At 34.7% G+C, this 144,179-nt stretch overlaps 1 protein-coding gene and 2 long non-coding RNA genes across 4 annotated transcripts; 1 reads left to right on the top strand and 2 right to left on the bottom strand.

Moving 5' to 3' along the window:
* Positions 1 to 59,917: 59,917 nt before the first annotated feature.
* On the top strand, positions 59,918 to 109,450 carry LOC149576496 (alpha/beta-Hydrolases superfamily protein). The gene is made up of 9 exons (XM_089817437.1): positions 59,918 to 60,104; positions 60,187 to 60,465; positions 68,411 to 68,503; positions 96,560 to 96,771; positions 106,466 to 106,610; positions 106,715 to 106,787; positions 108,680 to 108,826; positions 108,930 to 109,055; positions 109,151 to 109,450. Exons 1-9 carry the CDS (start codon positions 59,977 to 59,979, stop codon positions 109,214 to 109,216), a joined length of 1,269 nt encoding a protein of 422 aa, XP_089673563.1. The 5' UTR covers positions 59,918 to 59,976; the 3' UTR covers positions 109,217 to 109,450.
* On the bottom strand, positions 67,451 to 112,671 carry LOC149576495 (uncharacterized). 2 transcript variants are annotated; one of them, XR_016361590.1, is made up of 2 exons: positions 112,431 to 112,671; positions 67,451 to 67,750 (listed from the first exon to the last, which is right to left on the bottom strand). It is a non-coding gene; the product is annotated as an uncharacterized LOC149576495 (long non-coding RNA). The 2 variants fall into 2 exon arrangements; XR_016361592.1 differs by lacking the exon at positions 67,451 to 67,750 and adding an exon at positions 97,985 to 98,078 and having other exon boundaries at positions 112,431 to 112,568.
* On the bottom strand, positions 69,785 to 74,311 carry LOC149576497 (uncharacterized). The gene is made up of 2 exons (XR_016361369.1): positions 74,146 to 74,311; positions 69,785 to 73,987 (listed from the first exon to the last, which is right to left on the bottom strand). It is a non-coding gene; the product is annotated as an uncharacterized LOC149576497 (long non-coding RNA).
* Positions 112,672 to 144,179: the final 31,508 nt, after the last annotated feature.

Below are 144,179 nucleotides of genomic sequence, written 5' to 3'. Positions count from 1 at the left end.
TGCATTTTTGTATCTAAGAGGTAAGGTAGGGGTCATTCCCCTATCTGAAGCTCACTAATTAGATTTTACTGATGCATCAACCAAGCATGTTGAAGATCAGACAAGTTGATGCAGTATTGTAAAGGGATGATTGCATATGAATTAGTATATCAGGTACATGGGAACTTCACTAAATGTTATCTTTGGCATGAGATGTTAAAGAGGGAGAGTTTGTTGTCAATATCAAGAAAATTTGTGATTGTTTAAAAGGAAGAGTTTGTTTTCAAGTCAGATAAAGAGTAAAGAAGATAGAGGGAGAATCAAAATAATTAGAGAATCATTCTAGAGGGAGAGCTTGATGTCATATGGAGTTCATACTGATAGAGGGAGTTCTCATAGAAGAGAATGAGAATGAAACTAAGGATATTATCCTTACTTTTATTTTTCTCTAAAAAATTCATTATATTATGACATGTTGTGTTGCCATTGATGCCAAAGAGGGAGATTGTTGAAAACAATTGTTCAATTGTATATTTTCTTTGATGTTACTCAAAATGTCAAGTCTTTACTAGTTAGCGTATGTCAAGCTCACTCGAGTGATGAAAATAATTTCTAGTACCTGTCGAGTTTCTAGAGATAATCAAGTTTAGAGACAGTGTCTTTCGAGTCCACTCGAGCACCAAAGAGAAATTGGCATGGAACCAATGTTAACTGAGCTCACTAAGTTACCAAAGGATGTCTAAAGAAAGTGTTTTCTGAGTTAGTGTTGACCAAACTAGGTCAGTTAATGAAGGATTTTCTTAAGTTAGTGTAGTTAGTTTGATGAATTTATTTGATAAGTCTAGCCGACTTAAGGGATGAATATTGAATATTTTAAAGTGTATTCAAATTGACTTGACAAGGTAAATGATATAACTATAAGGTCAAGTTGTGGGATTGAAAGAGTGAAGCATGGGATTGAAAAGATAAATCAAGGAAGTGAATTAGAAGGATAGTAGAGCATCCTGAGTTGACCAAGCTGAAAAGTTTTATCTAATCAAGAAGGATCAAGTATCAAGCTAGAACAAAGATCTAAAATTAGTAATATAGTTGCATCAGCAATCAAGTTGTATCATTGTTACTCTCTAAAAATTGTAGTAGTGAATCAAATCTCTTAACAGAGTTAGCTTAACAACTATTTGGGTGAATGCACAAAGTTGGGTCACAATTTTACGAAAGTCAAATCCGCGAAATGAAACCTCTTAGAAACGGGTACCCAAATTTTAAAAATGGGCACCCATTTTCGACTCGGGTGCCCGACCCTAAATTTAAAAAATGAGCATCCATTATTTTTAAAAATCGGGTACCCATTTTTTATTTTCAAAAAATGGGTACCCATTTCTCAAAAATAAAAATTTTGAATTTTTAAGAAATGGGTACCCGTTTCTTAAAAATTTGAATTTTTAAGTTTTCGACAGATTTTACATGCCACTTTTAGCTTTTCAAAACGGGTACCCATTTTTTGAAATTCAAATAATGGGTGCCCATTTCTTACAACATGAGGCGGGATTTTTTTTTCTTGCCTCAGATTTTGGTTTGGGACAGGCTTGGTGAGACCAAGCCTATGCCTTGGCCTCTCAAGATTTGGCTAAGGCATTGAACTGACAAATTCATGCCTTGCCATAATTTTTAGAGGGTCTTCCCGATCAAATTTTTTTACGAAACAAAAATCCATTAGAGCTCTCACTGTCCTGATTTTAGAAATATAAATTTTATAGTGTTATGATTTTTTTACTATTTTTGTATTTTTTTTAATCAAAGGTGGTACTTAAATGTAAAATAGCAATGTTCACTAAAACTTTAATAACTTTTTTATTTTATAATTTTTCTTAAATTAATTTATATGTCATCAACCTACATTCAATTCTTTTGAAGTTTTAAAAAAAAAAGTGAAAAAAGTGAAATTTTGATCAAATTATGGTTTTCGTACATGAGAGGTTTTAAAATTTTCCTTTATAGCCAATTAAAAGTTAATTTTAAAAAAATATTCATTAAAAAATTCAAGAAAAATATTCTCATCAATCTTTGGTGTGTCAGGTAACTCCATTTAAAATGATTCACAAAAATTCATTCATTTGTGTCAAATTATGGTGTCCGTACACGAGCGTGGTATTGTCCTGAAACAGACATTATGAAAAAGTGGTTTTTGAAGATCCATATCAAAAAAATAATCCATCATATGGGTATACAAATAAATTTCATATTCAAAAAGAAGATTCCAAGCACTACAATTTTTATTTCTAAAGTTTTTTTATATTTAATCTCTAAATGGCTCAAATTTTGGCATCAATTGACAAAATATTTCAAAAATAGGAAAAACACTTCCACTTTTTGGCCAAAAGTGAGACCCAACTTCTTGCACTGACCCATTTGCCAAATTCTTTAACAAGGTGGCATTTCTAGATTGAAGTGTCTAAAGACCTCTGATAAGGCCACTCATAATAGAGTGATTTAAATCCTTTAACAGGGTCACACCTAACATTGTGTTTTGTAACCTTTAACAAGGTTGGCTCCTAACAAGGTTCACTTCAAAAGAGTGAAAAATAATAACTAGTTGCAATTTATGATTTTTTCCAAAATAGATTTCCACGTTAAATTTTGGTGTCACATATGTTCATGTTATTTTCTTTCTATTTTTGCAACTAATTTAATTATTGTTAATAACAACATCATAAGAAGTAAATATTTTAGTGTTTGTCGAGTGACATAAATTCTTAGTGTTAGCCAAGTGATTTCAATGCTAACTGAGTTACAACGATATTCACTTTCAACAAAGTTTTGATTTTTTTAAATTTGTATTAACATCTAAGGGATCTAGGATTTATTTTTTTGGTAACTAATTCACCCCTCCCCTCTCAATTACTCCTCTTACATTTCCAACATCACTAACTACCTCTTTCATTATGATCTTTATCTATAATTCTCTAATAATCTCTCCCTCATTATTTCTCCTTCTTCATGGTAACTTAGATAATCTCTCCCTTTGAATATTCTCTCCCTAAAAACAATGCTAAAGAATTTATCTCTATCTCATGCATCTTGATCATGTAGATACCTTTATTTCATTTTTGAATTCTTCATCTATCATCTTCATATGATTGGTCCATTATTCTATCCTTTTTCTTTACTACTACCTTAGGAAACTCCAAAAGTAGAACTGTCTACATCAATGTGTAAGATAGTTTGATCGACACATTTGATGTGATGCTTCATTGTAGCTTAAGTAGCTTTGTCTAGGGGAATCACCCCCACTTTACCTCTAAGATATTCATGAGCATCCTTAGGTAAAGCTTTAGTAAATATGTTTCTATTTGCTCTTTTGTATTCACATACTCCAATTTCACTTCTTTGTCTTGAACTAGCTCTTTAAAGTAATGATACTTGATAGCAATGTGCTTTTTCTTTGTGTGCATAATAGATTTCTTTTATATGTTAATAACACGTGTGTCATCACAATAGATAACCACTAGAATAGTAATATCTTCCTTCATACCTTTCAATAATTGCTTGATCCATATGATATTTGAACAATTCACTACTGCTAGCACATACTTGGCTTCAACTATTGATTGGGAAATGCAGTTCTTTTCTTGTTGTCCATGAAATTGGTCTCTTTCCTAGAAAGAATGCACCACCACTTGTACTCTTCCTATCATCAAGATTTGCCACCCAATCAAAGTCAGTAAATACATTCAATCCAAATCTATAATTCTTCTTGTAATACAATCCATAATCTTCTATTCCTTTTAGATATCTCAGTATTTTTTTTCATTTCCATCATGTGGTTTTACTTAGGACTTTTTGAAAATATTGCAACTATACCAACTACTAATGCAATATCTAGTCTACTATGAGCAACATATTGTAGTTTATGTTGATCTTAGATTAGTTTTGACAAGTGATGTCTACGCACTTAAACCATGTACTTAGTTCATACCAAACTAGTAATACATGTTGAGAACAACATGTAAATGTTAGACCATTCCAAGTTGCAATGAGTGTTGAGTCACTCATGTGCTGAGTCACTCTAGTGCTAAGCAGATAGACTATGCTAAGTGATTCAAGTACTAAGTAAACAGTGGATGCCAAGTAGTATAGGTGCTGAGTCAGAAGCAAAAATACAATGTATGCCGAGCATTAGAGACTTCATATGCCGAGTGACACAATTTTGACATATTTTTTTGTAATGGCACAAACAACTATCTAAATTGTTTCTAAGATGACTTAAGGATAGACTACAATCTTTTGGAGATAAGGATGAATCTATATGCGAATTCCCTATGCAATTAGATGCAACCAATCAAAAAATGGGAAGATTTAGGCCTCAAAATGGATGAATCTCAACTATAGATTTATACCTAACCCTAAGCCACCAAAGTCTTCTTAAAGAGGAAATCCTAAACTCTTAATAGTGTATGGGGAGTGACTAATAGAATGAAAAGTGCGAACAAGATAATTTTTAGTGCATTCAAGGTGACTTAGAAGTAAGAGTGATTTGCAGAATCAGTTAGAGAAGAATAGAGGATAGAAAAGGATATAGCATTGATACATCAGATCATGAAGGATCAATTAGAGATTGTGTAGAGGTGATCTATTATTAGGCAAAAAAGTGCAAATTGAAAGATCTATGCTGAGACATTTTAACAGGTGATTTCAGTTAAATCTCTTAATAGAGTAGTCCTAATAGGTTGTATGAAATCCTTTAACATGGTGCTTACTTAATTGTAAGTTAAAGTTCTCTAACCAGGCACACTTCTAATAGGGTGTTGAAATCCTCTAATAAGGTGGGATTTAACAATCTTTGTAAGCCTTTAATAGGGCAGGCCTTTCATAAGGCAGACCATGATTCATGGTCAAATCATAGTAACCTTCATTGGATACACTTTATTGATGCAGTAGTGAAGATTTGTTGGTGTCATCCCCACCCCAGTTTTACCTTCTCACTTGGAGGGCTTATGGGTAATTATAACTGGTGTTATGTGTGTGTTTGATTACATGTTTACATGATTGATGCATATGCTTTACATGGTATTTCAGTATATTAATGCATGTGATGTATGAATGGTGAAAGTTTTATGGGTCCAAGTTTAAACTCCTGATTCACCACCCCCCCTCCCCCCCCAGCACCACCACCTTAGAATTTTACTCTCTTCCCACTTGTAATTCCAACAATTGGTATCAAAGTGAGGTTCTTTGAAAGAGAAGCTTTGCAGCTTAGAGGAAAGATCTTGAAATGGAAGTCTACAAGCTAGGAAAGACTATTGAGAACCACGAGATTGAAATACATCTGATACTAAATCAACTAAATGAGGCAAGAGAAGAACTAAAGAAATCCTTGAAGAGAAGGAAAGAGATTGCTATTGCAAAGAATGACACACTATACAAAGAAATACATACCACCAAGCTATTTGCAGATGGTAACTCCAATGAATTTGATGCAACAGTTATAAATCTAATGGAAAAGATCAGAATCCAAGCTAAGGAAATCAAAAATCTCAAGCTAGAGCAAGAATCACAAGCTATACTACTATGTGAGGTGACTGGACAAAAGAAGAAAGCCATGGAAGACAAAGCCATGATTGAAGAAGACAAAAGAATTATGGAAAACAGATTGGAAGAGAAGTCAATAGAGCTGACCAAGATCTCCAACATGCAATTGGATACTCTAAGTCAAATGATGAATGTCAACTATGAACTGAATGTCAAGGACATTGAGATAACTACATGAAGTTGCAGAATGAACAATTGTAAAATGATCTGCAAAGAGAAAATGAATTTTCTAAAAGTCTCAACAAGCCAAATGAAGCCATCAAATACTTTGAGCGATTATTGAGATCCCCTAAATCCAACAAAGATACATCAAGACTAGGCTACACAAGCACTAAAGAAGGAGAATCATCCAAATTTGCTAAAAAAAGAAACTTCAAAGGTAAGAACTTCAAACCTACTTGTCATAATTGTGATAAGAAAGGAAATACTACTAATATGTGTAGGAGTAAGAATACAAATCAAATTGTCAAGCCTAAAAACATGACTCCTTTTCATAAGTGCAACAAACAAGGTCATCAAGCACATGAATGCAAAACCAGGACCGTGCAAAAACAAAGATTTGAAGGATATTGCTACAACTGTCAGAAGTATGGACATAGAGCCTTTGAATGCAGATCCAAATCCATGTGGTCATCAAACAAGCCAACAAAGGTAAGAAGCTATGGAAACATTTATAATTGGGATTACAATGCAAGATATAGCTATCACTATTGTCAACAATATGGACATATTCCTAAGAATTGTATTAGGACACACTTCAGTGGTAACTATGAAAGGTGGTTGAGTCAAACTACATGTTTTAGTTGTTTGAACACTGGCCACATTAGTAAGCATTGTCCAACTAGGTCAAAGGCACCAAGTTGTGAATTTGATAAGGGCAAAGGCAAGGCAGATGTTGAACACATTAGAGATGAGATGAACAAGACATGGAAAAAGAAGAATGATTGTGGCACATCAAATGGAGAAGGGATCACTTCAACCAATGGGTTAGGTGATCACACCTCATCAAATGGAACAATCAAGAGGTATGTGGGACTGATAATCAAGAGTTATATCATGCATTAGTTCCAAAGGAGATAGTACTAAAAAGACTACACTAGCATGAATAAAGATGCAAGATATTGTTTTAAATTCAAGTTAAATCTTTAAAGTTTTCATGTTTTTTCCAAGTATAAAATGTTTTCTACATATGCCAAGTGGAATGTTAGTTGATGTCAAGTTGTAGTACTATCTAGTTGGTGCCAAACTCATAGTATCTTTCGAGTGATGGAAATATCTATAGATGTCAAGTGATTCTGAAAATGGTTGATGCCGAGCTTACAGATGTACAAGCACTAAGCATTAAATGCAAAGTTTTTGAAGGGTATATGATCGATTTCTACTCATTATTCATCATTTTGAATACAACCAAGAGTGAGCAAAGCAAAAGGTGATTTAGAAACTTATTCAAAGAACTTGTAGAAAATCCAACAATGATCTCACACCAGCATAAAGATTTCACAAGGTATTTATCACAAGTTGAGCTACATAGTTTTACTTTGCATAAACCCTAGTTTGACAAATGGCATCTAGCTCAAAAAATGTAGAAGGAAAAGAGGTTTTGACTGTTTAGCTTGTCAGTAATGAAGTCAAACAACCTTTTTTTAAGGTCATTCCTGAATAGCTTACAAACAAGATCCTTTTGGCACTTTATCCATGATACCACCTCATGTAATAATGGTGCAAGATGTAAGTAGATTTTATAATTGTAAAAGTGGTAGCATTGGGGACTTAGAAATTAGAGAAGCATATGATAGGTTATGTGAAAATGGTATTATAAAGGAAGAGTATAAAATCATTGAGAAGAAGGGTTTAACATGTGGTTCTTATGTATTCTAATATTTTCTTCAAGTCTTTTGATATTATTGTTAAGGATGCCGAGCTATGTGAAAATCCTGTCTTGGTCCGTACAAATGAGCTTCGAAAGGCATTAATTGATGTCACAAGGGACAAGGTGAATCCATAAGAACCACCTTTTTTCATCCCTTTAGTTACTCAAGTACAACCTTCGACTCAAACAATAGTAGATACATCTACTAAGGTTGATACATTTGTTAAAATTGGCATGGTTGAGTAGAAGCAGTACAAAAGAAAAAGACACTACTATTGGACAACAAGAAGGAGGATAGATAGATTCATCTATACCTAAAGCACAAGGACAAGGTGCTAGTCATGTCATTGTGATAGACAAGAGAAAATCTAAAGAGAGTGAAGAAATACCAAAAGTGAAGGAACAAGAGGCCATCCAAGCACTGGTAACCCTACCAACATTTGGCATTCCTTCTACAGAGACTCTTTAGAAGTTGAGCACAAAAGCTATACCATTACAAATCTCAATGCCAGGCTCTAGCTCTTCAAAAGTTGAAAAGGTAATTCACTATGGAGATATCACTCTTGATGAAGAGATAGTTATACCTAAGTTTGATTGTGATACAATGACATTAGACAAAATAGGCATTTCGTAACAAGCCTTAGAGAAGAAAAAGCATCAGGAAATGCTTAGGAGAGAACACAGGTAGAAGCAAGCACTTCATGACATTAAGGACATCTTTTTGGATGCATTTAGTCTACCAACTCCTGAAGAGACCAAGTCACTACTTGAACAACTATCGAATATAGTGGAAAAGGTCAATAATAAAGACATTGATACTAATGCTAAACTCTTAGAATGGTTTGAAAAGAAATTCTAGAGCAAGGTAAATGAAAAGATATCTGGTGATATAGAACTCACTCAAGTTTCATTGGCTACAAAGGTTGAGGATGTGAAGAAGGCACTTGAGAATATATTCTAATTCTACACCAAATGGTGTGACCCTACCCAAGAAACTCGACATAATATTATGAGCCTAGAGAGAAATCTCAACATATTAGGTACAAGGTTACCTCAAAACCCTGATCAGAATGAGAAGCATTTTCATACATTGCTTCAATCACAAAGCCAATTAGTTACTTTAACATCATAAGAGGCTAGCATAAGAGCCAAATTGACATATATGCAGGTGTCCCTCACCCCACACGTGGAAATACTACATAAGGAACTAGGTTATGTAGAGACTCTACTGAAGAAAGACCCCAATATTTCTACTCTAGATGGCCTAGTACACCTTGCTGCCGAGCTTGCTATCTAGATCAAGTCATTGGATGTTGCATGTGACAACTAAGATGTAGCTCTCAAAATCATAATGGAAGTCCATAAATCCTTTTTGGACAAACACAATATACATGTATAGCCCATTTGACATAAGTGTAAAAAAGGGGAAGAGACAAAGAAAGGGAGAGAAATATAGAAAGGGAGATAAAGCAAAGGAAAAATATACCATGGGGGAGTATGAACAAAAGGGTATTATAGAATAAAAGAAAGGAAGAAATAACAAAGGGGGAGCCTAGTAATAAATTTATATCATTGTGGTGATATACATATACATTTTTGGGAGACACATTTTTTAGGAAAGTAGTAAATGGATACATATATCAGCTATGATAGAGCATATCAGATGAAAGAGTATGAGATACAATGCATTGAAGTCAAAGAGGAGCACATATTTTGGATACAAAATAGACACATTAATTTAGGGGGAGTTAACAATTTTGAGGTATATAGGTTATTGCAAAATTTTGAAATTTTGAAGTTTTGTATATAAGCTGAGTCATTGATATGTTATGCTCGAAAAGTAGAATATTATATATTTAAGTGTTTTTGACACTCATGTCAGAGGGGGAGATTGTTGATCTTAGATTGGTTTTGACAAGTGAATGTTAACTCAGTTAAACCATTTACTCGGTTCATATTGAACTAGTAATACATGTCGAGCACAACATGTAAATGTTAGACCATGTCGAGTTGCAATGAGTGCCTAGTCACTCATGTGCTGAGTCACTCTAGTGCCAAGCAAATAGACCATGTCGAGTTGCAATGAGTGCTGAGTCACTCTAGTGCCAAGCAGATAGACCATGCTGAGTGATTCAAGTGTCAAGTAAATAGTGGATGCCGAGTAGTATAGGTGCCGAGTCAGAAGAAAAAATACAATGTATGTCGAGCATCAGAGACTTCATATGTCGAGTGACATAGTTTTGACATATTTGTTTGTAATGGCACAAATAACTATGTAAACCATTTCTGAGTTGACTTAAGGATAGACTACAATCTTTTGGAGATAAGGATGAATCTATATGCAGATTCCCTATGCAATTACATGAAGCCAATTAGAAAATGGGAAGATTTAAGCAGCAAAATGGATAAATCTCAGCCATAGATTCATACCTAACCCTAAGCCACCAGAGTCTTCTTAAGAAGGATGAAGCCCTAAACTCTTAATAGTGTATGGGGAGTGAATGATCGAATGAAAAATGTGAACAAGATAGTTTGTAGTGCATTCAAGGTGACGTAGAAGTAAGAGTGATTTGTAGAATCAGTTATAGAAGAACAAAGGATAGAGAAAGATACAACATTGATACATCAAATCATGAAGGATCAATCAGAGATTGTGTACATGTGATATGTTATTAGGCAAGCAAGTGCCTATTTCAAGATCTATTCTCAGACATTTTAATAGGTGATTTTAGTTAAATCTCTTAACAGAGTAGTCCTAATAGGCTATATGAAATTCTTTAATGGGGTGATTACGTAATTGTAAGTTGAAGTCTTCTAACTAGGCACACTTCTAAATGGGTTTTGAAATCCTCTAACAAGGTGGGACGTAATAGTCTTTGTAAGCCTTTAATAGAGTAGGTCTTTCATAGGGCAAACCATGATTCATGGTTAAATCATTGTAACCTTCATTAGATACACTTTATTGTTGCAGTAGTGAAGATTTGTGGGTGTCATCCCAACCCTAGTTATACTTTCTCACTTGGAGGGTTTCTAGGTAATCATATATGGTGTTATATGTGTGTTTGATTACATGTTTACATGATTGATGCATATGCTTTACATGTTATTTCAGTATATTAATGCATGTGATGTATGAATGGTGAAAGTTTAATAGGTCCAAGTTTAAACTCTTGATTCACCTTACTCTCTTCCCACTTGTGATTCCAAAGTTTACCAATCATTGATATGTATTGTGTTTGATTCACATCAGTAGAATCATCATTCTTAGATAGTTTGTGTCTATTAACCATAGGTGTACTCACTAGTTTTGAATCTTCCATCCCAAAAGTTTTCAATATCTCCTTGATATATTTGGACTGGGTAATGAAGATATGTTGCTTCATTTGATACAATTGTAAACCAACAAAGAATGTGATCTCACCAAACATTGAAATTTTAAATTCCTTCTTCATTTCATCAGCAAATGACTTGCATAATGCCTTCTTACCTCTAAATATGATATCGTCAATACAAATTTCAGATAAAAATACCTCATTGTTCTTACCAGTCTTCAAATATAGACTTATGTTATCATTTGTTCTTGCAAAACTAATCTTCATGAAATAATTATGCAGTCTTTCATACCATGCTCTAGAGGCTTGTTTCAAACCATATAAAGCTTTTTGCAGCTTACACACCATATTCTCCTTATTGGGATCAACAAATCTTTTAGTTTGTTCTATGTATACTTCTTCTTCAAGTATCCCATTTAGAAATGTAGATTTGACATCCATTTGATATACCTTAAATCCTTTATAAGTAGAATATGCAAGCAGTGTTCTAACTCCTTTTAATCTTGCTACATGAGCAAATGTTTCCCCATAGTCAACACCTTCCTCTTGTGCATATCCTTTTCATACCAGCCTTGTCTTGTTTCTTGTGACGTCGCCTTCTTCATTCAACTTGTTCTTGAATACCCACTTGGTTCCAATAACATTTTTGTCTTTAGATCTGGGTACTAGGGTCCATGTTTTATTCTTTTCAATTTTCTCAATTTCTTCAATCATAGCTTGTATCCAATCTTCATTCTCTAAGGCATCTTTCACAAATTTGGGCTGAAACTCACAAAGTAAGTATGTATCACTTCTGAGTCTTTTCCTTATCATAACATTGGACTCTTTATCTCCAATGATTTGTTTAGGTGCATGATGTCTTGTCACATATTTTGATATTATGGGCTCTTTTCTTATTTTTTCCTCAATGGGTTCATCTTGAAAAGTGATTCCAAGCTCATTATCTCTCTCTTTTTCAAGCTCATTATTGGTTCATGTTCTGCATGTTTGACATTGCCTTCCTGATGTCTGGCTTTCTCTGTTTGTGACTCAACATCATTTACCTATTGCTCAACACCCATAGATTGTTGCTTGGCAACTGGCTATTACAACTTAGCATTCGTAGTCTATTGGGGATCTGCAAATTTCTTTTCTTGTTCAGGTGGAGTACTTGGAGCACTATCATTCACATATATGAAGGAATTGTAGTCTTAAGGTTTTGTCTTACAATCAACTTAATTTTTATCTATATATTCATCAACTTTCATATTTGCACTTTCCACAACTTTGTTAGTTTTAGAGTTCAAACACTTATAAGCTTTGCTCTTAGTGGAATATCTTAGGAATATGCCTTCATCACTTTTAGCATGAAGTTTTCCATTACTATTCTCTTTAAGTATGTAGCATTTTCTTCCAAAAACTTTGAAATAGGTGCATATCCATACCACAACTAAAAAGGTGTAATATTTGTACCTTTCTTGACTTGCACTTTGTTTAGAGTATAAAGATTTGTACTTAAAACTAATCTTCAATATTTCTATGACACATTATTCTTCATTGTCAATTCTCTAGGATAGTCCATTACTAATCTATTCCTTCTTTTAGCTATTCCATTCTAAGGAGGGGTCCTAGGTACAGACATTTGTCTTTTGATTCCCCTGTCATTGTAGAATATGTTGAACTCATTGAAAATTAATTCACCACCTCTATCAAATCTCAAGCACTTTACACTCTTCCTTGCCTCTTTTTCAACCTTGGCCAAATACCACTTAAATAATTGAAAGGCATTAGATTTTTTATTTAAGAAACATCACATTCATCATTCTAGAATAGTCATCAACAAATAGAATGAAATATTTATCTCTATAATAGCTTTGAACTCCAATAGGTCTACATAAGTCAATATGAACCAATTCTAAAATATCATTAGATGAACATGTTTTGCTCTTGAAACTAGACTTTGTCATTCTTCCCAATTGACATTGTTTACATATCATTTCCAAGTTTCTTCAATTTTGGAAAATTTCTTACTTTTGTCATTTTACTAATGCTAACCAAATTATCAAAATTTACATGGCATAACCTCATGTGCCATAACCAAATATCTTCATGTTGTGCAAACAAATATGTCTTATCAAATAAATCTAGATAGAACAAGTTACATCTTGTTTGATCACCACTTCCAATTAGTTTACCATCAACATCAAATATTTTGGCCTTTTTGTGATAGGGTTCAACTTTGTACTTCAATTTTTTTAACTATGAAACTCTAACAAATTATAATTAAGTCCTTCAACCTAATAAACATTTTCATATTTGATCTTATTAGTTAGTTTAATTGATCATTTACCCTTCACAAGACATGGAATATCATTACCAAATTTAACACAGCCACCCCTGTATGACCCGATGTCCTCAAATTTACTTCTATCACCAATCATGTTGTTAGAGCAACCACTATCAATTATCCATCTATCACTTTTGTTCACATAAGATATTAAAGCATTTTTCTCATCTTCATCAGAATCTTCTTTCATAGAAACATAGACTACCTCTTCATCATTACTATCAGATTCAGTATCAGTTTCTACTTTAGCAATATAAGAAGATTTCTTACCTTTTCCTTGTAATTTGTTTTCTTCTTGAAGTCTCAGTCATCTCTTCTTCCTTTGTACTTGTTTTCCTTCCTTTCATCCATGTCTTCTCTATCAAGACATCTTGCAACAATATCACCAACCTTGTTGAATGAAAAATAGATTATGGGAAGTTTACCTTTGTATTCTCCTTTGCCTCTTCCAAATCTCCTAGCTATCAATCCTTCAATTTCATCATCAAAAGTATCACTATCACTTTTCACATGTTTTCCTTTTCCTTTCTTGCTAGGAACTAGTTGTGATTTAAAAGAACATTCAATAGTAGTAGGATTGTACTTATCAAAATTAGACATCTCAAAAGCAACAAGCCTACCAATTACACCTTTTAGAGTTAGGGCATTACCTGGTGTACATCTCAGTTCTTGTATTACATAAACCCTAATAGCATAAGTAGGAAGTAGAGTTCTCAATAACTTGTTGATTATTATTTTATTTTAAATCTTTTCATTAGCTCCTCTAATGGCATTGACAACCTATTTGATTCCTGTAAAGTACTACACTATGTTCTCACCTTTTGCGATTCTCATTTCATTAAACTTACCTCTTAGATTTTGCAATTTGGCTCTTAAGACATTATCATCTCCTCCACAGATGGCTGTCAATTTATCCCATATTTCCTTTGAATTCTTGCATTCTTTTAGGTTATCAAACTCAACATAGCTTAAGGCTGAAACAAATTCCAACATTAACTTATCATGTTCTTGCTTTTCTTTCAATTGTTGAGTAGTTAGAGGGATTGTTGATATGTCTACATATGCATTGTCCATAAAATCTAATGCAACATCACCAATACTAGCTATATGTGGCCTCATAAACTTTTTCCATGCAGAAAATTTTTCCTTATTCAACTTTGGTACCTCTCTTTTGTATGCCATGATCTTTAGTTTTAATTACCTTAAAACTTCTCTCTACAAGCACCAACACTCTGATACCAATTGTTAGAATATTTAGAATAACTGAGAGTGGGGAGGGGGGGGTGAATCAGTTATTCAAGGTCTAGATATACCAATTGAACAAAAAAACACTTAATCAAATTCAAATCTTATCATTTCATAGCTTGATCACTACTATAGACTTTCAATAACATTAGCTAGTTGTCCACTGTTCTAAAAATAAGAGACTTGCACAATGTAAATATTGATCAATAAAACATAACAATAACATCCACACAAGTTTGACACTAGGATTTAATGTGGAAACCCAATTTGGAAAAAACCATTAGCAACATGTTACCAATTTTCACTCTTCTAGAATGAGCTTTGTTAGGAGCCAACCCTATTAAAGGTTACAATACACAATATTAAATGTGACCTTGTTAAAGGATTTAATCACCATCTTAGGGGTGGTCTTGTTAGAGGACTTTAGAGTATTCCATTAGAATGTCACCATGTTAAAGGATTTACATATCATTGTTAGGTCACTATGACTGTTAGGTCAACATTGATTAAAGAATTTTAAATACTATTCACAATGGTTAGAAAGTAACAATAGGTTTTGATCTATTAAGTACAATTCACTTTGCATGTATAGATCTTTGTTCAACTCTTATGTACTAATTCACTGTCTAGCCTCCATTATCATCTCAATCTTAGATTCACCTAGAAACCCTTCAAAAAATCACCCTTCACTTCTTCTCAACTTTGATTCAACCTTCTGCTTAGATTTGCCAATCAATAACTTCAACAACAACTCCAACTCTCTAAAACTCCTTCACACACGCATAGCTTCTCTTCCCATACAGAAAGTTTGCCCCTTGTACCTCTTTAAATAAGGTAGTTTGGATCTATTATTGCTTAAATACCACCATAGATATTAGGGTTCACAATTTGATTCATCAAATTATATGAATCTAATCACCATTTTGTTTATCACTTTTTTTCTAGAAACTTCTCTTAGAATCCATCTCTTAGGTCTTACCTAATCCTCTCCTAAAATTAAATGATCCAACTCAATGATCCTTATATTCAACACACTTTCCATTACCTAATCCTCTCCTAAAATTAAATGATCCAACTCAATGATCCTTATATTCAACATGCTTTCCATATCTGAAGAAATCAACTTAGTCGGTTGGAAATTATGATTCCTCGCAAATAGTTAAAATGTTGTTCCTCAGCCAATACTATGCTCTAACACTAGTCATCAGTGGGTTACTTGGTCACTATTAAACTTCTTGTTCAACATTTACACTATCACTCAATCAATACTGATGCTCGCTCAACACTAACTTTGGTTGACATTTATAGTGGCTCGGTTGACACTAGCATCACTCGACATATACAACAAAGTTCTTTAGTCTTCTACTTTGTTTCTTAGTCAAGCCTATGTATCTTTGTTCACACTTTCAAGACTTGAGTATTACTACCTTCTCCTCTTGCAAAATCATTTAAACAATCACTTTATCTTATCAAAGTCCAACTAATTAAATGTCCCTTTTTAGTTTCCTCTTCATAATTCAACCTATCCTCCAGATGCTTTTGTTATGAACAACTTTTCAAATCCTCTTCATCAATCAAATAGATATGCCACTTAGATTAAATAACAATTTATCTCACCAATAGATTTGACATCAATGACAACATAACAATTGTTCCAATTATAGTTTCCAACAAATACAAGACTATCCATGGATTGATAATGCAAAAAATGATAGTTTTCAAGGTACATCAGTTACAGCCATTCATGATATGAGTGTTGAGCAACAGGGTAAGATAATTATTGTGCCACCACAATTTACTCATGTCACTAATGGACAAGAAGATGAGAAATGTGAAGCAGATCAATTAGCACAAGATACTAAAGAAGGAGACAAGAAGATAGAATCGACATAGACCGAGAAGCCTAAGGAGGAAAAGGCTATCCATGCTCTTATTTAGCTATCGAGTACCATTTCTACTGATACATTAACTATTACACTTGTTCAATAGGTTACATCACCTAAACTTGGACCTAGTTATTAGAAATGCTTTAGAATAACTGAGAGGTGAGGGTGAATTAGTTATTCAAGGTCCAAATGTCCTATTCAAACTTTTCACTAAGTATAGTGAGCCCATTCAACTATTCATTCATCCAAGCTTTAACTTTTCTAATCAGCAAGTTACTGTAAATCAACATGCAAGCATAACACATAAGAAATCAACACATAACATAGTGATTTACATGGAAACCCAATTTGCAAAAAACCACTAGTAACATGCTACTCCATTCTCACTCTTTTGAAGTGATGCCCTGTGAAAGGCCTGCCTTATTAAAGGCTTACAACACACTGTTAAATGTGACCTTGTTAGAGGATTTAACCACCCTATTAGAAGTGGGCCTAGTTAAAGGACTTTAGAACATTCACCTAGAATGCCACCCTGTTAAAGGATTTAAAAATGGCTGCTAGGCCAACCTAAGTCCATAGGATTTTCCAGATCTAATACAATTGCTAGGGAGTATTAGGAAATATTAACCTAACTACAACATACAACTTATTTTGCAGATCTCAGATCACTTCTCAACTCATACCCTTGTTTGGCCTTCAATCTCTGCAATTCAAACAATTTGCCCTCCTTTCAAGCTTAGTCTCATTGAGTCTCCTTGCTCAATGTACTAGTGCAATCATCTCTTCATGACCACTTATAGAAGAAGAGCCTTTGTGCTCTTCCTTCTCTAGATGTCTTCTCCTTGACACCCTTTCAACCACTTCACAGATTTGGCTCTCCAGCAACAACAGTATCAACAGCTCATTGCTTCTTGGTTTATGACTTCTTAAATAGAAGTCTTAGAGTTCCTTTTCCCGATCAATTCTTCCATTCTTTAATTTCAATTCATATGGATTAGATAGGATTCATTGCATCTAATCCATATTCTGTTTCCTCTAGAAACTTCTTGAATAATCCTTTAGAATTCACCCAAAAATGGTTTACATAGAATTCTGTGCCACTAGCTCATCATCCTGATCTTCCAACTCATTCACAAAATTCAAGGTAACCACTTTGTCAGCTTAGATTTGGAAAATCTTTGTCACTTGAAATAATGTAGTAGCTCAATACTATTGAAATACTAGTGCTCGGCACATACTGTGTTACTCGGCATCAATTGGAAATTTTCTCGGCTTCAACTAACTTGCTCAGCACCCACTAAAGATCTTAGCTTAAGCTTTGCAGTCAACCTTGTTACAGCTTTTTCCTCCAAAGTTTCTAAGTGTACCCAACCTCTGTATTCTTGAGTATGCTATCAATACATTATTTAACCATTGTCTTAACTGATCCTTGCACTTCATTACAACATCATAACTCAACCTTTCCCTTAGGTGTTCTTATTACATCTTGTTGATCAAATCCTCTTCATCAATCAACTAAGTGATAGTATCTGGATCTTATAAGCAAATGTCATTCCTAAGAATAGCAGGTTTGACATCAATGACAAAACAATGATTGAAAACATTCTTTTACAACATTCTTCCTTCTTTACAACAATCTCCCTATTTGATCTTCAACAATGAGCTTTTCAATCAGATTTCCAACAATCTCCCTCTTTGGCATTGATGGCAAACCAAACTGATCAACCATCAGACTAAACTATTCAACCAAATGCTAGCTAGGTTAGAACAGTAAGTCAAATGCCAAAAAGTAAATTGTAGCTTCACATCTCCTTCTACTATTCTAATTATTTCATTTCTGCTTCTCCCTCTTTGTTGCTGCCTCCTTGTTCTTTGTCTTTATCTTCTGTATGCTCATCTTCTGTTGTTCTGATCAACATCTCCCTCTATCTTCATTTAATCACCAACTCATCAACTTCTCCTTCTTTTTTGATTCTTTATCTTCAACAATTGTTGATCAGTTTTCTGTTATTTGTCCCTTTTTTACAACAATGCCAAAGATATATTAGCATCTTAGTATGCAAGTATAGCTTTTGCAAGTTCATTTTATTTCTCCCTCTATCACCTTACTTGTGACTAATTTGGGACTTCAATACTTCAATTAATTTAGGCATGAATTCTAAAGTAAACATCCTCTACATCAATGTATAAAATGTTCAACAATCAGCTCATTTGATGCAAGGCATTCATGCTTTAGCTTCAAGTAGCCTTAGCTAGGGGTATCACCCCTAATTTACCTCTAAGATACTCAAAAGCATCTTTAGGTAGTGCTTTTGTGAAGATGTCAGCAATATGTTTCTTTGAGCTAACATATTCCATCTTCACTTGTTTGTCTTCCACCAACTCTCTTACATAGTGATACTTGATTGCAATATGCTTGGTTTTAGCATGCATTACAGGGTTCTTTGATATGTTAATAGCACTTGTGTTGTCACAATAAAGTATCACAGGCTTAGTTACTTCTTCCTTCATACCTTGAAGCAAATGTTTGATCCATACAATATTGGTTCAATTTATAGCAGCTACCACATATTCAGCTTCAGCAATAGACTGTGAGGTGCAGATTTGCTTTTTACTAGTCCATGTAATCAACCTTTTTCCTAAGAAAAGTGCTCCTCCACTGGTGCTTTTTCTATCATCAACGTTACCTCGCCAATTTGCATTAGTGTAGGCTCTTAGTTCAAAATTTTCACTCCTCTTGTAGTACAAACCAAAGTCATCAGTTCCTTTTAGGTACCTCAGTATTCTCTTCATTGCCATTAAGTGATTTTCTCTTGGATTTGTAAAAAATCTTTCCACTATTCCAATAGCTAATGTAATGTCTAGTCTACTATGTACAACATATTGCACCTTTCCAATCATTGACCTATATAATGTCTGATTCACTTCAGCAGACTCATCATTCTTGGATAGCTTATGTCCAGTTGCCATTGGTGTGCTAACTAGTTTTGAGTCTTCTAACCCAAATGTTTTGAGTACCTCCTTGATGTATTTGGATTGGGTCACAAATATTCCATACTTCAATTGTTGTACTTGTAATCCAACAAAGAATTTGATTTCTCCAAACATTGACATCTCAAATTCATGCTTCGTTTGATCAGCAAAATCTTTACAAAGAACATCTTTTCCTCCAAATATTATATCATTCACAAAGATTCTGATATCAAAACATCTTTACCTTTTTCAACTTTGATGTACAAGTTTTTGTTGTCATCTATTCTCTTAAATCCTATCTTCACAAGATATTTGTGCAGTCTCTCATTACAAGCTATAGGTGCTTGCTTCAATCCATAAAGTGCTTTGTGTAGTTTGCATACCATGTCCTTATTCTTCTCATCTACAAAGCCCTTCGGTTGTTCTATGTAAACTTCCTCTTCTAGTATACCATTCAGAAAAGTATATTTAACATCCATTTGGTAGACTTTGAAACCTTTGTATGTAGCATATGCAAGTAATGTTCTTACTACTTCCATTCTTGCAACAAGGCCAAATGTTTCTCCATAATCCAGTCCTTTTTCTTGTGCATAGCCTTTGCAAACTAGTCTCGCTTTGTTTCTTGTTATCTCTTCATTCTCATCAAGTTTTTTTTTCTAAACACCCATTTGGTAACAATCACATTCTTATCAGTTGGTCTAGGAACTAGAGACCATGTTTTGTTCTTTTCAATCTGATCTATCTCTTGTTCCACGGCTTTATAATAGTCATCATCTTGTAGTGCATCTTTCACTATTTTAGGTTCAAGCTTGCTTAATAGACATGATTCATTCCTAAGCCTATTCCTTGTCATTGGTCTGGCATCTCTATCACCAATGATTTGATTTGCAAGGTGATGTCTTCTCACATACTTGGCTAACCTTGGTTCTTTCCTTCTTTCCATGTTTGATCCTTCAACTTCATAGTCATTTTGTTCTTCTTTACCAGTCATTCCATCATTCCTCTCATGTGTACTATTTTTAGAATTAGAATGAGCATTTTCTACATTCTGCAGCTTGGATTCTAAATGCAGCTCAACATTCACTAGTTGAGATTCAGCAGATATAGAAATTTTTTGTTGATTCCCAACGTGATTTGCAACATTGTCTTCAACAGTTATTCCTTCATAGAAATATACAAAGGATCTGTAATCCTCTGATTGGTTGGACTCATCAATTTGGACTTCTGCATGCTCATCAAAACTTAAATTTGCACTCTCCATAATCTTGTTAGTGTTAATGATCAAACACTTATATGCCTTACTTCTAGTGGAGTATCCAAGGAATATGCTTTCATCACTTTTTGCATCAAATTTTCCATTTCTAGTATCTTTAAGAATATAGAATTTATAGCCAAATACTTTGAAATGTTTTACATTAGGTGAATGACCATACCATAGTTCAAAAGGTGTTGCATTTGTACCTTTCTTGACTTGAACTTTATTCAGTGTGTAGATTGTAATGCTTACAGCTTCTCTCCAGTACTTTAGTGCAACATTTTTCTCCATCATCAAGGTTCTAGTATAGTCAATCACTGACCTATTTCTTCTTTCAGCAATACCATTCTGTGGTGGAGCTCTTGGTGCTGATGTTTACCTTTTGATACCTTTGTCATTGCAAAATATTTCAATTTTTTTTTATGTGAACTCACCTCCTCTGTCTGACCTTAGGCATTTCAATTACTTTCTTTTTTCCTTCTCAACACTAGCTAAATACAACTTAAACATTTGAAATGTATCAATTTTTCTTTAAAAACATAGAAGTCATCATTTTGGAATAGTCATCTACAAATGACATTATGTATCTGTCTCCTAGGTAGCTTCGCACTTCTATTCGACCACATAAGTCTGTATGGACTAACTCTAGTACTTCATTGGAAGTGTATGTTTTTCTTTTGAAACTAGACTTAGTCATCTTCCCTAGTTGACATTGTTTGCACATTGTGTTTTCAAGTTTCTTCAACTTGGGCAACCCTCTGACTTTGTTCTTTTTGCTGATGCCGATCAGATTATCAAAATTAACATGACACAACTTTTTATGCCACAACCACACATCATCAAATCTAACAACGAGACATGTTGCATCTTCCATATCAAGGTAAAATAGATTACTTCTAGTTTGTTTACCTCATTCTATCATTTTTCCATTAGTGTCATAGATCTTGGCAGTTTTGTTTCCAAATTCAACTTTGCAACCTACATTGCCTAACTATGATACACTAAACAAGTTGTAGTTCAATCCTTCAACATAGTATGCATTATCACATGAAATTTTCTCTATGAGCTTAATAGAGCCTTTTTCTTTAATCTGACATGGTGCATCATTACCAAATCTAACACTATTTCCATCATATTGAGTAAAGGTAATTAACTTACTTTTATCTCCTATCATGTGATGTGAGCATCCACTTTCTAGGATCCACTTGTCATTTTTGTTCACACAGGTAACCAATGCTATTGCTTCATCTTCATCTTTGTCTGATTCATCCTTCATGGCTACATAGACTACTTCATCATCATTTTCATCAGAATCTTTTCCAACAATGTAGCATCTTTTGTCTTTCTCCTTGTAGTCTTTGCCATCATCTTCCCTTTTGTTCATGCACTTGTTTCCTTCTTTGTAGTTCTTCTTCTATGGACATCTTGTAGAAATATGATCTACTTCATTGCAATTGAAACATATGATAGGGAGCTTACCTTTGAATTTACCTTTACCTCTATGGAATCTCCTAGCTAGTAGTGCTTTTAATTGTTCCACATCTTCCTCATCTGCACTACTATCACTGGATGCTTGTTTTCCCTTTTTTCTCTTCTTGTTTGATGCTTCCTCCTTCGTGTATTTTATTGTCATCTTGGCCTTGAAAGCAGATTCAAGGTTTTCATGTCTATAGTTGTCAAAATTGGATAGCTCAAATGCAATAAGTCTTCCCACTATTCTTTCAAACGGTAGTGTGTTTCCTTGTACACACCTTAGCTCCTGGATGGCTAAAACTCTAATAGCATAGATAAGGAGCAGAGTTCTTAAGTATTTGTTGATGACATTTTCTTCTTCCAATTGACCACGTAGACTTCTTATTGCACTTACCATTTCTTTCATTATTGCAGCATATTGAGTAGCATTTTCACCTTCCTCCATTTTCATGTTATCAAACTTTCCTTAGTCTTTCTCTCTTTGTTCTCTGGACATTATGATCTCCTCCATAGACATCTGATAAGGCTTTCCACATTTTGAATGCAGTGTCACAATCTTTGATGTCATCATATTCTGCACAATTAAGTGCAGAGGTAATCTCAAACATTGCTTGATTGTGCTCTTTTTTGTTCAAGTCTTCTGTAGTAAGAGGTCCTATTGGATTTAGACGTTCTGTTCCAATTGAGGTTTGTGCATAGTCACCTAGAGATCCAAGGTGCAATTTCATCAAACTCTGCCATGCAACAAAGTTGTCTTTGTTGAGCTTGGGAACTTCTCTCTTGGACATCTTATTCCTACTTCTAGTATCTTGAAACTAAATCAGTAGATGGCTTTGATACCAATTGTTAGAAATGCTTTAGAATAACTAAGAGGAGGGGTGAATCAGTTATTCAAGGTCCAAATGTCCTATTCAAACTTTTCACTAAGTATAGTGAACCCATTCAACTATTCATTCATCCAAGCTTTAACTTTTCTAATTAGCAAGTTACTGTAAATCAACATGCAAGCCTAACACATAAGAAATCAACACATAACATAGTGATTTACGTGGAAACTCAATTTGGGAAAAACCACTAGTAACATGCTACTCCATTCTTACTTTTCTGAAGTGATGCCCTATGAAAGGCCTACCCTTTTCAAGGCTTACAACACACTATTAAATGTGACCTTGTTTGAGGATTTAACCACCCTATTAGAAGTGGGCTTGGTTAAAGGACTTTAGAACATTCACTTGGAATGCCACTCTGTTAAAGGATTTACAAATGGTTGTTAGGAAAACCTAAGTCCATAGGATTTTTTAGATCTAATACAATTGCTAGAAAGTATTAGAAAATCTTGACCTGACTACAACATACAACTTATCTTGAAAATCTCAGATCACTTCTCAGCTCATACCCTTGCCTAGCCTTCAATCTCTACAATTCAGACAACTTGCCCTCCTTTCAAGCTTAGTCTCCTTGAGTCTCCTTTCTCAATCTACTAGTGTAATCATCTCTTCATGACCACTTATAAAAGCAGAGACTCTGTGCTCTTCCTTCAATAGATGTCTTCTCCTTAACACCCTTTCAACCACTTTGTAGATTTGGCTCTCCAGCAGCAACAGTATCAGCGGCTCTTTGCTTCTTGGTCTATGACTTCTTAAATAGAAGTCTTGGAGTTCCTTTTTCTGCTCAATTCTTCCATTCTTTAATTTCAACTCGTATGGGTTAGGTAGGATTCATTGCATCTAACCTATATTTTGTTTCCTCTAGAAACTTCTTGAATAATCCTTTAGAATTCATCGAAAAATGGTTTACATAGAATTCGGTGCCACCAACTCATCATCCTGATCTTCCAACTTGTTCACAAAATTCAAGGTAACCACTTTGTCAGCTTAGATTTGGAAAATCTTTGTCACTTGAAATAATGCAACAGTTTGGCACTATTGAAATATTGGTGCTCAACACATACTGTGTTACTCGGCATCAATTGGAAATTTGCTCGACACCCACTAAAGATCTTAGTTTAAGCTTTGCAGTCAACCTTGTTACAACTTCTTCCTCCAAAGTTTCTAAGTGTGACCAACCTTTTTATTCTTGAGTATGTTATCCATTGTCTTAATTGATCCTTGCACTTCATTACAACATCATAACTCAACCTTTCTCTTAGGTGTTCTTGTTACATCTTGTTGATCAATTCTTCTTCATCAATCAACTAAGTGATAGTACCTAGATCTTATAAGAAAACGTCATTCCTAAAAATAGCAAGTTTGACATCAATGACAAAACAATGATTGAAAACATTCTTTTACAACATTCTTCCTTCTTTGCAACAATCTCCCTCTTTGATCTATAACAATGAACTTTTCAATCAGATTTCCAACACTAGTACAAAGGGGAAACAATTACAGATATCACCACCTAGTGACAACACCCTTCAATTACAATTAGTGGCACAAAAAATTGATACACTAGAGATAATAGTCAGTCTAGATGAGGTCATCACATTGCCAAAATATGACCTTGACAACATATCCTTGGAAAAAATGCAAGATTTACAAGATTTTTTGAGTTGCGAGACAAAGAAAGAGTAACTAAGGTGGGAGTTCAAGCAAAAGCAGGTACTCCATGATATTAAGAGCATTTATGTAGATGCTTTTGATATTCATGGTGTAAATGAGAAACATCTAATTTTAGATCGATTAGTGTATGTATTTTACAAAATACATAAGGAAGATATAGAGACCAATGATAAGATGATTAGATGGGTCTAAGAAAAGGTTTGAGCACAAAGTTTTGGAGAAAGTGTCAACAAAACTTGCAATAAGGAAGGCTGAGCTTTCTACCGTCACCACTAGTCTAGAAGGAGTTTTGACACCTATACATTCTTTAAATATGAAATTTGTGATGTTGATTACTTCACTATAGAGAATCAACATTCCATTGATCAAATAGAAGCATATTTGTAGGCTTGTACCATTTCATTGAGCAAGAACGCAAGTTCAAGCTCACATTCATTTAATAAATTGATTTTGATCAAGGAAGATTAGCTAAGTTAATGGCTAAAGATAGCATAATTAGAAATACATTTATTTCAATCTAACTCATGTCGCTACCCCATTTGGAAATAATTTAGAAAGAGCTATCAGTTGCACAAAATCTAGTTAAGAGATATATGCATCTCACAACTACAGATAACTTAATTGATCTAGCTACCCAACTAGAAATCCATATTCAGGTCTTGGAATTAGTAAGAACCAAATGGAATCAAGGGTTGGAGGTGATTTTAGTAAATCACAATTTTTTTTTTTGGACAAGTATAAGTTGACCCCTAAAAACTCCAAGCCATAGAGTGTCAAAACTAAGGGGAAAATCATTCATGGCATCAATCATTCATAGGGGAAATCATATCAGAATAGTAAGAATCACTAGAAAAGGAAAATCATATTAGTCAACATCAAAGATCACATAAATGTATATATTGTGTATTGTAGAATCAAGTTTTTGAAGATTGAATCACAGTCTCAGAAGGGGTGATATTTTAAAAAAATTTCTACCTAATTTCTAAGTCATGAAAAGTGTTTTTGCTACTAATGTCAAAGGGGGAGATTGTTGATCTCTAAGCCTTGTTGCCTATTAGTGTCCAACACTTAGTCATTTTGTAGACAATGTTGGTTGGTTATCACTATGACTGAACCATCGAGAGAAGGTTGAGCTACATGAATTTGTATATATTCCATTTATGATGAGTAAGTCAAAGGTTGTTGAGCACCCCAATAGAGACTGAGCTACAATACATGTTGAGTGAAACATATGGAGACTAAGTGATGTAAAGTTAACGTGTATTGAGTGAGTCAATATAAGCCAAGCCTCAATAGGCTATATCCTTAACAAACATTAATTTGATTTTGCTAATCAATAGTTTGATATTTTGTCAAATATTTGGTAGGAAAATTATTATCACTCAATAAATAATGCTTTAAATTCATAGCCAGTTGCTCCCAATTTTAATATATTAAGTCTTTATCAATTTGGACAAATGAACACCACTAAACAATTTAGAAGTAATTCTATAATTGATGGAAATGCTACTAATATCCAATTTAAAAATTGACTTCTAGAAATTTACAAGAATGCAATAATGAACTTGGAAATTGACTTCTAACAGATGGAATATGGATTGTAGCTCTCAAGAAATAATCCAATTTACTTGCAGGTTTAGAAATAAATGCTCCTTGCTTATAATCGCAGGTGCTCTAAAACTTGATTGTTGCCCTCCAATAATTGATTGTAGCCTTTCATAAGATTTGAAATTGCTACTAAATATAGGGATGATAGCCATAGTAGATTCCTCTTTAACCACACCAAATAGTAGACAACAATGGCCTTCCAAATCACAAATTCTCCAACCACTATGAAATTCTCAAGTATACTACATAATAGTCAGGAAATACTATACTTTAATTAAGATAATTCTCAGAATTAATTCACAATACCTTAGGTGTGAATTAGTAGGAACTTCTTAATTCCAAACCCTTGTACTTCAGCAAGAGCAAAGAAATTGGCAAACTCAGAAACTCTTCGCAAGCAACAAAAGAAAATAATCAATCAAATGGTTTACTCATCAAATGGGCTCATATATATAATCTCCAGATGGCACAAAGTTTCCCAAATGAACTTCACTTAAGAAGCTTCCCACACACAACATTAAAACATAATAAAGTGCCATTATAAACTAATTTATTAATTGATTTTGGCTCTAAAAATGACCTTTTCCACCATAACTTCAAATTCTAACATGTAAGGCCACTGTTTCTTGTTCCCATGATTTACTTTTTTTTTGTCCTAGTTCCAATGAGCTATGATACTGAGGTGACCAACCAACAAGAGTAACAAAAATAGCAACCTTAACGTATTTAGATGAATAATAATAATTCACCTACCTTGCGAAAAAAATTGAAGAAGCATCAGAATTGTAATCTGACAATACCAAAGTGATCCTGATAATGAAAGACAATGAATGAACCTAACAAGGTGACTTACTATAAATAGATGCTCCCTCCAAGATTCTTGGAGCCGAAACTGGAAGCCCAAAATAAAAAATAAGAGCATCCTCCAACTCCTTTGACTCAATTGAGCTCATCAAAACCAACATATTGACTTACTATAAATAGTAAGTCCCTCAAATGGAGCCAAAACACACCATAGGCTACTAGAAAGCCTCTAACCAAACAACTAAGACCCTCAAATCCTATTGTCAGCTCATGAGGGTCGCGATGGTGAACTGACCTGGCCAACTACATGAACCTACTAAAAATGGGGATATTACAGTCCTCCCTCCCTAAGATTGCTTGTCCCCAAGCAATCCTAGACAAAAATGGACATCACAGTCCACCTGGATCCCAAAGCTAGAATTGTGTACTATCCTTACTGTGTATAAACAACTCTTGTAGCACCAACACCCATATAACAAATATCAACATCAAAATCATCTAAAAATTGACTCGAGGCCCTGATGAAGGAAACAACTCATCAGAACTAAAATACTAACTCTGTCCACACTTGAGTCCCCATCAAACTGATACTCATACACAATTGCATTGTGGAGATGGTAACAACCATAGGTACCTGAAACACTACCACCACCTCTAACCTTTATGAAACTGTCCTGGGTTTATACATACTGCAAGGGGTCTAGTTTGTAGTTATCAATCCCATCGCCAAAAGATGGTGCTAACCCATGAAACTAGAGCCAACCCACACTAATGTAAAACCAAATCCTCTACCTATGGGTCAAAAGAAAAATGATGAGCACTTCCCATAGTGTAATGTCGATAAAAACTCCCAATCTCTATCAAGGGTTGATCATCATCAAACTAGGAATTAGAAGATGCTTCCAATATTTGACTTTGAACTATTAGTCGGGTAGGATCATGGGCAACCCTCTTAGCAAACCTGACCTCAAAATCCCTATGGGGTAGCATAATAGATAGAGTCTCTACAGTCTTTCCTACCAACCTCTAAATAGCATGAGAGCCTTGGATGAGAGTGCCCTTAGACACTTTGTATGAATCCTCCCTCACATCTAAACCCTCCAATAGCTACTCCATGAAGGACTCTATGCAGTAGAAATTATATGTGGAAGTATCAACCTGCTCCCCTGTGACCCACAGTCAATCCCTCTAAAAATGTGGCACTACCATCTTCCCAAGGGTACGAGATATATGAAATGAAGAAATAGATCCACTTCCGATAGAAGGAAGCAAATCACCATGAGAGCTCATCTCCCTTGATGCTCTCACCTCCTCTATACCTACTAAACGGATGTGTAGGCCCATAATCATGCCCATCATCCCATACTATGGAAGAAAACTCACCACCAACCACAATATGTAATTGAACAGGGTTTGGGGTTGATGTTGACTGTACCCACTCTAACTCCATGCTAACCTCATCCAACTATGACTGTGACTCTTGAAGAGCCAATTGAGTATATCAAAGAGAGTCCATAGTCACCTCAAGCTCTTGGGTAAGCTCAGATACCTCCTCCTCTTTCCCTAACAAAGTCTCGTAATAGGTTCTACCCCACTCCAGAAGGTAATCCTGGCCAGCAACTAAGAGTAACTATGCTTCAAGATCCTAACAACCTCTTGAAGCGTATGAACCTCTGCTAGGGAAAAATTACTATTACCGTGCTCATCCAACATAGGAGCACCCCAACTAGATGTAGCTAGCATGTAATGAATAGCATCATAATGCTCAAGAACTAAAGTAATGTCACTATCACTCACCTTCAGCTAACAAGTCACATGATTACTCTATAACCCATGCCTCTTATGCAAGCTCTCTATCTCAATAACTACACTGTGATAGGAATCTGAATTATAACTACCCACCACAAGATCACTCATTGCATGTGTGATATTAACCATGCACAAATTTGCATCTGAGGTACAACTACTATGTACCTCAATCAACTCCTCATCTAAAGAAATGGAAGCCCTCACAATATCAATATCCCCACATGTCTCAGCTTCCACCTCAAAAGATAGATCTTGTAAACACTAATCCTAGGACCCATCCAAAACCTCCTCAAAGTCATCAGTTGATACCTGGAAAGGGATATCATACCGAATGCAACTCATAGCATCATCAAATGTATCATCAAATGTGTCCATACTATTTGCATCCACATCTACTGACTCCACTGTAACATACAAATCACCAACATTACAACTAGGTGACACCATACATGTATTGATCCCACCTGAGAAAGTAGCTACCTTCTGTACTAGAGCAACACTGTGATAACTCACATGCAAATCTCCAATAATAATCCCCTCCTTTAGAGAGCAAGAAGTGTTAGTAGTAACAACTACATCAACTGTCTTTGCACTAGCTGCAACAACTCTAGGAGCCTCAACCTGTTGAAGCTCAATGCCGCTATCCACCAAGGGTACTGACACATCTACTAATCTTTGTGAAATGTGTCCATCATTAACACTACAAATGGGGCTAACAGGTGTCATACTAAATATAGGTACATTAGCATCATGGACACCTATCGGGGAAAAAATAAGCTTCCTTCCTTGCAACCTTGATGTTGGCCTTCTAAAGGTGAAAACCATATACCTCACTTCCCTCTCAACTATCGCGGGACCTGATAAGCTCTCCACCAACCTCTACTGATGAAACTTTAGTTTCTCCAAACTCTCCAGCAAGGCATTCATTTTTACACTAACTTCCTCATTACTCCTTTGACTTCTAGAACTACCAGTCCTATGTATGTCCATAGTTGGAGAAAATAAAGTGTTGGTCACTCTAGAAATCATATCTAAAAATCTTCAAAGTGAGCACCAAACAAAATAAAGATTGAGCCTAATTCCTGCAGGCTAGCAGGAAACTGCTCTGATACCACTGTAAAAACCCTCAATAGGCTTTATCCTTAACAAACATAAATTAACTTTTGTTGATCAATAGTTTCATATTTTGTCAAACATTTGGCAGGAAAATTATTATCACTCAATAAATAATGCTTCAAATTCACAGTCAGCTGCTCACAATTTTAATAGATTCTTTATCAATTTGGACAAATGAACACCACTAAAAAATTCAGAAGCAATTCTATAATTGATGGCAATGCTACTAATATCCAATTTAAAAATTGAATTCTAGAAATTTACAAGAATGTAATAATGAACCTAGAAATTGACTTCTAATAGATGGAATATGGATTGTAGCTCTCAAGAAATAATCTGATTTACTCACAAGTTCAGAAATACATGCTCCTTGCTTATGATCTCAGGTGCTCTAAATTGATTATTACCCTCTAATAATTGATTACAGCCTTCCACAAGGTCTGAAATCACTGTCAAATATAGGGATGACAACAACAATAGATTCCTCTTTAACCATGCCAAAGAGTAGACAATAACGACGTTCCAAATCACAAATTCTCCAGCCACAATAAAATTCCTAGGTACAATACATAATAGTCGAGAAATACTATACTTTAATTAAGATAGTTCTCATAATTAATCACAATACCTCAGCTATGAATTATCAGACACTTCTTAATTCCAAACCGGTATACTTCAGCAAGGGCAAAGAAATTAGCAAACTCAAAAACTCTTTGCAGGCAACAAAAGAAAATAATCAATCAAATGCTTTACTTATCAAATGGGCTCATATTTATAATCTCCAAATGGAACAAAGTTTCCCAAATTAACTTCACTTAAGAAGCTTCCCACACACAACATTAAAACATAATAAAGTTCTATTATAAACTAATTTATTAATTGATTTTGGCTCCAAAAATGACCTTTTCCACCATAACTTCAAATTCTAACATGTGAGGCTAGTGTTTCTTGTTCCCATGATTTAAAAAATTTCATCCTAGTTCCAATGAGCTATGATATGAGGTGACCGACCAACAACAGTAACAAAAATAGAAACCTTAGTGTATTTGGACGAATAATAATAATAATTCACCCGAATTGTAAAAATAACTGAAGAAGCATCAGAATCAGAATCTAACAATACCAAAATGATTTTTGATGATGAAAGATGATGAATGAACCTAACAAGGTGACTTACTATAAATAGGTGATCTGTCCAAGATTCTTGGACCCCAAACCAAAAGCCTGGAATAAAAAGTGAGAGCATCCTCCAACTCCTAAAACTCAACTAAGCTCATTGAAATCAATAGATTGACTTACTATAAATAGTAAGTCCCTCAAACAAAACCAAAACACACCATAGGCTACTGGAAAGCCTATAACGAAACAATAAAGACCCTCAAATCCTACTATTAGCTCACGAGGATTGTGATGGTGAACTGACCTGGCCAACTGCAAGAACCTAGTAAAAATGGGGACATTATAAGATTGATCTATAAGCCTTGTTGCCTATTAGTGTCCAACACTTAGTCATTTTGTAGGTAGTGTTGGTCGATTATCACTGTGATTGAGCCATCCAAAGAAAGTTGAGCTATATGGATTTGTATATATTCCACTTATGCTAAGCAAGTCAAAGGTTGTTGAGCACCCTTGTAGAGACCGAGCTACTATACATGTCAAGTGAAACATACGGAGACCAAGTGATGTAAAGTTAACATATGTTGAGAGAGTCAATATAAACCAAGCCTATAAAATTTGAGAGACAACATGAATGTGAGTTATGACCAAGTGTCAAGACATTCATTTGTCGAGCAAACCAGTTTTGGCATGTGTTTGTAATGGCATTAACACTTATGTAAATAATTTTGGCTGACTTCTATGTGACATTTATGGATTATAGAGAAAACTAAAGATAAAATTATGAATTTTTTCAGAAAGCATTAATCCCAAGAAAGGCAAATTAACCATTCAAAAAATCAAAAGGGTTAAACAACAAAATAATGCATTATGGGTCATTGATTATGATCTTGAGCCTTCCACGATTTCTTATTTAAGAAATTGTAAATCATAAGAAAGTGAGAAAGAGTGTGAATGGCTATGAAGGAAGCTCATGAATTTGTGGAAGAGATTAAGGATCAGAGCAAGGAAGGCTAAGTTTGATAGAGAGATCAGACACAACAACCTAGTAGTGAAGGGCATAACATAGTGGTGCAGGGGCACCTAGGTAGGCTAAGGAAGACCTAGCACTCCAATTGGTATTTTGGCTTGTAGTAGTGCTATCCAAACCACTAGGTGAATAAAGGGACTCATTTAGTCCTAAGTGTTAGGTTTGACAATTCCAAATAGGTCAAAGTTGCTCCTAGTTGCATACTAGGTGAAACTCAGTATTTTGGGACCTAGAAGAGTGGAATGGTCAAATAGAGGTTTGGAGGTCATATTTAGGTATTTTAAGTCCTATTTGGACATTATATAAAGTTTTATGGCTTTGGAGCAAGTTTTAGGATCTCACTCAAGAAGATGCAAAAGTTGCTCAATTGTTGCTAATGACAACATTCACAACTTTTCTTGCATTTTGTGCAACTTTGTCAAGAAGATGATATAACTATCTAAAATAGTTAGGAGCACTTTTGATAAGCCTATATGAGGCCATTCTCAACTTGTTCATGGGGTTGGAGAAGTTAGTGTTTGGATTGTACAGACTGTGCAACAAGTTTTTAGTAACAATTTTATGCTTATACATGGATTAGTTTTGGATATTTTTAGATTGTAAGTGTTAAATTAGGTTGATTTGAGATTTTTTGTGAACTTAGTTTGTTGTTTCAAGTGGTTTTGGGTGTTTGATTAAATTATTTTGGTTTCTAGTAGCCTGTTATTCTTAATCAGGTTGTTTGCAAGAATCGGGTCATAGGGCCACTTCCCATTGTAGGTTCTGTACAACCTTTTGGGATTTGGAACATGAATCCATGTACATTTTTTTATAGAGAAGATGGGGCCTTGGAATGCTAAGGGAATATTTTTTAAGTGATTCTGTAGGAAAATCCTAGCAACTTGGTTAGAGATCATAATGCAGAGCAAGTGGATTTTGGAGAGGTTGAATGTTTTTCATACTTCAACTAGAGCTTGGAGGATGTTAAAAGATGTTATGGAGTAATCCCAATCCCAATGGAAAGCATTGAGAGAAGTCCTAAGGTAGGCAAAATCATCTTTGCCTCAGACTACTTTCCAAACCCTTAAAACCCTTATTTTAAGGCTAAACTTGTGGCCATACTGTACGGACAAATTGGGAACCCTAGACCCCCAAAATCCTTAAGGTAACTAAAAAGGATGTCTGTACTGTGGTTTTTTTTACCTTTTATTAAGGATTCTTTCAAAATATTTGAGCTTTACTTCATTTGAAGGGTTAATTGTGTGTAGCCCTATTGCAAGCATTTGAGTACATTTTTGCTTGGTAATTGGAACTCGATTAGGGTTTCAAGTCTAATTTTGATTGAGGACCTTGAAGAAAGTTCAAGTACTTCCTAGATGACCAATCATCCCTTGGGGAAGTCAAATAAAAATTTGGGGTTACTTGTGATGTTGGTGAGTTAGCAATCATGTTTGTTCTACCTGATTGATGGACACCAATTAAACAGTTTGGGACCTCTTGAATAGAGTCCTAATGAGCACAGAGTGAGTAGAAGCCCTATTCGTCAAGTGAATGACCTAAGGAAACCCTAAGAGATCTTGGGATAGAAGCAAGTGGTGCAGAGCTCCCTAGGGTTTTACTCCAAGCTCTAGTTAATTTTTGAGCTTGTGATTGAGGAGTGGATCACATCAAATAAAGAGCTATCAAATAAACACTTTGGGAAATTTAGCCTAGTTCATTCGATATTTGCAAGTTTGTAGCCCGATGAGCAGTTAAGTTTACTAATCATGTGAAATTGTGCAATAGTCAAAGTGAAGGTTTTGAATGATCAAAATAGTTAGCAAGAAGAAATGTGAAAGACATGTGAAGTGGTGAAAGTGAAGAAAAGTAAGCTAAGTGTATGATCACAACTTGAAATGACTATTATCTAACAAAGCCAGCAAAGTTGCAAAAGAAGGAAAGACAGTGGATCACATTATTGCAAATGCTAGTGGTTAAGAAAATGTAATTGTGGCAAAGAAGTCATGAATAGCAAAGCAGACCATTTCGCACCATTGCAACCAAGAAATGCTAGGTTTGAATAATAGCAACAAAGCAGTGACTAAAGGCAAAATAGTTCATTTCACATTATCACGAACATAAGATGTTAAGTCAGCAAAGTAGTAGCAAATCAATGATCAAAGGAAATGAAACAATTTCACAAGGTTGCAACTTAAGGAAATCATCCATCGCAAGGTCACAGGAGTCAAGAGACAATTAAGGAGAACAAATGTGAAGTCGTGTAAGTCTACATTTGCATGGTTGTAAGGGTAGACAAGTAGTTAAAGAAAACCACAACAAAGTTGCACTTAACATCTCTGCGTAGGGTCACAAGGTCAAGTGAACCATAAGGAAAAAGATGTGCAAAGCCGCTACCAGTGCTCACATTATCACAACAATGAAGTAGGTAGTTAGCGGATAAGTTGCAAAGATACGAAAGTGTTAAGAAGATAGCCAGGTGCAACATTGCAACTTGGAATGTAGTTAAGGAAGAAAGAAATGTGAAGAGGCGAGAAAGACTTGTTTGCAATGTCATAGTTAAAAGAGTCAAAAGAGGAAAAAGAATATGTGGAGAAAGAAGATGGACATGTCAGCCAAGAAGCTATTAAAAAGTAGAAAGAAGTTGTAGAGAAGGAAAAAGGTGGTTGAATGCTAAATCTTAAAGATTTGCTAAACAAGCTAGCATGGAGATAAAAGTTGAAGGGTCTCGAATGGCAGAAAAAGTGTGGGATGTTGATCTCATATTGGTTTTGACAAATGAGTGTCAACATGCTTAAGTTATTTACTTGGTTTATGTCGAACAAGTAGTACATGCCGAGCTCAACATATATATTATAGAGCATGTCAAGTCAATAGTGAATGTCGAGCCACTCATGTGCTAAGTCACCTAAGTGTCGAGCAGACAATGTATGTCGAGTAACATAGGAGCCGAGTAAAAAGTGGATGCTAAGTGATACATATGTTGAGTCACAACATAGAGAATAGTATATGTCAAGCATCAGAGACTTCAAATGCTAAGTGACATAGTTTTGACATACTCGTTTGCAATGGCATAAACAACTATATAAACCATGTTTGAGCTTACTTAAAGATTAAATTACATTATTTTGGAGATAAGGATAAATCTCAAGTTGGATTCCCTATGCAATTGCATGTAGACAATTTAAAAAAGAGAAGGTTTAAGCGAAAAAATGGATGAATCACAAACGTGGATTCATACCTAACCCTAAGTCACCAAAGTCTTTTTAAGGAGGACAAACCCTAAACTATCTATGAGATGTGATGTTGTGAAGAGAGCAGTTTATATGCCAAAAATAGAGCATTCATGGTGGCTAAGGAGTTATGAAGTGAGATTGCATTGCAGAACAAAGGAAAGGAAAAGAATACAAAAAAAAAAAAAGACATTTGATCAAGGAGGATCAAGAATATATCAGTTTAGAGGTGATTTTTTATCAAGCAATCAAGTGTTGACTACAGGATCAAAGTTGAGACATTCTAATAGGTGATTATAGTCAAAATCTCTTAGCAGAGTAGTCTTAACAGGATATATTGAAATCCTTTAATAGGGTGCTTATTTAATTGTAAGTTAAAGTCCTTTAACCAAGCACACTTCTAATAGGGTGTTAAAATCCTCTAACAAGGTAAGATCTAATAATCTTTGTAAGCCTTTAATAGGGTAGACCTTTCATAAGGTAGATCATGTTTTATGGTCAAAGCATTGTAACCTTCATTGGATACACTTTATTACTGCAGTAGTGAAGATTTGTGGGTGTCATCCCCACCCTAGTTTCACCTTCTCATTGGAGGGTTTTTGGGTAATCATATATGGTATTACATGTGTGTGTGAATGTTTACTTGCTTGCATGTTTTAGATGTACATGCATTACATGTTATTTTAGTTTACTTGCTAAATGTCTAAGATGGATGTGTGGTGAAAGTTTTATGGGTCCTAGTGTAAACTACTTATTCATCCACCCCCCCACCCCACCCTCTTAGAAGTTTACCTTTCCTATTGTAATTTCAACAATTGGTATCAGAGCTTGGTTCTCTAAAAGAGAAGCTTTGCAACTTTGGGGAAAGATCTTGAAATGGAAGTCTACAAGTTGGGAAAGATTATTGAAAATCAAGGAATTGAAAAAAAAACTCATTCTACATCAACAGGATGAAGCAAGAGAAGAACTAAAGAAATCTTTGAAGAGAAGGAAAGAAATTGCTATTGTAGAGAATGACACACAATACAAAGAGATGGACACTTCTAAGCTATTTGCAAATGGAGACTTCAATGAATTTGATGCAAAAATTATAGATCTAATGGAAAAGAATAGAGCCCAAGCTGAGGAAATAAAAAATCTCAAGTTAGAGAAAGAATCACAAGCTATATTGTTATGTGAAGTGATTGAACAGAAGAAGAAAGCTATGGAAGACAAGGCCATGATTGAAGAAGACAAAATAATTTTAAGCAATAGACTGGAAGAGAAATCAACAGAGCTAACCGAGATTTCCAACATGCAATTGGATACTTTGAGTCAAATGATGAATGCCAACTATGAATTGAATATCAAGGACATTGAGATAACTACGTTTAAATTGCAAAATGAGAAATTGTAGAATGATCTAAGAAGGTAAAAGGAATCTGCTAAGACTTTCAACAAACCAAATGAAGCCAGCAAATACTTTGAGAAATTATTGAGATCTCCTAGATTCAATAATGATACATCTGGACTGGGATACACAAGTACTAAAAAAGGAGAGTCATCCAAAAATGTTGAAGAAAGAAACAAAAAAGGTAAGAACTCTAAACCTACTTGTCGTAATTGTGGTAAGAGAGGACATACTGCTAATATGTGTAGGAGCAAAACTATAAATCAAAATGTCAAATATAAGAACATAGTTTAGTGCCAAAAGTGCGACAAACAAGGTCATTAGGCACATGAATGTAGAACCAAGACCATGCAGACACAGAGATTTAAAGGATATTGTTATAGTTGTTAGAAGTATGGACATAGAGCTTTTGAATGCAAATCAGAACCCATGTGTTCATCAAACAAGCAAACAAAGGTAAGGAACAATGGCAACTCTTATAACTGGGATTACAATACAAGATATAGCTATCATTATTGTTAAGAATATGGACATTTTCCTAAAAATTGTATTAGGACACACTTTAGAGGTGACTACAATAGGTGGTTAAGTCGAACCACATGTTATAGTTGCTTGAAGACTGGTCACATCAGTTGATATTGTCCAACAAGGACAAAGGCACCAAGTTGTGAGCTTGATAAAGGAAAAGGTAAGGCAAATGTTGAACACATCAAAGATGAGATAAACAAAACATGGGAGAAAAAGGATGGTTGCAGCACATCAAATGGAGAAGAGATCACTTCACCTAATGGGTTGGGTGATCACACCTCATCAAACTAAGCAATCGAAAGGTATGTGGGACTGATATTTAAAGGTTGTAGCATACATTAGTTCCAAAGGAATTTAGTATTGAAAAGATCATATAAGCATGAACAAAAATGCAAGATGTTGCTAGGAATTCAAGAAAATTCTTTAAGTTTTTCATGATTTTGTCAAGTACGAAACACTTCCTATGTGTGCCAAGTAAAGTACTAGTTAATGCCAAGCTTGTAGTGGTTGTCGAGCAAATGAAATGTTAATGGATGCTAAGTAAACCTGAAATTAGTTTATGCCAAGCTTACAACTATGTAAGCACTCAACACTTATAGAAGGTATGGGAGAAGACGAGGAAGAGGAAACTGAAGTTACTGAAGGTGCCGAGGAAGAAGAAGCTGAGGAAGCACCTACACCCACTAAACAAAAGAAGAGGAAGGACAAGGCCCAACCTATGGTAAGGGCTAAGAAAACTATCAAACCAAGCTAAGCCAAGCCTGCTGCACCTACTACAAGAGCTACTACATGTGCAACAACATAAAAGGCTAAGGAAAAGACCAAACTAGCAGAACAAGGAGGTAAAGTGCAGAAAAGGCCAAGAAGGAAATATGTGGCACAAGAAGATTCTGATGAAGAGAAAATAGAGTTAGATGACATCAACCAATTCAAAGTGGTGAGTCACAGTCCTCTGTTAGATCTTGAAAATCTCTATGAAAATATTAAGAATAGTGCAGATCTATCAAGATTTTCTCATGTAGATTTTGACAATCTTGGTAAAGTGGAGCAAAATCAAGTGGAGGAGGCTATCTATGCCATGATGGAAAAATTCAAGACTACCCCACTAGAGATTTTGAACTCAATGCCCAAGAGTTTGTATGATAGAGTTGAGCAGAAATGACACTATTATTTGAACTTGGAAAGACAAATTAAAGAGAAATCTCTTCCACAAGTGATGCCTGAACTAAGTAAGAGCCAAATTGCTAAGGCTATGAAGAAATATGCGGTTAGGTTTATACCTAAATATAGAGCCTTCAACATTTTGCAAAATAACTTTGAGGATGTAGTTAAGAAGTCTACACAAATGTCAAAACTCACTTATGGGTTAACTACAAGAAAGGAAGGTGAGGAAGAGCCCATAGAGGTAAAGGATGATGATGATGAAGATACTCATGATGATACTGTTGAGGGGGGAACTGAAATGCATACAAATGACAAGGTAATAACTAAGCCAGAGCAACAAGAAGAATAGAGTGTGCAAGACACACAATTGTTGAGTGTCAGCCCTCGACATGTGACAAGTGAAAACACTAAAACAATCACATTTAAGGATGTTTCTAATCTATCAACTCAGAACATCAATCCCCTATCAGAGGAAGATCTCAAGAAGATACTAGATTAGTCCATACTACAAGAAAAACTTTGTAATAATCCTATATTGGTTAGTGTGGAAGAATTGCAAAAGATAGTGACTGATACAACAAGGGAGAAGGTGAATACACAAGAACCACCTATAATGCCCCCTCAAGTCACTTGTGTAAAACCTTTGGACAAAGTATCTGAAGCTACATTAGAGAAAGTTGATACACTTAAAAGGGATATAGTGGAAACACAAGCCACCACCAAAGAACAAGAAGGAACATGTCAGATAGACTTATATGTGCCTACAACACAAGATCAAGGTACAAGTCAAGTCATTGTGGTAGACTAGGGAAAGCTTAAAGAGATAGAGATGATACCACAATTGAAGGAGCAAACAACTATACAAGCCCTGGTAACCCTACCAGCATCTGGCACCCCTTCCACTCAAACTCTTCAGAATTCAAGCATAGATGCAACTCCATTGCAGATCTCAGTGTGGAGCCCAAGTACATCAAAGATAGATGAAGTAATCCAATATGGAGATGTAATCCTTAATGCAAAAATTATTCTACCAAAGTATGATTATGATATAATAACTACAGAACAAATGGGCATACTCTAACAAGCCCTAGCAATGAAGAAGCATCAAGAAATGCTTAGAAGGGAGCACATGTAGAAGCAAGTACTACAGGATATTAAAGACATCTTTTTAGATGCATTCAGTCTACCAACTCTAGATGAGACCAAGCCACTCATTAAACAACTGAGAAACATAGTGGAAAAGGTCAACGATACCAACCTAGATACAAATGCAAAATTATTAGAATGGTCAGAAAAGAAATTTCAGAATAAAGTGAATGAGAAGATATTAGGTGATATAGCACTAACACAAGTTGCATTGGCAACTAAGGTTGAGGATGTGAAGAAAGTACTTGAGAAAATTTTCTCACTGTACACTAAATTGTGCAATCCAACACTCTTCACCCAGGAAATCAGAAGTCACATTTTGAGCTTGGAAAGTCAGATAAGTTCATTAGGTGCACAACTCCCAATGACACCAACTTAGAGTGAAAGGCACTCCAGGACACTACTACAAACTCAAAGTCAATTATCTAAATTGACAGTAGATGAGGCCAACATAAGGGCCAAATTGATTAGCACTCAGAGAACTTTGACCCCCCATATGGAAATTTTGCACAAGGAACTAGGTTATGTTGAAACTCTATTGAAGAAAGACCCCCATCTTTCAACATTAGATGGCCTAGTCCACCTTGATGCCAAGCTTGTTATCCAAATCAAGTCTTTGGATGTTGCATGTGAAAACTGGGATGCATCTCTAAAGATAATCTTAGATGTCCATAAATATTTTCTAGACAAGCACACTATAAGTGTATAGCCCATTGACATAAGTGTCAAAAAGGGGGAGATGAACTATTTTGGGGGAAAATAAGCCAACGAGGGAGATAAAAACAAGAGAATTTTGGAGGAGATATAAGGAGAATGATAATTGCGAGAAACAAGAGGGAGAGTAAGGAAAACAGATAGATTAAGCTAAAACAGAACTAGGATCACAATACAAGGAGTATCAAATGAAAGAGTATCAATTAAGACAAACTTACTCACAGGAGTACAAAATTTTGGATACAGAACAGACCCATCAACTCAAGGGGAGTTATCAAATTTTTGAGATTTCTAAGCTATTACAAAATTTTGAAAATTTGAAGTTTTATATATAAGAAGAATTAAGATATGTTATGCTCATAAGGAGAAGAAGTGTTTTTGACACTCATGTCAAAGTAGGAGATTGTTGATCTCAGATTGGTTTTGACAAGTGAGTGTCAACACACTTAAGTTATTTACTTAGTTTATGTCGAACAAGTAGTACATGTCGAGCACAACATATATATTATAGAGCATGTCAAGTCAACAGTGAGTGCCGAGCCACTCATGTGCTGAGTCACCCAAGTGTCGGGCAGACAGTGTATGCCGAGTAACACAGGATTTGAGTAAACAGTGGATGTCGAGTGATATAGATGTTGAGTCACAACATAAAGAATAGTATATGCTGAGCATTAGAGACTTCAGATGCCGAGTGACACAGTTTTGACATACTTGTTTGTAATGGCACAAACAACTAGGTAAATTGCTTTTGAGCTAACTTAAACATTGAATTGCATTATTTTGGAGATAAGGATGAATCTCAAGTTGGATTCCCTATGCAATTACATGCAGAAAATTTAAAAAAAAAGAAGGTTTAAGCGGCAAAATGATGAATCACAGCCATGGATTCATACCTAACCCTAAGTCACCAAAGTATTTTTAAGGAGGACAAACCCTAAACTATCTATGAGTGTGATGTTGTGAAGAGAGTAGTTTGTCTATGAAAAATAGAGCATTCATGGTGGATAAGGAGTTATGAAGTGAGATTGTATTGCAGAATCGGTTAGAGAAGAATAGAGGAAATGAAACAAATACAAGAAAGAGACATTTGATCATGGAGGATTGAGAATATATCAGTTTAGAGGTGATCTGTTATCAAGAAATCAAGTGTCGATCACAGGATCAAAGCTAAGATATTCTAACAGGTGATTTTAGTCAAAATCTCTTCGCAGAGTAGTCCTAACAAGCTGTATTGAAATCCTTTAACAAGGTGCTTACTTAATTGTAAGTTACAGTCCTTTAACCAGGCACACTTCTAATTGGGTGTTAAAATCCTCTAACAGGGTAAGGTCTAACAGTCTTTGTAAGCCTTTAATAGGGTAGACCTTTCATAGGGTGGATTATGTTTCATGGTCGAAACATTGTAACCTTCATTGGATACACTTGATTACTACAGTAATGAAGATTTGTGGGTGTCATCCCCACCCCAATTTTACCTTCTCATTGGAGGATTTCTAGGTAATCATATCTAGTGTTACATGTGTGTGTGAATGTTTACTTGCTTGTATGTTTTAGATGCATATGCATTACATGTTATTTTAGTTTACTTGCTAAATGTATGAGATGGATGTGTGGTGAAAGTTTTAAGAGTCCCAGTGTAAACTATTCCCTCCCCGCCTCCCGCCCAGAAGTTTACCTTTCCTATTGTAATTCGAACATGGGAGAAGTTAGAGAGTTGGAGAATTAGCATTGTAGAAGCTAGCAAGGAGTTATTTTCTATTAGATAGAGTGTTCTTGAATGTAGTGTGATTTTCTAAATTCAATAAAGAAATTTCAATTGTGTTAATCAATTTTAGTCTGTAATTTATCTTCTATTGGTAAAGCTTAGTAAAGTAGGATTGTGTTGCATAGGAGTAGCTTAATAAATGGATTCTTCTTGATCTCTGTGTTCAATTGAATGGACTTCTGGAGTCAAAAAGAATCCTTTGTACATATGTTATTTTCTTTTCTATATGTATGTGTGGTAGAGCTAGCCCTGAATTCAATAAAGGCTTAGGCAAGAAAAGCATGTCTCGGTTCAAAAACTTATAGAGAGAGAAGAAGTGAGAGGAGAGTACATGATTGATTTTTATAAGTCATAAGAAGTGGTGGTTTGATGGTCTTTTCGGTGGGTAGGGAGCATTGATAAGGGGAAGAGATTAGTTCCTCCAGTACTAGGGTCGGGTAGTAATCCTAGGGGCTCAATAGTGAGTCTAAGGAGTTCTAAAAGAGAGTAGAACTCATGGTAGAAGGTGACTCTCCCCATTAGATTGGTATTAGAGCCATAAGTTGGCTTGTACGGTATGATGTATATTCTAGAATCCAGTGGGTCCTCAAAGATGGTGACCAATGCTAAATTAGCTAAGGAAGTAGATGAACAAAATAGAGTCATGGAAGAGAAGACTAGACTCTTAGACTTAGATATAACACAAATGAAAGATAAGCTAAAAACAATGGAAGAAGCAACTCAAGCAAAAGAAGGTGAATACCTTAGTAGTAGTTCAGGAAAGACAAAATTACAGGATGAAATACCTGAACCAGATCTGCCATTGGGTGAAGAAGAACCATTCCTCAGAGCTCTCAAAGCATTGGGAGGAAAGAACCTAGAGAATGTAGCAATGTTCCATGGAAAAATGGACATTGAGGTAGTCATAGAATGGGTTCTCAATACGAAGAATTACTTTGAATGTGAAGGTGTAACAAAAGTGTAGAATGTAAAGTTTGCAAAGTCCAGATGGAAAGGACAAGCACTTGGTGGAAGTTTGTGCAAGAAGAAAGAGAAAGAGAAAGAGAAGGAAAGAACCCCATAGCATGTTGGAAGGGTATGGTGGCAAAGATAAAAGAAACTTACTTGCCAAAGGACTATGAGATTCAGTTGCATAAGCAAAGGCATAATCTCAAGTAGAAGGATCTTAATGTGGCTACCTATACTAAAGAGTTTCAAAAGTTAGCTCTAGGGTTGAGGGTACAAGAAGCAGAGAGCATCAAGGTGGAAATGTATCTTAATGGCCTTAAATGGTCTATTCAAGATGAACTAAGTTTTTTTAGTCTCACCACACTGCAAAGCTATTCTAAAATGGCTAGGAAAGTGGAAGATAAGTTGAGGGAAAAATGGGACTTAAGTTCCAAGAACTGAGGCAGAGGCAGAGACTTCAGAGGAGGTTTAAGAGGATGTTCTAGTGGGAGGACCAATGAGCAAAGAAATTATGGTGATTCTAAATGGAATGAGTAGACTAGTGAAAACAATTAAAGAGGTGACTCAAGCAGGGGAAGAGGATCTAACAATGGTAGTAGAGGTAGAAATGGCAACAATAACAGTAGAGGCTCACACTTCAACAATATGAAATGTTGCAATTGTGGCAAGTTGGGCATCCTACCTACAAATCTCTAGAGAAAGCATCAACATCATCTCATGGAGAGAAGAAGATCAACTACATCCAAGAGGATAATAATTCCAAAGTAGGTGAAGTGGATCTTGATGTAGAGAAAGGTGAGAAACTCATGTTGAGGAGAGTCTTAGTAAAAGAACTTGTAAAGGAGGAACTCAAGCTAAGAAGATCATTTTTTAGAACCACTTGCAAAATATTAGGCAAGGTGTGCAAGGTTATCATAGACTTTGGGTCTACTGGCAACGTCGTGTCAGAGGAAGTAGTACAAAAGCTTGGATTAGCAAAAATGCTACATGTGAATCCTTACAAGGTGACTTGGTTGAACAAAGGGCAAAACATCCTAGTAAATGAACAAGTATGGGCAGGCATTACTATTGGAGAATATCAAGACAAAATTCTATGTGACATATTCCCCATTGATGCTTGCCATCTATTATTGGGAAGACAATGATAGTATGACAGAGAAGCAATACATTACGAAAAAGAGAAGAAATATTCTTTCAAAAAGGATGGAGTTATTTATAGGATATAGTCCATAGTAGAAGAAGAAAAGGAAGAGAATGCTACTGCCAAAACACTCTTGATGAGTGGGAAAGAATTCTTAAAGGACTTGAAAGAAGAAGAAGTTGGATTTGCTATTTTGCTAAAGCCCAAAGAAGAAAAGATGAAGAAACCTAGTGTATTACCAGTGGAGGTACAAGTTGTGTTGGATCAGTTTAAGGATATTATTAATGATGGTACACCATCCACACTGCCCCCACACAGAGTAGTAAGTCATCAGATAGATTTTGTGCCAAGAGCTTGATTTCCAAAGAAAGCTACATAAAAGATGACTCTTGAACATAACAAGGAGATTGCTAGGCAGACTCAAGAGTTGCTAGATGAGGGATTAATCAAAGAAAACAATAGCCCATGTATAGTACCAGTTGTGCTAGCACTAAAGAAAGGAGGTAAGTGGAGACTTTGTATCGATTCTAGAGAAATCAATAACATAACCATAAGATATAGGTTTCCTATTCCTAGGATAGAAGATTTAATGGATTGTCTAAGCAGTGCATAGTACTTCTCTAAGATAGATTTGAAAAGTGGGTACTACCAAATTAGAATGAAGGAAGGTGATGAGTGGAAGACAACATTCAAACCACGAAGGGTTTATATGAATGGTTAGTCATGCCATTTGGTCTATCAAATGCTCTGAGAACATTTATGAGACTAACGAATGAAGTGTTGAAGCATTACATTGGTAATTTTGTGGTAGTTTACCTAGATGATATTCTCGTTTATAGTAAGTGTAAGGAAGAGCATCTCAAACATTTGGAAATTGTCTTGAGAAGATTGCAAGAAGAGAAACTGACCATAAACCTTGAAAAGTATGAGTTCATGAAAGAAGAATTAGTCTACCTTAGATTTGTTCTATCATAGGGTAAGTTGAAGATGGATGAAGACAAGGTCAAAGCAATTCTAACTTGGCCTACACCAAATACAAGCACAATTGTCAAAAGTTTTCATGGTTTGGCACAGTTTTATAGGGAGTTCATAAGAAACTTCAGTGAGATATGTGCTCTTATACTAGACACTATCAAAGGAGGAATGAAGACAAAATTTGTATGGACAAGAAAGGCAGATGAAGGATTTGAAAGATTGAAGAAAGAGGTAGCTACTAAACCAATTTTGGTACTAATTAGTTTTGAGATGTTATTCACAATAGAGTGTGATGCAAGCAACATTGCTGGTGGAGCAGTCTTAAGTCAAGAGGGAAGACTTGTAGCATTTTTTAGAGAAAAAATGAATGAAGCCAAATCAAGGTATTCCTCCTATGATATTGAATTATATGCATTAGCGCAAGCACTCAAAAAATGGAGACACTATTTGTTGCCCAAAGAATTTGTGGTCTTCACAGACAATTAGGCCTTAAGCTTTATCAATTCATGGGAGAAGATAAATTTGAGGCACATTAAATGGATGGATTTTTTGTAGTCCTATACTTTCACCATTAAGCACAAGAAAGTTATTAGTAACAAAGTAGCAGATGCATTAAGAAAAACATTGCTGGCAGTGTACGAGATACAATTGAAAAGCATTGGAGTAGAGGAATTCAAAGAACTCTATGCAGGAGATGAAGATTTTTCAGAAGTTTATAAGGTATGCTCATTTTTTGAAAATAATTTTCATAGTGAGTTTGCTAATTTTACATTTTAGAATGGTTTATTTTTTAAGGACAATCAGTTGTGTGGTCCAAAAGGTTCAGTGAGAGAGAACGTTATCCAAGAAAAGCATAATGGATGTTTAAGTGGATACTTTGCATTAGACAAAGCCCTAGAGCTTGTGAGTAGATATTACTATTGGCCTAGGATGCAGAGAGATGTAAGAAAGTATGTTGAACAATATGTCATCTGTCAAAAGGCAAAAGGAACCTCATCAAATGTTGGTTTGTATCAACCATTACCCATACCTGATAGACCTTGGGAATGTCTAAGTATGGATTTTATTGTGGGGTTACCAAGAACTAAAACAAGTTTTGATAGTGTGTTTGTAGTAGTGGATAGATTAAACAAAATGAGTCATTTCATACCATGTAAAACCACTCATGATGCAAGCTACATAGCACATTTGTTTTTCAAAGAAGTAGTCAAGATTCATGGATTACCAGTCAGTATAATGTCTAATAGAGATGTCAAATTCATGGGTCATTCCTGGAAAACATTATGGAGGAGATTGGGAACAAATTTGTTCCACATCTCTGCATACCATCCTTAGACTGATGGTCAAACTAAAGTGATAAACATAATACTTGGAAATCTTTATAGATGTCTAACAAAGGAATATGGACGGACTTGGGATCAAGTTATATCATGGGAAAAATTTGCTTACAATGACAGTATCAACAGAACTACTAGTAAGAGTCCATTCTAGATTGTTTATGGCATACACCCCATAGGAGTTTGTGAACTCAAAGATGTAAAAGAACATGGATCAAATAGTGGACATGCTGAAGATTTTGCTCAGTCCATGAAAGAAATACATGACCAGGTAAAGAGAACTCTGATAGAGGCAAATAAAAAATTGAAGGAAAATGTGGATGAAGGAAGAAGGGATGTGAAATTTCAGGTTGGAGACTTGGTATTAGTGTACTTGAATAAATCCAGGTTCTAGAAAGGAATTCCTAGAAAATTACAGATGAGAAAAATCGATCCTTGCAAAATTCTGGAGAAGTATGGACAAAATGCTTATAAGCTTGATTTACTAAAGGATTTAGGGTTATCATCTATCTTTAATGTGAAAGACCTAATTGCCTACAAAGGACCTGAGGTTCTAGAGAAAACTCAAAAATTAGAAGTGAAGAAAGACATCCAAGAGATCAAAATACTAGTACAACAAAAACTACAGGCAAAAAAATACTAGATTCCAAAGTGAAGAAAACGATAAGGCATCAAGTATACAGGCAATATCTCATTCAATGGAAAGGGTTGCCAACTACAAAAGCTACATGGATCGATGAAAAAGACTTCAAGAAATGAGGCATTAGTCTAGCATTGTTGCTAACTAAGCCAACTTAATCTCTTTTTGCAGAGGGGGAGAATGGTGCTTAGCACTCTAGGGTTTTACTCAAAGCCCTCGTTCATTTTCATGCTTGTGATCGAGGAGTGGATCACATCAAATAAAGAGCCATCAAATAAGCACTTTAGGAACTTCAACCTAGCTCATCCAATATTCACAAGTTCACAACCAAATGAACAGTTAAGTTCACTAATCGTGTGAAGTTGCGCAACAGAAAAAGTGAAGGTTTCTCATGATCGCAACAGTTTGCAAGAAGCAACATGAAAGACATGTGAAGTGGCAAAAGTGAAGAAAAGTAAGCTTAGCTCATGATCATAACTTGAAATGACTAATATCTAATGAAGCTAGAGAAGTTGCGAAGGAAGGAAAGATAATGGATCCCATCAACGCAACCACTAGTGGTTAAGGCAATGTAACCATGGTGAAGCAGTGATGAAGAAAAAAACATACCATCACAACCAAGAAATGCTAAGTCTAATTACTAGTAGCAAACTAGTGACTAAAGGCAGAATAGACCATTTCACATCATCATGAATAGAAGATGTTAAGTCAGCAAAGAAGCAATGAAGCAACAATGAAGGGAATGAAATGATTTCACAAGGTTGCAACTTAAGAAAATCATCTATCGCAAGGTCATAGGAGTCAAGAGATAGTTAAGGAGAACAATTGTGAAGCTGTGCAAGTCTACATTCACATGGTCGCAAGGATAGACAAGTAGTTAAAGAAAACTACAATGAAGTTGTGCTCAATATCTCTTCATAGGGTCACAATCTCAAGTGAACCATCAAGAAAAAGAGGTGCGAAGATGTGACTAGTATTCATAGCATTGCAATGATGAAGTAGACAATTGGCCAATAAGCCACGAAGGCGTGAAAGTTCTAAGAAGATAGCCAAGCGCAATGTTACAACTTGGAATGTAGTTAAGGAACAAAGAAGTGTGAAGAGGCATAAAAGACTTGTTTGTAATGTCACAGTTGGAAAGGTCAAAAGAGGAAAAATAATAAGTGGAGAAAGAAGATGGACACGTCAGCCAAGAAGCTATTACAAAGTAGAAAGAAGTTGTAGAGACAAAAAAAGGTGGTTGAACGCTGAATCTTGATGATTTGTTGAACAAGCTGGCATGGAGATAAAGTTGAAGGGTCTCGAATGACAGAAAAAGTGTGGGAGAAGTTAGAGAGTTGGAGAATTAGTATTGTAGAAGTTAGCAGAGAGTTATTTTCTAGTAGATAGAGTTTTCTTGAATGTAATGTGATATTTTGAATTTAATAAAGAAAGTTCAAGTGTGTTAATCAGTTTCAGTCTGTAATTTATCTTCTGTTGGTAAAGCTTAGTAAAGTAGAATTGTATTCCATAGGAGTAGCTTAATAAATGGACTCTTCTTGATCTCTGTGTTCAGTCAAATGGACTTTTGGAGTCAAGAAGAATCCTCTGTACATATGTTCTTTTCTTTTCTATATATGTGTGTGGTAGAGCTAGCCCTGAATTCAAGCAAGGCCTAGGCGAGCAAGGCATGTCTCAGTTAGGAAACTTGCAAAGAGAGAGAGAAGAAGTGAGAGGAGAGTGCATGATTGATTTTTATCAGTCACGAGAAGTGGTGGTTTGATAGTCTTTTCAATGGATGGGGAGCTTTGAGAAGGGGAAGAGATTAGTTCCTCTAGTACTAGGGTTAGGTAGTAATCCTAGGGGCTCAATAGTGACTCTAAAGAGTTCTAGAAGAGAGTAGAACTTAGGGTAGAAGGCGACTCTCCCCATCAACAAGAATGGTTATTACATCACATAGAAAATTAGATAAGGAGATCAGATTTAGACATTGAAGAGAGGGGATCTATAATAAGATTCATAGAGAAACCAAAGGGTCAGGTACTGAGACATTCTAACTAGTGTATCAACATTATCTTCTTCTTGCTTAGCCATTTAGGTGAAAAAAGTGCCTCAACTACTCAAATTTTCCCTTTCTTCTCCTTGCACCATATGTGCCTTTATTTCTCTCTCTTTTTTGCTTGCAATTCCCTTGCACTCCTCTTCAACTCCATGCAACCTTTATAATTTCAACCATTTTTCTTATCATGTGCACTTTCTTTCTAATTTTCTGAAAAAGAATATAAACATATAGAAAATCACTCACACATTATAATTTTTAAAAATAAATGTTGTAATTCTTGGCAATGATACATGAGCACAAAACTTAAAGTAAAATCAAACTCAATATCCTACAAAAACAACAAGACACCTTTTTTATCAAAGCAATTTGTTTGGACACACAAACATATGTGTCTGTGTGGATCTATATATGTATGGATGCATGCATGTGTGTGTAACACTTCCTATTTTATTTTTATTTTTTTATGTTTCCACCTCTTCTTGTTTATATGTGTATTTTTTACCTCTATATCTATCCCTCTTTTAATGCTCTCCTTATCTCTCCCCCTCCTCTCCATATCCCCTTCTTTCTCCATCTCCATCCCATCTCAATAAAATGTTTCCCTTTGTTTCTATCTTTTTACTCATCTATCACTCTTGCCCTCTCTATCTCTGCATTTATATTTTTCTCTCCCTTTCCCCCTCTTGCAAACATTATTCAAGAAGAAGTCCATTATCTTCCCAATTCAATGTTTTTGTTTCAATCATGTTTGGATACATGTAAGTGGATAAATAGCTATATGAAAGCTATTGCCATTTCTCTATTGAGACCTTAGTTGTACAAACAACATCATTTTCTAAAAAACATATCAAATAATCTTTATTCTTGTGTACTCCATAAATGTATGCAAAAAATAGACTTTATTTTTCGGAATGACCTTCCACAATTTTTTCAATATACCCAATGTACCAGAAGACTTAAACATCACACACTAAGGCTTGATTCTTATGCTAAAAGTGTTAAATAGTCAAAGTTGACTTACTCTTTCAAAACTTAGTGTTTACATTAGTCTGCGATGTTTGAGGATGGCATCGTCGTACACTAGAATAAAATTGCTACTTTATTTAATTTTATATACAATTTACTCTATACATTTTTATTTAAGAATCATTTTTAATTTTTAATATAGATGTTTTTACAATTTATTTTGTTTTTCACTTATATATGTTATGATATCAATTTTGTTATTGATAATTGGGTATTGTTCATTTTATATTAATTTTAAATTTTAGATTTTTTTTTTTCTATTCAAAGTATAGGCATCGAGGGAAAAAGAATGGGGAAGAAAATCTTCAGTCTATCTTGGGGGACAAGTGTTGTGTCTACTTGTCATTGCAATTGCCTCTTATTGATAGAAGAGGGTTTTGAGAAGGCATTCCTTCCCTTACAAATACAAAAATTTAATTACATCATAATTTATATCTTTGTCTCTAAATTTTCTAGAGGTTTTTTTACTTACATTTCTTCATTTATAGTGATTGATTAATTACCATTGAATTACAAACAATGCCCCAAACACGTGAGGATTTTGAGAGGGAACTTCAACTCTCATAGTGGTATTAGCTCTATTTTCCATAGTGGTATAACTGCTTTAATCTACTTTGGTGTTGACTTTTCCTTCTTGCATTCTTCCTTTATGCTAAGATCATTATTATATTGAGAACATTAATAAGGTGAAGAAACAATAATGAACTTTTTTATGAAATTGAAGAGAATTAATTATATGTTACTGAAGGATTTGAGCAATACAAATCCACAAAATTCGAAGAACACTTGCATGCAAGAACATGTCACATAGAAGAAAAGACAAAGAAAAGGCAAGGGTTTTGCTCTAAAAATATGGAAAATTATATTATTAGGCTAAAAAGATGATTGAAATTTAAAATTGATCAATCCTTATAGATGGAGATCATAAAACCTAAAAGGGAAACCCTAATAGGTAAATCATTTAATAATTAAATGGAAATGCAAGTGCATAAAGGAAAATCTTAAGAAGGGAGTAAAGGTAATTTAATAAATTAAATTAAATTAACCCTTTACTCTAACACCCCCCATAAAATTAGCAACAATGTAACTACAAGTAATTCATGAAAGAAAACTTGGGTCCTGACAACAAGGTTTGATGAGGTACCTAATCACAACCAAATCTCTATGGAATAGAGAAATAGGAAAAACCATGTGGGAAAAACCCTACTCCAAAAAGAGATAAAAAGAAAAAGTACAAATGAAATGTCTCAAGAGACTCTTTCAAAACCATAAGTACAATGAAACCCCCCATAATAGAGGCTTGAGACTCTATAGCCCCTCTAGAATGGCATAACTCCTGTATTGAGGAATAGACCAATGTGGCTACAATCTGAAAGAAACAAAGGCACTAGACAAGGAGGATGAAACCCCTGAATGTAAGGTGAAGTTGAAAGTCCTAGCTGATGCTCAAAGGAGAATGCATGAGAATCCTAAAATGAAATCTCCAATGGAGGTGGATAAATAGGTGTGTTGAATCTGTCATTTGAAAGGAGATGTGTGTCCTTTGATATATCCTCAACAACTACACTAGATGGCTCGATGAATGGAGCTGCAATCGTAGGCAATGTTGAAGAGTAATCCTATGTAATAGATGGTATCTAAATAGGAGGTGGAGGTGTAGAAGTCACAACACTAGTCTCGTGAACAACACATAAGTTCAAGTGACCCAACTTCACGTCAGCAGTCTCTCGTGAAGGAGAGTGAGTCTTCGATAGTGGAGATGGTGGACCAAAATGAGAGAAATAGTATAGGTGGGAAGAATGACCAACAATCCCTATAGCAACAATATTACTTGTCTCACTATCTCTGATGTGCACTGAATCTTGTGCAAGCACAACTGTCTTCCCTGTCCCATTGTGTGTAATCTAATAAATAGAGGGAAGGTTAGAGGACAAAGATGGAACACATAGTACATCATGAAATGTACCATCATCAATAGAACCTTTCCCACATACAGCCATAACAGTGTTGTTCCCCCATTATAATGTGTGGAGTAGGAGAAGCCTCAAAAGAAAAGAACAAATCCTGACAAGATGCCATATGGTGTGAAGCACCTGAATCCAGTAACCATCTAGAAGAATGTGGAGTAGTAGTTACACATAGTGCATGACCCTTTCCTATGTCTTTACCATCTGACTGAAATGATGATGATGAAAAAGATATGTGAGAAGTAGAAAGAATATCAATGTTGCTCTTCTGAAGGAGAGCTGTCAAATTTGAAACCTGTTTGGCATAGTCATCTAACTTCTTCTCATAGCAATGTGACTCATCATGATTGTGCTTATTACAATAAGCATACTTTAGTCTATTTGGCTTTGGTTTATCGCCCTTAGGAGGAGGTGGACTTGATGAGATGTGATGGCTAGAATCAATTTGAGACTCTATAGGATGTGACTTCTGTTTCTTCTCCTTCTTTCTAGAAGATTTCTGAGCTACCAATGCATGAGTGTGTGAGAGAATCCAACTAAGAGAGCTTAGCTTGGTCTCAAGTTGAACAATCACAAAAACCTCAAAGGATGGCATGGTAAATCTAGTACCCAAAGCATATGTGGTGGAATGGAAGGTAGAAGCAAAAGTCTAAAAGTTTCCATGAAGCTTAGAAAGAATCAAGTAAATGCACTCAATGTCAGTCTTGGTTTTCCCACAACCCTGAAATAAAGATATTTGTTGTTTGAATTCATCAAGAAGTTCCCAATGGAAGGAAAAGAATTTGTACAAGAGAGGTAAGCTCTACCTTAATCTGAAGTGCCCTGAACGCATTCACTGTACCAAACAAGTTGTCAAGCTTGGTCCACATAGCTAGAGGGGTATTGCACCCATCAAGATGAAACTATAGACTCTCGAATACCTTTAAAGAAATCAACCCCATTGCCTCATCCATCTTGTTCTTGTATTGCATGACCCCAAAAGGCCTTTGTAAAATTGGCTACACTACATCTAAACAAGACCACAACCCTTTTGATTGGAGAGGTCGTGTCATAAGGGACTTCCATGTGTGATAGTTATGACAGGTCAAAATTTCTAGACAAGAAGAGGTCTCAACGATTGTTTTAGGTGTTGGATTGTTTTTTCAAAAAGTTTTGGTTTATTGATGTAAATAACAAAAACAATAATACAAAACACCCCCCACAATGCAAAAAATTGAACCCTAACTACCAAAAGGAATGTGTATATAAGAAAAGAGAAAAAAATGATTTAGGTTGAGAATCACAAGTACCTTTGAAAAATAAGATGAAAATAGCAAAGAATCTAGATAGTGCTCAAGAAGAGCTTTTCAATGCTTCTTTTGGATCAGAAAACAGAGCTAAAATGATCAAGTTATGCTCGTAGAGATAGAAAACATCATTTGACTTCGAGAGAAAACATGTATCAAACTAGAAAAAAATTCCAAAAAATACCTTCACTGTCATGTCTAGCTCAAAATCGACTTCTTGACAATATTTCATTTTCCAAAAAATGATGTCTTATGCTCAAGTTAGAACCAAAAAGCCGACAGGGCCTCCAGAAAGCAAAGAAAAAATTGCAAACTTCAACAAAAAATTGAAAGAGGGCTAAAAAATAAGCCCCTAACCCCCCATGTGACCCCAGGCTACGCAGTGGTGGCCGGGAGGCGGCGATGCGGGTAGCATGAACTGGCGCTGACACAATGGTCACTAGAAGAGTGATGGCTGCTAGCGGAGCAGTGACCGCTAGCGAAGCAATGACCGTTGAAGGCTAAATCCAAATCACAGGCAATTTGATAACTACAACGATATTTTTAATATTGTTTGTGTTTTTTAAAATCGCCTTTCAAAAAAAAATTGTGATTTTTCTACCTCAGAATGCATGTCGAGGGTCATACGACATTGGTAGGCAAATTTGTTTTGCCTCGAATTTTCCCAAGGTCCAAAATTGACAAATTTTATATGAAAATAGGGGTTTTGACATCTTCTGAAGCCAACGATGAGGTCTGTTTGGCCTCAAAGACCTCCTATTTTTGAAAAATACACTCGAAAAAGGCCATATCTATTCCAACAAGCCCTCATTCCCACTTTCTTCAAAAACTAAACAAGCCACAATATATCCAACTCTAATACCATGAAGGATTTGAGCAATACAAATCCACAAAACTCGATGAACACCTTCATGCAAGAACTTATCCCATAGAAAAAAAGACGAAGAAGAGGTAAGGGTTTTGCTCTGAAGATATGGAAAATTATATTATCAGATTGAAAAGATGATTGAAATTTACAATTGATCAATCCTTATAGAAGGAGATCGTAAAACAAAAAAGGGAAACCCTAAGAGGTAAATGACATTTAATAATTACTATTTAATTATTAAATGGAAATGCAAGTGCATAAAGGGAAATCTTAAGAAGGGAGTAAAGGTAATTTAAAAAATTAAATTAAAATAACCCTTTGCTCTAACAATTACTTTAACCTTCGTAGCCATACTTTACACTTCGATAGAGTTGTCCTTTTCCTTAGTTTGGCCTAGTTATATGCTTAGGAGGGCTTTATGTTGAATTTAAGAATTTGCTTTATTAAATCATTTAGTGTCAGTGTTAGTCTATAAAAAATGCTAAAGTGCCTAGAGAGGTTAGTGGAAATCCATTGAGAGTCTAATTACATGTGACACTCATTATTAAAGCTTTATCTATGATCCATTCTACTAGCTTATGAAGATATTTCTAAATATGTTATAATCCTTTTATCTTGAATATGTGAAGAATAATTTTTAACCCAAATATAAATCATTTTACTATATCATTATTATAAAAAGTGAAGAACTTTTTATAATAAAGGAGGGCTAGAAAGCCAAATGAAAATGATACCGATCAAGGGTTGAGGAATCTATTTGTAGTGAGGGGGAAGCTCATCCAAAATTGAGTGCAGGAGCAACCAGAAAGAATAAGGAGTGAGGAATCCAATGTACAACATAAAAATCTACTAAGATGATCATTCAAATTGGCATAGGGAAATAGTTTGAAGTTAGCTTGATCATGAAAGATATTCCAAACCACTTATAGATGTCACATTTAATAATGTATCCATTAATTGTGTGTATAGAATACATCATGGACTTCATTTAAAACCACTATACCAAAATGACTATGCAAATAAATTAAATATAACATATACAAACTTTATGTATTTATAAAGGTTTTTAATTAGTAAGTGTTCTTTCTACTACACCATGAAATTGTGTTTTAATAAATAACAATCATCTATAGTAATGGATTGTACATTGCTAAACAAAATTAAATTGGGATTATACAACAACTACATTAACTATTCAACCTTCTATCATAATAATCCAGCGTATGGATTTAAAGATACAACCTTTATGACAAAATGGTTGGCTACCCTATTAAAAAAAAGTGATGAAGTGAACTCGAGCTATGACCCACAAATGATTATAATTTCTTCAAAAATTAGAGGCATCTAATACACGAGATGTTATTGCGAGATCTTTTCCTTTGACACTCTTAGGATAATTATCTACCTTATTTTTACTTGACTTGGACATATTAGGTATGAAAGGAAATGAGAGCACCCCAGAAATTCATCTGAGATCAGTATGCACATCCTATATACAATAGTTCCTTGTACAACTTCTAATCAGCAAATACAAGTGCATACTACTATGCCATAAAAGTGGAAACAGACATAGTTGATTTCCCACAATTAAAACCTTAAAGGAAAGTGATTGCAATTTACCGATCTAAACAAAATTCAGCAGCATTACGACATACAGATTATTACTCTACAATCATAGAACTAGAAGAATTAGACAGAATAGAGAACACGAATATACGTCAGGAAAACCTTTTCAGGTAAAAAACCCCACCCTCCAAACCATCAAGCTAATGTATTATTTAGTAACAAGTTACAATACATTTTCAGCCTTCACATGGAGATTTACATCTTGCTCTATTCTAGAGAAAATCCGGCAGCATAACCCTGTGCAAATATATTTTCATCTCTCTCTCTCTCTTTCACTTTATTCGCACTATTGCATTACAACATGCAATACTCCTTTTATGAACATCTTAAGGCCCAACAAAATGCCCACAAAAGAGTTGGGCATTTTTCATGGCTCAACCACCAAGAAACATGCACAATGCCACATGTACATCCAATACCAAGAAAAGGGCGTCCATCCCTTGAATAGGCAATGACAGCTTGTCATAGAATACGCCAAAAATAGCGGTCACAAGAGAAGTGTAAGGGAATTCGTCATACCAACCTATTTTTGGCATATTCTCTTACACACACCAACCACTCATTCTTGGGCGCCCAAATAGGCCTCATGTCATAAGATGCTCTTACACCTGTCATAGCTCATTCCTTAAATAGCTCTTACGCATCATAGGAATCCGTCATAACCATTTCAGCCATGATCTCCTTCACACACTTCAAGATGCCGACACATGTAAGTGATCAACATGCCAACTAGACATGTACACTCACATTTACATATTATTTGCAAAAATACATTTTACAAAACAAATAATAATAAGAATAGGAACTATATAAGGTTGAGACACCTTATTCCTAACAAGGTAAGATAAGCTTTAAATTGCCATCTCCATTAAATCCAGAGTAGGTGGTATGTTATGACCATAGGACTTGAGATATTCCTCCAACCAAATTGTTCTATCCTCCCTAACTAATTTGAACTAGTGCATAAGAAATTGATTTTTTTTTTCTATACCTGGCCATGCTCCGTCAAAGAGTGCCTGATCCTAGATTGAGAGTATGGGTCATCTAGTTATCTGGACATTTTGGAGGCTACCTATTGGGGCTACCATGTACAATTCAGGGTAAGGTATCTCCAATCTCTAGTTAATTCTCAACACAACATTATGAAGTCCTTTCAATAATGTTGTTTCAAAGATAGCTTCTACCATATAGATATAATCCCATTGGTCAATCCCTTCTCGAAGGAGACATGTAATGAAAGTTCCAATGACATCACTATTTGACCTCCAAGAATGAAAGTAACAAAAAAACTTCTTGCCTAATACCCTGGCTAGTGTCAACCTTGCCATATCTTCTATATTATTCAAAATGTTATTCCACCATTATAGTTTAATGTGACCTAAAAAAGCCATTGTCCCATTTTTTTAGAGTGATATAAAACAATGTCAGTGTCTATTTTCAAAGTTAACAATGACAATTTAGGGGTGCTTCTAACTATATAGAGTGGGGGTGCCTAGAAGGGTTTAGAAAGTTTGTGAAAGGAGAAGGTAGAAAGTTCTAGGTCATGTCTTTGATATGATGATGAGTGTTGTCATCTTCATTAAGATGGTGAGTAGTTATCTGGCACAAGGCAAGGATAGAAGTGGGTGACAAGGATAACCAACCATAATTGAGGCAGAACAAAAATGCGAAAGATGTGAATGAGATTAGTACCAAACTAAATGGGATGTTATTAAATGATGGGATAATAATACCCATTTAATGTGTATTATAAAGTAGGCGGCTATATCAGACATTGAACTAATATATTAGATTGTAAGGATATTGTTAGTGTGGGTTTTGTGCTTTTAAGTGCATATAGTTTGTTGAATAAGTGCATATTTCCTAATGTCATTATTTTCAAATAATTATACCTTTACGCATGTATGCTTTGAAGACAACCCCTACCTAGTATGTTATAATTTATCATTGATCCCTGATATGATTTTAACTTGCAAATCAAACATCATAATAATATAGTATTTTGGTGATTCCATCCATGCCTTCCTAGTATTGATAGGGATCTATTATTGCTTATAAATTTTATATTGATTAGATGTTATAGATATGTTAGATTCTACTATGGGTGTTGAGGATGAGTATATTCAGTATATTCTATATTATTACTTATATTAAGATTAATGTTGTAAGACTATCTTGTCGACAAGGCCATCTACACCCATGTTGGCTAATTCATCAACCGTCTTATTCCCTTCTCTAAAAATGTGTTTGAGCTCAATCTTTGAGAATGTGTTTAATAGATTTAGACTACGTTCCAAGAGAAAATTCAATTTCTAGTTAATGGTACTACATGTTTTAACTGCATTAATGATAATTTGAGAATCACCTTCCACTATAAAGCTATTGGATACCAACATCCTTATTTAACTAAAGTCCTTCTCATAATATTGTTATTCTGCCATATTATTTGTAGTTTTTCTAAAGGTTTGGCTAACTTAGCTATGACTAGGCCTTTGTTGTTGTGTATTACACACTGAACACCAACAACCCTAGGGTTACCTTTTGAGGCTCCATCAAACCATCCTTCTCTGGGGGTTTCCCATTTGCATTTGAGTATTTCCTCCTTACTATTCTTCACTCCTTTACCATATTGGGGAGGAATGATTAGGCCCATCCATGTTTTTTTCGGATAAGGCCATTTCATTGAGAAAAGATTCCTTCAATGTGATTAGTATTTCTCAATCTATTGTTCAACTTTCCACTATACTTACTTTGATTTTATTCCCTGGAGCCTCTAGAGATAACATCTTATCTTGGAACAATCTTTGATTTCTCTCTTTCCATAACCTCCATGTTACTATTGAGGGTATGATGACCCATAAGTCTTTGTATAGGCAATTGTGATTTTGGTAGGTCATTGTTGGAGAAAGTCATTTAAGTCATTAAGGTGTGTTGTAGACCAAAGAAGTTTAAGGCATATATTTTCCCAACATGAAGAGGCGTATGGAAAGTTGAGTGGAATATGGTCTACTTGTTACTCTTCTTGTTGACAAAGAACACATCTAGATGGCTCGTCATATCTTAACTTTTGGACCCATTGAGTTGTAGGATGCATTTTTGCGTGGTTGCCCACAGAAAAGGTGCCAACTTTTGGTAAGCATGCATTATTCCAACATAACTGAAGTGGGAAATCTGATTTTTGTAAATTGAGGATTTTGATAGAATGATTGTATCCTTCTTTGACCTTGTATTTACCATCATTAGATTCACTCCAAATGAGTTTGTCATCTCGAGCTTTTAATGCAAAGGATCTATTTTTAAAAACTTTTAAGATTGCATTTTTTTTGTTCTTCTAAGAGGTTGGTTCCTTCTAGGGTTTTCCATTTCCAACCTTAAGCTGAGGATTGGTCATCAATTTCAATGTAGTAGTAGAATTTGTCTCCCCAATTTTTTTAAAGATGGTTTTAATATTCGGGTCCATTTGGAAAGAATCTAACGACGAGTAACTCACCAACAATCTTCCCAGAAGAGGGCATTATTTCCATTACCAATGTCCCAAGTCAATTTATTGTTAATAATTTCTTTGCAAGGCATTATGAAATTCCATATTTGAGAGCCACTTGGACGATTATTGGAACTTAAAAGGTTTATGGGTTCCACATTTAACACATCTTTATCTAGAAGAATAGATGCCCAATTCCCTTTTGGCACTCGGAAGAAATTCCAAAGGTGTTTAGCTCCCAAGGCAATATTTTGAGAAGCTGTCTTTGCTACCTAGACATCCCTTCTATAATGACTTATACATCTTTGTTTTTGTTATGATATCAATGTTAAAAACTAATTAATAAATTTATATTCTATTCTAATTCTCTCTCTCTTGCACTGATAGGCCCCACTTTATTAACCTACCTCTCTAAGGGAATTTCTTACAATAATGTTTTAATTATATAGGTTTATTTATTTTTACTTAAGAATTTCCTAATTTTTAATTTATTATTTTAGAATTCATTTTTATATTTCAATTATATATGTTATGTTCTGAATTTTATGAAAGACTCTTTAATGTAAAAAATTAATTAATAAATATATATTCTATTCTAACCATATATTTACTAAAGTGATAGGTCCCCTCTACTTTAAAAACGAATTCCTTTCAATTTTAAAATAACATCACAACCATTGAAACGTGTCATTTCCCTCTAAAATACTAGATAATACCCAGGCGACTCTTCCTCCAAAGCAGCCGCACGAAAAATGGTGGGTATAGTTGCATGGACTTCGGTTATAACGAGAAAAGAGCCTGTAATGTTTCCCAATTGGGAGGTTACACAACTGACATGTCATCGCGGACGTTTCAGCTCTTGCAAATTCTTGAACGCTGTGTAAACAAATTTATCACCATTTCCTCTGTTACAAGTTTAGTCTCCAGATGATATCATACTTATTTTGGTAAACGATGGGCAGCCTTACAGTGAGATGTTCGGCTTGGATACCATCTGCTGCAGACACCCATTTGTATTTTCCAGCCCCTTCCAAAAATCGTAATGCTTTTATCAGATTATCATCGGGGCACGGCTCTTGCAGGATTCTTAGTAGTCGTAATGGGCCCAATAATTATTATCAGAAGCAAGTTGATTCACTCAAGTCCAAGGCTGTTTTGGGGTCCACTGATTCGGCTAATTTGTCAGATGCATCATCATCATTGCTGGCAACAGAAGGGGCAGTTCCTCAAGTTTTCACCAGGTAAAGCCATTATTTGCAAGTTGCTCTCAGAGAAATTGTAGAAACTGGTTCGAACATTTAAATCGGCATATTGTTTCCTATACTGAGATTTCTGCGAATTTAATTAATATGTGACATATCCATGACACTCTTGCGACCGATTTCTTACGATGGTGCTGGACTGATGCATAGGAAGAACCTTTTTATACATGTGCAGAGTTTGATTTGTTTTTACGTATGTAGAATATGCACATTGCTTCGCATGTTTCAATCCATTCATCCCTCAGTGTTTCTAGAACAGCAGGTAGATTCCCAACACTCTTGCGCACAATTTCCTATGTGAAAGCATTTAGAGGGTAAGGGTTTGAGATTCACCTAATATAAGAGCACAATTACAGCAACATAGGATTAGCCACAAACAGACAAAGATTCACAAGCATTGAAATGATAGCATCTTAAAAGTATATGATGCACTATTTAATAGGAAGGTATTTTTTCTGGGGTGACAGTTTTTTTTGTTCTTTTCGTATTGAACGATGCAAAAGGATTACAAATAATTAAATAAGAGTCCTTTTTGTGGGGTGACAGGGTTTGTAATGAAGCTTACGCAGTACCCATTAAAATGGCATCATAACAACTTGGGACAGTTCATGAGTGACATACTTACTTGTATTTAAGACGGTAATTTATAATGTGTCTTTTAATTTGTACATTGGGTCTTTACAAGTGTCATCGTCTTAATTTATAAATAAAACTGGTAACATTGTTTAGGAAACGGTTATATGTAGGAACTTCGGGATCTATCCTGGGGGCTTCAGGATTTATTTTTTCGGAGTCACACGGAACAAAAAGGAAAAATTATGCTACAGGATTATCTGGATTCTCTCTTCTAATATTGCAGCCCTTACTTTTTAGACTGCATATTTCAACTGGTGAAAGTGGGACGAGACTGGAATTTATTACAACAGCTAAAAATTTTTTCCTGACATTTGTGAATTAGCTTTTGTTTTATATTTCTGTCAGAAAAGAAATACAAGGAAATGATGTTTTATTTATTAATTCTTTATTCACTGCATTCTTAATGAGACTGCAATTACTAGTTTTCCTAAAATTTAGAGCTTAAAATTTTAAGCTGAACTGTACTACTATACTAATGGAACCACTGGCTTTAAAATATGTCTCTGCAGCACTGTGAAGACCCCCTCCTTAGAACCTTAAAATCCTAATCTAAAATTAGGAATTCCTACGTTTTAGATGGTGAAGGGCTGCAAGAGTGCAGTGTACATAACAAGACATGTACTTGTCAAGAAGTTGATAAATATAAAGGATATGATATGTCAGATAGTATAGAAATATTGATCTTAACATAGAGTGATATATTTCATGCAACTTCCTTGACAGTTATAACAAGCTGCTGCGTCACTCTTTCTATTTTTCATATATGTATCCTATCAATTTGATTCTCCAAAATCGAGAATATGGCCATAGATTCAAGCCTGTACACTAAAGGCCGTGCGCAATGATTATTAAGCAATGTAGCCACTTAATACTATCTAGTTTCTTGTTTTCTACTTCATACAGTGTGATTCAACAATGTACTTCACATTCAAAATTTGGTTCTTATATTACTATTGAAGTCCATTTGTTAGTACAGATTCTACACACATAGCCATACCTACTAGTTCAAAAAGACTTTATATGTATGATTTGGGAAGCATTTTCATTCGTTGTTTGTATGTACATGTGACTATAGTATTAAGATCCAAAATGAGTACTGTCGAATTCGAATACCATACTTTGTTGTCTCGAAACCCACAAAATTCCCATAATTTAAATCTTCATCACCATGCAATATTTAACAGCTCTCGATACTTGCTAATGAACTTATTCTGCAAAAAGTTGACATAGCCACTGCCGCTAATAACACTCTATATTGACAATTTTCATCTTTTTTATGCAATTTCTTCCACTTCAGACTACCTTCATTGCACATTTTGTGACAGAAGCAGCTAAAAATAATTTTCTGTTAGTTTCAGCATAGGTAGATGATTTTAAAAACAAAGGTAAAGACATCCAGATAATTTGTGAAAACAATTTATTGCAAAATCTCTTAAAGTTAAGTATTAGAGAAGCTTGAAGTCTCCAATTTCCCAATGTGTTTAAGCTGTAAACAGTACCCTGTCATTTTACTTTCTTTGTCCTGCCAACTCCAATTAATGTGTTTACCAACCTCAAGATTGAAATTAACAAAACAATAACTTGTACATGTTATGGTAAATCGATGTTGTTGTTGTTGAATTAAACAAAGGAGACAGAAGCTTCTTATATAGATTTACAAAAACCATGTTTCTAGAAGAAACAATCGTGAACTAAAGATGGAAATAGAAACTACCTAATAAACTAAAGATTAAGTAAGATGACTATTATAAAACAATATAATATTCTAATACCCTCCCTTAATGGTCGTTGTCTAATTGCTATCTTTTGGTCACAATTTCTTCAAGACATTTTGCTGCTGCTAAGAGCTCCCTTGGATCTGCAATAAGTAAATGACCAAAAAAGCAAAATCCATCCAGAAAAGAAGAGAGAAGGGTGTCCCCTTCTTCAAAATGCTTTGCAACAAGAGATAAGAGTCTGCCACTGACCTTGGCAATGAGATGAGTTTTCCACCAACTCTCCTAGAATCAGCAAAACATTTGACCAGAAAACATCACTAAACATCCAACCTAATGTTTGATAACGAAGCTGCTCTTCCCTAAAGACAGAGGCAAACACGGAGAACAACTAGCACGATTTTGAGAAAAATTTGGCAAACCTTCCAAACTTTGCACGACCATCCTCAAAAAAGGCTACAAAAGCCATGATTTTTAAGGAGAAAATTCGGAAAAAAAGACACGAATTTTGAGGTGAAAAATCTATCAAAACCACAACAGAATCTGAGACATAGATCAAAGAATACAAAGCTTCATTTTCGAGGAAAATTGATAAAACCCAACAAATAGTTTTTGAGGAAAAATTTATAAACTTGCTAAATTATTTTCAAGGAAAAAATAATAAATCCTCTAGATAACAGATTATTTTTAAGGAAAATATCATAAATCCTATAGATAATTTTTAGGAAAAAATTATATAAACCCACTAGATAATTTTTGAGGAAAAAATTATCAGCTCACTTGATAATTTTTGAGGAAAAAAGTTACATAAACCCAATAGATAATTTTTGAGGAAAAAATTATAAACCCACAAAGAAATCCTACGCAACTTTGTTAATTCTAAAATCAGAAATTTTGAGGGAAAATATTATAAAAACCCATCAAAAATTTTTCAAGGGAAAAAATTATGAATACTCATTAGATAAGTTTTTGAGGGAAAAAATATGAATACTCAGTAGAGAAATCTTCATGCGGCAAAATATGAGACTTCTCATGGTAAAACAGCACATGCAAGTAACAAAATACATATGCAAGGACATGCAATTCACATGCAAATACATGCAACTTAAAAAAATCAGAGACTTTTGCCTATACCAAGAAATCTTGCAATCAAAACCCTCTACCGGGCTTGCCATTTTTAGTAAAAATCTTCAAAGATGAACCACAATTTTCATAAAATATCTCTTAACAATTGTTATATTAAAAATTTGAAAAACAAATTTATGGAAAAAAAATCGAGATCAAAAGAGGTTTGAATTTTTCTTAAAAAAATTGCCAAATTTTATGAAATCCCATCAACTTGTTTTGATACCATGTTATGGTAAATCGATGTGGTTGTATTAAACAAATGAGATGAAAGCTCCATATATAGATTTACAAGGACAATGTTTCTAAAAGAACAAGTTACAATCGTGAACCAGGTTTGCACGGCAATAGGGTACCGGTATGGGTATGGGTATGGCTATTTTTCAAATTAGGGGACAGGGATACTTGGGTATGTCAAGCATTTTTTTAATAAAATCTAATATTTATAGAAAATCTGAAAATACAAGTCATGTAAATGGTTTTTCCCAACAAGAACTGTGATAAAGTTTGCAGATTTAATGTATTGTTTTCAGCTTCAGATTTGCAATACGTTTGTAATAATAATATATGATAAATGTTTAGATGTATAATAAAGAAGGCGGACTTTAAACATGAAAAAGATCATTTATAACAATGACATATTGCAAATGACAAAATTCTGACTTGAAGAGTGATAAAAGTTTACTGTTAATTAGTATTCTAGCAAAGTTAAAAATTTATTACATATTGAATTAAGCTTGATAAACAACAATGATATGCAAGCAAAAAACTGATTCGAAAATCAGAAATCTTATTCAAGGTCCTTAGCTATGATGCTTTCCACCTGAGTACCTGGTACTTGGGGTACGTGTACCCGGTACTTGAGTACGTGAGTATGTGTACCCATGCAACCTAGTTGTGAACTAAAAAGGATGGAAATAGAAACTATCTAATAAACTAAAAACTAACTAAATGACCATTAAAGAAACATTATAATATTCTAATAGCATGTGCCTTATGCCTTAATGCAGCTGAATATGTATAGTTATACATCCTTATAATCTTCTTTGGCAGCTAAGGCTATAAGCAAATAAGTGAATTCAACCCCAAATCAATCAATCTATCACGACTTTCTCATTTAGCTCAAACATATATCAGTGCAAAGACTAACAAAATGAACCCAATTAGCACTTCAATATCCTGTGGTTTATTTTGACTGAGGATTCCAGAGAGTAGCTGCTGAACCTAATGTTTGCATCAGTCATTAAGGAAATTAATTTAGTTTACTTAACCCCAAATCAATTGACCAACCCCAAATCATTCAATCTCTCACGAGTTACTTTCTCATTTAGCTCAAACATATATCAGTGCAAAGACTAATACCATGAGCTCAATAAGTACTTCAATATTCTGTGGTTTATCTTGACCGAGGATTTCAGAAAGAATAGCTACTAGATCTAACCTTTGCATCAGTCATTACTTAAATTAGTTTACTCACCTTGACCATAGACCACTCAATGTCTTATGGTTACCAAACTGATCCTTGCAATCAGACACCTCAAAAATGGGTTACTAAATTGAACTCTATTAAGTCACTGGGGACATAAATTGTCTACCCAAGACCATAAGCATCCTTTGATCTACCTCAGCTAAGCTTCATAATTCATATACCTACGAGTGACCTCCAGTGAGGATCTCATGCATTCAAATACAACACTTATTATAGATAAAATACTTCATTTGTAGCAGTCTTGTTTCGTAGTCATTAAAGTTACGAAGTAAAATAACCAATACTTCAACACATAAAGTTTCATTTGTCAAACAATATGAAAACAGTCAATATAAATGCACTTAACACAACATTATTTTGTACATGGCTGGGACATTTCTGGTCAATAGAACCCTTGAAGTAGGTAACCAAACGTCCAACACTTCAAAGCATTGTCAATATTATAATACCAACAGTATTCACTTATCAAAGGAAAGAAAATTTGCACTTCAAATTTTATTGATGAAATCCATGCATTATATTTATATGGAAATTTTAAGGCAAATAGAGCCACGTGGTATTAGAAAGCACAGTAAAAATAGGCAACTTAATGCAATCATATCTAAACACTTGATCAAGAAAGAGACCCTCGAGTTATTTCTTTTAAGAAAATTACAATAAAATTATGTAAGTTTCAATAATAATGCCATACTTAATAGATGATGTCATAAAAATACCACCAACATTTCATTTAAGGTCTACTAGGGTTGAAAAAAACACTCTCTTCTCTAAGTAAATCTTTTAGGCTTGACTCTTGGGAGATTAAAGCTATCAGATTTCCACAACCCACATGAATGTATGAAAGCTTCTTGGGAGATTCTCAGAAATAGTTTATAGTTTCTACTTTATTCACCATTAGAATATAGAACTCATTCCTTATAGCATATGGTTATATGCTTAGGTTACAAGAGTCAACATGGTTCAAATTCTGGAGTTAGGCTATTTGAAAGAACACTTGTATGAATTATTTCTGGATTTGATTGTGTAAGTTTTTATAGCATCAATGTTTCGGATCACACTCTGTAATCCATCAATAATTTTTATTCTTGCATTCTCTCATTGTGATGATGGATCACACAGTGAGATCCAAAATGTTGATGCCAAAAAAATTTACACAATCGAATCCAGAAATAATTCATACATTTCAAATGGATTGTGGAAATCTGATAATGTTGAAATGTTCTATTCCTTGAAACAGGCCATTGATACTGGTTTAGTGTGGGCATTATGGAAAACAAACCTTTCCTAATGTGCTGTCAAGCATCAGAAGCCCCAAAGGCTCTTGATATACTTTGGTGTGGGCTATTCTATTACCATTTTTATAGTTGAGGGTCTACCTTGATTCCTAGGAATCCATATTAACTAGGTGCTCAACTTCTTATAATTCATTTTTTTCATTTCCCAATAATCTAAGCCATTTTAGGTAACTTTTCTGTTTAAGGCAGATATTAATGAGATCCCAAGTAAAGATCTGACTTTGAGAATAGACCGTACCATGTAATTTATCAAATAATTACGTACATGATAAGGATGAAAATACAAATTTTCAAGTGTGATTTTGTTGATTTTTAATTTCGCTATAGACTACACACATTCTCCAAGTTCCATCATTCTATATGACCATGATCACTGGGGGTTCCAAACTCAAAATACTATTGTAGTGGTGGTTTTTAACAAGCTTGAAGTTAAAGGCTTTGGGCGGTTCATGCTATTTTGAGCAAAAGGCTAGTTTTAGTGAGTGCTGTTTTTAGCACTTAGTCTTGGCTTCCATTCTCTCTCAGATGAGGACAATATTTTCCAGTTTTGACCAGGGGGAGTGGGGGTTATTACGGATACCTATGGCTTGCAAGAAAGAGCATTAAATAGCTCAGATTTGGGTAAGTTCAGCAGATCCATTTAAAATACAATTATCAGCTTCCAAGGCACTGTAAAACTCAAGCAATGAAAATCAACTGAATACTTCCATGCAAAACTGTGATTCCATACATTCTATAATCTGACTTCTGTAAGCTTTCCATTCCCATCCAGAAGTATTATACATCAAGTTTCATACTGTCCATCTGTAGTATTCCCTGAACTGACTCTTCATAATGGCAAACAAATGTTTATTTCGTATAGCATATAAAGGGAGGGAAAATTACAACAGCCTTACTGCCACATCAGGCACATAGATATTTGTAGAAGTATCAAAACAAGGCTTGAGGAGGGGTACCATTTGGCACACTGAAGCCTGTTCCACAAGGCTGAATCCCCTCACATCCTTACATTTATCGTGGCAATACTAATTAGTTAATTAATACCAAAAAGTACTTTACAAAAAGAACAACTTAGCTTACAGATAGAAGTCACACAAAAACATTAACAAATGACATTGAAAGAAGCTTGTAATGGCTCATCTAGAAGTTTTTGGTTGCATAAAATGTGCTTATTTATACCTACAAAAAGACATGTAAAATTGATGCAAGAGCAACTGACTGTATATTTGTTTTACTGTGATTTAAAGAAATTGTGGAAGGTCCAAGGCAACTACCGTGAGAATAAAACATGGTCCTTGAGTGGATATTTGAATATGTTTTCTGGACTTTTTAGTAAGTAAGAAGCTAAATCCATATTACTGACAAGAGGCTTTAGTTTATCTTAGTACTATTCTCGCTTTTCTAATCTATGAAACAAGTCCTTGTACTTTCTAAAATATGGCATAATTTTTAGCACCATGATCCCTATCATCTGTTTTTTTCCTATTCTTTCCTCAAATTGTTTTCTTATGATAATGTGGATTTTCAAACTTGACTTTAGGAGTTATTATTGGTCATTTCTGTAATGAAGATGGAATATAGAGGGTACACACAAATATATTATTCCTTTGATGCTCTTTGCTAGATCTTTTTTGTTATTTGACTTTCATAACATGATGTGGCAGCATCTGGAACTGGGAAGGTTACAGTATCCGTTACCAGTTTTCAGGAAAAAATGGTCCGGCAGTAGTCCTAATCCATGGGTTTGGTGCAAACTGGTATTCTTTGATACTCTACTCAATTTAAATGACTTAAAGTGGTATATGATCCGTTAAAAATAATCTCTTTGAATCATGAACCATCTGTTGCATGCTGATTGAAGTGGAATTATTCTAATTTCTCTAGACTACTGGTGTAGATAAGTGTAAACACTAACAGATGATCAACTTTCTATGTGTGTCCATTGTCCATTGAATTTTCTGTACCATCCCTACAAAAGTAGATTAGTGTTACTTCTTGATGGAATTAAAAATTTATTAAAAAAAAATAATATTACCATCTGGTAGAGTAAATATTGAACAAGTTCCAAATGAGGATTTCTAATGTTGCTGATATTATGGATGCACAAAAGATTGATAGCTTGTATTCACCCAGAAAAACTTTAGACAATCATTTTTCCCCGGTCTCTTTTAAAGCCTATGATTGTAATACATTTCTAGTAAAACCCTAATCTTCTGTTGAATGTTGTTTCTTGTTTTCCTTTAGTGAGAAGCAAATGGATAATTTTTAGTAGTGTTGATGTGAGTTTTAATCCACTACAACATGCAGAATCAAACACTCAATGTTTCGAAGTGAAATACCAAATATTCAACTCTCTCTTGATATAAAGCCACTTCTAATGCTAAGCCTGTGAAGTAAAATCATAAGGTGACTTCTAGGTTCTTTTACTGTGGACACCTGCTCAGTGGAGATGAAGTGATTTTCTGGATCAGCAAGGGGACTTACACTAGTTCACATAAGACTTGTCAACTTGACTATAAGGTGCAATGAAAATATGCTTTTATTTTCAACTCTTAGATATTAACGTAAACTTCACTTCTGCTACTACTTTACCTCTAACAATGAATGCAAGGAAATATTGATGAACTTGGACTCTACTTGGTGTAATCTTGCGAGCAACAATACCCACCTAGTGCAAGCTTCTATGGTAGATAATAAAGATTTTCAAATCAATATTTCACATTTAGCCACATCACGTGAATGCAAACTGAAGATTCCATATCCATTGAAGTTATGGGTTTTGATCATCGGCTACACACAAGGTAATTCTTACAATTCGTTAGAAGTAACTTGGATCTATTTGCATCTAACATGTAAACATCCACAATTCCTTCCATCCACATAAAATAAACTACTCAAATAAAAATTAACTTTAACAACTTAAAATGAAATTTGATCCAATAACTTGGAATGAAAATCTATATTCTAAATGAGGGATGTCGATAACCATGCAATAATGCAACCTTGATTGCAACAATTCACCATGCAAGACACAACCATGCAAAGTAAAGTAAATTTGGCATTATATTAGCAACAATTTCAAACAATCTCTTTTACAAATGAGAGGGGGTGGGGTTTATATAGGAGCCCCAATTACAATGAACAACCAAGATTGATTTAAAATCAAGGGTTCAGATTAATCGATCACTCTGATTAGGGCATCCAAAAGTAACTAATAAATGAAGCACCACAAAATAAGCCAATGAAAAAATTCAAAGGCTTTGAGGACCAATAAGAAGTTGCCTAATCATCATGCAAGTCATCATCCAAGATGTAGACTTCCTTCCTCTTCTCCGTCTAGCAAAATCAAAGAACTTAAGCAAACTTTTACAAAGTTCCTCCATGTCAATTCTATGAAGGTTGTTATGTTGCATCTCTATAACCTCCAATTGCTCCATGTACGTGTCTAGTGTGTTATCCCAATTCGAAGAATGCCATTGTAGATCATCAATAGGGAGTATGAATGAGAGGAAGCCATTCAAGTGACTCTCCTCAAGAGAATCCATGCTTGTGAAATAAAGTGATTCCATCCTCTTCACTAACTTTTTTGAATCTAACTCACTAGCAACATTGAAATCAAGATCATGCAGCTCTTTGATTGCAATAAGGACCTTTGAGCATATCCCAAGACAAGATCCTCAATATCACCGCACTGCGCATGAGCTTACTCATATATAATCTTCTTGGTAACCAATAAGAGATACGAACAACCAAAGTCATAGGTGCTCCCCCTATCAATAACTCCCTCTTGCATCAGGATCAATGTGGGGATAGGTCTTAATTGCTTGAGACGAGGAATGACCTTTTGTTTGATGGGTTCAAATTACTTCAATACTTTTTCTAATTCCTTTCCTATAATTATGGTGATCTTTCCATGTGCTCAAACCATCTTCGTGAGAAAATTCTCTGATTGCCTAATCTCCTGCCCATTTCTTAACTATGTTGCAAGCACAACGAGAACCCAGGGAAGTGGTAACATATGGGACAAGTGTTGCATGCTTTGATGGATTTACATATTTGTTTATGATTTCTTTCTACATCAAATTTTCTGTCATCAACTCATTGTTTTCTTTTGTCAGCTTACACTCTCTTTCTTCTATAGCGTTTGCATTGCTACTCGATTGATTTACATATTTGTTTATGATTTCTTTCAACATCAAATTTTCTGTCACCAACTCATCATTTTTTTTTTTGTGAATTTACGCACTCTTTCTTCTATAGCATCTGTGTTGCCCCTTAATTCCTCAAACTCCTTTGTAGTTGTTTGTCCAACATCAAATTAGGAAGTATGGTAATCATTAGGAGTGATCTTATCCCCATTCTTGTCTCCTATAGGAAAAACCAAATGCACATGCGAGACCCTATCTCATCCTTGGTGATCTTATGAATCTTCTTTGTTGGTTTAGGTTCCCTTGTTTAACCAATTCTACTAAAAAATGTGTCAATATCTTCAATAGGAGGTACCCCTTCTTCCCTTCTTTTATTTATGCCTTCCTTTAGCCACTCAGAAACCTTAGATAAGTGCATATTGTCATTCATTTGCTCAATCTCATCGAATCCTTTCAATGCTGAGATAACCTCATCGTCCACCTCCTGTATGTTGGGATTAGGTGGCCTTGTATCATCACCCAAATCTACTACCAAGTGCACTGTAGGGGAGGACAATAATATCTCTGTATCTTGCTGAATTGAATGTGCAAATGAAGTTGCCTCTTGACTGCCCTAAGGTAATATCTCTGTATCTCTACGTTGCATTGAATCAGCATCTGAAACATGTATCTCTATCTCCCTAGTTGATGAAGAACTAGGAATAGGAGTAGGTATGGTGGGTTGTGCCTGTGGCTCCTGGATCTGATGGTTTTGCCACTCAATGATTGTGATGTCTCTCCCTCCTTTTCCTTTCCCTTCAAAACTTGTCTTGCCTCTTGAATACGTAATTTTGAAGTGCTACTAGTTCCCTCATTGCCTTTGGAAGAAGAGTCCTCCTTTTGCATCTTTGCATAAGTGAAGGGGATATCTTGTCTCATCAACCTGCTTACTTGTTTGTCTACCCATGCCCTTGATTTATTAATTACTTCTCTCATCAGGATCCACAGATCCAAGGGTTCATCCCTTTGTGACCAATTAGGTGGCTCGATTGCTTTGCTTTTCTAATGTTCATCGCTAGGATGAAGTATGTTCCCATCGTCTTTAACTTGACTTGGAATGGGGGAAACCCCACATTTCCTCATGAAATCAATTGACATTCTACACCACCTCTTCCTTCTCACAACCTCTTCATCCATAAGATTCATTCAATAATCCTCTATCTACCTTGTGCTTGTATGTGAATCCTTTGTGGGTTTGGATCTTTTGGAATGGATCAAAATCTTTCCTTGCATGATATGTTCCCAACTGATGAAACTGTAGCTCCACGCTTGCTGTCCCTGCTACTTGTAATGAAGGGCAAGACTCGAGTATTTTTCCCAAAATGATGGATGAGAGTACCCCTTGTTTATGCCTTTCCTTTTGCATAAGATTGAATTTTGAAAGTTGCCTTGCCGCCTCTAACAAGAGTATTCTTTTGGTAGGGTACCTGGGGAGCCTGTATGGTTCGGGGAAAATCCCAATATCTTGATATAAGTGAAGGTAGGGAATTGGATATGCCAATTTCCATATTGCCGAATTAATTTAGTTGCCTCCTTAGATAATCTCCTATGTGTTTCTCCTTGAAGGGTGCGAGTAATGTTCATACTGAAAATTTTGTTTATCCTCCTATAACTTGCTACTCGATGTTACTGTAACTCAAGACGACAATCATAGATCTTGAATTGATCTTTTCGATTCCCAACCTCTCCTTGACATATAAGGTTTGAATACTTTATATTTCTTTCTAATAGGTAGACTATGTAAAAGCTCATGTAGAATTGCTTTGTTTTCCTTAAGTCCTTTAATTGTGCATCTATGTTGTCACTTATTATCCTGGCCCAATTTCTCATTACTTTACATGCGGCTATCTCCTTATGAAGCAAAACATCCAGGTATCAAAGAAAGCTTCCTGAGGTGATCCCATAATTATGTTTAGCATGAACACCATGTCATCGTATTCATCTTTGAAATCTTTACTCACCAACTTCTTTGGTAGTTTGGAATGATGCTTCTGTGGTTCATTGACCCATTTCTTATTTATGATGTCCTTGCAGCCATCTGACCTTTCCTCAAATAGCCTCTTGGTCTCTTCCTTAGTCCTGATCTGCTTTCCAAAGTGATAGGGGATTCCAAAAGTCTCTCTTATTGCCTCTTTACTCATGAATGCAAACACTCTTCCTTGAGCCCGAATTGTCCTAGTGTTTTGATCATAGTTTTTTGCACATTTGACCATGAGCTTACTACATTGGATGGTTGGAGTAAATCCAATTGCCTGGTAAAGTACATTCTTCACTATATTCACTGCCAGCTGTGAAGGCAATTAATTTATGTGCCCATTAAATCTCCTCTTTAACTTCTTTAAATCAAGGTGTTCCATGTTTGTGTTTGTGACCTTTCCCCACTTGGATACTATTGAGGACTTTGGATAAAAGCCCCTAGATAGCTTTTTGACTAGCACTATCATCGCTTTGAATACTTTTAGCTTTGCCATTCCTGTACGAAGCTCAAAGTTAGTAAGAATTAAAGAAATACGTTTTAGATCATTAAAGTCATTGATTTTATCCATGGATTAGATAATCATTTTCACACTTAGTTTTAATGAACTAATCCAATGAAAGGAATAAGCAATGTGCAAGCAAGAACATCAAGACATCAAGGATCCTTAACACTTAGACAACTTCTGAATTCTGATTTTCTAACTAGTCATGATAACATCCTCAAATCAGTCCTATTAACTTGTCAAATTAACTCTAAATCAGAATTTTAGCCCCCATTTAGACTAGGAATCAGATTGCAAAGCCAGCAAGACAATAAACTTGCCCTATCATTATGATGAAATTTAGATATCTGAAACTTGCCTTCTTTGGATAGTATTGATCCTCAAATCTGGTTTTGGTTGCACAAGAATGATTCAGAAACACTCAGCAACAATCCTTATAGTGATTTAGCAAGTTGGTAAGTCATGAGATTTCTCTCAAGAACACACGTGTAAGGATGCTTCAGATTTGGCTTGTAACTTAGGTTTTCAGACCCCTAATGGCCTTGGAATAAACCTCAGATCACCCCCAAATGTCCTGCAATGAATACAAAAAATGCTTGACATGCTAAAAAAATTCATGATTTTTCTAAAGAAAATCTCACTGTATAGATGAATTTTCAGATTTGTGCCTGAAAAACACATCCAATCTGCCCATTTAATGCATCAAATCAGCCCAAAGATACTCCCTTTTACCTTGCCAGAACTCAGCAATTCAATCCGGATCAGTTTAAGGAGGTTATGAATTTTCTAGGAACTTCTCAAAATCTGCCCCTGTACATGGATGCTTTAGATTTGGGTCTGAAGACATACGAGTTTCAGACTTCGAATGGCTTTAGAATGGGCCTCAAATCAACCCCAACAGACCTGCAATCAATTCCCAATCAGAGTGCAATCTCAAAACAAACCCAAGTAAAGTAAATAAAAATTGGATTTCTGGGCATGATTTTCAGACTTTTGTTCATGGCAGCCTTACCACGCCTCCTTGATGCCTTAAAAATTGAAAATGGTTGTAAATGATTAGCAAGTGGCAACATGAATTTTCAAACAAATCACCCCTGTATGGAATTTCTCAGATTTGGGTCTGCGATCATGGATTTTCAGCCTCCTCTCGCCTCCAAAACTCAGAAAAATGGACTCCAGATGTCCTGTAATAATGCATGGATGAAATTCCTTGCAAATAAATTTCCACGATTTTTTAAAGAAAATCACTCCATAAGAAGGATTTCACAATTTTGGTCTGAAAATACCTTGCGGACAACCCTCTAATGGGTTCCAATGCTTTAGAAAAAGATGGCTTTAATGTCTGCAATCTGCCATGGGTGGAAGGAAAAGATGGAGGAAGTAGAACAATTCAAGGAAGAAAGTGCCTTTTGTGGAGTCTTGCCTCAACTTTCAGATTGTCTTGCCTTTTTCTTCCTGAAATATTTAAGTTTACAACAGCAGCACACTTCATTTTTATACTTGTTTTTTGGCTTCTTATTGCCTCACCTAAGCAATGTGGGATAAAAGAAAGTCCCCTCTCTAGAAGCTTCTAATTTTGGCTTATTGATTTCCCCCTTTATTTAAATTAAATAGGAAACCAATGCTCTCATAGGAAAAATGATCCATGCTGAGATTCTCAAATTTGAAATTAGCTGGAGTTCACAATTTGTATGGACTTAAAACCATATCCAAGCTCCATCTCCATCCATACAAGGCGGGGAAAATTGATCATGGCTTGGATGGAGTTCACCTTGTACTAAGAAAAAAAATTGATCTCGCTTTGCCATCACAAGGGGGGAAATTGACCCTAGTGTTGGTTCTCAAAACAGCAGATTGGAAATCCAAGAGCTTGATACATCTTTGATAGGATTCCGCAACCAATTCTGGCCAACGAACGAGATCACCTTGATTCCCCTGCACTTCATATTCCGCTACACCTAGGCAAGTAGACCTTCTCCTTGAAACTAAATACTTGGTTCAGAGCTTTATTAAAGCGAATTTAAGCTTTCGAGTTCTCCGGCTGGCAAGGTCCTCAAACACGATCAAGATGAAACTGAACGTTGAGTAGTTTGAATTGAATGTTTTGTGTATGGTTCTTTAATAATGGATTTGAGGTTGTAAGAAGGAAGTTCTAGATTTTCTGACTTCAAATATAAATCCAATAGATCAATGCTTTAACTTATTTTGGGCAATAGAGTCAACTACAATGAAGATTATAACGCACAACTTTATAATGTTCTATACACTTATACTGTCAACAATTTAATTATGAAGATGCGACATATCAAATATATATACAATCTTAAATTAGTCTGAATTGAACTTTAACTCCTTTGATAGGGAGACAGACTGGACATAGATACAGAAACAAGTTGATATTTCACAATATCTATGATGATCATATTCAAGATGCTAAATGACCATGTCCACTTATCTGATATTTAAATGGTATACAAAATTTGAAAAATAATTATAAAGGACGAATCATTTGAAGTTTAATTCTCTATGTCTCAAATAAATATAAACAAAGGATCTTTTATTTTATTATTAAAATAAAATAATTGAATTTACATTACAAAGTCATATTATTAGCCCCTTATTCCTCCATACAAAAATATATTTCTATTAGTTCTTTGATATGGATGTTCCAATATGTCTTCTTTCTTTTAAAATATCGTTCATATATATACCTTAGTCAAAGGAGGTTGCGACTTTTCAAAGTGAAGGATTAGAAATAATTAAAACCCTTTCAATAATAATCTTCCTTTAACATCATTAATTGCATCTTCTTTATTATCGGCGATAGGATTATTTGATGCCCTTTGTATATTAAAAAATACATTTCCAAAACATTGTTGGTACTTCGCATCCCTTACACCTTCGATGCCGATAAATATCCTTTTATTCTGGTGCTGTCGTATGATGTTAGTTACATGGTGGGTGTCTAATACTTGAACAACTCCATTTTAATGCAAGCAAAAAACTGGCATCGATGGCAGAATTTTGCATTTGCCACAATTTTTGTAGAGACCCTCAAGTATAAGGAAGGATTTTGGCAATATCTCATATGATCTGAAGTCTGCAATTTCTTTATTCTCATCCTTTTTGCCGCTGATGAAGTCAATGTTATTATTGTTGTCTTCGTATCTGTGCAGGTTCATGCATATTTTTCTTTGCAATTATATTCATTTCCGTAAATCTTCCAAATTACCATATTTCCACCACCAATTATATGAAGCATTCTTTGCCTAGATTCTGCTCGGGGTTGCAGTAATTGCTTGTGAGGGAAAGGATTGAGCATTTGAAGAGTTCGATGCAATTCCAGTAACAAATTTGTTCTTCACCATGATAGTCTTTGATTTCTACATAATATTCAATCGCACTTGAGTTTTGCCACTGTCTAATGCACATCTCCTTCATACCGGCTTTCATGTGCGGAGTCTTCATCATATTCTCCATATAGCTCTTGATTTCTATTGTCTCTTCAAGGCATGAAGTCTTCATTTTTTTTATTTATCAGACTTACTTGCAGCACCTCTGGAGTATACATTTTCCTCTACAAGTCCTCGTGATTTAACAAACATGTTTCTTCCATTCAAGGCTTTAACGCTGCTAATATGAGTGTACCATTAGTGAGAATGTGACAACCGAATTCATTCTTTATTTCATATGCTCGATATAGTTTTGTTTCTCTTTCCCACTTTGCTTCTGTGACATATTTTGTATGATAACTCATCTGTGCCATGTCATGCATTCTAACTTCAGTTTTGACCATGTCCTCTTTTGTTTGGCTGGAGGTCTGACTGACTCATCAGTATCATTGTTTGCGAATATATATGAATGGTGTGGACTATTCACTTTAATGATTTGCTTGCTTCTGTGACATATTTTGTATGATAACTCATCTGCGCCATGTCATGCATTCTAACTTCAGTTTTGACCACGTCCTCTTTTGTTTGGCTGGAGGTCTGACTGACTCATTGGTATCATTGTTTGCAAATATATATGAATGGTGTGGACTATAGTCTTCATTGTTTCTGGATATGCAGTTTGACTTGGTCTATTAAGATCTTTGCCTCTATACAAATGCTTAACTATTTGCTGCAGATTATTAACAGGCCCGAACAATGACAAGTTGAACTTAGTGGTTTTTAACTCTGCAATTAACCGCTCTCCTTTTCTCTACGCCTTCTCTTTATCTGCCGCATATTCGACCACTCCAGATAAGGGAAACCTTCAAATATCTTCCTGAGGCTGGTACATCAACTCTGGTGATAAGGATTTGCTCAGTTTCTAATCTTCCTCGTCTATAATAATCTTGACCAAAGATAACAGTTAATGCTCCATTTTAATGTAGCAATATATGAGGAAGCTCTCTTTAAACAAATCATGGCTAACTGTTCATAATCTATTGCTTATCAATTCTGGCTATTCATAGATGAGCATAAGATAGTTGCTCTTAGCGGATGCTATATTTAAAATTGCTCCATGATATCCTTCTTGTAACCTAGAATCCAACACTAGCTTTCCAGTTTTGCTAACTCTTCATATTAAAAAATGGAGACTAAAATTAAGGCTCCATCAGTGGCTCTCATTGGGCACATATGCTCCTTGTGGGCATAATGAGATTCTAGCTATCTCTGGCGGAGCAGATCAAGCATCCATGCTTAACATGGTGCATGGTGAAATTGGGTGGCCCCAAGCCTCTGATTATGTAATACTTTGAACATTGTTGTATTACACACATCATCCTTATGGACACTCATTTGTTTTGCTTCATCAATGTGGTTATTTCTGAATGGAATCGCTATGCCTTTGATTAATCATATCAGCATCTAGATTAAGCTCTTCTGCTTGGATGCCCCTTTGCACACAATCCTTTTCAGCCCCATACTCTGAATGCATATCCTTTCCGCAATAAGACTTTGAAGATGATCCACATTTAAAAGATGTCATTTCACATATGTCAAGAGTATGATCAAATGAGCAATCATCAGAACTATCCTTCAATCTATCTTCCTCATCATGCTTGGCTGATTCCATCTCATTACACAACTCTTGCTCATAGGACAAACTGAAAGATACCTCACCTTCTAAATGCATATTATAAGTTTTATCAACTTCAAAATCATCATTAGGCCTGCTATCTTCATCATGGTGCTGATGGATTTGATTTTATAGAACATTTTCTTCAAATAATGGATTAGAGAGTATAGAGATCTCAGATATAACTTCATCTGCTTCCTCTTTGAATAATGGATTCAAGAACATAGAAAATTCAGGCATGGCTTCATGAGAGTTTTCATTTGGATCATTAGATGTTTCATCAACAAGACTAAAATCTTCACTATCTCGTGAAAATTCCTCATGGTCATACATTGTATGCAATTCTATTTCCTCTTCACAAATGGATTCTTGTGAATCACCATCTCCTTCATCCAGTAGCCCTTTACAATGCACTGATCCATCACCTTGCTCACCATGGTGAATTGAGAAAAAAATTGGGTCATTTCTTTCAACATGCGTTTGATACTCTAGATCTAACAAGGCTGAAATTTCTTCCACACTAAGAGAATCCTCTTCCTCATTTTCACATTCACTAACATCTGTAGTCATACACATATCATTATAATCAAATTCCTTTTTAGATTGTCCACAAATTTCTTCTCCATTCAAATATGAAATATCATTAGATTCATATGTTACTTTAGTCTTGCATTCATTCTTCTTTGTAACCAGTTCATTATCCATAAGCTTGACAAAGATAAGAAACTGATGATCATATAAGAGACCTAGGTCTCGCATTTTGTTGAGAAGATCAGAGGATGGAGGCCTGCAGCCCGACAGTATTTCTTGATAGGTATTAAACATCCTCATGAAGAATTGTACTGCAGATTCTTCTTCTTGCTTTTCTAAGTTCAAATATGCATCCAAAGGAAATATATAACTTGGATTTTCATCCTCTTCATCTAATATTTGAAAGAGAAGCTTCAAATTAGGATCATTTGGCGAGATTCCTAACTCACGAAACTTTCTTATCAATTCCTTGCGTGGTGGCATGATGTTTGAAGGTACTTCCCAAAAAAATTCACCATCCTTATGAACAAATGTGTTGTGGATTCACCTTCATATCTTTCCAAATTGAAAAATGCATCCAAGGGGTGTATGTGTGCTTCCTTCATGGTGTAACATCTTTCTGATCATAGTACAAATTCTCCATAGATCAAATCATTTCCTTCTAAGTCTTCTCCCTCAATAGAGCTACCAACTGAAATCCTTTTAAATAGAGTCTCCACCTCTTTTGAGGAATGTGTTGATCTTCCGAGTTCTCACTTCCACTAGAGTACACTTCCAAACAAACTGATAAAACTACTTTTTGATTTTGGTCTACAAAAACTGAAACTCTTGGTAACTTCACAATATATATTGTGAGCAACTCTCCCTAGCGGAGTCGCCAATCCAATTGTGAGTTTCCAAAATCGCAAATTGGAAATCCAAGAGCCTGCCACTTCTCCGATAAGATTTTGCAATCAATTATGGCCAATGAATGAGAATCACTTTGATTGCCTTGCACTTTAGACTTTGCTACACCTAGGCGGGTAGACCTTCTCCTCAAACTTGATCACTTGGTTTAGATCTTTTCTAAAGCGAATTTTAGCTTTGGAGTTCTTCGGCTGGCAAGGTCCTCAAGCTCAATCAAAATGAAATTGAATGCTGAGTATTTTGAATTGAATGTTTTGTGTATGATTTTTAAATAATGGATTTGAGGTTGTAAGAAGGAAGTTATAGATTTTTTGACTTAAAATATAAATTCAATAGACTGGTGGTTTAACTTATTTGGGCAATAGAGTCAACTACAATGAAGATTACAATGTACAACTTTATAATGATCTACGATACTATCAGTGTCAACAATTAAATAATCAAGATGCAACAGATCAAATATACATGCAAACTTAAATTAGTCCAGATTGAACTTTAACTCCTCCAATAGGGAGACAGACTGGACACAGATACAGAAACAATTCGATATTTCACAATATCTATGATGATCATATTCAAGATGCTAAATCACTGTGTCCACTTATTTGATATTTAAATTGTATACAAAATTGGAAAAATGATTATAAAGGACAAAGCATCTGAAGTTTAATTCTCCATGTCTCAAATAAATATAAACAAAGGATCTTTTATTTTATTATTAAAATAAAATAATTGAATTTACATTACAAAGTCATATTATTAGCCCCTTATTCCTCCGTACAAAAATATATTTCTTTTACTTCTTTTTGGATATGGATGTTCCTATCTGTCTTCTTTCTTTTAAAATATCGTTCATATATATATAGTATATACCTTATTCAAAGGAGATTATGACTTTTCAAAGTGAAGGATTAGAAATAATTAAAACCCTTGCAATAATAATCTTCCTTTAACATCATTAATTGCATCACACCGTTTGAGGTGTGAAACTGGTAGATGGAAGATCCTAAGGAAGAGCACGAGGACAAAATTTGTAGATTTTGCAAAGAGGGAGTGGTGGAAATGGAGTGACACTATGTGAAGGATTGCACCACATACGAGGACATTCGCAACCAACACAAAGAAATTTTAAAAGTGAACAGCATAAAAGACCCTTTCGAAGGACCAAGACTCTTCAAGGGGGCCATCTTACTTCTGCAGATCCACAACAAAAAGGACAGCTTGGAGAAATTGCATCAATCTAAATAGGCAGTTCTATGGTGGTCCCTTAGGCTTATGGCCTCGTGGACATCATTAAAAAATTTTCATTTCATTTATTATCGATGATAGGATTATTTGATGCCCTCTGTATATTGGAAAAAAAACATTTCCAGAACATTATCGGTACTTCCCATCCCTTACACCTTCGATTCCAATAAATATCCTTCTATTTTGGCACTGCCGTATGATGTTATTTACACGGTGGGTATCTGTAATACTTGAACAACTCCATTTTAACGGAAGCAAAAAGCTGGCATCAATGGTGGAATTTTGCATTTGCCATAATTTTTGTAGAGACCCTCAAGTAGAAGGAAGGATTTTGACAATATCTCATATGATCTGAAGTCTGCAATTTCTTTATTCACATCCTTTTTGCCGCTGATGAAGTCAATGCTATTATTGTTGTCTTTGTATCTGTGCAGGTTCATGCATATTTTTTTTGCAATTATATTCATTGCCGTAAAACTTCCAACCTACCATATTTCCACTGCCAATTATATGAAGCATTCTTTGCCTAGATTCCCCTTGGGGTTGCAGTAATTGCTCGTGAGGGAAAACATTGAGCATTTGAAGAGTTCGATGCAATTCCAGTAACAGATTTGTTCTTCACCATGATAGTCTTTGATTTCTATATAATATTCAATCGTACTTGTGTTTTGCCCCTGTCTAATGCACATCTCCTTCATACCGGCTTTCATGTGTGGAGTCTTCATCATATTCTCCATATAGCTCTTGATTTCTATCATCTCTTCAAGGCATGAAGTCTTTGTTTTATTTATATATCAGACTTACTTGCCGCACCTCTGGAGTATACATTTTCCTCTACAAGTCCTTGTGATTTTACAAACATGTTTCCTCCATTCAAGGCTTTAACGCTGCTAATATGAGTGTACCGTCAGTAAGAATGAGACAACCGAATTCATTCTTTATTTCATATGCTCGATATAGTTTTGTTTCTCTTTCCCACTTTGCTTCTGCGACATATTTTGTATGATAACTCATCTGTGCCATGTCATGCATTCTAACTTCAGTTTTGACCACTTCCTCTTTTGTTTGCCTGAATGTCTGACTAACTCATCAATATCATTGTTTGCAAATATATATGAATGGTGTGGATTATTCACTTGAATGATTTGCTGTCAGCAGGAACTATAGTGTTCATTATTTTCTGGATATGCAGTTTGACTTGGTCTATTAAGATCTTTGCCTCTATACAAATGCTCAACTATTTGCTGCAGATTATTAATAGGCCTGAACAATGACAAGTTGAACTTAGTGGTTTTTAACTCTGCAATTAATCGCTCTCCCTTTCTCTATGCCTTCTCTTTATCTGCCACATCTTGTTAAAAACCTGGGCAGCACAATTCGACCACTCCAGATAAGGGAAAGCTTCAAACATTCTCCTGAGGCTGGTATATCAACTCTGGCGATAAGGATTTGCTCAGTTTCTGATCTTCCTCATCTATCATAATCTTGACCAAAGATAACAGTTAATGCTCCATTTTAATGTAGCAATATTTGAATAAGCTCTCTTTAAACGGATCATGGCTAACTGTTCATAATCTACTGCTTATCAATCCTGGCTAACTATTCATAGATGAGCATAAGATAGTTGCTCTCAGTGGACAATATATTTCAAATTTCTCCATGATATCCTTCTTGTAACCTAGAATCCAACACTAGCTTTCCAGTTTTGCTAACTCTTCATACTAAAAAATCAAGACTAAAATTAAGGCTACATAATGGAGACTAAAAGTCCCCTCTCTAGAAGCTTCTAATTTTGGCTTCATTGATTTCCCCCTTTATTTAAATTAAATAGGAAAATAATGCTCTCATAGGAAAAATGATCCATGCTGAGATTCTCAAATTTGCTGAATTTCACAATTTGTATGGACTTGAGACCATATCCAAACTCCATCTCCATCCATGCAAGGCGGGGAAAATTGATCATGGCTTGGATGGAATTTACCTTGTACTTTAAAAAAAATTGATCTCACTTTGCCATCACAAGGAGGGAAATCGACCCTAGTATGGACATTTCCAACACTAATAAAAAAAACTTGGAATTCTGAACTCATCTCGAGGGAAAAATCACCCTAGTTAGAAAAAAAATGGAACTTTGAAAAATTTCCACCTTCTAATCTCCTCTTGAGGGAAAAAAAACCCTAGTCTAGACAATTTTCAGGCTTAGAAAAATTTTCCAGCTCCAAATTTCTTGAGGGCAAAATCACCCTAGCCTTGAAAAATTTTCAAGCTCCAAACTTCTCTTGAGGGAAAAATCACTGTAGTCCAAACAAATTTGACACTTCGAAATTTTTTCATGTTCCAAATCATCCAAAGTGGTGGAAATTCATGGTATGCTTGGATTTTGACTTCCAACACTTAGATTTTTTTCTGAAATGCCAAAATAAGAAGGAATATATATGTATAGTCCAGATATTGATCAAAATATGAAGGGAAATTCATGTGTAGTCCAGATATTGATGAAAATATTAGGGGAAATTCATGTATAGTCTGGGTTTTGATCAAAATATGAAGGAGAATTCATGTATTGTTTGGATTTTGTGTATTTTTGTATAGAAAAATTAATTTTCTTTAGGATATTAGCCATTTTGAACAAAAATACTAAAAAAAAAAATTTGTAAGGATTTTAAGGCCCTTATGCATAAAAATGCCTTTATATAGAACTTTAGACTAATAAACTAGCCGAAATTTAAATACACTTCAGATCTTACACCCAACCCATTATATCATGATCTCGATAGACTTCAATTTCAATGATCCCACCTTTTAAATCAGAACTTGACTATTTGCCTTTTTAAACACATTTCGGTCTTTCAAAGCTATAAATTGCGCAATGCAATGCCAAAATTTGCTGAACCTAACAACTACAAGCAGAAAATCCTATCTTGTGTAGTTGAACATGAATTATATATAGTATGCCCCTAATCTATGACATTCACCAAGGTAAACTTCAAAAGAATTGGTGAGAGCACTACATTTTAACGAGGAAAAATCACGAATTTATTAAGAATGGGAATCTCTCTAATAATCACAATAAAGAAGGATTGAAACTTAGTGATTCATGGATATCCATTATACACTGTGTTACCCCAACCTAAAAATTCTAGTCCTCGTACCGGAAACATTTCGGGGAATTGGGGATGGCTAGGGGATGTCCCCATCCCATCCCCCTTTTTTGAAAATTCCCAGGAAACGCGCTAGAAATTTGGGGACTTTGGGAATTTTTTTGGGAACGTGTGTAAGTCTCAGGGACAGTTGGGGATGCCTTGGAAGTCCTTAGGACGGATGGACACTTATAAAATAATTTTCTTTTATAGAACATTTATTTTTAATTTTAAAGTGGGTCCCTCCTTACAAGTTCACCCTAACATTCTTATTATTGTTTGGTAGTTAATTCTTGCTATTTGGGGCCTTCTAATTAGTATTTGACAACATTACATTAAGAATCATGGAATTAATATTGCTGTTACAGTCATGCTACACGCTCAAAATTATATAACAGACTATTTGCAAGGTGCTGGGAAAGTCTGAAAAGTGCATTATAGGCCTAGAACATGCATCCATATGTCATTTTTTGGCAATACATAAGTGCTTGGTTGATCTTGGGTTGATTTGGGTCCTTTGTGGAATATATGGTGAATATTGGAAGTTGATTCAAGATACCATCTTACTGTAACAAAGCTATATCATGATCAAAGTTGTATAGAGGACCTTTTAGTATTAATATCAGTTGTAGAATGTTTACAATACAGGATAGATCAAACATGAATTGGATTTTACCAATACCAATCTAAGCAATTATTACGAATGGCAATCGTAGCTGATATTCACAAGGGAAATATTATTCTTTATTTATTGCCAAGCAGTACATCATTCATGTTCCAATGTTCTTAAATAGTGCTTGGTTGGTTAGGGAGGCCAACAGACACACCCCCTCGCATCTTAAGTAACGCAACCCAATTACTATCTTAAATTACATAAATGCTTTATTACAACCTACAATATCCCTGCCCCAAAAAGAAGTCAACTTTTACAGCTATGCCTAGCTCAACCAATCCAACTTCCTCTAAGGTACGATGCATGGTCCTCTGCAGTCCATACATCGTACAATGGAGTCACTCCATCCTCTGGTACATCATTTCTTCTTGTCATACGGTCAATTTTTTTCCTTCTACTGTGTCCTCTTGTTTCGTATGAAAATTCTAATCCTCCTGTGGCCTTCTTCCATTGTTTGAGTTTGTTCTTCACGTGTGTGTATGGAATCTCCTTCTCTTTGCTTGGGTTGCCAATACTTGTCCCTACCATTTTGCAATATTGTGCAACTATTTTGGCAATTTTGATTCTAGTTTTGATCCAACCTTTTGTTTCTATGTCCTTGTGAGATTTCTCCAATTTCTCCATGACATGTTCTCCCCTTGAAGTACGTATTGTACCACTTCTTCCACCACTCTTTGTCATATGTGTACGGATGTACACATGGCCTCCATGCTTCCCTTCTGTACAACTCGTATGACCTTTGCTCCTCCTTTCCGTACGACTTGTACGACCTCTGTTCCCTTCTGTACGACTTGCACGAGCTCTGCGTCTCCTTCCCATATGAGTTGTACGAGCAATCCGTGCGGCCTCCGTGTTTCCTTGGTGCTTGTACGGACAATCCGTACCTTCGCACACATGTATGGACTGTTCCTTTCCTCCTCATAGTTGTACATGCGCGTAAGGCTCTGGTTCTTAGTGCCTTGGCTTGTGTGAGTGATGGTTCCCTGTTCAAGGTGTTGTTGCCTCTTATAAGTCTTCGACTTCGTTTAGTCCGACCCTTATTCCTTTTATCTATTTTTTCTCCTATCATGTGCTTGCACGAAAATTCCCTACCCTTATGTGACTCACATACCTTGTTATGGCTTGTTGTCTCTGCTGGTGTTTCCTTTTGATTTCTCAAGTTAAGTCCTACTGCCCTTGGCACTTTGTACTTTATCTTCTCGTCTTCCCCGAATCGGTGGGCTGGTGTATCATCTATCTGTACCATTCCTTCTTTGTATTCCTTGTACTCCTTAGGGTACGTGGCTTCCTCTCCCTCCCCCTTGACAATTTCCAGCATATTACAATTTGGTTCAAACACCTCGTACTCCTTTATTTGCTAATCAAACAATCTATTTAGAGAACATGTTCCATCCTTTGAACACTCTTCCAACTATAGCACAATTTTATTATCCTTCCTTTCTTTTACTTCCTCCTTCAGTGGTTCCTCCTTAGTATTGGTTCCATGTGCTATTGCCACCTTCAAATGTGGTAGGGTTTCTAATAGATCTCCAATCTTTACTAGTACAATGGCCTCAAGGACTTGCTTCATGATATTACTTTCCCAAATTGATTTAGTGAAAGGAGATAGAAGTACTTACTCTTTGCTCCTCCATGACGTCTTGGATCATCTTCCTAGCCTCGTTCAACTTCTTCTTTTTCATACTCATGTCAGGATATGAAAGTTTTCTCCTCTGCATCCGCATGATAGCCAATACTTCCTCTTCTGGCTCAAGCATGTTCACACTTTTCTATTTGGGGCAGTTGGCATCCTAGTGGTTGCTCAGTCCGCACCACTTACAAAGCATCCTTCCAGTCTGTCCACCACTGTGACACTCGTGTACGAAGTGTCCCCATTCATGACACCTCCTACATTGTATCATAGGCCACCCCCTGGATTCGTACCGTATTCTGCTCTTTGGAGTGTTATTATTGTTGTTGTTGTTGCCTCTCTTGTTGTTTCGGCATCCTCCAAGTGATGCTTCCACGCTTATGTTACGTAGAGGAGTGAAAGGAGGTGTGCATGGTTCTTCTTGAATAAACAATACTTGAGCACTGCGGGCCTTCAAATTGTAGGGACAGTACTTAATAGAGTGCCCCAATGCTTGACATATGCCATAGAATGCCTTTCGGGGACAATTATTCTTTGTGTCCTTCCTTCTCACATTGTGGGCATCATAGTTCTTTTCCTTCTCTTTTCTCCCCCTTGCTTGCAGTTAGTTCTCGGATCATCCTCATCATGACCTTCCACAAAGCTTGGATAGTTTTAAACTCATCCCCACTTCCTTTTGAACTCTCGCTTCCACTTCCATGTCTTCTTCCTTTAGTAGTTTTGCTTTCACTCTTTATATCCATTGTGTGAGTACATGCCTTGGCAAATGATGATGGTGGAACAATTTTCATTTTCCTCCTTAGAGAGAGAGTTAGCCCTTCAATAAACCATCTTTTATTTAGCTCATCTATAGGTTTGTAATCCAATTTCCCTACAAGCTCCTTTAGCCTCCCGCTATAAGCTCTCACCGATTCATTTTTCCCTTGTCTCGTGTTGTTTATTTTTGTTACGATCTCATCATCGTCCCTTAGGAGTTTGAATTCTTCCTCGAAGGCTGTGCGGAGATCCTTCCATGTGTCCTTCTTCCTGGCCTCTAAATTTGCGTACCAATCAAAAGCCATACCCCTTAGTGTGGCAGGAAATGCCTTTAACCATTTATTAGTGTCATTCTCCCCATTTGCCTGCCATATAGTAATACAAATTTTACAATGTCGTGTCGGATCCTCGGTTCCTTCCCCCATAAATTTTGGCAATTGTTGCTTCCCTGTAGCCATTCTATCTCTTTCGCTATTTGTCTTCTAGGTTATTAGCATTCATCAAACGCCTCCTAGTGTGCTGGCATACTTCTCGTATAGTTGGGATTCTTGTACAGGACAAATTCTCGTATGGAAGGGATTTCTCATTCAGGACAGATTCTTGTACAGGATAGATTTTCTTGTACATGACAGATTCTCATATAGGATTGATTTCTCGTATGAGATAGATTTCTTGTACAGGACAAATGTCTTGCAGACCAAGTCTCCAAGACTCTAGCCTCGGGTCGTTTTTCGACACAATCATATGAGGTCGGCAGTTATCAAAAGCTCGTTTCGTACTGTGTTTTGAGGAACTGCTCCTTGCTGGCTTCCTCTTGCACGTACTGGCAATCGAGACTTCCCTCGTTTCCACCAACCCTTGTCACCTAGTTCGTCTTTTCCTTCCCTGTGGTTGTTAACGACCCGTACTTGTGATAGTAATAGCTTGCCAATAATTCCATCCGTCTATAGTGGGACCTCCAGGTTCGAACTTAGGCAACATTGCCAAAATGTAGAATGTAGTGGATAGATCAAACATGAATTGGATATTACCAATACCAATCTAAGCAATTATTATGAATGGCAACCGTACCTGATATTTACAAGGGAAATATTATTCTTTATTTATTGCCAAGAACCAATAGTACATCATTCATGTTCCAATGTTCTTAAATAGTGCTCGATTTGTTAGGGAGACCAACGGACGCACCCCCTCACTTCCTAACCCACCCAACCCAATTACTAACTATCTTAAATTATATAAATGCTTTATTACACCCTACATCAGTCCACTTAGAATGAATAGAAGTGTAGTTTCAAAATTAAATGATAGTAGTGTGTTTCAATTTGAAAGGTGGGCTATTGTTCTTGTTGCTAATGGAAATGAATTCTAAATTATGTTCTTGGGTATATTTCAAATTTGTATGTTATTATATTAATATTACATGTACATTGTGTTGGTTCCCAAAACCGTAGATTGAAAATCCAAGAGCCTGCCACTTCTCCGGTAGGATCTCTCAATCAAATTTTGGCCAACGAACAAAAATTGCTTAGATTCCCCTGCACTTCGGGATCCGCTACACCCAAGCGGGTAAACATTGACCACTCAATTCAAGGGTTTTCTATAGCGAATTTAAACTTTGCGAGTTCCCCGGCTGGCAAGGTCCTTGAACTCGATCAGAATGAAACAGAAATGTTGGATAATGGTTAAATGTTTTGAACAATTGAATAATAATAAATTTGATGCCTGCAGGAGGAATATATGGATTTTCTGACTTCAATAAAAAGACCAGTGCCTTTGCTCATCCGGGCGATAGAGTCAACTTCGGTGAACTTTTACATACAACTTCATAATGTTCAATGCACTTGTACTGCCAATAATTTTGATAATCCAGATGTGACAGACCAATTATAATGCAATCTTAAATTAGTCCAGATTGAATTTTAACTCCACTGAGACAAACTGGACACAGCTGTGGAAACAATTAAATATTTCACGACACCTATGATGATCAAATTTAAAATGCTAACTGACCATGTCCACTTATTTGATAACAAAATCATATACAGAATTTTAAAATATAATTATGAAGGACGATTCGCCTGCAGTTTAAATCTCCGCGCCATTAAAGGTAAACAAAGGACATTTTTATTTTATTTAAAAATAAAATAATAGACTTTATTACAAAATCATAATATTGCCCTTATCTCTCCATACAATAAATATAAAATACTTCTCTTCTATTGAATAAAATGTGTGGATATTACAATGATGAATATTTTTCATATTGAATTTTCCCTCTCTATTTATAACGGATAAAGAAACATAACCTTTGAACTAAGAGTTACGTCCTTTCCTAATTTTTAATTATTACCTAATAATTTCTTTTAGTTAAATGCCACCTCTTCAGATTAAATAATTTCTTTTTGTCACCATTTGAACAAAGTCTTAATCGCATCCTTGGTTAAAAAATGCCGTATGGAACTTTTCTTATTTGATTGCTCTAAACATTATTACTATCCCATTTTTATTAGAAATCACTCGGTGGATGCTCTTCGTCTCCCGTAGCCTGCGGTCCTGTAATATGAGTTTTTTTTTTTTTTTTTTGAGTTTTCCGGCACACAATTTCTGACTAGGATCACAATTATTTTATTTTTTTATTCCTTTATAAAATTCATTGGGTATGAAGTTTTCGGAAATACTTCCTCTCCTCCACGGCCAAACAAACTTGCCAGTGTTCTGTCGCTTCGATGCCCCAGGTGCCATTTCTTATAAAGGCTTGAACTTGCCAGAACTACTATGCAATCACCAGTATAAAAATGGCGTCACTTGATAACTTCGTGGCTTGAGGTCCCGTTGCTTCCTTCAAAATTTCCACATTAAAATATGGCAGCAGGAGCAGAAGAAAAATAAAGAGACTGGAGCTTCCACATATCGATATAGAAACTGCCGCTAACTTCATAGTATGAAACTGCTGCTGAGTGAAAGATTTTCATCATTCTATAATCTCATATACATGCCAAATACATGCCTTTGACAACTCCTTTCATCCTTATTAATCTGTGTCGACTACCATCCTGCAGGTCTGCGTAAGATTACTTATATTGATTCATTTCAATCCTTGACTAATCTCATTCATCAGTATGAATGTCTTCTGCACTTTCAATATTCTTTTGTAATCTCTGGATCTCAAGGCAGAAATGAAGAGTACTTCTAGATTATGGCTTTTACACTCTTAACTGTAAGTATCATCACAACTTTCAGATTGAAATCATCATCTGGATAAAGATAATTAAAGATCATTCGATGAACTAGAAGATACAGCATGTTACATCCCTGTCTACAAAATTGAATTCTTGCTTTTGCCCAGTCAAATATAGTTGTTTGGAAAAAACTTAGCAGCTTGGAAAAAAAAAAACTAATACTTTCATCTCTGGCACATCAACATCTTCTGATAGCTCATTCAAACCTTTCATAATGCTCCTTTCCTCATATAATTTGATCTCTTATAATCATCGGCATATGGCATGAGAACTCTTGTCATTGGTACACAACATAAAAAAAACGAAAAGATATGAAAATATATAAGAATGGAGCTTCTAAAATTTGGGCTCCATCAGTGGCTCTTTCTGGGGACGTATGCTCCCTATGAGCATGGCGAAATCCCAGCTATCTTTGGAGAGCAGACCAAGCATTCATGCTTAACATGATGCAAGGTGAAAATTTGGTGGCCCTAGGCCCCCCCCCCCAATAATGAACATAAATTCTTCCCTCTATCAAACACAAAGTTCTCATCATGTAACACTTTCAACCTGCTGATCATGATGCCATCACTTCTATGAATGATACATATTGCTTCTATTTTACCAATGCATTCTTTGGTATCCGTCTCATGTTTAGCCTTCAAGAAATCATCATGTGCTCTATGATTTTTGCTGAATGGATGATCCTTACAGTCACAATATGCTTTGTTCCCATACTCCAGATATTGCTTATCCTCACAATAAGACACTGAAAATGGTTTATATTCAGAAAATGCTGCCTCTCCCTCATCAGGGACTCCATCAGATATTATACTCGAAATTTTTTCAGAATTATTCTTCACATTCTCCTCATTATGCATAGCTGATTCTGTCGCTCCTTCACATGTTTGCTGCCACTCCTGCTCATGGGATGAGCTGAAAGGTATCTCATCTTCTATATGCATATCATGAGTTTCATCAATTGCAAAATCAGACCTGCTATCTTCATCATGGTGCTGATGGGTTTGGCTATATGGAGAATCCTCTTCATACAATGGATTTGAGAATGTGGTGAACTCAGGCATATCTCCTTTTGCTTGCTCCTCAAACAAAGGGTTTACAAACATAGAGAATTCAGGCATGGCCTCAAAAGAGCTTTCACCCAGTTCATCAAGTGTTTCATCAAATAGTGTCCTAACTTCATCACTTTGAGAATCATAATTTGCTTGACCAGCAAGGGGGATATCCTCATCAGCAATATACTCTAAAACTTCTTCCTGTTCACACATTGTGTACAATTCTATTTCATCTCCATAATATGATTCTTCAGAATGATCACTTCTTTCATTCAACACCTCCTTAAAATGCACTGATTCATCAACTTGCTCACCATGGTGAATTGAGAAAAAAATTGGACCATTTTTCTCAACATGTTTTTGATACTCCAGATCTAACAAGGCTGAAATTTCCTCTACACTCAAAGAATCTTCTTCTTCATTTTCACATTCATCATCACCCATAGGCATATACGTATCATCACGAGCTGATTCTCCTTCAACATGTTCAAAAATTTCATCTCTATTTGAATCTGAAACTTCACTTGACCCATTTGTTATTTCAGTCCTGCATTTATTATCTACAACCAGCTGTTTATCCATAAGTTCAAGAAAGTTAAGAAATTGACAATCATATAAGAGGCCTAATTCCCGCATCCTGTAGAGAAGATCAGATGATGGAGGTTTGTATTTTGAAGGTATTTCTTGATAAGCATAAAACATTCTTAGGAAGAATTCTGTTGCAAATTCATCTTCTTGCTTTTCTAAATTCAAATATGCATCCAAAGGAGATACATAGCTTGGACTTTCATCAATTATTTGGAAAAGAAGCATCAAATCAAGATCTTTTGGTGATATTCCCAAATCACAAAACTTTCGTATCAATTCCTTGTGTGAAGGCATAATGTTTGAAGGTACTTTTCGAAAAATATCCACCATTCTTATAAACAAATGTGCCGATGTCTCGCCTTCATATCTTTCCAAATTGAAAAATGCATCTAGAGGGTGTATGTATTCTTCCTCCATAGTGTAACATAGATCCATCTCCTGATCATAGTAGATATTCTCCATTGTGCATGATCAAATTATTTCCTTATGAGTCCTTTCCCTCAGCAGAGTTACCAACTGAAACTTTATCCAATAGAGTCGTCACCTCTTTTGAGGAATGTATTTATCTTCCGGGTTCTTACTTCCAGTAGAGTACACTTCCAATCAAACTGTTACAACTGTTTTCTGATACTGATCCACGAACTTTGAAACTCTAGGTAACTGCGCAACACTTGTTGCAAGCAACTCTCCCCAGCGGAGTCGCCAATTTGTTGGTTTCCAAAACCATAGATTGGAAATCCAAGAGCTTGCCACTTCTCCGGTAGGATCTCTCAATCAAATTTTGGCCAACGAACGAAAATCGCTTAGATTCCCTTGCACTTCGGGCTCCACTACACCCAGGCGGGTAAACCTTCACCTTGAACACTGACCACTCAATTCAAGGGTTTTCTATAGCGAATTTAAACTTTGCGAGTGCCTCGGCTGGCAAGGTCCTTGAACTCGATCAGAATGAAACTGAATGTTGGATAATGGTTAAATGTTTTGAACAATTGAATAATAATAAATTTGATGCTTGCAGGAGGAATATATGGATTTTTTGACTTCAATAAAAAGACCAATGCCTTTGCTCATCCGGGCTATAGAGTCAACTTCGGTGAACTTTTACATACAACTTCATAATGTTCAATGCACTTGTACTGCCAATAATTTTGATAATCCAGAGGCGACAGACCAATTATAATGCAATCTTAAACTAGTCCAAATTGAATTTTAACTCCACTGAGGCAAACTGGACATAGTTGCGGAAACAATTAAATATTTCACGACACCTATGATGATCAAATTTAAAATGCTAACTGACCATGTCCACTTATCTGATAACAAAATCATATACAGAATTTTAAAATATAATTATGAAGGACGATTTGCCTGCAGTTTAAATCTCCGCGCCATTAAAGGTAAACAAAGGACATTTTTATTTTATTTAAAAATAAAATAATAAACTTTATTACAAAATCATAATATTGCCCTTATCTCTCCATACAATAAATATAAAATACTTCTCTTCTATTGAATAAAATGTGTGGATATTACAATGATGAATATTTTTCATATTGAATTTTCCCTCTCTATTTATAATGGATAAAGAAACATAACCTTTGAACTAAGAGTTACGTCCTTTCCTAATTTTTAATTATTACCTAATAATTTCTTTTAGTTAAATGACACCTCTTCAGATTAAATAATTTCTTTTTGTCACCGTTTGAACAAAGTCTTAATCGCATCCTTGGTTAAAAAATGCCGTATGGAACTTTTCTTATTTGATTGCTCTAAACATTATTACTATCCCATTTTTATTAGAAATCACTCGGTGGATGCTCTTCGTCTCCCGTAGCTTGCGGTCCTGTAATATGAGTTTTTTTATTTTTTGAGTTTTCCGGCACACAATTTTTGACTGGGATCACAATTATTTTAATTTTTTATTCCTTTATAAAATTCATTGGGTATGAAGTTTTCGGAAATACTTCCTCTCCTCCATGGCCAAACAAACCTGCCAATGTTTTGTCGCTTCGATGCCCCAGGTGCCATTTCTTATAAAGGCTTGAACTTGCCAGAACTACTATGCAATCACAAGTATAAAAATGGCGTCACTTGATAACTTCGTGGCTTGAGGTCCCGTTGCTTCCTTCAAAATTTCCACATTAAAATATGGCAGCAGGAGCAGAAGAAAAATAAAGAGACTGGGGCTTCCACATATCGATATAGAAACTGCCGCTAACTTCATAGTATGAAACTGCTGCTGAGTGAAAGATTTTCATCATTCTATAATCTCATATACATGCCAAATACATGCCTTTGACAACTCCTTTCATCCTTATTAATCTGTGTCGACTACCATCCTGCAGGTCTGCGTAAGATTACTTATATTGATTCATTTCAATCCTTGACTAATCTCATTCATCAGTATGAATGTCTTCTGCACTTTCAATATTCTTTTGTAATCTCTGGATCTCAAGGCAGAAATGAAGAGTACTTCTAGATTATGGCTTTTACACTCTTCACTGTAAGTATCATCACAACTTTCAGATTGAAATCATAATCTGGATAAAGATAATTAAAGATCATTCGATGAACTAGAAGATACAGCATGTTACATCCCTGTCTACAAAATTGAATTCTTGCTTTTGCCCAGTCAAATATAGTTGTTTGGAAAAAACTTAGCAGCTTGGAAAAAACAAAACTAATACTTTCATCTCTGGCACATCAACGTCTTCTGATAGCTCATTCAAACCTTTCATAATGCTCCTTTCCTCGTATAATTTGATCTCTTATAATCATCGGCATATGGCATGAGAACTCTTGTCATTGGTACACAACATAAAGAAAACGAAAAGATATGAAAATAATAAAATATATAAGAATGGAGCTTCTAAAATTTGGGCTCCATCACATTGACAATAATTCCAAATTATGAATGCATTATAGCATATTGAGCATTGAGTTTGATTATTGAAATGTTGTAAGTTAAGGTTCTACAATGTTTAAATGGCATGGTTTATCCATGTCTTCATATGAATGTAATGTATATATGCAAATTTCACTATATATTTTATATTTTCCCTATATGTATATAACTATTCCCTCCCATGTCCAAATTCAGCAAATGTTTTTGCCATCTCAGGAACCTGTCCCGCCGTCCACTACTGTCCCCGTCCCAAAAACTCGGGGGAACATAGATTATACACCTATTTGAGAGCCCATATATTTTGGTTACAATGGTTATTAATTAACAGGCTTGCAATGAATTAATGCTATATTGGCTATAATATAACGATATCAATTAAGCTTGAATAACTAAAGATGTATGGATCATAGTTAAAATTGTTTTCTTGGTATTGATTTGTCAAAACCAAAAGATAGACATTTTCAAGTAAGCTGGAAAAAAAGGACATTGAAAAACACATAAAAAATTCATAAACATAAAGAGAACTTCTGTTTTGCTTTCTAAATGCAGAGTGGGGGGTAGGGAGCAGCAGCCCTATTGGGATCGGGGAAGCATCCATATGGAAATTAAACCCTCCCTGAGATCAGACATTTTAAGGCCACATGGAACTTCATGGTCATGCCATTTTTCATAACTTTATTGCTTTTAATTAAGCTTCAAACCTTTGGAAAAATGTGGGTGCCAAGGTTAGTAACTAGTAAGTCGGTGATTGAGAGAATGGAATGGATAATTTGTAAAAAATGAGTGCCTAGAGTGTACTTTTTTGATCCAGTGTTGGTTATTTTGAAAAATCCAAATTTGGGTGTAAAAATAAGGTTCTGACAATTTTTTTAAAAAGAAGTATTTTACAGGCAAATAAATAACTGCATGAAAATACCACACTATATTAATTATTTGCCATTTAAGCAACCCCAGGAATTGTGTCATAACACTGAGAGTTGGGAATTGTGGCAGGGATCAGAGTTAAAAAACGGCAATCCAACTTGATGGGCCAAGTCACAATTTATCTCAATAAATCACAATTGTTAAGAGTTTTGCCACTATGTAATGGACTATTAATGTGCTACTAGGAAGCAGTATTATTAGTCTAATCATTCAATACCAAGATTTCCAATGATGGAACAGAAAGCATGGGTATGAAAACATTGATTTTCTAAATACCTTCGCATTTTATCTGAACCTATTATTAATCGTTGTTTGTAGCAGGTATCTTTGTAGGTCAAGTCATTCTTTGGAAGGCAACTTAGTTTACTTTTATCTTTTTTGTTGAATAATGGCTTATACAATCTCTCTGAAATGTGTCTAGTTTTGATTAGGATTTATACATTTGTCGGGCATGACAGTTTTGTAAGGCTCATTTTTGCAGTGATCACTGGAGGAAGAATCTGCCTGTTCTTGCAAAGTCCCACAGGGTTTATGCAATTGATCTTCTTGGTTATGGATACTCAGACAAGCCAAATCCACACGATTTTCCAGTTAACTCCCTATACACGTTCGAGAATTGGGCAAAGCAAGTTAATGATTTCTGTAAGGACATAGTTAAAGATCAAGCCTTCTTTGTATGCAACTCCATTGGAGGTAATTAGTTCTTACTGAAATGAAAGATGTTAAAATATTGCAAACATACATAATTATCCCGATATTAAAATGTCTTCTTGGGCTTGACAGAAATTATTAGATTTTACTCTTTCTTACTCTTTCGAAGAAAAAATGACCTGCAGCTTAGTTTGCTATGTTGGGAATTGATTGGAATTTACAAAGTCTGCATTTGTTGCAATCGAGATCTTATAAGGCAAGAAACTCTAAGCTGGTTGAATAATTCAGTATGAATCCAATGAGTATGCTTCTAGGTGGCTTGATTAATTCAGTGTGTCTAATTGGTACAGTTCTAGGACTATCTAAAAGTTAACATTGAGATGGGAAGACTCTATCTGACATTTTAGAGCATATTATTTTACAGCAGATTTCTGTGGCTTCTTTGCTCTGATACATAATATATCTTCAATGTTGGTCCAGTGTGGTTTATGTTTTAAGTAGGGGAAATGCAATAGATGAAAATCTAGAATTAAAAAAAAAATTCATTCAGAATCTTATGAATTTAGTTTTGGGATTAAAAAGTAAAATATGAATGGAAAGATTAATAGTCTTATTATTGTAGCATATGATAGCAATCTTGTTGAAGCTTATTTACACTTAAAACTAATATACTTCATAGTTGATTTGATATTAGCTACCAGAATTGTTTGTAATAAATATGCTTCAGCAACACGTAATACTTTCAAGGACTTCAGGTTTCAAATTTTATTATATACATCTAAAATACCTGCCCTAATACTGGTTCAGGTTTGGGTTTGAGTTTGGGTCTGGGGCTTTGCTTTGTGGGTTTGGTAAACAAATGTGTGTCAGGTTTCTCCATACAAAGACATGGAAAAAACAAAATTAAAAAAAAAACAAAACATTTATATATATACAGCAGTAATAAAGTTTTTAACTTTAGAATACCACATATTATTATATTGTAAAAATAAAATATATTACAATGTCAATGTCATGTGGGTCTTAAAAAATATGACATTACCATCTATATTAGATGATTTAAGCAGTAGTTTGTTTGACCAATCACAGGCAGTGGCACTTTCACGCTTCTGGTTGACTTGTCTTCAATATTAAATGCAAGAAAGTGGTAAGTGGATGCATCAAAGGCAGTATGCAATGGTGCAACATCTAAGTTCCTTGTACCCACTTTCTTTTTGTGAAACAAGACAGGAGTTGGAATGCACATATGTTAAGTCCCTTGACTTTTTAAAGTGTAGTTGATTACATTTTACTTAGTGGATGAAGGATTATGCGCTCCAATTTCTCTTAGATGTAGATGAAGTAGCAACCTATGAAGACAAACTTAGATAGTTAAGAGAATCAAACTTAAATTTAAAATGTTTTAATGTTATAAAACTTGCTATAAAATTTTGATTGTAAGAGGTTGTAAGTGTGTGAATGATTGGCCATGAAAATACCACGAATTTGAGAACCTTAAACTTGCCACAAAGAGGATTGAGATTAAAGTCATTGGAGTGTACAAAGTCCATTAATTCAATCCTAATATATACCTCATATTAGGACAACAAAGTCTATTAGGTGTTCCTAGTACCCTTGGTCGAATTCAAAACTTTTGTATGGGATAATCTTTTTTGACATTGAAGGGATCTCAATGCTATAATGTTTAGGACTCAATGCAAATGCAAGAAGACATAGTGGGGTAGTATGTATTTTCAATGATATTTGTGTAGGTATTTGAAGAGTGTTCCTCTAGGGTTTTTCTCTTTTCTATTTATGATGTTCTTCATTTTCTTAATTATTGAGTCTATTCCCAAACTATTATAGATAATACTCATTATTTAAGTGTAGTTGTACGTGATGTCTACACATATATATACATGTGTTATATATCAAAAGTTTAGTACACATGTATTTACATGCACATAAAAGTATGCATATGCACATATGTGTTATTCCAACACACACACACACACATATATGAAATGTGTACAATTACACATAGCTACTATGGGTATTATCTATATTAAGGCATAATCAATGCAAACTTCCCAAGTGATATTCAAAGGTAACAATTTTATTTCTCTTTTATTTGTTTGTGAAATATAAATATGTATATGCATTTGGTGACTTAGTCAGCACGTGGTGGACACTTGCATTGTCTAGTTTGTCCTAGCTTGTTTCCCCTGACCATGGTGGTTTAGACGAGTACCTAATAGCTTGGTGACAAGCTGGTGTGCATGCCCTATTCCCTGTTTGCCAATGCTTCCCAAATTTAGTTGCCATAACTAATGATCATTTCCAATCCGTGTAATGACATAATGATTAACCAATATCTTCAATTTCACATTAAATATAATGAATAACCAATATTTCCAATTCACAGGAAATCAAATGAGTAACTAATTTAACCAACCATTTCCAATTTGCTCAAGTGTTGCCAAGTAAATATAGTATTTAAAATTAACAAAGCAGGGGATGTAACAAATAAGGTAAAATAATGGTTTCATGCGTACTGATTTACATGAGTACTGAAGCAACAAACTTCCTAGGGAGGTCACCCATCCCAGTACTACTCCAACTTGCGTGTGCCTAACTACAAAGTTTTCTCCATGGTTAAACCCATTCTGCTTGCAACCCCATTTGCAAACTTTCAGTGCTAAATGTTCCATTCATTCTCACAAGATATGGGTTCATGTGAAACACTTATGGGTCAGTTGAATCTTGATAGTAATATCACAATTTGACTTGCTGTGAAAAATATCTCCTACTTATAATTGATGAGCTTAAGGGGCTTCCTAATGAACAGTTTATAAGGCACACCACTTGCTGAAGGTTTTGCAAATGGGGTTGCAAGTAAGTGGGTTTAATGATGGAGAAAACTACTTGGGATGGGTGACCTTTCGGGAAGTCCTGATGCTTCACCTTTGTGAGCATTACCTAGATGTAGTGAGTTCCAAGTGTTCTATCCATTCTCATGAGAGATGGGTTCATGTGTACCAGTACTTATGAAACATGGGTCAATGAGTTTGGCTAAAATAACTACGTAGTTGAGTGCTGATAGCAATATCACAATTTGACTTGCTATGGAAAACATCTCCTACTTATCAATTTTCATTCTCATTCATCCATTCATTGTTGAAGCGAGGTATTGGTCTAACTATAGTTTCGTGATTCATCCATGCAATTGAGAGGATTAGGCTTACTTCTTGATGAGAAGGCAATCTAGTTGCAATCATAGTGCCTTAGACTTCTAATTTGGAAGACTCTGAAGTATTGACAAACTCCAACCATGCATAAAGATGATATTAGAGATGCTAGATAGATTGATGAGGATTAACAACTAGTATTAGCTTGGCTTCTCCACAATTAATATATAGATTTGTTATTGAAAGCCCAAAATAGGTGTGATTGGACTAGGCTGTATATTCTTTTATATTGCTATCACTATTACTATTGTGCTCATCATTGATCAACCATGTCAATTATATTTTGTTACTTTGATTTAATTCTAATACTGAATATGAATCATGATAAATCTAATGAATAAAAAATGATAATTTTGAGATCTAACTTGTAATTTTCCTAAGTATCCCTATATATTTATTTCAAATTTTATTCTTTATACACCTATATATATATATATATATATATATATATATATATATATATATATATATATATATATATATATATATATATATATATATATATATATATATATATATATATATTCTTTATTCTGTATGTATATCTATATGCATATATGTGTCTATATATATTATCCTTATATATGCATCTCAAATTTTATTCAATATACACACACATACATATTGTTGGCATTTCCTACAATATTCAAGTTGTCGAAGACACGTGGCAACACTACACATGTTTTTGAAGTTAAGTCTTTACTCCCTAGCAAACCTGCGATGTTAACATGTGGCGACATGAAGGGATCCAAGAACTCCACTGCGGAACTATTTTTTGTAGGCCTCTACCTACATGGCACTTGTCAAGGACATACCTTTGAGGCTCAAATGGCTCGAGGCCACACATTATGGGATAAAGATCCTTTCCAAAGAACATTGCGGGAATCAATTTTAAAAGAAGAATAGCACTAGGAAGTAGAATAAAATCATTTTTCGCAAGAGGAATTAGTGGGTTGCCTTCTCATGATGCCAAACGAGTTGAAAATAACATAGTTGGTGTCCATGCTATAGACATAAGAATTAATGACGAAATGGAGATGATTGTAATCACACTCATGATCAAAGGATTACATTGCAAACATTAAAAAAGAGGGCAGCGATCTATAAAGGCCCACCTTGTTTATAAAAGAAATAGTCTAGGTTTTAGTAGGAAAACTATTCATTTTCTTGGCTTAAAGAGCACATTGCTTCTCATGTCCCCTTGCCAAAATAAGAATTAATCAATTAATAAATGCAAAATTAATATAGTAAAGTACTCATTAAATAATACAATAAGTAAATAATATAAATCGATCTAATATAAATGATAATGTATGAAATATTATCGTAATAATCAAATATAATTCATTTTCTTTGTAAACTAATAGTTTTGGAGTAGTGAGAGAGGTGTCTTATCAATTATCAAAGGATGCCATCCATTCAATTTTGGAGACATAAAAATTAGACCTCTCCCACCCCATTCAATGTGATTAGACATTTCTTATTTTATATATATATAATAATTTCTATTCTATGGAAGAATAGTAGATTATAAATACAACTATTACTTATCATAAAGGAAGGAAAAATATTATTTATTTGGTGAGTAATTCTGATTGCTGAATATTATATTTGAATTCTCTTATGAGTCAAGACCCATTTATGGTCTTACATATACAAAAAAATTATAAACATAGAATTACATATTCATATGTATATAATAAAAATATTTAAAACAAATATATATATATATATATATATATATATATATATATATATATATATATATTTTAATGACTGTAAAAACCCTTAGCCAGTTATAGTTCAACAATTAAACCATGACACATCAATTGCCTTAACTAATCAAAAGTGTTGACATTTTGTCAAACAGTTGACAGACAACTGTTAACACTATTAATAATGTTATAAATCTTAGTCACCATATCAGAAGTTGCACAACCACTCATGATCCTGTCCTTTTATCAATCAATGTTAGGTCTTCTTTCCCAACCTACAACCGTTGATATCGGTTGCTCTCCAATATGAAATCATGCTCCTTCTGGTCATCAATGAGAAGCCTAAAGTTTGGCAAAAATAGGCCGGCCGCAAGTGAGGGTTCTCACTACTAACACGTGGCTCTTTGAATATGTTGCCACACATGTCAATTCAGCTTCCAAGATGTAGAAGAATAAACATAGGACATAGTGACAATCGCCTGCAATCCTAGGATGAAATGCTGGCCTTAATATAGCACAATGCCCAAGCTCAAAACGTTGCCAGTCAAAATGCAGACCTCAAAAAATTAATAACGTCCCCCTCTTTTAGAATGTCATAGGTTACCATAAAATTCAGATCACCACAATATCAGATGCTCATAATCCAACTGTCCTTAGTCACAAAAATACAGTAGGAGACCAAGCAAATTGCTATACAGCAGCAACAATTTGCCACAATACTCAGAGATGGATCCCATAACTATAACGCCAATCTCCTAGAAACAGATAATGACAGATTTTGACCAATGAAACCACTATACATCAACAGTGACTTCAAAGTTCAAACATCAGAACTGAGAGACCCACAATGAAACCACTATACTTCAGCAAGGGCTCACAATTCAGAATTCAAGAAAAAGCCACAAAGGCAACAAAAGCAAATATAATCTCAAGCGTGCTTTTCCCAATGAAATGAGCTCTCATGTATAATCCTTTGTTGGCCAATTTTTTTTTAAAAACTCCACTTCAGAAATTGAGGAAGTTTCCCAAAAGAACTCAACATTATAAACTTTCCAACACATTTTAGAAATATCACTTAATGTCATCATTATAATAATATAAACATTAGTATAATAATGCAACTTAATAATTAATGAATAAATAAGAGCTCAAGCAATTATTAACTTTATTTACTACAGGTGACGACCAACTGCCGAAGCCACCCACTACACTGCCAAAAATAGCAATTGCCAAAAATACACCTACTAAAAATAGTAAATCTACAGTTGGGACCCTCAAAACACCCTGTTAGCTCACGAGGGTTGCTATGATGAGCTAACTCCATCAACTACGTAGACCTGCCAAAAATGGGGACATTACAATGACACCTCGAGCGCCTTGTGGGCAAAGTCTCAAGAAAGACTTAAGGGCTTGGATTTGTAAACTTTGAGGGAAACCATTGCAAGTTGGTATCTAGGCAACTTGGGTAACATAAACTCCTTCCATCATTAAGTCAAAATAGTAATAAAGTAAGCATGAATGATAATAATTTGAATAGATAATTTAAATCTAATAGAATGAATGACTATTCATATTTGGAGAGATTAGAAACCAAACCATAATTAGGAAATTTAAGATAAATTAAGGTCCCAACTGGGGACATTACAAGTGGTGTCAAAGCATGATCCTACCATTTTGCAGGGTAAAAGATGAGACAAGGAACTTAACAATGTGTAAAATATGAGTATACTTCAGTATTTCATGTCCTCATGCACTGAAGTGTATTCTTCGCGTCTTCATGCATCTATGTGTATACATTGTGTTTGCTTTGTGTCTTCATACATTCATATATTTCATATTTTCAAACAAGTTCTATGGATGCTTCTACATTTTTGATTGAGCTAGAACAATAAGAGTAACTAAGAATGAGCCAAAAAGATATGAATTCAATGCATGATATCATGCAAAAATTGATTAGCACCATTATGAGATTAGAAAATGAGAAAATTTGCAAACCTTAATACATTAGTTAATAGCAGAAGCTACTCACATTGGAAGATTCATATAAATTGGGAAATGTTTGAGGGCAAGCAATTGTTGGTAGGGTAGGACTGTCATGTCCCCTTGCAGAAACAAGAATAATAAATAATAAATGCAACATTAAAATAATAATAAAGTAGTCATTAAATAATATAATAAATAAAGAATATAAATCAATTTAATATAATGATAATGTATGAAATATTATCATAATAATAAAATATAATTGGTATTCTTTGAAAACTAATAGTTATGGAGGATTAAGAGAGGTGTCTTATCAACTATCAAAGGATGCCATCCATTCAATTTTGGAGATATAAAAATAAGATCTCTCCACCCCATTCAGCATGATCCAACATTTCTTATTTAATATATATCATATCTGATATTCTATGGAAGAATAACAAATTAGGAATACAATTATTACTCATCGTAACGGGAGGAAAATTATAATTTATTTGGTATTTAAAATGAATACAAAAGAAATACATAACAGTGGGTGTTGGCCTTTTTGGCACATTAGATGCATGGCTGACAAGCAAGCTGTAAGTAATTCTGATTGCTGAATATTATATCAAAATTTTCTTATGAGTGAGGGCCCATATATGGTCTTACAAATACAACAATAATAATAAACTCAGAATTATATATTCATATGTTTATAATAAATATATTTAAAACAAATTTATATATATAAAGAATAAAGGTACCCAGATTTTTAATAGTCAAGATTATATATTCAGGTCCTATTACTATTTGGCTGAGAAGGGAAGACTGAAGTGTTTCCAAGGAGGGGCTTGTATAAATCCAAGCAATGGATCTTTGTCCCAAGATAGGGTAGGGATCAGCAACCCCAAGCGCGTTATGGGCAAAGTCCCAAGAAAGGCTTAAGGGATTGGATCTGTAAACTTTGATGGAATCCACTACAAGTTGGTATCTAGGCAACTTTGATAACACCCAACTCCTTCCATCATTAAGCTGGAGACGTAATAAAGTAAGCATGAATGATGATAATTTGAATCATTTAACTTAAATCTAATAGAATGAATGACTATTCTTATTAGGGGGCATTACAAACCAAACCCTAATTGGGAAGTTTAGGATAAATTAAGGTCGGTCCCAATGGGGGACATTGCATTGTCTATCTTTCTAGAAACTCTCTGTGCTTAACAAGAGATACATTCTGTATCATTTGTAATGTGTGACCTGTTTTCTGGCCTCTCTTAATAAAGAACTGGATTTGTGTTGCAGTTGCCTTTCTTTTGCTTATTATAAATGTGTTATGTGCTGGTAATCCTTACATCGTGTCATCTTTACTAATGTGGGTCTCTATCTTCCACTTGTCTTGAAATATTGTCGATCATGTATGCTTTTTACTCTTTGACATGCCTTTAAAATAGAAGATGAATTGCACTCGTCATAGTAGATTTCCTGAAATTATTAGTGATTTCCTGAAAATTGAACACAATGCTTTATGCCTTTTCTGTGTCCAACCGAAAGGATTTCCATTGCATTGTGTCTTTTGGCAAGTGACACATCTCTGGCTGGGAAATTGGATCCCTGGAGATGCTTCCCACGATTAGGATTTGAACATTACACTTTGTTCTTGCCACTTCATGTGTTTTGTTGTCCTTTCCAACAATGAAGGGTCTGTGGTGCATCATTTCTTCTAAGAAGGCAATATATCCTTAAGTCTGAAGAGTTTGAAGTGTTCTAAAAGCTTTCTAGAGAGGGCTTTGAGTGTTGCAAAAAGCTTTGAATTGGCACATTGCCCCCTAGCTTAGCTCCTACTTAGGGAAATCTTTCTTTCCCCTTTCAAATCTATTAAAACGAAGAGCCTGCTTTTGAAATCCTGGAGGTTGTTTCACAGGGTGCAATGGGTCCCATACTCGTGAAGTTTCCTGATTGCCTTTATTTAGGTGAGAGCCTCTAGGGATCAACACATACATACACACATATGTATGCATATATGTACACATGCGTGTTTATGGATAAACTTATGCATATACATGTAGGCATGTATAGATTATTTATATTTGTATTTGCTTGTTCATATACTGGTGTCCAACAGCTGTTCTCAAAAGATAGCCCCCTGAACTGCAGTTGCCAAAATACAACTCATCATCGGCTGTTGTCCCTATCCCCAAATTGCCATGGAACATAGTTATATGCTAGTCTTTCCCTTTTGCAGAACCCTTGGTTGAACAGTGATGCATTTTGACTAAGATGTATGATGATATGGTATCTTTCATAGTTGCTGGAATGGAGTGATGATATAGAAGCTTGTGTTTTACCTTAACATATTTCACATGAATTGAACAAGTCCCTCCTGTCCATTTATACCAAATATTCTTGTATTGTATCTTTAATCAATCAAAATCAATTTTGAAAATAACCTAATCCATTGTGAACGTGCAATTACAAATGTGGTCTGGCGTTGTTTTCACTTCTCTGTACAAAGTCTATGATGTTGAGTCTTTTGATATCTAAAGCTACAACTTGGTAAGCTATATCGCCCTTGGCAAGCTTATTGAACCTACTTTCCTTTCTAAGATAAGCATTTTACTGATGATGTTTGCTTTAATCTTAGTTGCTTTCTTGCTTATTTAAGCAATTCATGGGTACGATTATCTACAGACTCAGTTTTATTCAAAACATCTTATTGACAAGCCAAGATAATTATCCCTGTTGAAGAGAGGGAATAAGAGAAGGTGGTTTATGATGGAGAACAGTCTTTGAAAAAGGTTGATTTTTGACTTGTTTATTCTTGTGCAGGAATTGTTGGTCTTCAAGCTGCTTTAATGGAGAGGAATATCTGTCAAGGAATAGTTCTACTAAATATTTCTCTGCGCATGCTTCATATAAAGAATCAGTCTTGGTACAAAAGGCCTTTTGTTAAATTATTTCAGAATTTATTGAGGTATGCTTTATTAAATTTATTTACAGTGAACATGACAATATCGGGTTGCATATTACTGGTTACAATACCTTTAATTGGCAAAATTCTCGAGGCTATCATTGCAGAGACACTGATTTGGGGAAAATTTTCTTTAAGTCTGTTGCAACACCAAAAGCTGTAAAGAGCATCCTTCGCCAGGTTAGTTAACATAATATATAACTTTCTAGAAGCATTCCTTATTAAAAATAAAATTGTCTTTTTTGTTTCTAATACTAAGCATTTGTTCATTCAAATATAAAAATATGAAGAGGGTTTTATCTGGCACTCTTGTTATAGAGTGAAATTTACTGCCTAAGAAGAGAACATACAAGATGTACGATCTCTTTAATGAAAACTATCCATGCATGAACTGTAGAAAAGATTGCAGTGACATTATGCGAACAAGTGAAATCACGTGTTGAATGAAAATTGTAGTAGTTCATGAATCCCTGATATTATTAAAGAAGAGGACATACAAGATGTATGGTGTCTTTAATGAAAACTATCCATGCATGAGCTATATAAAAGATTGCAGTGACATTATGTGAATGATCAAAATCACGAGTTGAATGAAAATTGTAGTAATTCATTAATCCCTGATATTATAGGGAACTATTAATAATAATATGCTCATTTTTAATCAAGTTGGCTGTGAAGCATGGAGATTTGGTGAACTTTCTTGGGGGATGATATTACAAGGAACTATTAATAATAATATGCCCATTTTTAATCAACTTGGATGTGAAGCATGGAGATTTGGTAACTTTCTTGGGGGATGACACAGCGTATTTAGGGCTTGAGGATGATGGCTGTCTATGGCGTAGGATGCCATATGTTTTGAAGGATGTACATTTTTTCCTGAAGAATACAGTCAAAGTTGTTGACTGGAGAATATCCCAAAGTCACTAGGTGTTGTAATCACCCAAAAATGGTCATCTAGACTATTAGCCCCCTTATCAGCATTTTTCACATTTTTCACTTATTTTGATCAAATCATCAAAAATCAATTTATTTGATTTTATCCTATAGATTGACCACTATATCATAAGTTCTTATTTAATTAAAAGGAACATGCCCCCCGTTTAATTAAATAAAAGACCCCATTCATCTCCCATCCTAAGTTGCACATATAAAAATATTTTCCCACTTTAAAAATAAAATAAAAGTCTTTTTGTCTCACATGGAGACACAAAAGTCAACTCTTTGTGATTGGTGGAAATGATTGTGCACATGGATTATGCAAAAGTCAACTCCCCACCCTTGATTAGATCCTCTTGTCTCATGATCTCCACTGTCCGCACTTCTTTAAAAGAGGGAGCTCTCTCTTCATCTTGAACCCACTCTTTTTGTACTATTGTTATGCTCTCTCCCTTGATTATATTTCGCTTAATATCATGTTGCATTAGTATAGTTTCCTTTTATGCATTAGAATAAGCACATCTAGTTTAATTAGAAGGCTTGTAACACATTCATTTTCTTGCTAGTTGGTTTACATTTCTTGCATTTCTTGTAGCATAGTTGCATTTTGCATGGCATCTCTTATTGGTTCTTAGACCCTAGCAACCTTGCTCTTGTCTTGGAATCTCTTATTTTATGGTGTATTTGCAAAGGGGCTGTGTTCTTATGCTCATTTGAGAGCCATTTTATTCAAGCTTGCACTCTTTGCACGTCATGACTAGGGAGCTCTAGGTCAGCATTTGAGGCTCTCAATTCATGAGATCCTTCAAATAGGACTTAGAGAAGTGCACCTTTCTGAGTGTACAGGTGTTATATAATTACTCAAGGACAGATACATTTTGACGCACAGATACAATAATTGGAATTTAAACTTTGAACTGATTCACAGACACAACTAGACTAAATTGCAATGGCACTTAAATTCCGAGGTTCAATGACTGAAATAAATTTTAAAAGGGCAACTGATTGGTTGATAGATTCCTGAAGAAAACACGATTTGACATTAATTCATAATTTATTTTAGATCGCTCTCTTAATTCTGGTCTTTTGTATTGGGCACTGAAATTTTATGCACGGATAGCAATTTTTTGCAGTGTTATCATAATCACAGTGAGGTGACAGATGAATTAGTTGAAAAGATATTGTTACCTGGCCTTGAACCTGGTGCTGTGGATGTATTTCTCTCATTTATATGTTATTCAGATGGTCCTCTTCCAGATGAATTAATACCTGAAGTGAAGGTCAGTAGGTAGTCCTTTATCCTACAATGATTGCTAATAATATGGCTGATTGAATTTCAAACAATCTGATTAATGATACGATGATTCTACTATTTGAATGTAGTGCCCAGTGCTAATTGCATGGGGAGACAAGGATCCATGGGAGCCTATTGAGTCAGGCAGGGCGTATGGGTCCTACCAAAATGTAGAAGAATTTGTTGTCCTTGCAAACGTTGGTCATTGCCCACAGGTTTGTGATAATCAAACATACCATTCTCTCGTAATCTCTTGGATTATTGTTGATTGTTGTTTCTTTTTCAAGTTGTGCTATTTACGAAACTGCAGGATGAAGCACCTCACCTTGTTAATCCACTGGTCGAGGCATTTGTGAGCCGCCACGCAACTGCTTGAATTAAGCTATATATTCATAAGCTTTGATTTTGTGGCAATGAAGACATTTGTTTGATACAGAGAGCACAATACAAGCAGTTAATACCAATAACTGTACTAACATGTCAGCTTAGAGCTGCACTACAAGGCTGCATGCTTGAGTTCCTTTCAAGAAAAGAGTGTATATACTTGTCAAATCTAATCATGAACTTTATCTATTAATATCTATGGTCAATGTCTTTTCTAATGGTCCAATTTATAGAGTTTGGAATGGTGACAAATGAGGACACGAGTGGCCATGTTTTATAGATATTAGAAACTAATAATTCGGAGACTACCTTCCCATAATATAAATTGCTTTTTTCCGGATGCAAGTATCATAGAAATTAATAACTGCAAGACAAGGTGTTAAAACATATAATTTTCTTTATCAGACTGTACCTAAAATTGGGAGGGAAGTACGAAAGCAAAAGAGAAAAGTTGGGCTGGGGAAGAAATAAGGAACTCAAACTTCGAACCATATTTACCTGGAGACCCATCTCCCCCTTAAAAGATACGTCTCGGAGACTTTTCGTGTCTCCGGAGACCTCAAAAAAGGTTGGAGACTTCATGACAAAGTCTCCTTGAGTCTCCCAATCTCCTAATCCAAAAAGTGAAGTCTCCCCAAAGTCTCCTGATAAAAAATAAATGTAAAAGATAATATTAAATTATTTTATGTATTTAGCCCTCATTTTAATGTTTTTTAATGCAAAAATTAAGACCAATGACAATTTAAATGATTTTGAGAGCATGATAGCTGAAGGCCTTGAGATGGATGATCACGATTCACAACCTTTTGGAGTAGATGATAGTAGTTAGTACCATCAACATACTAGTACTAGATAGATTTCTGGTTTGTTTACTGTACTAAGTTTGTTCTTTTTTGTTTGCATATCTGCAATTTAGCATCAAACTATACTTTAAAAAAAAATTTAAAATATGAATATGTAATGATAATATCAGTAATCATCAATCTGATATGATAATGATCATATACAATATTTGGAAAAACAAAAACCACTATGAGATACAGTAATGTGATTATGTGAGTTTTGAAATATTTGACTCTATATTAATGTTACATTACTATTATTATTTACTTTAGTCTTTTGATTTTACAGTATTACCATTTTTTTTATAGTATTAGACTCTTTAAACTATTAAAAAAAAAATTGCCATCTCCGAGTACCCCTGTCTCCAGTACCAGTACCAGACCTTCAAGTCTCCCTGTCTCCCGGTGACCTTGGTGACCTTGCTTCGAACCTTCAAAATTTCAAAAACATTGGTTCCTACAGGGGGGTTTGATATGGAAACTTGTCATTATATTTCAGAGTTTCAACAGGTTCTAGTTTAACTGTTAAGCAAATGGGGATTGTATAAAGCTGTAAAGGAGCACAATTTTTTTTTATTAATTTTCTTGTTCTAATGCCTGCTTTGGGTTGTATTTTTCATTATAATGTTTAGATTTTGACCTATTTGGGATATTCTGAATTTGAGTTCTCACAGGTTTGTTTTAATGTAGCAAGGACACCAATTAGGCAGGGGTCCCATGAGCCTTCAGCTCTATTTTTTTAGGAGTCGAGGTCCTATGAGAAATTTATTTTTGTACTACAGGATTAAATAGAATCTTTTGCTACAAAATCGGAGCCCCTACTTTTTTAGAGTTATATATTTAAGCAAGCAAAAAGGGGTTGGAACTAGAAATTTCCCCACTAGCTTTGGAGTATTTTTGCCACACGTCATTCACTATTTAGTTTGAACTAAAATTGAATAATTCCTGCCAAAAATTTCAAGGGAAAATAGGAGAATTTTTTTAAGAAAGAGATTGACTTATTTTATATCCTTAAATTTAGGAGCTTAAAAGTTTAAACTGAAATGCATTACAAAATTCATAGGACCTCTAATTAAAATTTTCTTCAAAACTTTCAGCAACTGTAATATTTTAAAGGAAGTCCCTTCCATAAGACCCCGGCTTATAATGTGATTCCTCATGACCAGATGGGTGAATGGCTATTAACTTAAAATTGAAGATTGGTCGTCTCTGTTAACTTAGAATTGAAGATTGTTTGTCAAATTACTCTATTGATCATAACCCTTGTGCAAAATTTGGGTACGTACTTGTTTGTGAATGATTGTTAAAGTTACATTATTGACCATAATGCTGGGTCTTCTTCGGTTGAGCGTATTATTATGGATCCAGCTATGTTCATGCAATTTGCACAAATAATTTGATTAAAAAATTGGCACAAAATTATGATCAAGTTCGATACATTGATGTAAACGCTGATGTAATAATCTGATACAGAGCCTTGCGCTCATTTCGGTGTCTGCAAAATTGTTGTGATTACCAACACTGCAAAATCTTAATAGCTGCGACGATTTCAACAATATTGCCCACTCTGGGAATTAGCGATTTCACCACAATACACTAAACTATTTTTTTAAAATCTGAAACTTTTTCTCACCACAATACACTAAACTAATTTTTTAAAATCTGAAACTTTTTCTCCTTGCGTAACTCCTCTTCTGGTTTTAGCTTTGCCTCTCCCTCTAACCTTCCAAGCTTAAAAAAGAACAAAATGTGTTCATTCCTAAGAGTTGGTTGAAGGATACGAGAAAAATCCTTTCTATCGGAGAAAAACCGTCCCTGGAAAATTCCGTTTTCTTGGCTCATCATAGCTAATAGCAACGCTTTGTCCCCACTACCATAGTTGCAATCCATTCTGCATTTCTCATTGACTGCTCATTTCCTAGCAATCCTTGCCATTTTCTTATTTAATCCAGCACCTCAATTTAAAATTTAGTTAGCGTTCTAAAGGTTTTTCGCGTAGCGTGTGAGAAACAGTGTTACTTTAATAGCTTGTCTTAGATTAATCTTTGTGTATATTTTGATTCAACTGTTCGCGTTAGTTAAATTACTGGTTATCTTGTTTGTTTTCTGTACAAAACTTTTATTCTTTACTGTTTCTGATGTAATTCATGGCAGGCTGGCACCGATGTTCAGTTATAGCTGCTGTTGTTAGTGTTGATGTTGCTGGTTTCCAGCTGTTTATTTTCACTTTTTATCTCTGCACTATTTATTTTCTCATTTCTATAAAAAGAAAAACATATTGTTCGCAGAGCAAAGGGCTTCTAAGATCTCCAAAGTTTTGACTGTTGTAGGAGCTTCAAATCATTAAAGAGATTTTGATCCTACCTTAGGCTGGACTGTTGAATTCCAGAGAAGAATAGCCTTCCAAAGGGTCCTGAAACCATCGCAGACTTTGCTTTCCTTGCTTCCTGAACAATCCTGCATCCCCTCTAGGATCAATATTTAAATCTCAATCTGTTATTCTGCTTTGTAGACAGCCCAAACACCTTTGTGAATCCATTCATGGATTCCTATTCGAGCTTCAAACCCCCGAATCTCGCCACTTTTAAGAATTGTGCAGCACTTTGTGTGCCTCTAGATCACTAATTAGTTTTTTCAGCTTGTCAGTTCATTTAAAAAGCTTTAAACTAATAAAAGACCGGGAAGACTTTGTTTAGTTGCTGTCTATTAAGGCCCATCTATTCGCTGTCCAGAGCCCAAACGTGCCCATAAATGTATGTACAGAGTATATTGGTTTTCCTTGAATATCGTTATAACTTAATATAAACAAAAATCTTGTCATTCAACGCTTTATATTATTGATGTGCAATACTGTCATTTTATGCTCGTGAATAGGACATTCGTATGTCAATTTTTGTTTTTGCTCTGAATTTGATAGCATTCATGTGCATCTAGACTATGTAATAAACTCTTCAATATTTTGTTGTTGATGTTTATACATTTGGAAAGCAGTGATAGTGGTTTATATTTTGTTTTATATTGGATCCCAAACATTGTTTTTTTAAGTCCGACTATAGTTTTTGCCTTGTTTATACTATTATTACTTTTTTCAAAAATCTGAAAAACATTACCAAATGTTAAATGTCTCTTAATATTATTATTAAAATACATATTTTTCACACTTAAATGCTATTTTTTTATTGGTTATTACTATTTTTTGCTTGTGGTTTAAACATTTTTAAAAATCCATTCAAATTCTTCTATTGCTATGTGAAAGGAAAGTGGCTTAAATAAAGGACCGGCATTTAATTTGGCCTTAGTGGTTGCATTATATTCATTAAACTTCCACCATATATGCATTTTATTGAGTAGCCATATATGTATTTTATTGTGCATTGCATTTCATGCCTAACTCGTGATTAAAACTTATTGGACTAAAACTTATTGTTTTTATGAGTTTTAATTTAGCATTTTCAAATTTAATTATAAAATGCATATAGGTAAATGCAATTTTTTTAACTAGATAATATCTATTAAATATTTTTTAATGATTTGATTGGGTGAATCATTTTGAGTCTTATATGCCCAGGATTGAGGTTAAAATATTTTTATTTGTGAGTAAATTAGTTTAAATGTTTATACTTTCAATATTCTATTTTTAAGAATTAATTTTTTTCATTCAACTAAAATATTTTTAAAAATATTATCTACACCCATATTATATAATATTTTAAGAAACACTATTATATTATTATTAAAATATTTTTATTTTTATATTTTAATTTATTGATTAAAATATTTTATATACTATGATAAATTTATTATTTTAACATTAGATTTATACTAAAAACTATTAAAACTAAGGCAAGTACTAAGTCATTATATTGCACTTGTTTTATATTTCATATTTGCTTTCTGGAATACTCACAAAGCTTTGGTGTTTTTTTGGGTTGGGTTGGAGATAAGTAAAACCAGTGTAGTTGTCTTTCTCCATTTTCTCCATTATATTCTATAGCTCATTCTGCCTTATGGCTTTCTTGTCTTTTATATTATTTGGGTTTTTTTTGTTCATATCACATCAATATTGGATTTGTATTGTATTGCAATAGCCTTACATATTTTTATAAAGGGTTTGTATTTATTGTAAGGATTCCATTCTCAATAACACATCAAAATAGAGTTATACAGAGTTCATATTCTTCAAGTAATGAAAACCTCAAGTTAGAGTGGTGTGTTATGTACTCCTTGGATAAAAATGGTGTTCAACATTATACTTTAGGAGAGGATGTCTACTCTCATTATGAAGTAAATAGTACATAGTTTTTGTCATTGTATGGAAGACTCCAGACATCTTCATTCTTCTTCTTTCCGTAATTTTCTATGTTCTAGGCATTTTTTATATTTGTAGTTACTAACTTTCAGTTTGTGCTACCATTCAATGTGAAGCTCCTTCTTGGCCGTGTATCTATTCTCCTCCTTAGCTGGGTACATATTCTTTGACATCTCTTTTTAAAGGAAATATTTTTTAAAGATAGGGCTTTGTTTTCACGGTGAATATTCTAGTGTTTGGCCCATCTTGTAGTAAATTTCATAATTTCTTTCTACTATCTGATTAATCTTTTTCTTGCCTTCAAATTTTTAGACTAATTGTTACATGTGATATTTTGAGGGACAAATTGCTGTATTCAGATGTTTTTTCTTTAAAACATCAACTATGAATATATATTAAAATCAGTATATACAATTATTTTATTATTGTCTATCTTAAAATAAATTTATTTACAATAATTAATATTAATTTTGTTGCCATAAAATTGTTTGCAAGAAATGCATTGGATCTTATCCATACTATACATTTGTACATTATGTTCTAATTACATACTTATATATATATATATATATATATATATATATATATATATATATATATATATATATATATATATATATATATATATATATATATATATATATGATTAATACAAAATTTGACAAATCAATCAATAAAACAATCATCTATTTTTTCACCAAAAGGCAGGGACTCTAGCTCTTGCAGAGCCCTTGTTTACTATCGCTCCTAGAAAAGACACAATTATATTTATCTTGTTATATAAAATAACTTGCATATAATCTTTACTTGCATTAGCATAAACATTGCCTATGGAAAACACTCACTCAGATACCCGCATCTAGCTAATTTTGCTAATACATTACTAGAGTTCATATATTATTAAACAAAAACTATAGAACATAAATAATTCCAAAAATATTAGGATAATTAGATATTGGAGAGTTCAATAAAATATCCTCTATTTCTATTGTTGACCATGTGACATAGAGCAACCCCCATCATTATATTGTTGACCATGAGGCGTATAGAAACCTTTAAATGTCTTGTGAACTTGTTCATAGAAAAGGCATAAGTAAAATGTTTTGCCAAGTTGGTATTGGCCAAAGTAAAGTGTGCTCAAAGTTTGCTTTGTGTAATCTACACTTTTTTTTAAAAAAAATAGAGGATTTACCTTCCACAAATTTAGTTTAGCTAGTTGATAATAAGACTACAATATCATTTGAAAAACATAAACAAAGTATTTTGCCAAGTTAATTCGTCTTGGCCAAAATAAAGTATTCCTTTAGTTTTGTTTGTGAGATCCACATTTTATTTGATGGAGAATTTTCCATCCACAAATTTTTTTTAGCTACGTAATATGAGAGCACAAGCCTTAGGTTGAACCTCTTCAGATAAGAGTAAAAACTGAAGGTTTTTTGTTCTACCAAATTCACTCATCACACAATTTCGGCCCCATCCCTTATGATATCAAAGTTTTCCACTCATGAAGACTTGATCCTCGATGGATCTCTAGGAACCTTTCAACTTCATCACTAGGCCAAGGACCTATTGATGAGATCTACACTTTGCTTATTGATTTTCATTATTTATAAGTAGAAAACTTAGGATATTGACAAACATATGGTTTCTTTGGTACACACAAAACTAAGTTTTCGAAAACAACCATAGTTCAATCCAGGATAATCGTAAACGAAAACCAAAATTTGCTTTCTAAAGTACAAAATTTAACCCTATATTTTGGAAAGTGGTAGACAATCATTGCTCCATTTTATGTTATTCAAAACCTTATTGTTTCTTATTTGCTCCCCCTAAAATATATAAATAAAAGTTGTTGAAATTTTGATTAGTTGTGGTACAAGAGTAAATAAATAGAACATGTTTTTATGAAGGAAAATGGTAAAAAGGAAGTGTTTGGCTTAGTATGCTAACTTATCAACATTATTTTGTGAAAGCAATAAAGGAGGAAAATGGGTCCTATGCCAAGCTAGAAGTTGCCATGTACCCAATAAAAGACATTTTTAGTATTTTGCGAGAAAAGTTGGTAATTAGAAGCTCTCATTTTGATTGGATACCTTGTAGTTGGGCTCCCCTTGATAGTATCTCAAACATTAGATTAGGAGGGCTTGGACCGTGAATGACATTCACCTTACTAAAGGTTTTTTTTTTTTTTTTCCTTTTATACCCTCGTACTCTAGGGAGACACCTCTTGAAGCAAAAGTTGTTTGAATTGTGCTCATGATGCTAACCTTCTCTTGACTAGTCAACATCTATGCTTAACATGCTTTTCCTCCTACAAAGTGAACGTGCTCTTGCAATTTTCCAAGGAAGGAGAATTTATGCACACAAAATGGTAGCAAGCCCCCATTTTACATGTAGATAAGAAATTTTAAAGCAAATGAAGCCATTTTGCAAAACAATTATTCTACTTTGGGTTGGATAGGCTAGGTAATGAGAAAATGTCCCTTCACATTCATTAATGAATCACATTTTTGAGAATGTCAAAAGTTTAACAAACCTCCCATGAAATACTTTGTTTAGGATGACGTTCATCAATTTTTTTGTGCCATGTGATTTGGCTTGCTAGTGATGTTTTGTGCTTGTTAGTCATATTTTGTATCATCATCATTAAGCATGCCAAGGTGGTGTTGACACCTCTCTATCTCTTATATATCATCCACATTTAGTAGTTTAGGGAGTGACCAAATCAATTGAACAATAGTGGTTCTTTTTTACATTAGTAATTAATATTATTTATGCTTTGAATAATATGAAGACTTTTATCCTATAGAATCTAATTAAATGTGCACTTGGGTTTTGTGTAGAGATTTTAATATGATTGAAACAACATATGACCACCAATCATATGCCATGGCACATTTAAGTAAATTATAAGTCAAGTTTAGTAGAGTTTTGAAGCAATTAGATATTTTGAATGATCTAATATATATTAGTGTTGTTATCCCTCATGTGTGTGTGTGTGTAGAGAGAGAGAGAGAGAGAGAGAGAAGCTAAATATGATTGAAATTTGGGTTTAAATATTTAAAACTATCACATTCTAAAATCTTAGGATATAATAATATTTGCACAACCATCTCAATGACCCAAAAGTATACTTTTAGATCTCAAATACAATAACATTAATAGCATTCACTATTTAGTTTGGTGTCATATTGGTCTTGATGCTTAATCTTTCTCCTTGTACAAGAAATCAAAACCCTTTCAAAATCACTACCCAACCTTTCCATTTTTTTTACAACTTAACATTGAACTTAATACTTGAATATTTTTCCCAAATTAACAAACCCTAATCGATTACAATAAATTACTATATCCCAAAAAAATCTTACATTTATACAAATAACAATAAATTGTAATATTATTGGTCGGGTTCACAAGTAGAAGATATATTACAATTTTATGGTTTTTCTTCTAAATTTGTAAAATCAAATCACAAAATGATTTCTTGCATTACAAAGAACATGCAATTTTCAAATTGGTTTCAAAAAGATTAATAAATCAATAACAAAGCTTTCGCTTATTTCATGGGTTTGCAAATTGTTCGTGTGACAAATTTTTCTACATAGTAAGTCTCTCTTAGGTCTTAGAATGTGGCTTGAGTTTACTAGGGCCTATATAGGAATATTCCCACTTTAGGCGTTGTTACTATAAACACATGTTAAGTATACTTAGGACCACATAGGAAAATTCCCACTTAACGCGGTATTAGATGACATTATCACTTCACCTTGAGTGATACTTCTACCTTTGGTGCACTTAGCACTTCATCACCTTTCCACCTCTAGTAGATGTATTGTAGAAGCACCTTTTCAAATTGGAGGGTGCTCCACCTTAAATGGATATGTTGCACAAACACCTTTCCACCATGGAGGGCAACCAACCTTTGGTAGATATGTGACGAAGGGCCCAAAGAAACACTCACCAACCACCCTTGCTAGAGTTACACACAGAAGCCAACACATAAATACCAATTAATATTGAATCCAATTCAGATTTGCTAAGACAACATTCTTTACATGTGCTAGGCATGCAACCATACACATTCTAGTTACAATCAATATTCTTACAAGCTTGGGCTTACATAGCCAAATTCACATTATCTATCTTTTACTTACTTGAATACTTACTATAATCCTAGATCTCAAATATATAGCCATCAAGACCACAAGTTGGCCTGACAGATACAATTATTACAAAATATTGGTCCTATCCTAAAGGGAAATCAACGACCACACAATCAAGTAAATTAACATTTGTGGGATCAAAGATAAGACCACAAGCAATCCAAGAAGAGATCCCCAAGGCCGTGGAAAGCCTAGATATCATAATTTAAACCTTGCAGAAGCAAATAACCACATATTCCTCGACATGTCAGAAAATAAACGCACCTTGAGCAAAGAGAAAGGATAACTCTTTGGTGAGATCAAATGAAGTTTTGTGAACATAGGATAGTGATCCATGATAGGTCCTCATCAAGTAACCAACTAGAAAGAAAGAACATGAACAATAAAGGCCATTCCATGAATAACATACAAGAATAATTTAACAAGAAATAGTTTGGTGATCCCTTGCATCAAACACCAGGGGTAAATAAAGATTGATGTCCTCATTAGGAAGCCTTGATGTTCTGAGAAGAATCATAAAGATCCAACTCAACTTGAGATATCCAAGAAATGTCTTTAGTTTGTTTATTCTGCTACTGAACTAGATATTTTTTGTGATATCTTCCTCTAGTGCTTTTTCTTATTATGATATTCAAGATTCTTTCAATTCCATTTGTCTTCTTCATAGGATAATTAGAATTATCAGCTACCTCTTCATCAGATTCAAAGTATTCATAAATGTTTGAAATATTAAAAATAGGTGATATATCCATGTCTTCACAGGTAATTCAACTTCAAAGGCATTTCCACTAGTACCACAATCAACTTGAAAAACTTTAGTGATATGAGGTAAAATAAGCACAAGCAATTCAACTACCCTTTGTTTAAAATCTTTTATTTGCTCCATGTGTCCATTTGAATTTTTGTTTGTCACCTCTCATTGTCTCTGTCATAGCATTACATTATGATATTGCTATTAGGATTTAACTATGTGATTTTTGAGTCAAACTCATTGACCCATGTTTCATGAGTAGTGATTCAACATGAATCCATCTCTCAGGAGAATAAATTGAACACTTAGCACTCATATGATCTAGGTGATGCTCACAAGGGTGAAGCACCGAGACTTCCCAGGAGGTCACCCATCCTAGTACTACTCGAGCCTAAGCGCACTTAACTACAAAGTTTCCTCCATGGTTAAACCGAAAGCTTGCAACCCCATTTGCAAAACCTTCACCAAGAGTTCTACCTTATGAACCATTCATTAGAAAGCCCCTTAAGCTCATCAATTGATAAGTAGGAGATAATTTCCACAACACGTCAAATTGTGATATTGCTATCAGGATTTAATTGTGTGATTTTTGAGTCAAACTCATTGACCCATGTTTCATGAGTAGTGATTCAACATGGATCCATCTCTCATGAGAATAAATGGAACACTTAGCACTCATTAGATCTAGGTGATGCTCACAGGGGTGAAGCACTGAGACTTCCTAGGAGGTCACCCATCCCAGTACTACTCTAGCCTGAGAGCGCTTAACTATAGAGTAGTACTGGGATGGTTGACCTCCCGAGAAGTCCTGGTGCTTCACCCTTGTGAGCATCACCTAGATCCAATGAGTGCTAAGTGTTCCATTTATTCTCATGAGAGATGGATTCATGTTGAGTCACTACTCATGGAACATGGGTCAATGAGTTTGACTAAAAAATCACATAGTTAAATCCTGATAGCAATATCACAATTTGACTTGCTATGAAAATTATCTCTTACTTATCAATAGCATTACCTACTGAACATAAATTTTTGATAAACTTTATGTAAAAATATGCCAATCTATGGAATGATCTAACTTCTCCAACACTTTCAGGTGTTGTCCACTCAAGAATAGCTTTTACCTTCTCAAGATCCATCTTCAATCCATCAACAAAGATCACAAAACCAAGGTATACAATCTCCTCCATAAAATAACATTTCTTCATATTAATCAACAAATTTTACTCTTTTAATCTCTGTAGCCCTTGTCTGATATGCATTAGGTTCTCTTCTTTAGTCTTACTGTAGATTAGTATGTTATCAAGATATACAATCACAAATTTACCTAAGAATTTTTTCAAAACTTTATTCATCAATCTCATAAAAGTACTAGGTGCATTAGTCAAACCAAAAGGCATAACCAACCACTCATACAAACCTTCATTAGTCAAAATATGGTTTTCCATTCATCTCATTCTTTGATTCTAATATGATAATATCCACTCTTCAAATCAATTTTAGTAAAATACTTTGCTCCACTCAAATGATGCAATATGTCATCCATTCTAGGCAAGGGAAATCTATACTTAATGTTATTCAATTTTGAGTGCATATTCTTCATTCTCTAGTCTTATTAGGTGCCAATACAACATGTACTACACAAGGACTCAAACTTTCTCTAATCAAACCTTTCTCAAGCAAGTCTTGCACTTGTCTGTTCAATTTGCCATTCCCTGCAAGTGTTAATCTATGTGGTGCTTTAAGAGAACTATCTCTAGGTATCAAATCCATATAGTGACTAATACTTCTCACATGAGGTAAACCACCAGGTACATTATCTGAAATAATATCTTGAAATTCTATCAACAAAGATCTAACCTCAGATGCATGCTCAAGTTCATCTTGCTTCTCAGTCTTTCTAGGAATCAAAGCAAAGAAAACATTCTATTTTTTTATATCCTTACAAAAATGTTTTCCTTCAACCAAGAAGGCTCGAATTGTGGTACAATGATTCTATTTAGGTTTCTCTATCAAATGTAACAATTCTTATTTCTTTCCATTAGCCCAAATAGTATACTGATCCAATCTACCATCACGTAAAGATTTTCTATAATACTACTAAGGTCTTCCCAAAAGATTATGACAACAATCCACAAGCATAATATCACATAAAACTTTGTCAAAGTAGTTCCCAATCTTGAATTTTACAAGGCATTATTCACTTACCAATCATTTGTGCAACTGTAACTTAGATACCAACTCCTTAGATGCCAAATTATTTGAACTACCACTGCCAACGATCACTTTGCAACATTTTCCTTGAATCTTACATCTAGTTTTTCAAAGGCTTTTCCTCAAAAGAGGTTCTTCACCTAATTGCTCATTCCACAAGGTCCTTCTAATCATCGCATTCTATCCTCTTTTGGGTTCATTAGGAGGATCGATAGCTTTCTCTTGAATCAAAGAATATCTATCATTGCTTCATGTTTTCTTTCCAGACAAGGTACATTCAAAGGCTCGATGTCCTTCTTCACACTTAAAAGAAGTGCTTTTGAACCAAGATATATCCTCTCTTTTGTAATACTATTATACCTAGGGTGAGCATAAGAGTTGCCTCTAGTGTAGTTACCTCTTTCTTTATTAGCACTTTATTGTCTTAAAATGGAATCACTTTCCTGTTAAGAGTGTTTAGCCCTCAGAGTAAATGGTTTTGGGTCATTTCAAGTGCCTTGAATAGGTTTTTGCACACATCTGGCTATTTTCCCTCTGTTATACTTCTCGCTCTTTATTTCTAGCCTATTTCTAATAAACTACTTTATGAAATTGAGGACTTTGGCCTTTGGGTCAAGGATGACCTTCTAGGTCAAGGTCGACCTCAACCTTGACCTAGGTCAAGGATGACCTCAACCCTAACCTAGGGCAAGGTCAACCTCGTCCCTGACCCTAGGTCCCATTTTCAATTTCTGAAAGTTTTGGGATCTTAGGCTTCGTAAAGTTGCTTTTCTGGCTTTCGGGTCGTCTATTTTGGGTTTCAAAATGGTAGACTTTCAAATTACATTTAATCTAGGTCCATTCCTAGGAGTTAAGGTTAAATGGAATTTAATGCTCCTATGTCGACGTTCTCTAGGAGTTTGTACCCTAGATCTCTATATAAGGAAGCCTTCTTCCCTCATTTTGACATCCATGTATATCCACTATCTATGAGTGAAGTTATTATCTACTTTCTATGAACTAGGAGCTACCCTTTATGAAGTACATTCATTATTCTATGAAGTGAAGATCTACTAGCATTCTAGCATTCAGGCATCCAATTCATCAAGGAGGTCCATTATTAGCCATTGAAGGATTCAATCTCTACGAAGCCCTCTTGTTGAATATTTCTCTATTTTTATTCATACAAGCCTTCTTCTATGCAAAGATACATTCAAGATTGGTGTTGAAGATCTAATGACATTGATTTGAGACATCCTACATACATTTATACATTCATTTGGAGCATTTGTACTTGTGAATTCAAGGATTCGAATCCTTCACAAGGATTTTCACATAAGCAAGGTGAATAGTTCCATTTACTTTGTTTATGCATATATTATTTTAATTATATTTTAAGGTTAATTCCAAACTAGGGTTTGATCAAGGAAAACCCCCCATCCAACAAACAAACCATTTTTCTTGCAGATACAGATGTGGAACAATGAATTGGAGAGCAGATTTGGATACCCTTTTCATCAAATTTATGAGATCTATGAACAAATTTTTTGTCAAAGCAGTGTAGGTCAAGGTCAAATTTTTTGGGGTACAATTGTGCCCTAGGGTAAGATTTTGCCTCGCCAATATGGTCAAGGTCGACCTCCCTTCAAAAAGACAAAAGATTATTGGGTTTTCTCCATTTCGACATTTCCACTCTGGAATAAGATGCAGAATTCCCCGAAACTACATATAGACATCAGAAAACAACATTTTCCATATTCAAGGTTAGTATTTATCTTTTATTTATTTTAAGTTTTAAGAACATACTCCCCTCATAATAGAAATATCATAAAACCTCTTTTCACCCTTTTCTCCATCACGTGATCTATTTTTGCATTGATCACTTTCTTGTGCTTAATCAATTTGGATCATCACATTGAAAATAGGGTTAAGAAGGGAAACCTTATTTTCTTTCTATTCATTTTGGTAAACCTACGATAGACAACTCTTTATTTTTGGTATTAGATTTAAATCTTGCATTCGTTTTCCTTTCATATTATCTTGTGTGTTCACCATCACTATTTATTTTGGTAAATTCGACATTCTTACGCCCATATTTTGTGGAATTAGATGCCCTATTGTGCTTTGTGGTGTTATATTTCCTTTCATTTCATTAGGTCTTTTCTTGCATTAAGATTAGATCTAGTTTATGCTCTTGCATTTTAAATTCAAAAGTACAAAAAAATTGCAAAATCTCTTTCAAAATACAAAAATATTGTTGTTTTTTGTTTTCTTAGTTTTGTTTATTTGCCTTGCATTGATTTATAACCTTTATTACTTCTAATCCTACTTCTAATCTTAGGGTTAGATGCAGTCATAGACTTATGGGTACCTTTGAGCCTGAATCTTCTTCTCCTTTCCTTAGGATTCTGGATGAGCCTTTAATTCTTCTTGATTCTAATCCCCTTATGGAGAAAAAATCTTCTCACTCATCTCATGATGAGGACGATGCTTTAAGAGTTCCTCCTGAACAAGTCCAAAAAATTTCAAATGAACTTGATAAAATGAAAAATTGGATTCTTCAAGAAAACCATAATCAAGATTCTATTCAGGCTATTGAGGCTCTTAAGAAAGTTCTTCGTGATAGTGACCAAGGTGTTAACCTCTCGCATGGTATTACTCACCTTGTGCATTCTAATGTTAAACCTTTACCTCAAGAAGCTCAAGCTTTAGGGTTGTTTCCTCCTATCACTAGTGTCAAATCGTCTTTTGTTCTTCTTCCTAGTGTTCCTACTTATACTCCTTTGGTGACTATGACATTTCCCTTTATCCCTATGAGTGTTCCTCCTGTGTCCCTTCCTATATCGCAACCTTCTTATCATATTTTTCCTTTTACTTATTCTACTCCTATGCCATTGTAGTTCCTAGTGTTCCTCTACTTGTGTCTTCTATTCTTGTAGCTTCGTACACTTTACCTAGTGTTTTTAATGTTGCTAGTTCTCCTGTTTCTACTCATGATTCAACAATTATCAATTTGGCTCAAAATGTGTCATCTTTACAACAACAACTTGCATCCTTTACTCAAAACAATTTTATTATCCCTACTTGTGACATGAGAAGTTTTTTGTCTCAGGATATTATTCGTACTCCCATTTCTTAGCAAGCCGATATGCCTCGTTTTGAGAATTATAATGGTAAGGGAGACCATGTTCATCATGTTAAAATATTTCAAATCCTTTGTAGTGATTATGCTCATGATCATAGGATTTTAGCAAAGTTATTTTCTCAAACTTTTTGTGACAAGGCCTTACAATGGTTTTTTTCTTTGATTCCTTATTCTATTCATTCATTTCCTCAACTTGCTAATGCTTTTATTCAATAATTTCAAAACAACATTGGTCTGCAAGTGTCTTTGATTGATTTGATGCATTGTAAACAAAATTCTAAGGAAAAAATGACTGAATTTAGTGGTAGATTTAAGCATTTGCATGCTCAAATTTCCTATCTTGTTCTTGATATTGATATTCAACATATGTTTATTTCAAATAAAGGATATTATTAGAGATAAGATTATGTTTACTGAATTTACTTCTTTTCAACAACTTTGTGTACTACTTCATCATTATTAAAATTACAAGTGAGTCAATTTGAGAGCACCACTCCAATGGCTCTTGTTCCAATAGATAAAAGTGATGTTGCTCCTAATCCAAATAAAGTTCAAAAATTCAGCAACTATGTCAAGATAAATAAACAAGCAAATGTAGTTGCCGATCAAGTTGTTGTTGCATCTCATAATGCCACTTTTGCATCCACTACTTTTCGGTTGAATCATGTGTTTACTCCTCTCTCTAAATCTTTACATTCTATTATGATTACTTTACTTCCTATTCGTCTTTTTTTACCTGCTACAATATCTTTTGATTTGAAAGCTTTTTGTCAATGCCATCGCCATAATGGTCATGATAAGTTGTGAAATGTTATTCTTTAAAACATAAAGTTCAGGACTTAATTGATTCTACTGCTTTATTTGTTGATAATTTTAATGGTACTGGGAATAAATATATTTCTCCTCCTAGTAAAAATTTTCAAATCTATATGAATCATTTACCTACACATGATACTAATACTATTGCTCAACCATCTTCTATGGATATTGTGTAGATAGATAGATAGATAAAAATTTAACGTCCATGAGGCTAAAAATAGCATCAAAGATGGATGATCTTAATCATGTGGCTAATCAAGTGGAGCATGTGGTTCCATTTGTATCTCCACCTCAATCTCAACCTCCGCTTCAATCTTAAGTTTCAACTCCACCTCAACTGAAACCTAAACCTAAATTGAGGCTTCAACCTAAACCTCGACAACAACCTAAGAAAAAATGACCTCAAGAACTTTTGATTACCTTTGATTATTCTGAGACTATTAAATTTCCTGATGGTCCCCTTTATACTTATGCTAAGATTGTTGAGATACCCACTCGTGGTTGTCTTGTTGATCCTACCTCCTTAGTCAATGTTATTACAGAAGAAAATCTTTTTTATAAAAATTTTGCAATGTGATTTTTATGATAAATTAGATGTATGTATTCAAACTTGTAATGGTTTTCTTTATCCATCATTTGGTTCTATTGATTTACCAATCAAACTTTGTGGAAAGATCGTGAACACCACCTTTTTTATTGTTCATACTTTTAATCAATTTCAAGTTAAGCTTGGTTTACCATGGTTAAATTCTATGCATGTTGTTTCTTTACCTATTCATAAATGTCTTAAGTTTGTTTATGATGATGAAGTGAAGACAATTAATCATAGCTTATACCATACTTCTAGGCCTAGGGATGCTACTACCATTGACTTCTTTTGGCCTTCATTACCTAATTCATGTCTTGCTCGACCTGATCATCTTTTCCATTCATGTCAAGTCTATAAGCAGTGGAAGATTATTGAGTTAAGCTTACCTCCTATGGATCTTAACTGTGGTCTCTTGCCTACACCTTCCATACCTCCTTTATCTATAGCTTCTACATCTGTTAATTAAGCTCCTTTTGTTTCTTGTTAGTCTCCTGTTAATCATATTAATCTTCCTATAGAACCTGTGAAGGATTTAGTAACTGGTCATCCTTGTTCTCAACACATTTCAAGTAAGGCAAAATGTAACGGATCTGCTAACGAACGTCATAAAAAGCATTGTGCTCAAGTTAAAGCTCGTAATTTTGTTCTTCAAAAATCTTTATCTTCTTTGGATACAACTATGCATGATGTGTTAGAAGAAGCTTTTACTAATAATGATAATAAGTTTCGTGATTCTAATGATTCTATTCATATCTTAAATCCTATTTTGATTAATTTAGATGAAGAAGATACTCTTGATGATGTTGATGATGTTAATGATGAATATGAAACTATTGATATTGACATTGATTTACCTAATATGTTTTCCTCACAATTGACACTTACACCTAGTATTGAACATTGTGATTCTTAAGAGGATCCTTGTTTGGAATTGGCTATCATTCCTACTGTGTTGGACATATTCCCTCTTGTGAGTTACCCACCTTCCCTAAATGATAAAAAATGAGATGGGGAGAGTAGGAAACACACTTGATTGGCTTGTCTTTCATGGTAGTCTTTGTGTGTGTTTGTCTGTTGTATTGTATTTCTCTTGTGGTATGTTTGCCAAATGTTGTTAGATTCTTTTATATGATCTTTGTTGCTTCATTGGTACAAGGTGATAAAAGAGTTGAATATGTTGTATTATTCCTATATATGTATCTCTATTCTTCCATATGTTGTTTCATGTTATGTTGTACTTGTGCTATTGTTCGTACATGTTTCCTTGTGTAATTTGCTTGGATCCACGACTTGGTAGCATTGATTCTTTTTGGTCTCTAGGTCATGGTCCAAAAATATTCTTCTTTGTATTTCTTGTGTGATCTTTCCTCCTTTGTGATTGTAGTTCTACTTTCTTTGGGGAATGATGTTAATTCATTTGCAATAATATCATATATATATTATCTTATGATCATACTAACCCCACAGTAGGTAGATCCTTTCTGTGTTTTCTTTATGTTTATGTGGTATTTCCCTTGATTTGTCTTCGTCTGGGGACATCTCTTAGTGGAAACATAATTAGTGAAGTTGTTTATGTTTCCGTCAAAATCATTGCTTTTGTTAAAGTGTTAGCAATAAATTTAACATGGGGGCATACACTCTGCTCACTTATTGCACACACACACTTTTCAATACATATATATATTTTTCAAGACTCTTTTCTTCCTTTTCAGGTTAGTGACTAATCCTTAAAGCATGGATTTATATTTTAGGATCTCTTGATCTCTCCAATTTCAAATATTGTTGATCCCTTAAGGTCGAAGGTGTCCTTAAGAATGGATCTCTTTTTTCTTTTTGGTTTTACTCTTATAGAATAGAATATTCTTAAGAGTGAATCCTTGATGCGTTGACTAGTGAGTAGCCCCATTCACTAGGTGGTTCAATTCCATCTTTCTAGTTGCGCAATTTCCTTTTATGGTTCAAAATGGGACATATGTTCTTATTGGGTGAGATAATCACACTCTTTTTTATTTTTTATTTTTTCTAGAGATGTCTCTCTTATTGTGATCTTGGAGTTGACAAAGACTTGAGTCTCTGGGGGCTTGAGAATTTATTTGTCCCTTTGATTTTAATAAGATTATATTTTTTGTTACGATCTATTCTACCAAGAGTTTGCATCGAGTCCGTACTCTTGCTAAAGTGGGGGCTTAATGCATCGTCTTAAAATGGAAGCACTTTCATGTTAAGAGTGTTTATCCCTTGGAGTAAGTGGTTTGGGGTCATGTCAAGTGCCTTGAATGGATTTTTGCATGGATCAGGTTGTTTTCCCTCTATTCTACTTCTCTTTCTCTCTCTACTTCTAGCCTATTTTTGATAAACTGCTTTGTGAAATTGAGGACTTTGGCCTCTGGGTCAAGGATAACCTTCTAGGTCAAGGTCAACCTTGACCTTGACCTAGAGCAGGGTTGACCTCGTCCTTGACCCCAGGTCCCATTTTCAATTTCTAAAAGTTTTGGGAGGTTGGCCTTTGGAAAGCTTCTTTTCCCTCTTTCAAATCGGTTGTCTTAGGTTTCAAAATGGTAAACTCTTAAATTTCATTTAATCTAGGTCCATTCCTAGGAGTTAAGGTTAAATGGGATTCAATGCTCCTATGTCGACCTTCTCTAAATTTTTTTACTCTAGATCTCTATATAAGGAATCCTTCTTCCCTCATTTTGACATCCATGCATATCCACTATCTATTAGTGAAGTTATTATCTACTTTCTATGAACTAGGAGCTACCCTTTATGAAGTGCATTCATTAGTCTATGAAGTAAAGATCTACTATCATTCAAGCATTCAAGCATTCAAGTGTTCAAGCATCCAATTCATCAAGGAGGTCCATTGTTAGCCATTGAAGGATTCAATCTCTGCAGAGCCCTTTTGTTGAAGATTTCTTTATCCATATTCATCCAAGTCTTCTTTTATGAAAAGATACATTCAAGATTGGTGTTGAAGATCAAATGACATTGAATTTAGACATCCTACATACATTTCTACATTCATTTGGAGCATCCATACTTGTGGATTCAAGGATTCAAGTCCCCCACAAGGAATTACACATAAGCAAGGTGAATAGTTCCATTTACTTTGTTTATGCATATATTATTTCAATTATATTTCAAGGTTAATTCCAAACTGGGGTTTGACGAAGGCAAACCCCCTATCCAACCAACAAACCATTTTTCTTGTAGATATAGGTGTGGAACAACGAATTGGAGAGAGGATTTGGATACCATCTTTGTTGAACTTTCAAGATTCGTGAACAAAAATTTCATCATAGTAGTGCAAGTCAAGGTCGACTTTTCGGGGTACAATTGTGCCCCGGGGTAAGATTGTGCCCCACCAATAGGGTCAACGTCAACCTCCCTCCAAAAACATAAAATATTTCTGAGTTTTCTCTATCTTGACATCTCCAATTTGAAACAGGTTGCATAATTCCTCAAAACTACATACAAACATCAGAAAATAACATTTTCCAAATTCAAAGTTAATATTTGTCTTCTATCTATTTCAAGATTTAAGCACATACTCCTCTCATAATAGAAAGATCATAAAACCTCTTTTCACCCTTTTCTCCATCACACGATCCATTTCTGCATTGATCACTTTCTTGTGCTTAATCAATTTGAATCATCACATTGAAAATAGGGTTAAGAAGGGAAATCTTTTTTCTTTCTATTCAAGAATTATCTTCTTTCCATTATGATTCCTTATGCAAGGGAGGAGGGCCCACATGAACACTCACCACCACCCTTTCTAGAGTTACACAAGGAAGCCAACATAGATATGTAAGAATTGTCAATTTATAGTTAATCAAATGCAAATTTGTTGAGACAATATTATTTACATGTGTCAAGCATAAGGCCTACCTGGTTGCAACCATATACATTCCAATTTTACAATCAATGAGATTAGAAGCTCAGGCTTATAGACCCAAATTCACATTGTATATCTTCTACTTATTGGAATACTCAGTAATCTAATCCTAGATCTCAAATATACAGCCATCAAGACCAAAAGTTGGCCTGATAGATACAATTATGAAAAAATACAGGTCCTACCCCAAAGGGAAATCAATGACCACACAATTAAACAAATTAACATATGCGGGATCAAAGATAGGTTCACACGTGATCCAAGAAGAGATTCCCAAGGCCACAAAAAGCCTAGACATCACAGAAGTAAATAACCACACGTTATACTTTACATGCCAAGAAATGAACATGTCTTGAGCAAAGAGAAAGGATAACTCTTCAACAAGATCAAATGAAGTTATGCAAACGTAGGAGAGAGATCTATGATAGATCCTCATCAGATAATCAACCGCATCGAAAGAAATAACATGAAAAATAAAGGTCATTCCATGAATAATAGACAAGAACAATTCAACATGAAATATTTTTGGTGATGCAAGATTGCCAAAGAACCCAAGATGCTTTTGCATCAACATGGGACACTTTCACTTTTCCACATTAGGTCAGTGATAAGCTATCACTTTATGTATCATGTCATAAGATTAGACTCTTTCCACAATCTTATGCATTCCTATGTCTCATTTTGCCTACTTAACAAATAAGTATCCTTTGCATTTCAATTCAAATTAGGTAGTCAATTCAATCTTTTTCATTGCATTATTAGCCAGAATACATTTTATTCTTGTCATATTAATTCTCTTGTTATTGTACTTTCCAATAGGTCTCTAGAGATTTGATGGCTATCTCAATAGAAGAATCTTACATGGTATCAAAGCCCATTGAGTGCTATTGGATAATCTCTTAGAGAGATTTTTGGTGTGATATAAATTTTTTGTGTGCTTTCTAATGCATTCCAGAAAGTAGAGTTTGCTAGTACAAATCTAAGGTCACCAGAAGATCTGGAAGATCAAAATTAGCTAAGATGAACTATTAATTTGTCAAAACTTAACCAATTTTCCTAGAGCCATCATAGTTTCCCCCCCTCCATAGTAGTACAAGAGTCATAATTAATCTGCATTACAGAGGAGATTTTCAAACAATGGTATCTAAGTCATTTTTACTTAGTTATAAAATTAATTAATTCCTATTCTCACAACTTTGGGGACATTTCTTTGGGCTATATGGTTTCTACTTTCTCTTATGAGTGGGACTTTTTCCTCATGTGGGGTTTTGTCCTCTCATTCATCATTGAAAGGCTTTTATCTTTTCATTTCTCTTTTGGGGAGGAGTTTTTTACCTACTAAGTTTTCTCTTTTTTCCAAATTGTGAGAAGAATACGTTGTATTTTTAAATGGGTACCTAAAATATTTCATTGATTGTATATATTCTCCCTAAATTTTTTTTAGGGGTTATTGAAGTGCTCAAAGTTTGTGCTTGTCTTTCTCCTATATCTTAGAAACATATGTTACTCAAGATTACTAAGGGACCACATAAGAATATTCTCACTTTAGATGGAGTTGTCACATAATCACTTTTTCACCTTGGATGGTGATCTACTTTTAGCAGACATCTTGCACAAACATCTTTCTACGTTTTAGGGTGATTTTCCTTTAGTAGACATGCAATATTTTCTCTTTTCCACATTAGGTGGGTGATAAGTTATCATCAAATGGATCACACCATAAGATTAAGACACTTCTCACAATCTTATGCATTCCCATGTCTCACCTAAGTGTCCTACTTGACCAAGGGGTCTCATTTGTAATTCCATTCAAGTCAATTGAGTTAGTTTAGACTATTTATTCAATCCATTTCTTTGTGTTTTGGGTGCGAATATAGTTTAGTCTTGTCATATTGATTCTTTCTTGTTATTTTCTTTCCATTAGGTTTTTATATCTTGGGCATGTTGACATGATGATAATGTTCGACAAATTTATAGGTATAAGATAAGATAAGATAAATTTATTTATGTCCAATAGGAGACCAATGAAGGTCTAAGGGACTATAAATAGTACAAAGGGAAAATTCCAGAAGGGGGGAGCACCAAATGGTGTCCACAGAGAGAACATGAAAGAAAACCAAAAAAAAAGAACTAAGAGAATGAATAAAAACTACGAACTCCTCCTAGGTGAGAAGTAGTCCATAATGGAAAGGTGGGCATTAGAGAAATCAAGTACTCTAAAAGGTCGCTGTCGAGTGTGATCTCTGTGGGGTCTCACAAATTTGGTGCAAATCAAGATAGTATAGGGAGGTTGCTTTAATCCTTGGGCGGGGGTCTTAGGACTGAAGAAAGAGGCGATGAGTTGCGCAGGGGTTGATGTTGAGCAAAGCTAGAGCTATATAGTGTGCTCACAAAGCCGCATAGTCTCTTGAAGGTAGAGTGCAAGGCAGTGTTGGTCAATATATCTAAAGAATAAGGGAAGATACCGACACTCTCTGAATAAATAGTAGAATCTCCCTCGGATCTCATAGTAAATGGGACAATGAAAAATAAAGTGAGACTCGGTCTCAACCTCCCCGAGGTGATAAAGCTAATAGATCCTATACTCCCTATCGATCTAGTGATTAGTTTGAATATGTAGCCAGTGAGATCCCACTCTAAAAGACCCCAAGGAGATGCGAAGAGCATGAGTCCAATGAGGAGTGAGGTACTAGGGGCATAAGATGATCTCATCTTGGATATCAAGGAAGTGCTCATCATAGAAGGCCATATGCAGGTAGAGCCCACCTAGAGGATTCCTCCAAGTTGTGATAACATATTGTCTATAGACTTCAAGTCTAACATGCTCATTCAACTCCCTTTGAGGTGGAAGAAGATGGGTTGGAGCGTCTAGGAAAAACTAAAAGGGGGGAAGACGATCCAAACTATACCAATTGAGACCAAGAGGGCAGAGACGTGGGTGTACCAGCAATGAGACTTGTGGCTAGGGTCTATACACATAACCTCCATAGAGGAATAATAAGCCAATTAAAAAAATATGTGACGACCATCAGAGGAATCAACAAAACTTTGAAGCTAGTGAAGAAGCCAAAAGAAATCAAAGGCAGTCCCCAATCTGAAAGGGTGAGCACCAAACTTTGCCAGAACAATGTTGTGTGGTGTGGACTGGTGGCATTCAATAATGCATCGAAGGAAAAGAGTTTGGAATTTCTCAACAAAGACCCAGTTAGACTCCAAGAGGGAGGGGCCCAAATAGTAGAGCCATAGAGAATAGTCGACTTGACCAAGGAGTCAAGAAGGGACATCTTAGTCGTGGTGTCTTGGAGGTGGTTAAATAATCATTTGAGTGTTTTCATTACTAGCAAAAAGATGATCTACATCTCATAGATCAAGTATATTGGTAGGAGAAGTGATTAGATTGATAGAATTGTGAAGTATGAAGTGTACCAGTGAACATAAAACCAATTGAAGTGTTTTAGATGTGTCGTAGTGTGTTTTGTGTTTTGGCATAAATGGTTGATAGATATGGTGAACTAGAGGTATATATATATTTATTTCTAGAGCTTCATCTACAAGAGAAAAGTACAACTCAAGATTTAATGTAATGAAGATGTCACAATGTAAAGAACATAATAATTGACAATGTTAGTTGTGATGAATCTAGAATCCAGTAATGATAAAGTCAATGGATGGATTAGTCACTTACTAACTTGTGATGGGCCAACTTCATGGCACTAATTTCTATGTAATGGAACTTTCTTATGAAATTTGAATTGCATTTGAAGTTGACTAAATGGTAATACGATTAGGGTTCTTCCATAGCCTTAGAACAAGTATAAAATGAGTTAAAAGATTAATGTGTAGTAACTTTTGGTGCAATAATTTTTGTTATGGTGATAGTATAGAAGATCAAAAGTGTGTTAGTAGCATTTCAAAGCACAACATTGATTAGGATACATTGAATATGTCATGCATTGACTGCAATTATTAGATCACTTTACACTTGTTGATTATGACAAGTTGGCAAGAAAAATACCTTAACTGAGTCACTCCTAATAGGGTGAATGAGATCCTAACAAGTCTAAAGCACAACTCCTCTAACAAGGTGACTCTCAGAAGGAGTTTGAAATCCCTTAACTGAGTAAATCCTAACAAGTCCTTGCAATCATCTCTAACTGAGTTAAGATACTCCTAATTGGGTATATGCCCTTAAGTGAGTGGATGTTATTACTCCTAACATGGAAAACTTATTATTGTGGTAGTGAGATTTTTGTGTACTAATTTCCATCATGGTTTTTCCCTTTGACCAAGGGTTTCCAAATGAATAACGTTGGTGTTACTTTATCTCTTATGTGGATGCTTGATTTTCTTTATTTATATGTTATACTTTTCATCGCATGTTTGATATTGTGGAAGATAAGTTAAAGGATTTTAATTCATGGTTTCATTGATTCACTCCCTCTCTCAATGACATCTAGAATTAACAATTAGTATTGGATCCAAGTTCAAAATCCTAACAACTTGGGAAAATCCTTGAAGCAGATTCAAAGTCAGCTAGATATGTGAGACAACTTGAGGAAGAACTTGTAGAAGCCAATGATGCAATTGACAAGTTGAAGAGCTACTCAAGAAGTCTAGAGAAAAGATGAAAGATATTTGTGATCTACTAGAATGATATAATAATAGTGGTTCTGAGGTTTTTAAGGCATTAGAGGCTTTATCTCAAGAGAATGAATAGCTGCATGAGGATAAGAAGAATATCAAAATAGATTTGGAATCTTTTTCCATCAAGATAGGTCAAGAGATGGAAGTAAGGAAATCCATAGAGGAAGAAAGGAAGGTTGTAGAGGATGCCCTTAAAGCTAAGAACCAAGCCTTAAAGGATAAGGAACATGAACTCTTAAAATTTGAAAAAGAGGCAGGTACTTTGTATGCACATCTCTATGAGTCTAATGAAGAGAAATAAGAACTATAAAGTGATTTGAACAATGTGTTGATGAGGAATGAAAGTGTGGGAAGAGAGAATGAAAGGTTGAAAAATTAATTGAATGTTGTAAACAATCTATTGAAGAAGTTCAATGAGAGTTTTGAAAAGTTTGATGAACATGAAATCAATAATCAAAGGATGCATGGTGAGATGCATGGTTTAGGTTATACCAATTATGAAGTTGGGGAATCTTCTAGAACTTAAAATACCAAGCAAGATTCCAAGTTTCACCAAGGTGAACAAGAAAATTCCTAGTAAGAAATTATATAAACCTATTTGCTTGGATTTTCATAATGTGGGATGTACTAAAAATGTATGTTGGAATAGGCCTTGTACTCCTACATGTTTAATTTTTTATGAATTGAGTTATACTACCAAATTTTGCAAAAATATACCAAATGTGTTGGATGATCATTACTATACTTTTGAGAAATTTGATCATAGAGATAATGGGTGTAGGACACAAATGAATAATCAAAGAATGTTTGTAAATTGGAAAAGTATATAACTATGGTCACATAACCATAAATTGTAGATTGATGACTAAAAAAAGTAATGTTGTAGGTTGGAGATATATTGGAATGACATATTTCTATTATCACAAGGTTAGATACATTGCAAGGTTTTGCAGGTCAAGAAATAAAGGAAACCAACTAGTGAACCATGAAAGTTACAAGAAGGGAAAGAAAAATTCTATAGTTCAGGAGACCATAAATTAGATGAGTAAGGTATGGGTTAAGATAGATGAATTTAAGTCATCAAAAGGGTCTGGGTCTCCACTAGGTGCAAATAATTATTTGCGAACTAAGTTTGTATTGACTTAGGGGGAGCTACACATTCAAATCTAGTTTTGGACCCCCTAGACATATGTCACTAATTTATAGCTACATGAATAGGTGCATGATGATGTGTTGTGATATGTTATGAAGTTTGGTTTCTTTATGATAAGTCTTACCCTATTGGAAATGAGATTTCATTGAGTGAAGTAGTGCACAATTTTTCCCAACTAGTCAAAGAATTAAATGTTGATGCATGAAAAAGGATGGAAAAAATAATGGACTTCATTTTTCAATCATGGATTCAAAGAGATAGTGCACAATCTATAAAAGTGATCACTTGTGAAATTAAAGGAAATCTAGGACAATGAGATAAGCATTTGTTGGTGATTCAATAAACAATTGTAAGTTGTGTTTAAGGTTGCCCAACATAAACCCTAGTTTTGTAGTTTTAAAGGTTATCAACTATTAAACTTGAATCTATTAATCTTACCATTCTACACTAGTTTTTATTAATATTAAGAGACCTCGATTAAAATTCAAGAAACACCCTTTTAAGTTGATTGAGGTTGATCTGACCAGTACCCTGTCCAATGAGCCCTATGACATGATGCACACTAAGGATACAAGAGTGTCTATCCATTGTAAATTTGAAAATATTGGTGCAACTACAACATTTGATCAATATATGGACCTTTGTGATGAGAATTTAGTGTTGAAGGAAGAGTATGAGGTTTTGGATGATAAAAAGTTGACAAACACAATGTATTTCCCAAAGACTTTGAGGATGAAAAAATAAGGTATATTTTGAGTAGAGTTCATGACTAGTTCAGATGGTTGGACTAACCATACAAAATCACCAAAGGAAATAATCCATGTAGATACTAGATACAATGCTACTAGTGAGGTCCCTACACGTAGAACAACAAAATAAGATGAATTCATCCAATTGATCAAATCAAGAAGGGACAAGAAAGAAATGATAGTGAATGATATCATTGATCTAGTGACAATATTTTCTTCAAAAATTATTGGTCACAAAGTGTTTCAATCAAGTAGAATGAATAACATACCGACAACTTCTATTCTCACTGCATATAAGATAGTGAAGAAAAATACAAAATTTTAATCAATGTGAAGCAAACAAGAGAAAAACTATGTTTCAATCTAAAGAAGATCAAAAGAAATAAGAGACAAAAATTCAAGTGTGGTCAAGTGCTAAGGGTGTTTCTCCTTTTACTTCTATTTTTTTTCTTGGTATTGGTAGTATGACATGGTCAAAAAATACATAAGTAATAGTTCAAATTGAGAACTGTATTAGAATGTTTGGAAGTTGTTTCACTAGTGATATATGAGGTTATTTCAAAAGTTTCTAGAAAGAGATGCATCAATGATAAAATATTCCCTGGAAGATTGTGGAGAAGCATAAAATGTTTGATTTTTTTATTTGGGGGTCAAGGTGCTGAAGCAAGAATGGTCTCGAATGGGAATGTGAAGAGAATCTCCTTGAGCTTTGATACCATGTAAGAATTTGGTATAGCTCTGATACCATGTAAGAATTTGCCTTAGGAAAAAATTCACCCAAGATCAAAGAACTCAAGCACAAGCACAATAATAGACCAAAAAGAGTATGATCAAAATATTTATATGTATTTGATTTAATGTATGTGTGTTAAAGTACACTAGGAGTGCATGTATATAAACGCCTCTGGAATGGTTTTAGAATGCCTAGAAGTTAGCAACATGATGAGTCATACAACCAGACACATGTCCACCAGGTGTGGGTTATCCTCCATTAGGCACCGGAGTAAGTGCGATGATGAGAGGATAAGCCTACAAAGGTGTAGCACACAAAATAATATTGCACACACCATGTGTTGAATTAGAGTTGTTTACTCCAATGTTGTCAACATGACAACTCATAAGAGTATGCAAACTCCTAAGTGTCTCACCTAAGAAATAATAAAATAATGCATTAACCTAAGTAAACTTAAGTGTAATAAGTACATACTTATTTACACCAACACTATGGATTATTTTATAAGAATAAGATCGTGGTTGAATCAACAGTTGTCACTTTTTTGTTATTGGGATATGCAAGGGTTTTAATCACTATGAGAGTGTGACCTTGTGATGCATGTCTAGTGGGGCCATCAAACACAATAGTTGAAGTTTGTTGTGGATTGTTGGATCTTGGTAAGATCAAGGGTTTTGTGTGTTGTCATTGTACCAAGATGTGCAAGCCTTACTTATCACTACATAGCGATAGTGTGAAACATGTATGCAGTAGGGCCTTGACTGATTATAGAATTTATGTGATCCTTGCCTGCATTCAGATACATCCATGTGGTGAAATTTTGGGTGAGATATTTGCTTAAAAGATTACAAATGGTGTTTTGTTGTTGACCATTGGATCGAAAGGAGATAAATGACTCTCATGTTATCACTATGGAAATGTACAAGTTTGCTAAGAAACACAACAAAGAGACCTTCCAACATGTGTCCTTGGTGGGCCTAAGTGTGTAATAAAGTTAGTATTTTGATACCATTGACCTTGATCATCATCAATGGCTGTTGTATTATCGCCAAGATAAGAAGCACAATTTTTATTCATTGTGAGCATGCAACAACATGCCACATGTATCTCATGGGACCTAAATGTTACCTGGCTTAATGATTGTTGTTCATGTTCTAATGCTTTGATGTGGCATGATCTTAGGTTAGGTGCCTTCTTGAAAGGATGGGAATAATAAGTGATTTTTAATCGTTGGATTAAGATGAATCAATGGTTGTCATGTTGTCACTATGATTAGATGCAAGACCTTTAAGTATTACAACAACATGATTGGATGCCACATGTCCAAGACAAGCTAGTAAATAATGTTCTCAGATAAATCTAGAGCTATTGATTCAAATAACAATCTATGGTCATCATAATGTTGCCTAAAGAAGAAGCACAATCTTTAAGAAACATGAAAATGTGATCAAATGCCAAGTGTCCTCAGTGGGCCAGTTGTTAAAGATAAATGAAAGGGTTTCCATTTGTCTAATCAAACATAGATCAAGGGTTTTTGTAGTGTCACTAAAGGAATTTGCTCACAATTTAACCAAATTGACAATGAGACCTTTTGATCCATGTCCCTTATGGGTCCAGCCATACAAAGCATCAACGTATTTTTCAACCATTGGATCAAGAAGAAATCAATAGATGTCGCTATGTCATTGAGGAAAGATGATCGGATGTTAGCTAATGTGACTATGTGGCATGGTGCCATGTGTCATAAGTGGGCCATCTATGAAATAAACTATTAAAAGGAACAAGGTCTAATCTTTACCGCATGATGGAAAGTGAATCAATGGTAGGTGTTATGTTGTGATGCCTAGGTGCGTGATGTTTACTCATCATGACATAGTGATAGTGCACCACATGTCTGAGAAATCTTCAGTGGCAAGACAAGTTCCTATAGGATAAAAAGTGTCTAGTTGGCACAAAATGATTGATTTGACCATCCCATCATTAAAAGGAATCCTTGTGAGATTCAATTAAGATTGTTCGATGTCTTTTTGATCAACGATCCACTTTTAAACTTGTCCTTGGGAGTGCATGCCCATTTCCTACAATGAAATTTATGAAGAATTATTTCACCCTTGTGTGATTGGAATATGAAGAAAATTATGCAAGTATAGTGTTCATGCTAGGAAAAATGAGATTGTCTTTGAAGTGTAAACAAGCGAAAAGGTACAGAGCTAAGGATATTGTGAGTGGGTATTGGGGTAGTAAATTAGGAACATTTGGAGGATTACAAGTGCAAATTGGTAAAATTTCTTTCCTTTCATTCCTTTTATAAATTGCATCTTGGCTAAGGAAATATATAAATCTGTTGGTACGGTAAAATCTGTAATTGTTTCAAAATATCGCCAACAAGAGATTTCATGGGAAAGATGGATTACCAATAGAGAAATATGTGTGATTATTTGTTGAAACAACTGGATGGATCAATGAATGATTTAAGGAAAAAAGATAGTCCTTGCCACTCCACCCCTGAAGCTAGCTAAGGGTTTATACAACAAGGGCAATTAGACCCAAGATGCACAGAGTACCAAGAGTGGTTTGCAACATTTTAAGAAGTTGTTCTCTACGAGAAACCTTTTTGCACCATAGGGAAACATTTGGAATTTTGATCTTGGGAAATTGGTTTTGCCAGGGATATTCATGGATTCATACTTCTTAACTTTAATTGCAGGGATGTATGATTTGGTTGCTAGGTATGTGAGAAGTATAAATGGAGACTGTGTAGTTGAGATAATGTCTGAGGAGATCCATGTGGTTTTTGGGATGGATCTTTTCCCTAAATTCCATGAGGTTATTGACTTCTAGGAATTGGAGAAAATATATGAAGCTTAGAGGATCTATGTCAAACAAGGACCTTTGAGGGAACATCTGGAAGCTACTAGAACTACAACTTTGGTTACATCCTCAATTCCAGAGCCTTTTAAGAAAGAATTCTTTAATTTTTGTGCCCTAGATATATACATGTCCTTGTGTAGGGTTTTTATAGAGGATGAACAGAGCTATATGCTTGTTAGTTTCATGTATATGATGGCTCAAATTTCATGATTTGGAATTGATATTATTTTTTATTTTGACTCATTTTTAGTTGAAGAAATTCATAATAGATTAATTGGAATTACAAAAGGCAGAGTTGAGAAACCATTTGGTTGGTATTCAATGCTGATGTATGTTGGTGTAAATAAGTATTTACTATTTACACTTTACTTAAGTTGACTTAGGTTAATGCATATTCATATTAGTTGTCATGTAGACACCTAGGAGTTTGCATATTCATATGAGTTGTCATGTTGACAACATAATAGTTTGCACTCCAATTGAGCACATATTGTCTATTACATCTCTTTATGAGATACACCTTTACATTCTTATCCTCTCATTGTTGCACGTACATTCATGCATAATGGAGGATAATCCACTCTTGGTGGACATGTGCTTAGTTGTTGCTTATCTCTTTACATGAATCATACACATCTTGATTGCCTTTATATACAACACTTTTCTATGATGTATTCATCCAATTATCTAATTAATCCATTCTCATTTGATTATATCTTATCTCTCTTGTGCTATCTTTTGAGCTTCTAGATCTTGACATTTAATTCTTTCCTTAGGAAAATTCTTTCATGGTATCAGAGCTATACCAAATTCTTACAATCCACATGTTCCTTTTCAAAGGTGCTACTTATTTCAATGAAGAAATATAACTCATAATGGAACACACACGAGGGAGAAGTTTTACCTAATCAGTTATAGAGTGCAAACATGTATTCAAATGTAGATGATGTCAGGTTTTTTTAGGTTTGGTAGATGTTTTGCATCAAAGTTGAGGATGTTGTTGTCTAGTGATAGTTTGAGGATTCCAAAGTAGTTGTTAGAATTTATTAGTTATGTGGACTTCACCATTGGATTGAAGGTTTCACACAATTTTGCTCATGTTATTCCTTATTCAATTTCTACTCTTTTTAGAGTGTATGGATTCCAACGAAGCCCTCATGTTTTACCTTACCAAGTACCTCTCAAGGTGGGTATGGTAGAGATCTTATAGAAAATTGGGGGCTTGGAGGAAGCTGACCTAGTAAGGAGTTCTAGAGGTACTATTTTTCCTATATTTACTATAGCCCACCAGTTTATAATCACAAAAGGGGATGAATTTTACTATATAAGTTCTTAGACCCCTATAAGATGGCTACATCTCATGCCAAATTTTATGATCCTCAGAGATTTTATGAAATGTTCAAGAAGAGGACCAAGGAAAAGCACCATGGCCACATATTTTATTACCCTAAGGATATCATCAGGAATGAGTTTTCCTTGTAGGAGCATGAAATTAAAAAGGATAAGTGGAGAGTTTACTGCAAGGTCCTTGAATTTGTTTGTACTTTTGATAAAAAATATAGTCCATTGGAAGATGCAAAAAAATAGGTGATAAAGTAAATAAATTGATGACATTCTTTGTTGAGATTATGGAGACATTGAATGAGAAAAAGGCACTCCTAATCAAAAAATACCTTGATCAATCTAGAGAAGTTATGTGGAGATTAGCCTTTACTCCTGCTATAAACCAAGGATAATATGTCATCCAAAAGAGACCAGAGTATGTTGTTGTTAGAATGGAAGAAGATCCTACTCTAGAGTATGGTGTTGTTAGAATGGAAGAAGAGCCTACTAAGAAAGGGAAAAAAAAAAGTGATATCAACGCACCCTCTTCTTCAGCATACAAGAGACCCACATCTGAGATGTACTCTTTTGAGCATGCATCTAAGAGACAAAAGATTGGAGAATTTGTTACATCAGAAAGTCAAATGTATATATCGTCTCAGTACCCTCTCCGGATTGAAAATGAGCAACTCATAGCTAAACAATTGGTGCAATTGGTGAGCCAGGGTGATGTTTTTGTTACTACATCTTAATTGGAAGAAGGGATGTTGAAGGAGCCCCCTATGCCAGTCATGGACCTAACTATAAGTGATTTTAAAGGTAAAGAATTACACTCTATGATTGAACAGGCTTGCTATATTTTTTTGTCAGCTGATAATTTTATAAAGTCTAAAGCATTTTTTCAATTTTCTTGGAGATTAAACATTTCAAATCTTGAGGAAAGATGTAGGAAGAGGCAAACATAGAAACCTAATAAAGAGGACTCTATCATCAAGGATGAAATAAAAGAAGAGATGATGCAAGAATTTAATCAGATATCTCTAGAAGAAAGAAGAGTGATGGTAAGAGAGGCTAGATTGCAACTTCTCCCAAATTGGGATATTGCAGATGCCATGGTCATTTTCTTTTTTTTTAAAGAGGGGTAAACACGTTGACCTAGAGCTATGAACTAGTGAGGCCACAAATGGGGGACCTCATCCCCATTAGATTTGAACCTTGATGGCAAGGATAACAACTCAACAACTTAACCATCACAACATTCCACTTTTGGCAAGATCAATGCCATGGTCTTTGATGCAGTAAGGAAAGAAACAAATAACTATGTATAAAAATCAAGAAGAAGCCAAAAGTGTTGTTGAGATAATGGGTGTTGCACACATTGCATAATATTGTTATATTATTTTATTTTATTTTATTATGTAATGTTGTACCTAGATGGACATGTAACATGTAAAAATTCCCATGGGATATACTTGATGAGTTGTATTGTAACATTGTGATAATATTTCATGTGATTATTTAATATTGGAGAAAAGAATTAAAATTCCAATATTAAATGTGGGGTCAAGGGGTTAGTAGCACATGGTTTATGTAATACCACTTGATGATTTTGTGGGACTTGCTATTATATAAGCAGCCACAAGGGTAGTTGTTGGTAGTGAGATGAGAAGAAGGCAAAAAGGCAAGAGTCGAGCGGGACAAAGCTTGACAAGTTAGCCAATGGAGCATTTGTGAAGGTTGGAAGCATGACATGGGATGTATAGATTCATGCTTGTTCACATGGATTACTTGGTTGTGGCTATGGAATTGAAGGCTTCCATGGTTGTATTGCGATGGTATTTTTGCTGAATAATACATGGTGATGGATGCTTTTGGAGGCTAAGTTTTTCCCTCAATAAGGGTTTCTCAAGGTACATCTTGTGTCATAATTTTTATGGGTATGTTGTCTATTCTATTATATGTGAATTTTAATTGCATATTTATTTAAGATCTATTATGGGCTATGTGGAAATGGTTATATTCTTTGTTTTAAGTTTCCTTACAAGTGGTATCAGAGCTATGGTTTTATTATTGTAACTCTAGATTGAATCCATGGGAATGTATGAGAGGATAAAAGAGAGGGCAAGATATAAGAGTTATTTATTGCAGATATGAGGGTTTTGTGTCTTTGATATGATGGGATATTGGTAAATTTTGGGCATGTGGAATTGTTGGTCAAAAGCAGTTTTTGGATGTTTCATTTAAATGAGGGTTTTAGGGGGAAGCTTGCAGAAATGACCTCTTGGGCAAAAAAAAACCTCATCATTGGATCTGAGTCGATATTTTCATAAATTTTGATATATAATATGCCCTAGTTTGGCCATATTAAGAGGAAATTAAAGAGGTTTTTAGCTTCATCCCATGATGGCTGTCAAATTTAACCCCGTGTGAATTTTCGTCACAAAAAAAATGCAGTGAAAATGGTAAAGAGATTGTCTTAATAAAACAACCATAACTTTCTCTCAAGATATCAATCAGACTGCTTATAAGTGTTGGAAAGATAATTCAAAGCACTACAACTTGGTGCAAGTTTGGTTATGTGATTTTGACATTTTGTTAGGTTTTAAGAGTCCAAAAGTTAGATGTTATTTATTTTGAGCATAGATTAGAGCATAACTTGGGTGTACAGAGTTATATTTTGGCCTTCGAGTAGTCAATGAAAAGCTCTTGGAGAGCTCTACACATTGGTTTAGATTTAGTGTAGGTTTGGCATGGTTTATTTGGTGATATATTA

Source organism: Cupressus sempervirens, chromosome 1 (genome assembly GCF_028749045.1).
Source record: "Cupressus sempervirens isolate cs-2001-9-10 chromosome 1, ASM2874904v1, whole genome shotgun sequence".
Classification (NCBI taxonomy): domain Eukaryota; kingdom Viridiplantae; phylum Streptophyta; class Pinopsida; order Cupressales; family Cupressaceae; genus Cupressus; species Cupressus sempervirens.
Note: the sequence above shows the minus strand (reverse complement) of the source record. Positions and strands in the feature narration are given on the sequence as shown.

Bases quoted from the DNA above. Each gene is read 5' to 3' on its own strand.
- LOC149576496 (XM_089817437.1), top strand. From the start codon at position 59,977: ATGGTGGGTATAGTTGCATGGACTTCGGTTATAACGAGAAAAGAGCCT. The intron at 60,105-60,186 runs GTAAACAAATTT...AACGATGGGCAG, and splicing joins TGCAAATTCTTGAACGCTGT to CCTTACAGTGAGATGTTCGG. The intron at 60,466-68,410 runs GTAAAGCCATTA...ATGATGTGGCAG, and splicing joins GTTCCTCAAGTTTTCACCAG to CATCTGGAACTGGGAAGGTT.